The 118,173-nt window shown below is 32.5% G+C and overlaps 2 protein-coding genes across 3 annotated transcripts; one reads left to right on the plus strand and one right to left on the minus strand.

Annotated features, from left to right (window-relative positions):
• Positions 1–4,284: 4,284 nt before the first annotated feature.
• Positions 4,285–27,117, minus strand: LOC137926795 (uncharacterized). Its single transcript, XM_068770496.1, has 5 exons — positions 27,053–27,117; positions 10,311–10,496; positions 8,676–9,505; positions 8,207–8,351; positions 4,285–5,829 (listed from the first exon to the last, which is right to left on the minus strand). The coding sequence occupies exons 2-5, from the start codon at positions 10,486–10,488 to the stop codon at positions 5,699–5,701; spliced, it is 1,284 nt and encodes a 427-aa protein (XP_068626597.1). The 5' UTR covers positions 10,489–10,496; positions 27,053–27,117; the 3' UTR covers positions 4,285–5,698.
• A 15,700-nt stretch (positions 27,118–42,817) lies between these two features.
• On the plus strand, positions 42,818–102,606 carry LOC137926549 (band 4.1-like protein 4). 2 transcript variants are annotated; one of them, XM_068770183.1, is made up of 21 exons: positions 42,818–43,116; positions 61,287–61,406; positions 68,102–68,206; positions 68,498–68,619; positions 76,834–76,931; positions 88,379–88,499; positions 89,407–89,494; positions 89,574–89,726; positions 91,854–92,008; positions 93,091–93,188; positions 93,266–93,344; positions 93,797–93,976; positions 94,698–94,856; positions 95,448–95,523; positions 95,590–95,675; positions 95,747–95,929; positions 96,548–96,688; positions 96,903–97,139; positions 98,367–98,628; positions 100,219–100,466; positions 101,314–101,416. In XM_068770183.1, exons 2-21 carry the CDS (start codon positions 61,320–61,322, stop codon positions 101,327–101,329), a joined length of 2,694 nt encoding a protein of 897 aa, XP_068626284.1. In that variant the 5' UTR covers positions 42,818–43,116; positions 61,287–61,319; the 3' UTR covers positions 101,330–101,416. The 2 variants fall into 2 exon arrangements, with proteins under 2 accessions (XP_068626284.1, XP_068626285.1); XM_068770184.1 differs by lacking the exon at positions 100,219–100,466 and having other exon boundaries at positions 98,367–98,412; positions 101,314–102,606.
• Positions 102,607–118,173: the final 15,567 nt, after the last annotated feature.

Consider the following 118,173-nt stretch of genomic DNA (forward strand, 5'->3'; position numbering starts at 1 on the left):
TGTTTGTTTCGTTTAGCGTTGCTCGCATCTCGCGTCTTCTCGCCTAACTATGTCGTCGGTCCTCCCAGTGGGTGGCGCACGCCGCAAATACCGGCTCGTGATCACCACTCAAGAGCGTTTCAGCCCCAATTGCCATCGGTTGCACGAGCGATGTGCTTCGCCCACTGACAATTTAGACGAGCAATTCTTCGAGCTACCTCGGTGACTTTGTTTTATATACATTGTCATTATCGTCATTTCAGCCCATAGACACCCACTGCGAATCCTAGACTTCCCCCCAAGATATCTATGGGGATTATACTATAATCGCCACGCTCGGCAGACAGGTTGGCGATCACAGTGTAGTATTATAGTACCAGAGGACGCTGCTGCCCATCCTCTGGAAACTTATTTCTAAGTAATGACAACCCATGCAAATTATTGTGCATAAATAGGGAATTATATTAGATTGTATCCCGGGAATCGAACCCGAGACCTACGAAGGCAAGGCTCAGTGCTCTTCCACTGGGCTACCACTGCTCACTAACTTCACTCACTCAATTACATCTGGTAGCAAAGTCTGCAGGGAAGAATAGAAAACAATAAATGATTTTAATATATAGTATTAAGAATTTTGAAAACCCTTTTTCTTACCATTGTAATGTAAAACATATTTATTTGATAGATACCATACTTTAAAGTTTTTGCACCTATTTCCAATCACCACATTTATAAATAAAAAATGCTGTATATTAATGTACAAAAGTAGCAAACAATGTACGCCTGATGGTTAGTGCTCTGGGGCTTTAGTTGTGATTAGGAAGTACATTTCACAGCCTTATCTTTCTAGAAAGATTATCCCAGGAGTCGGACTGCAGTAACCGAATGCTAAAGTTTAAGACTGCTAGATTTACGGACATCTGTTATGATACTAGAATACGAATAGAATACTGAGAATAACCAACTTTAAGGGCGCGCGTATATATGCCATACAGTATGGTGCAGTATTGCCAAATTTAAAGACGATTTGACGCAAAGTATACTAATGATCTGCAGAAGAGTTTTTGCTATTTTTGAAAGACAGTCCGAAGCTGGAGATAAATAGTTCCTGAGTTCGAGATTCTCCACTAAAATTAACTTATTCCTGATCATCGCTTTCTAAGCAATAATGCTATTTAACTCCCTAAAGAGATTTTAGTACATGGACGGAATTATCCGCCACCCCTTCATCACTTTACTTAAAACTATATTCTATTAAAAAGCCAATCTTAATACAAAAATAAAAACAGAATAAAACTGATAAAATATTTAGCGGCATTCTAGTTTTTTATAACCTGTTTAACTGTATCTTATGGTATTTATCTATTATTTTGTCGAAGTGTTTAAATAAAGTAATAAGTCACAGCTTAAACAAACAATCTAATTAATATTCTCGACGCAGTGTACAAGCCAGAAAAGAAATTTATATCGTGATGTAGCAAAACACTCTACTGCAGATATAATGCAGATTCAATGCAGAACTTACTGCACCTGTTGCTTTAAAATTGAAATACCTCTGGTATCAATTTGAAAGTATAAAATACATTATATATTTTATATATATAAAACTTTTGCGTTCGAAATACATTATGTATTATGACTTCGTATTGTGTACCAACTGTATAAAAATTGCTACCGTCAAAGATTAAAAACGTAATAGAGAAATTACATTATGTTTTACAAGTTGTTCATTTTTGTTCTTAATAACTACATTTAATTAACTAATTAGTTCCTTCGTTACAAATCAAAAAAGTTTTTTAGACATAGTAGTTAAAAATCGTATCACTTTGTAAAGGATTTTGAGTGATTAAATATCTTATGAATGAATTGTTTAAACTTTATTATTAAGAATACATGTAAAAGTAATTACAAAAAAAAACTGACTGAGTTTGTTGTGGGGTGCATAAATCGATACTACTACTTTTTTAATCACATCGGGCTTTTGTCGCAATCTTCATTTTTAATTACTTACACATCTGATCACTACAAAGGTCTTAAAATGAAGAATACTATGAATCGATGACATTATTACATAATACATATTACTTTACCATCGTGATTTTAAACTGCAATTAACGCCTGCTCGTTTAGTATTCAATATAGTGATGTTAAAAAGAAAATATCCGGTAATTTCTGAAAAGAATGTTTTATTTTAAAGATTTGTATGTTATTATATAGAATGAAAAAGATATGTTAACGTAATAAATTAGTTATTCAAAGTGTCCACCCTTAGCACGCTTTTAAATGGTAGAGCCACTCGTCGACGGATTTACGAACGGTTTCCATAGGAAACTTCGCCACTGCTGCTTCCAAAGATTTCTAGAGCGTCTCCATATTTGCGTGACGCTTAAAGCAGGCCATGTTCTCTAGCACAGACCACAATTTTAAGTCCGTACTAGTCGAAGGCCAGACATTAGCCGTTTAGAGAAAAAGATGCTGTTAAGAGGTTTAACTACCGCTTCTAACACGGTACCTTGTTACACTGCGGCTGAAGTTTTCACTCCTTTTTTGCAAAAACGGAGGTTTGTAACCGCTTAGTAAGAGACACCCTACCAAACCATGACGTATGCTGGATGATAGTCTCGCTGAACTTTGGCCACTACCTCGGAAGCTTCTTTAGATCTGTGTGGATACACTCGATCATTTTGTTTGTTGTAGTGCTCCTCGGTGGGATTCTCATTTCTCTGGAATGGATGATTGAAATTTTCGGCCTGGTTTGTTTTTCTGACCGCGGTTGACAGGATCTCTCACGGTCATGACGATCTACAGACATGGTTTCAGTGTACCTTTGGATAGTACGATACGCAAACATTCAGCTGGCTTTTTCAATGTATCAAAAATGTTGGCTGGCTCCTTACCTACTTTTTACCGTGCAATTACTGCAATCCTTTTCTCTTTAGTGCCCTACTCCATTTTCAAAACAAATAATTTCTTAACAAAAACCATACAATAATAGAGAAAAAATCTATTTTTTATATCGTAGAACCTAATGTTCGAAATTCAAATTAATGTTTTTTTTTTAAATGAAGAATAACAAATAACAGAATTTATGGCTACTAGGTATAATGCACAATTAGCTAACTCTAGACGACGGTTTTTATTAAAGGGTAATAAACACATATTTCGTTTTTACTGTAGCTGGATAAGATGAATCTCAAATTTCTTAGCGAGAAGATGGTAGGATTCGAAATTCGTTAATTTCAGTCTATCAAAATTACATAAAAAATGACAGTATTATTTATTATCTTTGCCTGCATAAGCTAGGCCCCGCAATTAACCAAAACGTTCCAATTAGGCCACAGTGTATCTAAATGCCATCTATTTAAATAATAAAATATTAGTATGTAAATAAACAAAAAGTATTCTATAATAATTATAATTAACTTAGACAATAAGAATTTAAAAGGAAAACAGTGTGCCTTAATACCATCTATTTAATAATAGATAGTATACACACAGTAAATTATAATAAAAGTAAATGAAAAAATAAAATAAAGTGAATAGTAAAATATACAGGCAAGAAAATAAATAGGTGATAACAATAAGAATAAATTTAAGACTAAAAATGGAAACAATTGGATCAAACAATTTTATAATAGATTAAGTAATAAAGATTATCATTGGAATAAAGAATAAAATAAGGAACATAGAAATTAAGATAAAAATTGTAAATAAAAGCTTTACTGAAAAACATATGCCACACTATATAAAAAGTCTCTATCAAAGCGGCAAAAGATTGAGGGGTAGCGGGGAACAAAACTTTGCTAATCAGTGATCGGTTGAAGGGATACTTTCAAATTATTGTGTCAAATGCTTTGCCTAAACCGGTGGAAAATGATAGTTCACTGCATTCTAAATGCTCACAAACTATAAGATACAAGTCTAATATATTCTAATGTTAATTGCACTTCGATAACACTTTAATAATTATGTCCCTTAATTTTAATATAATTGTATTTAAAAAGGTAGCAATAAAAAGTCACATTTTATGACAAAATTTATATTTGGTAAATTAGTACAAAGCATAAATATTCTAATTATTTTCGCAGGTATAAATATACCTAATTACACAAGTTCTGTAAAACTATAAAACTAATGTGTTACATGTTATCTTCTAGAGATTAATTTTAATTTATTAAACAGACAATAGTCTCATATATATGTTTATATATAGATACATAGATATATACATACATACATACTATACTATATGTATTATAAATATACACATAATATATTTAATACAAAATATATGACTTTCATAATTAACACATCTATTTATCTACAAATTATAAAGATACTAGTTATAAAAATAAATTAATTGCTTAAGATACTAAACGTTATTATACGATCTTCAATTAAATATTGAATAAATTTATCACAGAAAATTTTATCCAAATTGTGTTACTAATAAGCGAATTATAATTCGTAAATGCCATCTCTCTAATAGGTTAGTTTTAATTAAAACTTTGACAATATTTCATTATTCATTAAAGGATTGTTAGTCCCATATTTATTATTGACAAACGTATTTAGATGTAAATACCTTCTGGGCAAACTTTTTCTTTGTATAAATTTGCCTGTTAAGCAAAACACTATTTCCAATTCGCAAATCGCTATTTCTAAGCCTACATATGCTGCATTAAATCATCTGTGTGTGTGTTCAAACATGTAAAACATTAATGGATTCATTAAGATAATTATGTTGTTTCATGCACTCGCAAATAATTTCCTTTTTTGTACATGACATAGACTTTTGCTGACTACTTTGGTAAATATTTTGTTATAAACTGGGATCCAGTGATAGTGTTTTAATAACAATTATGAAAATTGATCTTTGGAGTATTTGAAGTATTTTTTTTTGTTAGATATGTCGGCAATATTTAATTTTCCGAAATATTTACTTGTATTGAATGTACATTAGTGCTTACGGCTTAAACATCTCGCCTTATTGCTAACACAGCCCTTCCTTCATGAAAGACGATCTGAGCATTTTAAACTGTTTTTTTTTATTTAACATCAATTCCAAAAAGTATCAAACTAACGCCTTATTTTAATTATTGTCATTATTAAAAATAATAAACTAGGTGTCATTTTTGCTGCCAGTGATAACTTCTAGCTTGGCAAAGAATTATTAAACATGGCTGTTAATAAATTAAAAAATTAAAACGAAACCCACCCAACTGTTGCCAACAGTTATTATAATAGGCAAATATATATTTTTCTTCTAAGAACTATTACCAAAAATGTTTCAACTAAAATACCAACTGTGCCACAGTCCAACTAATACTATACAATAACTAAGAACAGATAATATAAGTTTAATAGTAAGGATTGCTTTTATTACAAGTGTTGTTAAAATAAAAAAATAATTTATTTGTTCGTACTGCATTGCAATTAAGTAATCGGATTAGTCTTTATTAAATTGAAAGTACTTTAAATTTACGTCTCGTTTATAAATTAAAGTTATTCATTTTTGAAAACAGAGACACCTAGCGGATGCTGTTCCGACTAATGTAAAGATTGCCTTTTAAGTAATGATTAGGTACGTACTTAAAGCAGCGGTTTACAAGATTAGGCTGTGTTTAAAACTTTGTGAAATGTAAAGTTAAAGAGTCGAATAATTAATAGGTTGTGGCGCCTGAAGCGGAGAGGTGTCTCCGCAGCAGGCGCAGGGCAGTCAGCGAACTGGTGCCCGTCTAGTCACTCGAATGAGCACTGGTCCCGCACGAACGTCTTTAAACAACCGTATAGCTTCTCCATGAGTCAGCCCCGCGGTGCCTCTTCCGTTCACTGATAAGATTTCATCACCTGAAAACGTCAAAAATGTTCATTTACTTATTTTTCCATTTTACATTTATACAAAATAAATTATGTATGGGACTATCTCTGAAAATTTTAATCATCATTGAATAAAAATAACAGCCGCTTTAAACTTCAAGGAAGAGTTATGTCATACTTAAATTATTTACTTATATATTTTATACTTCTTTAATGTTTGTGTACTTTAAAGTGGTTATAACGCCAAGTAGCGCTTTCTAATCTACCTTTGGGACAAGTTGACATTTAAGTCAGTTACAAATCTGTTTAGAGGCTTTTAGGTATTCCATATTCGCCAAAGTTAATGTAACTCTCTTTTAACCCTATTTTTGTAAGCAAAGATTAATGGAGACGGCGTAAAGTATAACTTAGTTAATAAGTGCGTACGTAACTGTATTTTTTATAACCAAAAAAGTCGTTATTTAGTTCATAATATTTCCTTGTTTCTCACGTCTAAATCTATAACGTCATCGCGTATAATCTAAAACGTCACGTATAAATAAACATTTATAGTAAAAATTGATGCGAAGTGCATAACCCGATAGCACGGCAACACGGTAAATTTCGTTTTCTTTAAGAACCTATAAAACCATTCAAAAACATTTGAAATTGCAAAGTAAATAATCAATAATACACTTCTTTATATATTATTATATACAAGCCACAAAGTGAATTTTTTAAGTTAATTTACGTGTGTACATTTGTCTCTTCTGTCTATCTATCAAATATTTGAAGCGAATCGCAAACAAAAAAAGCCGTTTAGGATTTAACGAAACAAAAAAATATGTACAATAAAGCATTAAAATATAATCAATTTTGTCCTGACATCTTGCATTACAAGTTTTAAAATTGTTATGTATTGTAATGTTATAACTCTGGAATACGTTTTATTTATTAATTTATTGGTTTGCTACGGGCCTTAAACTCTTAATAGAACGAAATCTGCGAGGACAGCTGGGTGATTTTTAAAAGTTTTCTTTACTTTACGATCCCGACATGTTTATCGCAATTTTAAATGGAAATCCCAAAAACAATACAATAAGCCGCAGAATAAAAACAGAATAAAAGGGAACAACATAAGAGCAAGAGCACGCGTCAGCAAGCATCCTTAGTACCTAGTTTTTACATTTATTTATTTCATTGGTCTTATCGAGAATTGATTCGTTCTATTGTATAGGTTTGTGTTAAACTGGTGACGAACATTATCGTGTTCACCTTAACGCTCTTGAAAAATACCGAAAATGTTAAATAACAAATGAACTATAAAATTTATTCATCAGCGCTTATAAAATATATTGCATAGAGACAGGTGCACAAATGTCTGCCGCGCAGTTGTAATACGTTATGCAGCTGGTGTCTACAAGCGAATAGCGGAGTATTAAAAAATAGCTCCTATCGTAGAAAACGTTTTACGTGTAACTGTAAGGAGGGGAACCTAATAGCTATGGATGCCGTCGATCCAAAACAGTGCGATAATACAAAAAATATTCATTTCTTTTTATCTTTGTATGGGGTATGTTTTTTTAGTGCTGATTTTCACCTTGTCGGCCAGAGTCAGTCTAAACAATGACTTAGACGAACCTACACAGGTAGACCGTACGTGAATTAGTCTTTTCGCTGCAAACTAAAAAAATTGCTGAGATATAGACATGTAGATGCCGTGATGCATCGCTCAATTTACCCCCTAAGAAACGACGGAGGTTTTGAAGGAAAAATATTCTTCGTAGCCACATACACATGATCTTTTTATGTTTATTGTTATGTGGAAAATTGTAGGAGACCGATTCTTGATATCGCTACAAGTGTATTACTTATAATTTTTTTTTGAACGAAGAAGCGAGATTTATCTTCTTAATTATAGGTTTTAGGGCATTGCTAAAAGGATGTGTCGGAAAACAGTGTTTGATTATAAATTAAGTCGCAGGACATCTACTGCTGGACATAGGTCTCTACCATAGATTTCCAATAAGACCGGTAGGAAGCGGCCTGCGTCCGACGTTTTCCGACAATCTTAACAAGGTTATCTATATTCACCGTGTGGGTGGAAGTTTTAAGCATTCTTTATTTTTTGTAAAATATTCGTATCACATAGTTTTTAAACATAGTCATTTAAACGCTTACAAAAAATTATTTTCTTTTCGTATTTTTGTAATGGGTAGCATTATCACGAGCCGTAACTAACAAACGTATTTATACCGTATAAAATGTTTATCTTGATTAAATTGTTTTACGATTTTCATGCATCAGCTAGCATACGTACACAGTTTCGGGCATTTTATGTTTATAAAAGGTGTTTCGTAGGCTTTTTAGTAAATGGCGATTAATGTACTAAAAATAATAATTTTATAACTGAATAACACGCTTTTACCTTCTCGCAGCAGGCCGGATTCAGCTGCCTGGCCATTATTGAAGATTGTTTTTACAAATATACCCATGTCACCACGCGGAGAGTCCCGGCCACCGACAATACTAAATCCGAGCCCTTTTCCTCCAGCAGATTTTGTAAAACGCACCTGTAATTAGAAAGATTAATTGTTTTTTTTTTTTTAATTACAAAATCATAAATTATAACAAACAAATTGAATGTACTTTCTAGAATCAGCCGGATTAATTACTAGCCTCGTTTTACATTCACATAAAACTATAACACAATTTTGAAAAATTTGAATACGACGACCCATTCCTAATATGTTGGTAAATTTTCTACTGCAACATTACTCACTTTTAATGACTATACAAATTAACATCTATATGAAATGAGCTATATTATATCGTATATTAGTACAACCGATTTAGAAGGCTAAAACAATAAAGTAAATTTTTATTGTTCAAATTACCTCAAAAGTGTGCGTGTCACGTGGCTCGGGCGCCGGAGGTCGCTTTCCGGGCTTTTGTCCTGACGGCGGCGGTGCCGGCGGAAGTCTCGTTGATCGTGGAGTAGCGCTTACTCTTAACTCGGCCACGCCATTTCGCAGTTGTTGAATTGGCTCCTGCCGCGCTTGCACCCTCGGTAATCTATAAGGTTCCTCCCACATTCTATCCGACATATTTGTTGTGAGTCGATTATAACCGTTTCTGCACGGAACGTCTAGATCCACGTTTTCACTGTACGGTCTACTGCGACCCTCTCTGCAGGTTCGCCTGCGGTCCATACCGTAGCTGTAGTCAACGACGTCTTGATTTTCATCATCGTGGTTTAATAAAGGCGCGCGGTCTCTTGGTGCCGAGTCTTTAGCTCTGTACACGTTAGGAGAGCTGCAACGCCGTCTCAAAGTTGCTGATTGCCGAGGCGGGGACGGTGACGAGGTTTGACGTTCAACTGTCGGACTCGGGACGTAGAACGTCGCCGGTTGCTGTTGCGGAGGCGCAAGGACGTCATGCGCAGAAAGTGCCCGCCGTCGCAATCCTCCACCTAGTTTCCCCAGAGCTCTCAGTAAATCGGGGGCTCCGCTCGTCACGCGTAAAGACGCCGTAGTGTAAACTTTCCCGCGGTGCCTGAACGATAATTTCGCAGGAGGAGCGGGGGAGCAGTGCGCGGGCGGGCGCGGGGGCGACGGCGAGCAGCGTACCGGGCTGGGATCACGGTTACCAGAACCGGGACGAAGTCGCGAACACCGGCGACGAAGTTTTCTCCACCTTTGTGATAGATTCGCATTCCAGCTTTCTTCTGAAAGTTGTAACGGAATAGCAAGAGTATTAGTATACTTGTTTTCCATTTGATCATTTATTATCACTAAATTTTATAGCAACGATAGTCAAATTTCTAGCTCTTACATAAGGTCATCCCATGATATGTCGAAAAACGTCGTGTGTGGCACTACCATGCACAGAAGGTGCGCTAAGTCTCTCCAAACTTGTAAATCCAGTGCAATGTCCTTCAAACGGAGACACGGTAATAAACAATTTTATTGATAGAGAAAAGTCCCCCAATCACAAAACCTTATGGGTAAACACAGCTCGCGTTATAAAAATTGTCAAGTCTGGTTATAGTAATTGTGTAATATGACAGTAATTATATTAAAAAATTCCTTAAAACACACATTGCAGAATTTGCTAGATACACTGCTAAAATTAACACTAGTGTCTAAACTAGGTCCAGCCTGTGTTTTATACACCAGTTCTTCCCTGACCGTACTGCATAATACTAGATAATGCTACATACTTAGAGTTTTCGGTTTCTAGAGTTTCCTACATAATTCTTGTTATCTATATTGACTTGGTAGGTACACAAAACTTGAGCTTGAAATTTTAACGCAGCTGTAAAATTATAAAAATATTTTTAGGAAATCGAACCAGAACATATACACATGAAATTCATGTAAAAAGTGTATTTATTCTTATCGGTTAAGCGCGATATTTCAAAATCATATAAAAAAGAGTTGAGTGTAGTTAACAGTAGGTAGTAAACATTTTTTTCGATAATAGTTTAAGTAAACAATGTAATGGAAATAAGTTTCGAATGCGGAAATTACCTTTCTTGTTAGTATCGGCGTCGGAGGCGTAGTCGTGGGAGCGAGGCGGCGCGGGCGTAACGGGGTGTGCGGGGTGCGCGGGCGGCGTGCCGGGGGCCGCGAAACTGTGCCGCAGCGGCGTCATCCGCAGCAAGCGCGGGCGCTCGCCGCCGCGTGAGCCCCACGCAGGCGCTCCCATCGTTAACGCTTAAATTGATTAAAATATCTATCTTTAATCTGATAATCGATCGATATATCTATTTGCATGGAACACCTGTATAATTAAGGTTGCGGGAAGTAGCTGGAAGCCAAAGCACAAGAGTTGTTCCTACAGACTTTGTAATGTCAGAAGTTATTTGACCTGTAACATATTAGTGATCAATTTATACTAAATAGGTTGGTTGGATTTTGTTGATCTAACTTGCAAATGTGGTATTTGCAGATTCAGCAGGTGCAAAATGACAATGCGTTAAGAGCGTTTAACCTAAAACCTCTTTAAAGATAACGAAGCTCGAGAGCTCTCTGGGGCGCCTTGGCTCGGATCGCTACATATTACAACTTCACAAAATAGGAAGTTAATCGAAAAAAAGACATCGAAAAATCGTTCACAACGTGCATAAATAAAAAGCGAACGTAGTTTTATAATAATTACAATTAATAGGTTACGATTAATAATGAGAGCAACCAAATTGAAGAAAAATTAGGTTAGGTACTTGACCATCCAAAGAAGTCCTCCTCAGAAACAAAAATAAGGTTAGGTTACTTGTAAGTTGAAGACATTTGCGTCCGCCTAGCGAAAAAATACCACCTTTTCGGCGTGTACGAATGCCGTTTGCCTGTTGGCATATACAGCATCACAAGGTTTGGGGTAGGGTGGCACTAAAGAAGCTTAGCCTTAACCTCTTTACAGTAACTAAATTCTTACTATTTTAAAAACCTTGTCTCGGGGTGTTACATTTTTTTTATTTTACTGGATTGGTATGTGACGTTATACAAAGCGCATAGTCCTTTTGACATAATCTGTACACATAAGAGATTTCACATGATCATAGACTACGATATCTTTGAAACCATAAGGTCTGAAGCCTCGAAATTTTTAAAGAATATTCCTTTTGTCGAGTCAGATACGAAAGATCAAGGGTACTGCATATTTTCTAACTATAGCTCTTCCCAGTATAACTATAGCTCTAATAAGTATAAAACTTGAACAGAATATTTTTGGCCATGTCAAAAAATACCAAGAGTGGATTGTGTAACATTACACCTGTAAATGCGAGCCTCCACGAAGAAGGCGAGCGACACCTAGTCATCATCATCATCATCCGATAGACGCCCACTGCAAGGTATAGACATCCCCAAAGATCACAATCACTGATCTTGTTTTTCCCGTAACAAATGACTCTCGTGCAACTTTCACTCCACTCGTCCGTCTACTTAGTATTCGTATAAAATAAATATATATAAAATAAAAAAAAACTCTCGTCATTTACATGTAATACGAAAGATATCAATAATCAGAGTTACGGTCATCTAAAATTAATATTTTCATATATCATAAATTGGCTAGTCGAAAAGGTTATTCACCTTATAAAAAGTGTTACGCCCCACCTGTAACCATCTGCACAAAGTTTTATAAAGTAATATCCTGCGATGCATCGCATTTGCGCTTGGCACCTTGAGACTTAAGATACGTCTCAACAGCAAGTCATTTTATTAACTGCTGTGCTCTTCAGACCGTAACAGAGCAATTAAGCACGTTGTACATTGCTAAGGCTGTACTTTGCTTAAAAACCATAGTATTTGAATGTTCATTTATAAATTTCTTTAGAATTTTTTTAATGTGAAGAAAGATTTCTTAGATTCATACAAATATTAGTGAACATGAAAAAGGACTAATTTTTCTCAAATTGTATTGCGGATAACTTTAATGATATATCCCCGACATTGCTAGTGCTTCTAGAACACATGATCATCATATTCAAACTAAATATTCTATGAGCTCATTCTGTATAGAAATTCAAGAACAGAAAATTATAAAAAAACGGGAAATGATACATTAAAAATTAGTTTTATTTTATCATCAACCATACTTTCATTCATGTAAAGTAGACAATTTGCAGAGCTGTCATTTTTTAAAAGAAAGTGCATAAATTAGTTATCTAAAACTAACATAACTATGATGTTGTTAAGGGTAAGCAAACTAAGGTAAGGAGCTAAGGATGTACAAGGGGAAAATATCAATCTACGAATGATGTTTATACGTTGCAGATATAGACTGTTTCTTATTTTGTTTCATCCTCTATACACTATGATTTGTCGTGTTTTGTTTTCTTTATTACCTGTGATAAAAACATGTTGCATAGGTTGTAAAACCAACAATGAATGATACGCACATAGTCACTGAAAGTAAATCGATTAACAGAGAATTTTTGTATTAGGTTAAACAAAAAATAATTGTACATGCTATAAACTTTTAAGAAAGTGACCATGTGAGAACGCATCATTTCAATCAATTTTGTAACAATCTTTTTAACATATACTCTCCTTTACCCCTGATTACAAAAGAGCTCTATATTAACTCTATCTGACGAACATAGTATTGTGTCTAAATGAGTAAGTAACCATTTACGCACCTTAATTAGCATAATGGAATTCAAATTCAATTCAATATTTAACCTCGTAGCCAATAAACGTACATAGAAAAGCCATTTGTGTGTATATATTATAGAAGCCCTTTGCTATAATTAGAAACAATTTAATTTCCACTTGAGCATAGGTTACGTACTAGGAACAGCTGGCTAATGGTATCGTGTTTATGTTAAAGCTATTTAGATTAGGACTTTTATGAACACACCATGTTTGGACGCACAAACTGACCACCATGTTAATGCTTATAGTGCGGGAGCTCTGTAAACAAGCCACGTCCGGTGGACAGAGCCGCGTCGAACTCCGAGACTCTAATGTCTGCGTTAATTGTAGCCAACACGCAATGAGCGGTGTACTGTTTCTATTTGTTTAATAAACAATCACCTACCAAAATTCCTGTCAGTTCCTGTTTATAGTCGATCTTAAATTGTGATATCTGAGAAAGATTCCATTTGAAAAAGATTGTATTGAAAATGTAGTTCCGTATTTTACAATCTTTGACAACTTATTTATTCCATAAAAGTCAATAGATTTAGTTAAGATGTATTCAATTTTAGTTACAAAATATCTGTTAACGTTACGTTAACCTTGGGCTAGGTTTAGATTACAAACTGGAACACTTAAACTAACGTTTTATTTTTATATCCTTTAACAGATTATCAACGGGGCTTTTTCGAAAAACAAGAAATATTCATTTATATGTTAATACTTAATTTAATTTCTAGTGTTCTAGTAACTTTCAGTAACACCAACGAATATAAAGTGTTTGTATTTTCTACGACACTTAAGTCTGTCGGATGAGTATTAAGTTGTTACTAGAGCTACCGATGTTACGTTGTTTCCTCAATCCTAAATAGCTAAAGGCCTAACGAAAGACCGGCGATTACTTTATTGCTATGTTAAAGTCTTTTAGTAGTAAATATGGTTTTAACTGAATTGTTTTCATTTTGTGTAGTTTTGTCTGTATTTCTATCAAAAATTGTTTTTATCTTTCCATCTTCTTTTTTTCTTGAATAACTAATACTTATACCACAAAAAGTAAACCATTAGTTTTTTTTCTAGTAATTAGAAAATTTTTATTATTATTTTCTCACATGTGTCTTTTACTATAAGTAAATGAGAGCATTTCATCGACATAATATTACTAAAAATTTGACTAACTCAAGATTACGACAAGACTATACGAGTTACCATCAAGTTATTTCAGGCACATGTCTTGTATTAAACCAGATAAATATGACAAACTACGGGTTGTAGCGAAAGTAGAACTTATAAGACTACGCCAACCCAATGGCTTGATCAAGGCAATAGTTAGAGCTTCCACTGCTCTGAGTAAAGCAGAGAATAGAATGGTATTAAAAGAGTTAATCGTCGATTCCGCCAAGGCATGACAAAGTGGACATGAATTTCATAAATGAAAAAGTGACTGGGAAAAAATGTTGTTAACGTAACCAGAGCACGGGAATGAACCTAGACGACCTCTTTTAAAAGAAAAACAGGAGAAGTAAAATCAATGAGACATTTGTTAGATAAACTCAGTTCCTCATATCATTTCGAATTAAAACAAACGATGTGTGTCGGACGGCACCGGTGTGTTGAAGATATCCTTCCAAGCGCAACGACGTGCATCTATTTCTCGTTTATAGCATTACTACTATTATATTACATTTAAAGGTATAGCCACACTGATTCTTGAAGGTTTTGATAACCTTCCCAAGTAAGATCTTGTTTTTTTTTCTATCGTACATGGATTTATAGTTAAAGGTTTTGATTACAAGTAATTATATAATACATATTAATACATTACACAATAACTTTTTTCGATGCTATATGCTATTACAGGTACAATTTAATAATCGATTTTAGGTAAATTTGCTATTTTTAATAATAATAAAATTCAAGAAAATATAATGAGTTTTGATAAGTAAATTGGAAAATACCCTTTTACAGGTATAAACAATTTGTAATAGTTAGGTTACTGAATATATTTTGTTCTAATTAAAGTTTTGTAACAAGTGTTAAGTGCTGTCTAAGAGCGACACTTATCTTGGCTGACAAAACAGATTCTATGAGCGATGAACCTCTAGCTCTTTTAGCACTATTGACCAATGCAAGACTAACATTTAAACACATGTGAGGGCAAGGCCAACACAGAATCTGCACTCGTGATACTAAAATAATATCGTATAATATATATAATTTTTTCGTTGCTTCCACATTTGACAGTTTAAAAAAATGGCACTTAATCGCAACGTTACAGTACAATAACTACAACGGTTTTTTTATGTACAATGATTCTTTAACAGATTAATAACAGTTTTTTTTTATCAGTCGTGTATACGTTGGTAAGTCCATGTGTATATTATTATTTTAACAACTTGAAAAATTATTTTGTAGTATAAAATACGAATAAATAATTACATTGTTATGTTATCAAAAAATTCCGTGCGAGTTAATAATACACAAGTAAAAAAGTATTTAAATAACGTACAACAATAAAAAAAAAACAGATAAAAATCAAACTTAAAAATTGTCTGTAAAATTAAACCGCCCATTTTCATTTGTTAACGCATGGTAAGCGCAGTATGAATATTATGACACATATTTATGTACATAAACACCATGTCATACACTAGAAGTTTGGTATGTGTACTTAAAAGGGTAAATAAATGTTCTTTCTTATTTGAGGAACATGTGGTGTGAACAAGCCTTATATTTTTAAGCCTAATATAGAAAAATACGAAGAGTTTTTTTAAAACTGTTAGCATACGAGTTTGCGTGTGGAGACTATCTAACGACTCGAATGCGTCTAACAGACGTTTATTAAACTCTTCACGGCAAGTTAACGTTTAGCTGTATCCTTCATTCTGAACACGAACCGGTCGGTGATCATGGCAAAGTGAATATTTTTTGTATTTGAAATTTAAACGATTTTAAAATTAAATATCACTACTCCATTTGCTACAAACATATCAGTGACGCTAGAACATCATTTTTCTTAATTACAGGAATAAGCATTTTTTCCAATAAAAATAAAATCATACCTTGTGTTAACTGTATCGCTGTCTTAGACAGTTATATGTCAAATATACTTAGCTACACTCTGACAAGGTTCGTTGTAGCCAGTGATATTAAATTCCCCAGACTGTTAACCAAAGGAGGCCATCTTTGTTATCGACGTTCACCCTGCGGTCAAATAGATTTAGGGGACAGACGATAAATTGCAGTTAAAGCAAAATCCCTCTTCATATCAAAGACCGTTTTGTTTGTATTGACAGTTTTATATAGGATACGAGGTGATTTAAATGTTCCGTATTTAATTTAAAGTAATTAGATAATGCATCCGAGAAGACAAAAATTAGAGAAAAAAAATATTACTAGCATAAATATTTTGGAGTACCAATTGTTATGAATAATGTCAGTATATTTTAGTTCTTTGGCTATGATGATATGAGTTTATAGATGTAATTATAGCGTGTGTCAACTTATCGAGCCAATGTTCATCTTTCGTCACTTCGAGTTGGAAACCTAAACGCGTTTTCAGTGAAAGCCCAAGTATGAAGCTTAGCTCTTTTGTTATAAAAGCTAAAAATCTTATAAAAGCTTGACGATTCATAATTCAGTAAAATAATAGTTGTGGTTTCTGTAGGTACTATACGAGATTACTTGCTTTAAAGAGTAGCTACACAAGTACTTATGCTTTAGTACTACGCAATTTCTAACTCAGACCGGCAAGCGCACGGTAATACGTCCTCCAACAAGGTGGACAGAAGACTGAGCTCAGTCGCACAGCGAGCCAAGGGGAGAGCTATTTTTGGAATTTCTCTAGGATCAATATCTTGATTCGATAATCAGGAATAAGGAGAATTGAAGTAGCCGTAAGCAGACCACATAGCGCACAAAACAGATAGCCGCTGGGGATTTAAGGTTCCACGCAGCGTAGAATGTCCAGCCACAAGGCAGACAAACGACATTATAAAAATCGTCGGAAGATACTGGATGTATATTCTTTACAACCAGTCCTTTTTAATCATCGTGGGAAGCCTGTATCTAACAATGGACGTCCTACAGCAGACATAATGATGATTGTGATGATACTCCTAACCTATGGATTAGTTAACGCCTATATAGCTATAGCATTTGTCATGAAGTAAGTCGTTTCAAAAGGTTTCTTTTTAAATTACGAATGTGTGAATATCGATTTAACTCATACGGCCAGTTGGGCTCAGTGAACGACAGTTTCCGACACGGCAGCAATTTGCTAAGTGTTTGCGTCGCTTAAGTCCCGTTGCGAGCCGAATTCGTACAGGCGTGGACACCGCTTTTCCGGTGCTCCGAACAACCACGACACTGATGCGAAACTTTAAATGCTAATGCAGAAAGAACAGTTATCATTACTCTAATATTTATTAATAGGTTTATTTATAATTTCATTTCAAATAATGTAACGATTAAAGCTTAGTAACATCATCTTTAATATTTTTAATATTGTTTATTGATATTTAAGTCATGGTAAGTATTAACTAAAATTGAGTTCACAATAAAATAATAAGACCGTAAAGGATTACGATGCTATATTCGTTTATTCAATCAATCTAGAGATAAATGCCAAGAAAGCCCAATTTGATGTGAACTATAATTAAGTAGAACTCCCCTATAACATCCTTGAAATTAAAATACGAGGGTTCCAAACCCATCTTGATCTGAGAAGCGCCCACATATGATTCAGTCGGGAGTTTATCGTGATCACTTTCACAAATGTTAAAATGTTTTCTTAATATAGTAGTTGGAGTAATTCATTCTCAATCTGAATTATTTCTAAAACAACCCTTACACTATTTTACAACACTTTTATTATTAGTTTATGTTTGGCCTTGCAAATTTATATAATTCATTGTGAGTTTATGTCAATCCTTGTAAATTTATTGCCTTATAATACCATTTTTTTATAATTTATATGTAATTTTTTGCTTTACATGAGAATTAATTGTGAAAACGTACACAGTTACCTATAAAGGTGTTAAATGCATATAGTCTTATATAGGAAAGTGAAAAATCTTGACTAATATAAGTAAAAGTTATCACACAATGATAAATGATCACTTTAATCTTTTAAAATAATCATTTTACTACAGACTTTTGCAACATTTCTTCTGGGCTTCTTCAAATCAAAACATTTCGGTATGGTGAATATGTTCGTTATGAACATGTTCACCTCGCCAAAATATAGCCGAAAATAATATAAAAAAAATTGGTAATGTATTAAAAATATTTCTTTAAGGTTTAAATTTGTTTTAAATAACTAAGTTAAGTTTTCTTTAAATCATTAGTTCCCCGTGTAAAAACCATAATAATTAAATACACATGCATACACTAATTGTGAGTTAAATAATCAAATTTAAATAGAAAAGATTATTATTATGAATTAATTATATTGAGTTGAAAATATATTACAGATTTGATTCGCGAAGTTTTGTTTTGACCTATAAAACAAAGAAATCGTCAAGTCAAAAAAGTTTTTCAAAAGTAGTTTAAAATGTTGTTTTGAAAGCTATAGTTACACGAATGAATATGGTAAACATGGAGAAAAAACAAGATCTTATTTAAGAAACGAGTTATACACCTACATCTTAATCCCACACTATCCGTTATTGACATCTGAATATTAACTTATTATCGCATCCAAATATTTTTATTTATAATCTAGATAACTTCAAACTGTCAATATATAATTATAAAAAGTAGACCAATGATTTGACATAATTTTGATTCTGAATTTCATAAAATATCGTTTTATTAAATATTTTAAAACTCACAGATCACCTGTCTCTCCACGCCGTGTATAAAATCTGACGTCATACGTCAACGCCTTCATACAGCAGCAGTTCCGTGGGTTTATAATATATCAAACAATACAACAAGGGCTTGATGGCCTCTAAATTTGATGTAATAAATATAGAAATACCAATGTCGAGGCTTCCAAAGAAATCATTCAGCTTGGTTACTGTAAAAAGTTTTTTTTTGTCAATGGCAATATAAAGTCTCACCGTAATTCTCTTCTTCATTACTTTAGCTTTAAGACGTACATAGCTGGGCGTAGGCCTTCTCCATCGATTTCCAAAAGGACATGAGCGGACATCGATTTCCAAAAGGACATGAGCGGACTGTGAGAGGAGGAACTGTGAGTTTGCAAATGAGGCTCGAAGTAAGAGACCACATTTCAGTGCCGTAAGTCAACATTGAAGTAAAAATGTTATTGTACTATAATTCACACGTCAATGTTGTAAATAATTAGACGTATTTAATACATTCAGTATTAATGCAATGTTGAACTTAACAGCAAGCGAAGCGTGATGTCATTTGACCGAGGCGCGATCGTACACAAGTAATATATTTATGGTTCGTGCAACGACTGTCTGCCAATGTTACGCCTACTCTGATTAACGAAACTTTGATTTATGCGTAACACAATAAGCCCTTCGGAATGTTACTTGCGCTTTAGGTCTATATTAAGATATCGTATTTTGTACGTAATTAAGCAAAATAATCTTTCTGTGAAAGATTATCTATGTGGTAGCCACCTAGGAATCTATTTCAGCAAGCATGCAGTAACAAGTGCAGATATTGAATGGATATCTAGATATACTTTACTCTGCAGTGTTATACTAAAATTTACTAAAAATGTAAACACTAACAGTACAAGTACTAATTTACGGCACTGAATTAGGGTCTCTCACTTTGGGTCTTATTGGCAAGCTTACAGTCGCTTAACGATCCACGGAGAGGGTTGCGCACGGGATTTCTATACGAGATCGTGTCAGAAACGAGTAGAACGACAGACGAAAAATAGTTGAAAATAAATTATCGGGTCCCAGCAGAGTTGCAAGTTGAGATGGCAACGACCAGGTCATATAGCGCGCGAACAAATGAACAGAACAGACGCTGATGGGCTATGACGTTCTAGAGTTAAAATCACGCGTAGAGAAGTGCAGCGAAGGACGTCCACCCATATTGTCAACAAATTTTTGAAGTCGTCGGAAGACGCTGGATGCTGGACATTTCTAGACGGTCTTATTGGAAACCTCGGTCGACCTATGTCCAGCTGTGGTCGTGTTACGGAAATGAAGATTATGTAATATTCTGTCAAATCCGGTGAAAAAAATAATGTAACGGCCTTTACCAATGCTTCCTAGGGATCCTTGATATATCTTTAGATTAGTTATAGCAGAGGGGTATAATCTGCTATATAAATATGTCTTAAAGCCTCTTTATACCTCTAAAAGCAAACAACATGTACAGTAAATTCAACTATCAGTTAATCAACTGGATCAAAATATTTAGATGTTAATAATAAACTAAGTATTTAGTTTAAAAAAAATTAAGTATATCAATCTTTAGAAATTAGTAATGACTGCATGCAATCAATAAAAATTGATCGAGCATGATGTAAGCGACACTTTCTACCGTGAATTTAATTTCACGGTCACGAGCACAGGAATAATTTACTTAGTATGAAGTCATATCACAACACTTGGTTTGTATAGTGCTTACTGACTCATGTGTGTCTAAATCAACGTCGATTATCGGTGTGAATATTCTTGTACGCGCGTCACACGTTAAAGTTTAGAATAACTTGAACTTAGGAAGAATGCGACCGTTTTCAGTCAAAGTCCTGTCAAAGCACAACATTTAAAAAAAATTAATCCAGCATTTCTTTTATTTGTAATACTATTCGATTTGATGAAACCTCTTTATTGTTGTAGAATAAATAATTGAAAAGTAGTCTATTCGCGATTATATACCACCGTTACTAACAGCAAAATGCGTTCGATTTAATCTCGGGAATCTGGGAAATTACTTTTCGTTCTTGTCGTTATTGTTCAGTCATCTTCCTTTATTATTTTTCTCAAGAGAAATCGGTGCGCACTAGTTTTCATTGTCTTAATAGTTCTTTAGGAAGTGGAACAAGTCTGATGAATAGAAGCACTGCTGTACTTTACCACGCTTCATCCAAACAACGCGTAACCTCGGTTATCTTTCATTTTTCACTCATGTTTTTCTTGCAAGTTAAACTAATAACTTGATAAATAAAGCGATAACATTTAAGTGATAATAAAGTTTAGATATTTATCTACAATTTGCAACAACATATTAAACAAGAAGCAATACGATCGTTTACTTAGAGAGCTAAAAGTTACATATAAATCTGTCCCCTGAGTACTTGTACCGGTGGCTTTTATAAACTCAATAGCGAAGCGGTTCTTGTTGTACGATCCCGTTGTTTGTAACAGAAGCACTCGTAATAAAACAAATAAATCACTAGAGGAATTCACGCAATGACATTTGCAATCAAACTGCACTTATTTATCACAAATGATACCAAATCAACTAGACGAAGAAATATATAAAATGACATATTCCATGTAAAGTCAAAATACACAAAATGGTTTACTAATTCTTTATTTTTTAATTACCACTAACCACAGATTGCCTGATATTAAAAAACAATGCTAGTAGAGTTATTATCATTTAAATAAAATAATTTATGTAACTATAACATAAATATTTAATTATTTGGGGCCTTAGAATAAAATTTATGAGCACGTTTCTATTATGCTGCGAACGGCTATATTAAATTTCATCCCTTATTTACTCGAACGAAGGAATAGTATAGAGCCATCATAATTTACGTATGTATGTATATTCTCGTCTAGACGTCTGGTATAAAGCTATCAAAGTTATGTTTCGGATAGACAGCGGCGAGGGAGAAAACAATGGAAACGGGATTTCACGTGCTATATATTTGTTAAAATAAATCGATTTCTCTTTTGCAGTTAACTTAAATATTTTTTTATTATCTTACTTTTAAATTTACGTATACTATTGTTTGTACATATTGACAAGCTATGAAGGCAAGCTTGTTTTATTGGTTTTCTAATGGGTATTTATGATTTAATTTTAACGTTTGTAACAGTGATGTCCATATTTGCACATATATAAACATAAACGTATAAGTATTAATAAATATAATTACTGATTGTAAAAGTTACGGCGTACACGTTGATAGTCTCTAGCTCGTTTTGCAATTTTAACGTCCAAAAAGATATATCATAAAAGGTTTTATCTTTCACAATTAAATAAAGGGGATTTGTGAAGAATGAGTTAAAAAAAAGCTCTTTTAAAACTACTAGAAATATAAAATGATTAACCCACGCAAAAACTGGCGACGTTTGAACGGATAGACGAACGTACATTGAGATTCGCTGCGTTGTATGTGGGACATGGTACGAGGTTTCACAAGAGTAAGAATACGTACTTAGATAGGTTAATGGGTTCATTTTGATATTGTGCACGCCATGCTTTTATGTGAAGGAAGGCTTGATAACAGCTTAGTTACAAGTTCGATCTCGAAACTTCATTTACCGATAAATTATACTTTTAATATGTGACTATAAAATTTTTTCCGGATTTTATTAAAAAATTAAAGGTATCGATTCATTAAGCGATTTATAATTGATCATAATGACAGGCATGGACTTCAACTCTTTATCTTTGCTTTATTAATGTTTCTTTTTCTTTGAACAACTGCTAAATATTCTTTATACATACTACTTACACGCTAAATATTCTTTGCAATATTACACATTCAATTATTTTTTAGTAATTCCTTACGTACTTACGTATAAGTCGTTTACTGTTTTTTTTATAAAAAAAGCTTTATATTTATTAAATAAACATATTCTGTGCGTATTTAGAGAAATATAGAGAATAAAGATAAAGAATAAAGAATCATTTATACTCATACAAGTAAGTATTAACCAAGAGTAATTTGTAATAATACGAGTTAATTAAATTTTTAATAATTTTAGATTATAATAGCAATTAAGTTATTTTAAAACATAGTTGTTATTATATCTGTTTTACCGAAACTTTGGAGTTATGCTCGATGGATTTTATTATTAGAAGAAAGGCGAAATTATTCTTGCTGTTATATTCTACAATTTTCAATCATTCATATTCTAAAAAATTTTAACTTAAGTCATAAAAACGGGCAAATTACATAATTATTTATTAATTTTGAAAAGATACGCATATAGCAAAACATAATAATATATGTTAAGCAGCGGTAGAGGACTGAGATTTGCAATCGTATGTCGCGGGTTCAATTCTCGGGGTATAATCATATAAAATTCACGTTTTGTGCTTTAATTATATAGGATTGCTACAGCTCAAAAAAAAAGTTTCCAGAGGATGGGCAGCAACGTCGTCTGCGTACCACAATAACACACAGCGACCGTCAACCCGCCTGCCAAACGTAACGATTATAGTATATTCCCCCATAGATATCTTTGACCTATACCTTACGTTGGACACCGATAGGCTGAAACAACGATGATAGAATAGTTTGATATAAAAGCAGAAAATAAATGTTTGTGTTTGTAGGCGTACACAGCTCTGGAAATTTTTTTACATTGCACTCTCTATCAGATTTCTAATAACTATTAAATCGAATAAAAGGGACTTTCAAAAGAATAGGCTATTTTATAGCTGAGTATTTAAAGAATGCTGACATAGAAAATATTTTCTTTAAGTTACACTACTAAAGAAACTATGTGGTATGTTCTCATTATTCTGTGTTGTGTACAGTAGAGCGTTGTCATCGGCGCACTTCTTATATTGGACCGTTACATAACGATGCCATTGTATGTTTCCCAGACTCATTATCCAAGACTCTGTACGTACATTAATGTGTTGGAATGTTTTATTATTTGTTTTATCATGAATTCGTATCTTAGAGTTAATATCCCGAACTCAAATGAATTTATAAATTTATCTCATTTTATATCAGTCGAATACAGTAGTTTAGAAATTATTAAAAATATATGTACCTATTATAAGTACAGAGACAAATTAAATATGTTAATAGCCTCAGGTGTAATAACCGAATGAATTTTCGAAAATTCGTTTTGCGCGGCGATGTCGTGAAAGGTTACAGACTCGTGTCAAAATCTGCTCTGCCTTGTTACGTAGGATAGATCAAGGTTACGAATAATAAAATGTTATGCGCGAACTCGTATGGTTTTAAATTAACATTTCGTGATCACAGAGGCGGCAAGGGGCACTTTTATTTCGATGTAGATCTACTTTGTTGTCTTATTGAGCCCGGAAAGCATGTAGCCTAAGCCACTTGGTAACAAGCGCCGGGAGAAGTGGAGAAGGAACTCCTGCTTTGCAACAATTCCAGTATAATCGAGGGTTGACAGGTTGGTTTTAATACATTGCAAAAAATATTTACCAAGTATTTAAAAGTTATCACTTTCCTTACTTAATACACTTTACGAGATTTTAGCGATATAAATTCAATATCACTATTTTGTTGAATAGGTATATATTTCATCGGATTGGGTACTACAATAGAAAAAGGTGATTAAAGAAGCATAATTTTAAATGTCTATGAACGATATGATGCAAAAGCATTAAAAGATGATATACCAAGCGTTGATTTGTACGGGCCGCGTATGAAATAGCGGAGCTGCGTAGTTAACGAATTAGGAACAATGAGACAGACACATGTTGATTTCGTAACGTTCCGTTAATGCTGCGTATGTGGGACACCGAAAATAGGTACATTTTGCTGAATAGAAACATGTAAACTAAACGTCATGTTTAAGACATCCACGTGTTTCTTTAAAACAAACATGTGTTACTCCGCAAAGGTGAAGTAACAGATGGATCATATCCGGAAGTATTAACAACAAAAACTTCAACTGGGGAACGTAACATACGTTTTTATTACTTTCGTGAATCCTAGACATTATATTGTATTTAGTTCCTCCTCGCGTTGTAATCCTCATTGGTCTGTCAAGGGCCTGACGCTTTGTTTAGTGACGTGTTACTGCGTCCTTCGACTCTCAAACTTTTAAAGCCATTTAGTTCATTTGGGCTCCTGAAGCCGCTTCACGCTCTAAGTAACAAAAGAACTGCCGGTAGTCCCTCCCTGTCCAACCATCATCAGGCATGGGATTGGCACGCAGCAGGATATTAACCTATTGGTCGCCTTTTGCGACAGTCTAGGAACAGCGGTGCTATACTTCAAATTGGACCCGGACACCTCACTGTTCTAAAGACAATTTATATTTTATATGTTTTCATGTCCGCAATGAATGGATTTATCTATCTTCTACATGCCAAATTACATGTTCGATGAACATGGCATTGTAACTACACTCTTCTCTCTTAAATAGGTACGAGTCACCTGCAAACTATCATTCCGGTCGTTCTAAATCAACGGGATTGTTATTCTGCACATTTTTAACATTATTCGAAATAAATATTATGGCAAACGAAATATTTTACAATTTTGCCATTAACCAAAAATACTGACTGTGTTTACCATTGCTACTTTCTTTTTTTGGTTCTTACATTAAAATAGAAAAACCCGTTTATATTGCACGCAATTTAAATGAAAATGTTACATACGTCTATTTTTAACGTAAACACTAGTTTTAAGATTTACTGTAATGTTTTATATATATTTCTTTTCTCCACAACGTTGATGTGATAATAAAAATAATTTCAAATAAAAAAATATTTTCCGCAGACTTCTGATTCCTTTGAATATTGATGATTTATATACTAATTAATTTTTACTTGCATGTATCGTGTAATAGATTAATAATAAAAATAATAATAAGAAGAAGAATAAATAGAATAAAAATATGATAAAATATATGTATTATTACTTTGTGTTTAGATATAATAGGTGAATACACCTAACTGTATATTTCTTTATTTCTTGATCGATATCCGTTGAAACAGGCATAAAAGTAACCCACACAACTAACGCGAGTAAGAGCAATTAAAATCTTCCTCTGTTAGAATCCTTTTGAGGTAAACTATTATTGATTAGTAAAATTATGAGTTGACTCATAAACTTAATTGATGAATTAACTATATTTGTCATTAACATGACGTTCAATATTATAATAAACAAATATAGTGTTTTAATATATTTGAATAATACTCATTGATTTATTGAGAACAAACTTTTTTCAATAATATAATTAAAGCATTCTTATAAAATCTAGTAAATATTGAGAACAAAAAAAACAGTAGTAATAAGTCACTTTTAAATCAAAGTAATGTGTTATAAGGCCTTTTGTATTTAATAATAAATACAGCTTTGGTAAAAAAAAGATTCCAGATAAATACGTTGATATGTTACACCGAAAATAAAACATGAGGCTTGCGATAGAATATATTAACAATTGAATCGGTTCTTTTAATCATATTCAACGATTCTGTTGTCTGGGATTCTTTTTTTTTATTTCATATAATAAGTTACTTAATTATCTTCAGGCGCCATCATATTTACTATATATAGGCTTACTAACGGTTAAATGTGCTAGGGTATAATTTACACAACAATAAAAGTTGTAACAATACGAGGATTAATCGCCTAATGGCTGATGCAAGCCACAATAGCGCAGCAGCATGCATAAGATACAGCCAATAAACCGAGGGTGTAGTACGAATGCACCGCGGTGACGGGCTCTAAACTCTTTGTAAGTTTTATCGGGGAAATATAAGCTTTATAACAAGTACCATAAGGGTAGGTAATCTGTTTATGTTATTCCGGTAGAGTTGACTAGCGAAGTGTAGCCGACGAGGGACGCCGGACAAGGGGACGACGGATGGTAACCCTCATAGAGCAAACATTTGTTTAATTTCCAACGCATTCTATGTTACTATTTTAAATAACATAAAATTCCATTAAACGTTCTCATTTAATTAATAACATAATATCAGATATTCATATGTAATAATAGAAAAACATAAGTCAAGAAAACTTCAATAAACTTTAAAACTTGAACTTTGTACAACAACAAAAGAAACTAAAAAATAACGACCTAAATTTGAAACTACACTACAATTTAAACCTAACGGTTTAATAATATGGTTTCTGATTTTGTGGTATTATATAAAAGCACATAAAAATTAATGATCCGTACATAAATAATATCAATACTTAAATAACATCGATAGCCTTTGATAGTAAATAAAAATGGACTAAATAATTTCGAAACAGATTAAACATAACAAAACTTCATACACACCTTAAATTAAAACGTTAATATCCCAAACATACGATCGGTTTAAAATTTATGATAAAAGTAACGAATTCAATGACATAAAATTTCTATTGATAAGTTTGTACTACGGACACCTTAAACATTCGGTTTATTGCGTATCGATCCTTCAGTTTAACAATACACTAGTACACAAAAAGTAGCAGTCACAAAGCGCGCACTATACGTTCGCCTGACGTCGCCGTCAGATTAATACTGACATAACCTCAAAATACGTAGGTACGCGCGCGTTAAGAAATTGTTTTTGCTATCCGTACACAGAAGTAGGGTCGGACTGTGAAAAGGAAAAAATATACCGATGACTACGTTGAAAAGAGACATCCATACTTGATAACGCTGTAGTTTCGAAGTGCCAATAACCTAGTAATAATAAGTTAACAAAATTATTCACAAATCATTTTAACCTATTTATTAAACCGAAATCTTAAACATGTTTATATACATCTTAAACGAGTAAACAAAATTGCTTAAACGTAAAGTGTAAAGCTTATATCATACATATGTAGATATTTTTCATATGTAAAAAGTATTATCATTGCGGATTACAAATAGCTAATTACCGAGGTGAATCACTTTCTTTAAGATATTTTTTCATTTAAGCCATTGATTTATTTTGTAATATATAACTTAGATATTATTATGATGGTTTTAAAATTGCCAATTAATAGTACATGTTACTTTATTTTACATGAAAATAGAAGTTTCAAATATTTTAAAGTATTAACCAAAAACCGGTGCAATGCACATAGGTAGCTAAACAATAATAAAAAAAATTTAAACTAAAAAAAAACCAAAGCGCCACTTGTAACATTCGGAACCTTTTATTATGAGACACTTGTGTACCTGCGCAACGTCTCCCTTCCTCCTATTTCCTATGTTATTAGAAACCATTCAACCGAGGGGAATAAATTATTTAAAGCAGCCCTTTGTAAAACCTGTTTAAAATTTTTCTCACTTTTTGCTTTTATACACAAATGTCATGTTATAAAAATAAAATAATTTCTTCGTGTCGATGTATTAATTTCAGTCTAAATATTTTTTAAACAGAATAAATTTAAGCTTAAAATGTTAAGCTTAAATTGACTACAGAACATTTTAAGCTTAAATTGACAAATGATAATTATAAATAAACTAATAATGAAGCCGAACAAATAATTGTTTTTAACATTTCTTAATAATTTAAAAATTAATAAATAATGTAATAACAGTAATCACTGGTTTCATGACTTTTTAAAAATTAAATAAAACTTATTTTAATAAAAATGTAATAAAGTTAATTATTAAATGTAGAATTATGTATTTATTGTTACCAGCTTATTATATATTTTGTTAAATTCACACTCATAATGATTTTATTTAATAAGCACCGTGAAACATTCATATTATTATCATCACAAAAATTGTGTATTAAAATCATAACCTTCGTAAACCAAACCAGGTGATTAGCCAGTAAAATCAGTACCAGATTTAATATTAATTCAGGCAGAGTGCTTACCATGGCCTACATAAACATATAAGGTGTTTGTCAAGTCCGAAAGCGAGGAGCATAACATTCGTGGGTCGAGTAGCGGAGCGTGCTTCCTGCGCCAGTCGCAGGGGCACGCGCTCGGCTCACGCTGTAAGGCGAGCCATGCTACATTATTCCCGATACAGCGTGTTTTAATTATTTATCGTTTCCTTCGCTTTAGAGCCATGTTTTGTTTCGACGAACTGTTTATTAGTTAACTACTTACAATCATTTAATGCGACAATATCAGAGTTAGACATTGGAGACTCTGTAGGTGTTTTTTAAAGATAAATAAAAATTCTTAATTTAAATACCAAACATTTATCTTTACGATTTGGTAAATTATTTATATTGCTTTTTCTTTATCCTATTATATCACTGTAACGAAAGTAAAAAAATCCTGGTTATTTAATTATATTTTTAATATAACACATTTTTTTAACAGTTTTATTCAGTTATTAACGTTTAGATAGAAGTGTTATGTAAAAAGAATGACAAAAATTCTTGACAGTGATATTGCTCGGTTATTTTGATTACATTTATGCTATGTCTGATAAAGTGTATATGTGTTACTGGCGAGTTTCTTCCTGCTTTTTCTCCATAACTATAACACCTTGCGAAGCAGAGTAGAGACCAAAATAAAATAGATTAAAAGATAAATAAATAATATGTTGACGATCAATAAGAGTTTTGTCAAAGGCTCTAAAGTTGAATAGACGAATTTTATCCTTAATCTTTATATTTTATCTATGCTATCATAATTATGGCCTGGTTTACATACCTACCTATAATAAGCAAAACAAATTTAATTTAGTATTTTTTAATTATATATATTGCTATTGGTGTACCTGTTTGTTATTAATAAATAAATATTTGCGTATTATTCGGTGAGTTGTTATATCTATATCTCATCATGACATCCTTGGAGCCATACGGCTTAGAGACCTGAAATTTGGTACGAATGTTAGAAAAAAGAATCATATATTTATTAAATAAAACGTGAAAACGGGATATATGCCATATTATATTTATTATTATTATTTCCAACGGGGCTTTGGATTCTTTTTAAGACAAAATTTACAGTTAGACAGATATTTATGTCAAAGATTACTGGTAATGACTACGTTATTGGAGTGTAAAACTTATAAAGAAACCTTAACACAATGTTTTAGATATTAATAGAATATCAGATCAATTTATTAAGAAGTGGCTTTGCATTCTGTTACTTGATATAAATTTAAAATTATTTATTTTTATATAAAAGATTACATAATTTTAATTAGTAATTATGTGATTTAATATTATAATCAATAACTTAAAACCTAAATATGAATGAGACTGTTGTAACATTTTCTTAAGATTCCTTTATAACTATTTATGTTTAAACATCACGGTCGGTAGGATGTTGTGGTTTCGAAGCACGACTCAGTATGAAATCGTAAGTTTTGTTTAAACCACAAGAGGTAGGTACCTATAATTCCTACAAGTAGATAATTCAATATTTTAATTCATGAACCACGTTTTCTGGGAATTACTTTAACAATTCACAAGAACTCTGAGAAGATTCGTTTTGCTTGTATACCTAATAATGTATTGTTAAAATTTTGTACGGACAAAGTTCCAGTTGGCTGCGCTTTACGGAAGCCGTTACAGTTGTCGGTGTGTGAGCATTAAATTAAAAATAATTTTATATCCCGTTGAATTTCAGATTTCGGTTATATTTCGCTGCATCACAAAATATTCATAAATTTCAGGATTAATATTATTAACTAACGCTATCCTGTTTCTTACTCTATTTTTGTTATAAGAAGAAACATTCTCTGTCTTCTGACTTTAATGATTTTTAACAGTTTTATTTCCACCACCAACCCAAACTTCATACTTTATAGTTACATAAAAAGTAGACACCGACATTTAACAACGGTTAAATTTGACTTAAAATTCAAATCCCCACTTTTAATACCAATGTCAGGTATTTTAACTTGTTATCGTATTATTTTCTCAACAAATAATAGCATTAAAAAATGGTTAGCCTTTCAATGTTCCCCCTGTTTAAACAAAATCTTTAAAAGAAATCCATTGCAATGTTAAGTTTTCGGATATACCTTTTTTCAATGTTGATAAAAGAGATTAATAAAATCTGTAAATAATATGCAATAGTGACAAATAAGTAGAATCCGTAATAAGTATATATGTACAAATTATAAAAGTAAATATGTATGACGGCAGTCACATCCGCGAACTATGAAACTTACAGATAATCTATGTTTAACTAATAGTCTAGCATTACTTGACATTTTATTTAAAAGCATTTCATACCATATGTATGAAAATGGCATATCATGTAGATTAGACGCACAAATAGTTCGATGTGTTTAATAAAACATTAATCGTCTTAGGAACTAGTCTTAGTGTCAAACAGTATAAAAATTAAAAGGAAATATATTGACGGGCGTTACGTATAACGCAACGAAAGACATTACCAAATTCTTATGGCTACTGTCAATTGTTACGTTTCGGTTTACTTATCACGTGTTCCGCGAAAGGTTTCCGTTGTAACAAACATCACAGCTTCAGCTAAGCTCTTTTAAGAACTAACTAAGCCCTTTGCATGACAATGAATGTGAATTATTAATTCTCATATAACTTATGCGTAGAGGTACGGAATTTTCGCAAAAAAAAATCACCAATTTCGCATTTATATTTTTCAAAATATTAAAATTTCGCATAAATTTCGCATTTATACTATCGAAATTATAAAAGTTGGGTACATTAGGTATTTTTTTATTAAATACTTGTTTAGTAATTTTATTACTAAATATGAAAGTAAAGTTTAACAAAATACAAACTTTCAAAGTACAAGTCTTAACATTAAACAACTTTAATTAATTAAAAGATAACATTGTAGAAATTTCAACATTCGACTCCTTAAGCGTCGTTCTTCGGTCTGTTACGACGACATTGTATATGCTGAAGAAGCGTTCAGCGTCCACGCTGTTGGTTGGACTCCAAATACTCTGTAATTCTGCTTCAGCAAAGGACTGAAAGTTGCATTTGACAGCCAACAATATGTCCTTTATATTGGGGTTTTCATTTATATTAATAGACCGAAGAATAAACATATAAAAGTGCGCATACCCATCAATTAGCTCATTTTAAGGAGGTCTTTGAAAAAAGAAAAATACCATACTGTCGACGTCGATCGGAACGTTACGTAGGAAGTAAAGAAATTATTATAAAACCGCCACCCCCTCTTTTAAGATATTTACTTAAATACCTTAAAAGGGGTTCGGAACCAATCATATAAGAGATCACATTTGATTTCCATATGATTGGTGCCATCAGCGGGACGTATCATAAGAGATGCCGCCTGGCGTCTGCACCATACATTTCGCATTTATTCGCATCTATTTCGTAAATACGAAATTTCCGTACCCCTACTTATGCGTAAATATATACGATTAGAAGCAGATGTTGTATACCATCTTTGTTTCACACTCTGTGGAAGTCATTTTTAAACTATTAGACTAAATTCTAAATTAATACGATTTGGTAAAAGATTTTTAAATTAAATAAACCTGTATGACTGAATAATGGAAAATTTCCATAACAACTGACAAAACAATAAGATCATTTATATTTTTGTTTATCTGTGGTTTGTTCACAATTAAGTTTACTCTGACAAATTTATTATTTATTTTAAAACCACATTTGAAAAAAAAATAATGTACATATATTTCTGCCATTCAAACAATGTAAATGATATTAAATATAAGCAGACCTAAGGCAAAAACAAAACATTTAAATGTGTCAGCAGGATGAAGTTGATGCCTAATATATTAAATTTAAATAGAATACATAAATGTTAACATAATCACAGTGCAAAAGGTGTGCCTCTTAGTCAAGGTGAAACATTGTGATTTGACCTTTATACCATGTATTTGTTACCGACGAGAACGCTCGACATGCACCGTTTTCTAACATTCAATGATTATGTTTGAAGTTATTTCATATATAGAATAATTGCACACACTAAAACTAAAACCGTGAAATCACAAATTCACCCGATTTCAGTCATCTTTAAAACTAGAAGTTAATATTCATTAGTCAACTCATCAAAGAACGGAAAAGGTTGTATATTGAAATTCCTTCAATGCAAGCGTTAATTTCAAAAGAATTCTCGCTTACTGTTCAGTTTGTAGCTTGCGGTTTCTGTAGTCTTTAAACACAGTTTTTACCGAACAGGAATGAATCGACTAGCGATAACCCAAGCGGAGGTTCCCTGCAGGGGACCCTGATCCTGGTGTTGAAGCGCTAGTCCATAGCGGCTAGAGCCGGGGCCTAGCAGAAAGCCTATGAGTTTCGATACGTTCAAAAATATATTTATCTAAGCGGCTGCTATGCTTTTCTCGCACCCCCAGAATCTGCAAATGCCACTTATGCAGCAATGTAACTAACTTACACTGCTGCTGTCACAAAAACAAAACGAAGAGACGTAAAAGTCGTTAAAGAAGTTCATCATGAAGATCAGTATCAATCAATGAAGAAAGTAATCTGCGGTCTTGTAACACTATCATTATCCATGTCATCACAATAAGTAATATGTAAAATATTATTTCGGAAACCTTAACAGGATACAAATTAATTTCAATGATGTACAATTATACAAGCAGCAATGACGTTCTTCAACTAGTGTTGAAACTTTTCTTTAACAGTAGTTAATCTTTTATAAAAACAGCGAGAAACAAGAATTACAAGTTGTAAGTCAACGATGTTATTCGTACATTGTCTTGTCGTGTGCCTTTCTGGTTGTATCACTAATTTAAAGTAAGCATGACATTTCAACAAAGGTCACAGTGTTTTAATTACAAGATGATATCATTACTACAATTTTCTTAATTTAAAAATCACTATGAATAATTTTATTATATGTAACAATAACTATTATGTAATACTAGATATAGTGCTGCTGAAACCGCTGTAGTGGTGTGAAGAAGGGCCATAAAAAGCTTAGACGACGACTAACAGAATGCAACTGATGCTCCCCTTGTCTCGCTGCGCGCATACCTAAGGCATAAGGATATAGCGGTTTAGATATGCAATAATCACAAAATTAAATCCTTGTTTTAAAAGGAAATTTTTTCCTGCTGATTAACATAACATTTAATATTAATATAATAATTTATCGTTTTTAATTACACGAGGCAAGTTCTATATAAAAAATATGATCATAAGGAATAACATAAAGCGATGAGTGGTTATGAAAAACTACTTGCTAATTATTAATAAATGAATTAAATATTCAGTTGCTCCAAATATTGTAGATAGAACGAAGTCACGTTATCTTTTTATTTTTATGCTCTAGAAAGATAACGTCGGTCTTAGTTACTTTGCATTTGAATTGTAACACGAAAATAAACGTATAAAACAAATCAAAATAAAAAATATAACAAAAATAGGACAAATGTTTTTACTTAAACGCACTTTCAGTGACAGTATAAAAATAATGAAAATTCATTAAAATCACAAATAACGATTAAACCTTTCGGTTGTATCGAAAAAAGTTGGTAGCGTTCACATTAATAAAAAAATTGTCTTTCGTGTATGGAATAAGAAAACCGCAGAAGTAAACAATCCGGCCATTATGACTGTGTAAAACACCGGCTAACTATAATTGAATGACTATATCAGGGCCCTGTTCTAGATCACCTTGATCACAGTTACGTAAGTTTATTTAATATTTACATCACATATTTCTTTACTAGTTCTATTTCTATATCTATTATTTAATACTTAACTTACCCAGGACCGAGACTTGTAATCATATGTCGCGTGTTAGATTCGGGTTCGATATCTCCAGGATACAATTTGAAATAACTCACAATTTATGCATTAATTATATAGGATTGGCACAGCTCACAAAGAAGTTTCCTGAAGATAGACAGCAGCATATTCTACGTTACATAATACAACATCGCGATCGGCAACCTGCCTGCCAAGCATGGTGATTACGATGTATACCTCCATTGATATTTTTGGGAGCGATATGCTTTGCAGTGAACGTCTATGGGCTAAAACGACGACGACAGCAACGACTAAACGAACCGTAGGCCCTACCTAGTTGGATGGATGATATAGTTAAGGTCGCGGGTAGTTCCTGGATGCGAACCGGACAAGTTCATCGTGGTTATCTTTGGGCGGAGCCTATGTCAATAGACATACAGCAGACAGTCAGCCAATAGGCTGAAATGATAATGATGACTTAACCTTAATTCAATAATTTATATAATATTATTTTTCTCTTTTTACACTTGGTGCTATGGCGGACTTAATGTCTTATAAGCATTCTCTACTATAATCAAACAAACCCGATTGAATGTTGTCCTAGCACTCTGGGAAGTAAATAACCACCTTGTTTGATTACATAAGCATTTACTAGAAAATTTACCATAATAGTATAATAATATAATCTTGACATAACTCCAACCGAGGCCACAGAGCTTTTGCAATCACTCCACGGAGCTTCTGCTTAAGCTACAAGAGCTTGGCGGTCTCTTAATCGACTCGAATTTGATAACAACCTGCGACTAGTCTCCGGAGGAAACAATTTAGTAATGGAAACGTGCGAAAAGGAAGTAAATAAGCATATAAAAGTACAAAGATGAGTAACGACATCCTTATGAGCGTAAAGTATGTTTCATAACAATTTGAAAAATAACGTTGCTTTTTAGTTCATTTATTATTGCATTTTTTTCTCACTCTTGTCAATAGGCAGGCCATATAGAGCGCAGAACAGATAGTCGGTATGTCCTTAAGGTTTTAAAGAGCAGGATATGGACATCATATGGTCGTCCATCCACAAGGCGGAGACATTGTTAAAGTATTCGCTTGAAGACGCTAGATGCAGACCTTTTCCAAATGGTCTAGCTGAAAATCTATGAGAGATGTCTATGTCCAGCTTTGGACGTCCGGGGACTGAAATGATGATCACATGACCATAAATGTTATAGTTTGTTTACTTTAGTGTATGTACGTTGGACAGAAATTCACAAACAATAATACCCATTAAATTTACATATAAAATAGATAATGTAACGGAACGCAAGATAATTACGATTTAAATACATCTTAAAAGTCATTGTGAGTAGTGGTGTATTCCAACAACAAAAATTTTTGGTTGAGGGACTTTTCTACCAATCTATGTTCTAAGAAAATATAGAGTTCAAATAAAATGAGATAATTCATGCATTGAAATTATTGTTATTCCAATAAGAATTAAAATTCTTTTCGTGCAGTAATTATTTAGGCAAAAGTGTAAAAAAAATAGTGAAACAAAACAAAAGGAACCTTTACGATCAGTTACGCAATCGGCGTACATAAACAAATGGCTTTAAATATTTCCTTTCTAGGGCGATACAGTCATTGGAACGTGTGTGAATGTTAGCACTCATATAATTCCTACACGGGTTTTCCATTACGAGGGCTGATTTACCTTTGAGGTTCTTATAAACAAAACCCGCCAGCCGTTCGTCGATCTTTTGTGCAGCGATGAATACACTAATGGTTCAAACTAAAGTGTTCTATTTTCGAATAATTTGATTAACAGTTCCAATTCGGTTTTGTGATATATTTAGTACACTCGTAATATTTTCCATTAAACATAAATATTTACTTATATACTTACAAGACAAAAGTTGTAAAATAAAGACATATTTATATTTTATTAAACCTTTAATTTTTTGTAATCTTTATTACATTGATTACTGTTTAAAACAAAATGGTTTTTAATATTGAAATGTAAAACAAAGATGACCACAATTCAACTAACTAAAATTTCAATTAACGAATATTGAAAGTATTTAATAAATTTACCGAAACACACCATTAAATAGCTGTTTTGTACAAAGCATTCAATGTTTAAGCTAATAAAATGCAACTAACTTGTTATGGCAATCCAAAAAGTAAAAATAATGTTTGAGCTATTTGTAATTATATTTTGTTTCACTTTAATTATCTATAAGAGATTTCCACATTTTAAGTGATTCGCTATAATTAATAATAAATTGTAACCATAAGCCTTAGAGAATTTAAATTTAGTAGAGATTTTCTTTTCGCCGTGTAAAGATCAATTAAAAGATTTTACGAAATTATACCCACAAATGTGTTGAGAAGAAATTCATTACGATCGCAAAGCACTTGGGGACACTGGGCTTTAATGTTAAATAAAAAAAACTTAAACTTCTTCTTTTAAAAATGTTATATTTGTAAGGAAAATATAGTACATAAATTACAGGCGATAAAACTTCGAGTAATTGCTATTTAGCGCTTTTACATTAATTGACCATTAATCACTCTCTACTGATTTTAATAAATTTTACGTTCAAATTTATGAAGTCTTTCTTATCGTCGTGTCATTAACAAATACTAACGGAATTAGGGGTATTTGAAGTTCAAGCGAGTGAACAAAAGCGGCACCCGGCCTACAATGGTGTACGGTTTCAGCCTGGGAACCAACCACAGGCGGTTTCCACTTGAACGCCGCGTTGTAACGCCTCGCATCAAGTGCCGTGCTCTTTCTACATCATACATTCTTGAGTGCAACGTGGTGGCTCGTGGGAAGAAACCACTCATGCTTAAATATAACAATATTTAAAAAATACATGTTTGTACACATCGATAATAGAATTGTGAAGATTGCTTTATTTAGCTATTTAGTTTGTTTATTGGATACCTCAGTTTTGTCTAAATAAAGCTGTCAATAATAGAGGTAGTGAAACCTACCATTTAAGTTGTAATAATTATAACAGTGCCAGGAGTTTTGCATTTGCAATGTTATCGCGAAACAATGTTGAATATTTATGACCTGCGGAGTCATTGACATCATGTGAAATGTATAGTTGTCTATGTTATCGTTTCTTCCACAGGAGGTTTTCTTCGTTACCTTTACATCTAAAGGCATTATTATTTTACAAATAACTTTACCTAATAAGACAAATTCTCATTTGTCTTCTTAATGAATAAAAAAAAATTCCACGCCGTTGATAACATTACATATGAAATTGCCAATTAACAATACTGGCAACTATAATCTTAAATATTTGGGCGATAAATTTTTTCATGTAGTTCATGTTTATTTCACCGACTTAGTTTTTTTAAATTAATAATTCATTTTCTTTTGAGTAAATGAAATTCGTTTTATTGTCTTTGAAACAGTGAAAGAACCTCGAGAGTTTTGCCAAGGCATCCTCCAAGTAAAAGTGGATTCCAAAGAAAAGATTTAAAAGTCTCAGCTCGACTGGTATTATAGATGTAATCAAAACATCTGGCCAGAATTAATAAGGATATATTTTTTATCAATTGCAAAAGATAATAGATACCGTTGTTATTTTACCACTTGTGGTCAGTACACTAGGCGACTGCTTCTTCCGAGCAACCTTTGGCTACACATTTGTACGACAGTCTGTAGCTAAATTAAAGATATAGCGACCTGAAAGTCTGCATCACTCACTATACCCTCTAAGGCACACCTAGCTCCAATTGATTGCCACTTTATTAGAATTGTATTTCACTACATTTGATTACTTCTTGCAAGGGGATGGTAGGCAGTTAAAACTTCGAAGAATTTATTGAATCCTCTCGCAAGACATTAGAGCAATAAAATTTTCATGAAATATGATTTTGAATTTTAAATGTTAAAACCAATTTATTCGAACATTCGTATATGATACATTTTCAACATTTGAAATAATTTTATGTATCGTTTTGTAAATAATAATATATTAAAAACTACTAAACATCTTGTCATCATTGAATGACGCTGATTACAGTCTACTTCCAACCAGTCCTTTTGGAAATCTTTGGGAAGGCCTATGCCCAGCATTGAACGTCTACGGCTAAGATGGTAATAATAATCATTAATTCAATCATCTTTAGCAACTGAATATGATAAGATATTTGTGGTGGGCGTCAATAGTACACTTTCTAGTACGGAAACCATGACCAATGGAAAACCAGGCATATACATTGTACTTTCATAAATCAAGCAACAATGTATGCGTTTTTATCCTCTCGGTTTTATACCCTATTAAGAAATAATGACCTCCAAATCTTTTTATATTTGGTGAGTTATTTACTAATGTTATCCGAAAATGTTACAAATTATACTTAGACAGGAATTATTGCAAAACGACATCATATCGCATGTTAAATAGAAATGAAAAATTAAAAAATATGCCAAGTCATAAGTTAAAGAGGAACAATCAATATATACAAGGAGCAATAATAACGATGACGCGTCTGCGCCATGCAAACACGAGAATGTAAACGCATCTTTAGCCAATGAGATAAGTAGTACATTTTCTTGTAATGTCTGTCCGACGAAAACTGTATCTATTTTGACTTATAATATTATAAATATGACGTAAATAAGAACATGTAAATAATAATACAATATTTAAATTACTTGCACATCGTTCGACGACCGTAATATTGTAAACTTAATAGGTATAATTTTATTCGTAAAGTGTAATAAGCATATTTAAACAATATGCGCGAATGATGACCAATACAATTGATGTGTCACTTGGCTATTACGTATGGAGAACTGTTAAATGACAGTTATCACAATGACATTATACGTATGTAGGTTTAATATGTCTATATATACGTAGTTTGAAATCTGTATAAAATTTTAAATTGACTAATATATTTTAGTATTTACTATTCCATATATAGAATAGTATACTAAGAGCATATTTCGTTAAAAATCAAGTAGAACTTTCTACAGAAAAGGATGAACGGAAAGAAAGGGAAACGCTAAGAAAAAAGGTGTCGTTTTATATATTGTATGCAGGTTGATTGGTTACAGGTCTAAAGGCGTGTATGCTCAGTACATTGAAAGTCAATTAATGAACAGTAAACGCTTTATAAAAGTCAATAGTTTTTGAAAAAATAAGTAACGTAATGATGAATATAAAAATATGATAAATATATACGCGTTTTCTTATTATATAATAATATAGAAAAAAAGCTTTCACAAAATTCAGATTACTCCATAGTAAAACTAATTTTTGTTTACAATATTTCTCTGCAGAATTTGTACAGCCAGAAGAAATTCTTGTTTTGTCACATTCTAATAAAAAATTGACAAATGATTTACACATTCAACCCTTCGACGCTTTTACATCTAAAACTATACACACAGTATAGTTTGAAAAAAATAAACCGAGTGCTATTTATTTGCATTAAAATCGTTGTTTTAATTATTTGAAATTATTCGTTTTGCAAATAATTTACTGAAGAAGTTATTGTATGACGTAAAGTGCAAAATATTGTACAAGTTAGTTTGTATGTATATTCAAGACATGCGAATGTTAGTTGATTATGTCAAAGTTAGAATTGCGTTAAGAAACCAGGCTTACATAGTAAACTTTCACTTCAACGGTTTAATTGTCACAAACGTGAGCTGTGCGTAATTTCTGGACCAGAAAGGACGTTGCTTATCTAGCTATTGTTCTCGCTTACTTTATAAAGCTACGTTACGTAACAAGCGAATCATTTGCTGCGTAACTTTGGGTTTATCTTGAGTTGTGACGCGTCGCGGAAGCACATTTTTATTGAAACTTGTGGTCAATTAAGCGCCTTTAACGCACAGCACTGGAACCGCTGCAGATATAAACCACAAGACAAATTTGTCATTACAATTCGCAGTAACTCAGCGTATGACTTCTCATTCATGGCAATAATTATTATTGATTTGTATCGGTCGTTTTATATGTTCAAGTACTATCGAGGCGCCTATAAACAAAATAAACATTTTTTTTTTGAAAATTGGAATGCTTTTTAATTACGATAATTTAGATAATCCTTCTAATGTGTTTTATGAAGATTGACTACTAATCGGCAGACGTTTTCAAATTCAGTCGTTTGTTTACGTTACAAAATATAATTTATTTTGAATCGTTAGTGCTTACATTCAGGGCAAGGTCAACATATAGGAAATTTATACAAAAGTGTTTATGCCCAGCGGCCAGTGCATTTTTTTAAAAAAGGTAATTAAATCATTTTAAGGATATTTTGTAAGCGTTAGCTGCTTACATTATTGTAATAGTGTTTATAAATTGATTTCTGCGGTCACAAATCACATGGAGGTCGGCGAGGTACCGTGTTCTACATCGTGACAAGTAATGAAAGTAAAGTTGATCATTGTAGCAAATAAATACAACTATTCTTATATAGATGTATGCTCACGTTCAAAAAAATATCAACAAGTAACGCACTCGTTGTTTAACCAGAGATAACGATAAACTAAATTAAGTTTTTAGTAGTATATAGGAGTAGGCTCAAAATGATCACAATTGATAATTATATGTCATTTGAAAAACTCCTCTGTCCTACGACGCTAAATTTAAAAAAGAACTAAATAACAACGGTGTACCTAAGCAATAGAAACATAAATATTTTTTTATTTTCCGTACATATATTTATAATACGTTAACCGTTTACAGAATAGCGGTGGGAAATATTTTTGTACTCAGCACCTGTTGAATAAATCTTAAATAATCTCTCGCATGTATGAGGCTTTACGATTGAATGAATTTTCTTTTCGACATTTGTATAAAATTGCCGGATGAAAAACATTTTTATATTTTCAATTTTCATGTTATTTACAAAACTATTTACATTGACATATTTAACATCAATATTTTTGAATTGTTTAAATAATCGAAGAATTTTTTTATATTTACATGTGTGTATCCACATATATATCTATTACTATACATGCCTAGGTAACATTTGTATAATAACAATACATGGTCTAAACGGATTCAGTTTTACGGGAGCGATTACAGCAGCGATTTGTGTTTACAAAATTCCCCGATAATTTGTAAACTCAAACCTTCATACAATTATGAAAATACATTTTAATTATGGAATAAAACTTACTCTTTTCTTTATCCAATCCGAAAAATAACACAAGTTCGCGAACAAAACTTATTTTTTCTGTCTCAAAGAATATTGTTATATTGTACGTGGTTTTAAAAAGAGGGCTTCTGCATTTTTGTGATACATTTATTATAATAACTTGTAGGTTTTACCTCCTTTAAGAGGAATATTAAAAAAAAGTCGTTATAATTTTTTATATTACAAAAATAGATCCGTTTTAATTCACGTTACAAGTGTTTATTGCCTAATTTAATTGTATAATAGTAAATTAAATGCAAATAGTCAAATAACATGCATAATTTTAAGCAAAATTTTGTCACGTTTCGTGGACCATAATGCTGTGAGTCACCTCGGTAACTGCGCCCTATCCCTATTCTCGGCGGAATACAAATGTATTATGACTAATGGAAAAGCAATGGGTTGTACTTGTAAAGCATGTGTTATAAAGTTATGCTTTAATATTTCCCGTCTTTCCGAGGAATATTTAAAAAATAAGTCGTATTGTTAAACTAGTTTTGTAGTTGTAATACTAATTTGTTCTACATTTTCTGATGTATTTCTTAGTATGCCATGGAATGGATAATATTGGACATTAACTTTCCTAATACAAGAAAATGTTTTCCCCATTTTTTCTGCTGAAGCAACATATTGTATTTACAAACACACAATTTTTTTTCCTTTAGTATAAAAATCTGTTTGCATTTGTGAGCCTTTACTGAAACGTAAAATTTATTAATTTTAGTATTTGTTCGTCCTACAGTTGAACAAAAACTTTATCAGTTGCTCATTAATTTGATATTTATATTAATATAACCTTTTTTAAGAACTTTTAGTTATACTTATTGGCTTAATTGTACAACAAATTTCAAATTATATAACGCCATCTAGCAAAGTATCCTTCACACGGTAATGTAAAATATACGTTGAATAATAAACAGTCTTAGCTTTTATAGAGTGCAAGGCTGTCCTAGTAGATGGCAGTATAAGCTTTGTACTCAAAGCTGTAGATGGCGTTCATTAGAAGATCTCAAAATTACTACATTTTCATTATTAAATTTATAAATGAAAAGATTTATGATACTGTAAAAGTATGTAATGTGCCAAACATCTATGCAGTTTTAATAAGTTCTTTTAAAACAAAATATGGTGAATATGTATACCTGTCTATAGAAAAGTGGTTGAGTTTGGTCGGAGCTTGAGTTTGAGCGCGGTGGTAAGGCGGGAAGGCGGGATCGTCAGTCGCCGGCCGGCAGTTCAAACTTGTTCGTCGTGGTGACAGGTGCCACGCTGCCCCCCTCAAGTTGTACACTCGCGAACCCATTCTTTGTTTATAACACTTGTTGTACTCACTGTTAAGTGTTTATAAAAAATCTTCAAAGAGTTTTACTTTAGTATTCGTACTGTAAATAAGATGTGAACATAAGTGCCGTGAAAGTGTTCGGTGAGAATACCGGCTCGGAGAGTCATATCCACAAGTACGATTTGAATGCAAAATTTGTCTTAAAGTACGTTTGCTTGTATTAGAATCCCGTATGGATTTCTGTTGTGTAACAACAAGTTAAGAAGTCTTCATATTCAGGTGAGTTCTGTGATAACTGTACTGTTATAATGAACGTTCTTCAATAGTTGTGGGTTGTAGGTAATTATACTAACGGTTAAGTGGAAGTTTTTAGTTCTTAAATTTGAGCATTATGTACAAGTAGAGCTGGAGACTTGAATTTAGGAAACATGGTTAAAGCGGAGTGCTATGAGGCAGTGAGCACGGATAGCGCGAGGCCGTCTGAGTTGAATGCCCGCTACTGTGACCGTCGCCGTTCATCCAATAGCACACAATTACCTTGGCAATAATCTCATGGTTTGGTTGTTTACTGTGAGGTAGGGAACCAAAGGATGTGCCTCTTTTTGGACGAAATAAGTCACATTTATTCAACAAGGCTTCGCACAATATCTTTGGTAGTTAATGAAATAAAAGTAATATTTTTTATAGTTTGTCATTCAAATTATTTAAAATATAAATTTAAGTGGCTCGTTCCACTTTTTTCATATTCTCTAGCAAAGGCGTATAATTTCAGTTATGATTAGTTTTTAGCTGTTTAAAAGTAGTATTTCAACACCGACTGATACCGTTTTGTATTTAGAAAAATGTTTAGAGAAATGCATATTTTTAATTATTTTGTTACAGGCTTCGTCGATTTAAAAATGTCACTGTGAAATTTTGCTCGATGGGACAAGCATTATTGTTCAAAAAGTAAATTTGTGGTTTTGATACATTTTTCTGTTAACCAAATTATAAATAAAAGTTGTGATTTTTACCTTTCATGTAAATTATTATTGCACGTAATACTGGTATTTTATTCCGAATGTATTGTTTTTTACTATAGGAACTTACGGGACACGTATATGTTATGAAATACCTTTTTGCGAAAAGCTCGGTCGGATATATGGGCTTTGGGTCGAACATGTCTCCTGGGAAACTGCCATCTTTCTTTCATTCGATTTTGTTCTGTCAGTGATAACTACGCATGTCTCATTTATTACCTTTTATTTGACAAACGAAACTTTTCTTTTTCATAACTCAGCGTCAGATAAGTCTTATTTGATACAGCTTATAAATTAAGGTTGTATGAGTTGTTCTCTTTTTGTTCTCGTTAAGAAATGATAAACTACCACACAGCAACTTAGAGCCAAAAAAAAACTTTTTATTAATCTGGGTAAATAGCAGTATGCAATTGTATTTATAAGGCATTTTATAATTCTTTTTATTTTTAAAGGTTAACTTAGTTATATAAAATAATGACATAAAATATGTAAATAGTAGAGCAATAAAGCGGGTTAGTCATGAACTAAATCAGAATCTTGATTAGAGGTCCTATAGTCAGGGGTGATTCTGGCACCGGACAGAGGGTCGAGAGCCCTCTCGTACTAGAGATTCGTAAATCGCGGTCCACTTTTGTTAAGGACTTTCCCTTCTCAAGGGCTCCGGTCCTCTTTTATACGCAGTACAAGAAAATATTTTGAGACCCTCTTCAGTGCTCAATATTGACGAATTTTAATAACGATTTATTTTATAAAAAGTATTTTTAAGTCCAAACAAAAATTACGTTCATCGCCTAATAAGAATAAAAAAAGCTTTGTCAGTTATTGTAGATAGTATAAATAACGTTGGATAATTCTTGTATATGTAGTAAATGTTTCATTTGTGTGTAATTTGTTTATTGAATTTGTAAAATGTGAAAAAAAAAACTCTCAAAAAATTCGTTTATAGGTGGACTTTATCGTTACAGTAGTAGGACAGCTACTGCTCGACACAGACCTGCTCCATTGATTTCCAATAAGAAGAATTCATTCTTCAATAACTTCCGCTATTCCTTTATACAAAAAGTTTAAACATTAATAAAATTAATTGTTATTTTTGCATTAACTGCCAACTTATTAATTTTAATAATGTGAAAATAACGTCTGCCATCATATGCGTATATTGTGAATGATTTTTCTCTTACGCACTAAAGGAAGGATACTTTCTTATTATACTTATAATACACACTTATTAGTTTTATTGGAAATCTATGGAGAAAGCCTATGACCAGCAGTGGACATCCTTAAGCTAAAATCGAGATGATGATTCATATGTCTATATATAATATTAGAAGAAATGTGCTGTAAAAGACTATAACTTCCGCACCACACCACCACACCACAAACGAATGAAGTATCAATGAAAAATTGATTAATAGAGACTTTTTTAAAGAAGTACACATGATGTCGTGTAGTTTATTTTTGATAAATATTTTGTGTTTTTAACTTGTTTAACAATTAATTTAATTTTGATGGAAAAGTAACATGATGATTGCACGTTGCAAATATCACGTTGAACATACATACGTATAGCTTTACGTCAGAATTTAGTATTGAAAGCAGTACAGTAGTCAAACAGCAGGCCGGGCGGGAGTCTCGCTGTCAGTGTGTGCCTGTGTGAGTGTTTGTGTGTGTGTGTGTGTGTGTGCAGTGTATTATCGACATGAATATTCGCGTGCATGCGGCGAGCAGCGCGGGAGCGGGAGGCTCCGACAGATCACAATGGAGCCTTTGTAGCACAATGCCCATTTCCGATTACCAGATTGAATCGTGTCCGTCAAAGCGCTCCCGTTTCAATAATCGTCTGCTCAGAATACGACATTTTTGCGCAACACCAACTTATTTATGATCTATATAATATATATACATACAGGTTGATTGTTAGTTATAAGTATAAAAGCTTTAAAACCGTAAATTTGTTGCCAATTTGCTGTCCAATGTAAGATACACCCTACCAAAAAATCAGAGGTTTTAACAACAATACATAATGTAATTATTATGCAGTAATGAGAAAAAGCATAAATCCGTATTGTAAAAAAAATTTATATTAAAATTCATTATCGCTTACTTTCCCTGCAGACTAAGTTCTTGGCCTGTCGCTTTCCAACAGAAAAAATAAATTATAGTTACATATTTCAGTGTGATCTTTATAGGGGGTGATTGGGCTTTAAAGATTTTTGTTAACAAATGTTGTTCAATCCTTTATTGATTTTCATCTATGTACTGACTCATCATGATATTTTCAGAAATATCAGAATAAATACAGAATATTTCAGAAACACTAAGGTTCAGAGATTTGATGTTTGAAGGAATATTCCTTTCTCCGAGTAGAGGTCAGCTTCTTTTCGGATTCTACTTAATTCCGCAGGAAGAGGGATTGAGGAAACTTTTTTAAAATTGCTATTTTCAAACTATTGCCCTTATAGGAATAAAATTTGGGGACATTGTTTTTAGGATGTAAAAATTACCACAAAAAGATATCATGAAATTACATCTACAAGAGTTGGCCTCACGAAGCAGGCAGGGAATAGCTAGTATATATTATGTCAAATTATATTTAAGTATACAAAACATAATGCCTTACAGTGGTTTTAAATAAATGTAATGCATATACTTACCTGTATATGGAATATACATATACCAATATATATATATACTGTATATACAAATAGAAATAAAGATTATTTCTATTTGTTGAAAGTTTTACCTGAAGTTTCTCTCGGAATATAAATAAAATCAGTTTTTAAGTTGAATTTAAATAATATTTATGGCAAACACACGCGGCAAAAGTTGCATGCCTTTGTCGGATAGCCCGTCACGAATAGTTTGCGGTCAGAAAGTTCCAATAGGAATCGAAGTATATTGTAACTCCATTCGTTTTACTTCGCCACACTACAGAAGCAGGGATTCTCAAAGTTTCGTTGTTATTTAATTTAAGCCGTCGTTATGCGGGCGGATGAGTACGTATTGCGTAGTCGAGGCGCCTGTTGTGCCGTTCATTGTTGCGAAAATTTAGATGAATTTGCGACGATCGCTTTTCATTAAAAGACGTTTTCGTAGGAGGGGTGTAACGCTTTAACTTTCAGCGAGGGTGAACGCAAAGCAAAGTTTTAGATGGTTCCTTCTTACTTGCTCACTCGAGTACGGAGAACATGTTAATCAGCATTATTACGATTGTTCCACTATACAAAGGTGAACGCTCTTACATATATGTGGGTGTTTTATGTCGAACTTCTTGATATGGTTTTACATATTAAACTTTTACCATTAGTCACAAATTCTTCGTCAAATAAATTTTATAATTTTTGTATTTAAAAATGTATTTTACTCGCTGCCCACGCTAATATTTAATTATTATAAAATACATAATAATATACATACATATATTATGATAAGGGTGTAATACTTTTACTTGTTATCTTAATACTTAATCACAAGTACCGTCACAAATTATTAATCAAATAATTCTACATTTTTACTATATTTGCGAAATGTAGTTTTACTCCTAGTCACCTTACTTATTGTTACATTGAACATCTTTTTAAAGCAACATAGAAACATTACAATAAAAATACAGAAGTACAATTAACAGTCTTATCGATTCCTCGACTTTTCCTTTAACGAAACCTTGATGGAATACAGAAGATTTGTATATTAATAGAAAGGTGTCGACCGATATTAAAAAAGAATTCTGTCATATAATTCAGTAAAATGTTGTCTTATAATATAAGAGAGATAAATTATTGAAATTCATAAAATATCTACACAATAGCTAATTATTATAAAATACATAAAAATAAACTTATTAAAAATAAAATTATGCCTATGTATTTTTATTACGATGCTTCGAGATATAAAATGATTAAGTGTGTACTTATTCTGTAAAAAAAATGGTTTTTACTATTTTCTTTGTAATTTTCCTTTTGTTTTCTACATTAAAATCTACCTTGTACCAAAAAAAACTTAAAAAAATTGTTACATTTATCTGATCTCAAAGTTTTATTTATCTTTTATTAATTTTTATTTACGTACAGATAAAGAGTGAGCGCAAGAGGAAAACAAATTCGTAGTTTCAACATAGCGATGTCATTTAGCGCTTAAAATGGGGTAAAAAGAACTACAGTCAAAAGAGTGCTAATTGAGAGCCTGAGACTCTGAGCTTAACAGAAAAACAAGGCATTATCTTAATGAGCGTTTGAAAAAATTAAGGCCTGAGAGATACCAGGCTTTATTAAAGCGGTACGTGGGAAAAAGATACCGCGAAATTTGTTCAGACAAAAAAATAACGCAAGTTACAAATTGATAGTCTGAGAAATGCCAAGAAGTTCCAAAGAAGAGATACATATTATTTCTATGAATGTCGTGAAAGCTCTCGACATGTATCAGCATAATTTTGTGCACTATAACGCTGTGAAACCTAACTAAATATTTATTTAAAAAAAATTTAGCTCATGAAGTGAGCTAGAATAAAATTCGACAGCCACATCTTTGTTAACCTAAACTTTAATCGTTTCAATTACAACTACAATAAAATTTTGTACGACTTAAAAAAAATATTGTGTCAATATCGTGTAAGAATTACAATGAAAATTTAATGAAGTTTTTAGTAAAGCATTGCAGTTTAACAAATAGAAAATATATTATATATACTATTATTATAAATAATGGTTGTTTATTATAGAGATATTAATCTAAATAATCAATACAAAGTGATCAATCTGAAATACGTTACATTTATTTATATTTGAGAGTACGTAGTCTGAGCGGCAACTTTTCAATAAAACAATATCATTTTTTTTAATTTTCGAATAGCGCAGGAGTTCCTCATTCGTAATCAATTCAGATATTTCTGGGCAGTTTTCAAATTTAAAATTAAATATACAATTGAAATAATTTATGAACCGACTATGCTGGTGATGTTATTCCTTTTATTTGTAAAAAAGTACTGACATTTTCAACTAAAAATCTCGTTTGATATAAGTTAACTTAGTAATTTGGAAAGAAGCCACCGATTTTATGAAACTTTAGTGGAATACTTTGTCTACGGCAAAGCAAATTTTGTACACACGAATATATAAATATATAATTTTATAGTACTGTTCTTAATATGAAAACTATTGTACCGTAACAATATTAATTAAAGTTATCGAAACTAATCGCCTCCCTCGTATTGTTACATTAATGATCAAAATTGATTGTTGATTGCTCGTTGATGTAAATTTATTAAATGTACAATTTATTGTAATTCGAGTCTTAATTCTAACAGATCGATAATTACTACTATTCTACTTTTACCTCTTTATTTGTCCATTCCATTGCAGAATTAAAATGTTTATTTTTTGTTTTTGGCAGTGGCTATATTTAGATACCGACTGTTTAAAAACGAAAAGTCTTAACAGGACCGTTCCTTAACTATTATAATAAATCTAATTAGAATCAGTACATGGTTCTCATTAATAGATTGTAATTATAAGAGACCGTGAAAAATAGAATAATTACTATACTAAACCAAAATATCTGCCTTAAGATAATATACACGTACGATATAATCTGTAACAAAAAACTTACTTAGTGGATGATAAAAATTATAAAAGATGCTATAATTATACGGTTCACGCAAGTATAGGCACTAAAGGCAAGAAGAGGATTTTACTCAAGCGAGGTTAAGGGTAGGGTCGGGGCTCGACACACTGCGTTCATATCTTAATGCGCTCTGGGTGAAACGAGTATTATTAAAATTCTATTTAATAGCGCCGAGTCGCTGACAGCAGACAGAGTACGGAATCTTTACGCAATAACTTTTTAATTAACTAAATACGTTGCAAATAATATTTCAGATAATTTAGATTTCATATCCTTTATTGAGTTTTAACTCAAATTCAATTATATTCATATATTTATCCGAGTGGGAATAAATAGTAACCGGTACACCGGCTCGGAATGCTGATGTGTTGAGAATATACAGAACTCAACAGCTACTATTTTTCAATGAAATTTAACAATTTTTGATGTACACATTATAATTTTAAGCATGCAACTATATATACATATATACATATATATATATGTATATGTATATATATATAAATACTATGTGTACATGTATATATTATAAAAAAGTCGTAACGTTACCAACTTAGTCCAATGCATGACGAGATAAAATGATGTAACCAGCAAACGTAATCACTAATAGTAGGTTAAAAACTTGAGCAATTATTGTACCGAACAAAAAACAATGAGTTGATCTAGTTTACCCCTGAGGCAAGTTAAAAACGTTAAACTGTGGGCGGTGCCCAAGGTTGAGCCTTCGAGTTGATGTGAGCCTCGCTTCTGATTGTGCGTGCTTGGGACGACCGCCGCGGGCTACCTGCCGTAATTTGAGATCCAAGAAATTATTCATAATAAGAAGTATTACCACGTTATTATCTAGGTAGGAAAAAATTTCTTCGGCGAAGACGATGTGCGTCGATCACCAAAGATTATCTCTGACTCAACTGTTAAGTATGTTCGACGTCGCTTATTTAAGTCAAGCAAAGTTCTGACACTGTCAGATTAGTCGCAGTCTTCTGGTTCTTTATTGCTCGTAGTTAATGCAAGAGCTCATTATGCTAACTAATTTAACATCAGTTCAATGATGCATCAACTAATTGTGCTTTAACTGATGCTTCAACTACTAACAATGTGACTGCTATTATTGTCTCCTGTAGCCAACTTTGGTTAGCTTGGCTAAACAGATTTATTTCGGAACTCTTATGTATACCCGATTCGCATATATGGTTTATGTTTTAACCCGACTCAATGATCCAGGTAAGTGCAACACCTCATTTTTGTATACTTTTTCACAATTCAGAGGCACTTCTCGGTTTATTGTGCACGTATGTCGCCAACATTATGTCTCTCGTAAGCAATTCGGCAGGCTCGCTTCTGGCACTGATCCAAGCAACCACTTGAGCTCAAGTAATTTGTGAAGTTTATTTAGCAGATGAACCGATACTGTTGGTAAAACAAAATCAAATTAGTTTTAAACGCAATATAAATACGAAAAAGTTTTTATACTACCAGGGGAGAGCAATAAAAAAAACGATCACTTATACACTACTATTTTACAAATCCATTTCATTACATTTGTTTACATATTAGTGTAGGCAGTCCGTGAGTAACATAATACCGGCGACTAATACTGATCTGCTGCGAACCGGTCAGAAACTCGACTTTTGCATGCACATTAAAGAGTTGAACCAATAATTTTAAGTAATTTTTTATAATCAAACGAACAGAGACTCAATCGCATCGAGTTTATAATTGAACTGTCTCTCTAATACATTCATCCGATTTTTATAGGCGATGTTGCCATGACTACTACTTTCGAAACTAACGGGAAGATTTAGAACGGATGTTTTCCAATAGTCACCCCGAACAAAAATAGTAACGAATACCCTTACTTTACCCATTTCTAGCATTACTGTCCATACTTGATAAACTGTAGTTATAATAAATAAATAGATAGCGAAAGGGATCTTCTTTATAAATGTTTTACAACGATACCATCTTATTGACACAAAGCAATAGGCGTGAAATCTTTACAGCGCATGGTAAACTTCCTAAGCGGTAAAATGCGGAGGCATCGCAAAACTTTATAGCGTCTATCCGCCGAGGTATGGCCTCTGATCAGTTTACTTCTTCACTTTTTTCGTCACATGTAAAAACGTACACATGCAGCTCACGGCTCTGCGTGCGAGTTATGGCCACATAAAATTCGAGCTGGGTCATTTGACTTAATGGGAAATCGTATTGACCGGCCATTTCGAAGCCGTAATTCGAGACTCTAACGGTTTCCATATTCCTTTGCTATCTATTGGGGGCGAAGGGGTAATTATTTATATCCTTTCTCTATTGTATGGTATCATGGCGGTTCTTACTTTTTACATCCAAAGTGATTCGGCATCTACACCGTCTTATCTCTTTTGCAGTAGAGATATTATATTGAGATTGATGTTTTTATGAATGTAATTTATTAAATAGATAATAAAGACTACATTGTTAACGTTACGAAACGAAGTTTCATTAATACACAATGTTGTATCTGATGTGGTTTTAGAGGTGGTAAACATGGTTTATGAATAAATAATAGTGATATCTTGTGGGGATTGTACAAAGGCGTTTTAATCGCGTCGGTGAATCAAGTAAAATGTTCACGTTCCGTTAGTCAAACGAATAATTTAGCGTATCAGGACTTATATACAACGACCAACTACACTCAGCTTGTTTGAATAAATACACACACGTAACAAACATGTGTGCCAAGATAAAATTATTTTATTAAATAAAGTGAATTATTAATATTATTATTTATGTTAATTTTACAATGAATGTAGTAAGTATTCAATGTTTTTACGCCAAAATGAATCGAATGTAAAAATACCTTTTACAATGCACTTAATGTTGAAGAAAAAATTGTATGCTTATATAATTGATTTGAAGGCCTCTAATATAAAAATTAATGTGGTAGATTAAGTAAACAATACATTCATGGGCTTGATATACATCATTTAGCTAGGTCACTTAAATCTGTATATCAATATGAAATTATCTGCAGTATAGAAAGCGTAAAACTCGAAAATGGCCAGTTTGATCAAATTGGCGATTTTTTTTATATTTCTGTTGAGGCAAATTAAAACATTTATCAAATATTAAACAAATCTACAAAACGGTGTGTAAGTAATTTAAAAAAAGGTATCTTGTATCACAAAACATAATCACAATTCTATGAAATATAAATACAATAAACATATATCGTTATGTACTAAATTAATTACTTGTTTTGTAAGTAAGATAATACAGGGATATTATCTTATTATTAAGACATGAAAAGAAGATATAAAGATTAATGTGAAACTCCTTATATTTGTTTATTTTTTCTATTGGACTGCGGCAGGCCAACTTTGAAAGTATTAATTCTATCGTGGCGACTAATTTTATAATATATCCAAATATGTAGTACGTACGGCTTTAGGAAATCTATATTCTAAAATGTCACCAATTCTGTTTTCGTCTCTGTCTAAAAACGCCCAGACCGAATAACATCTCTCATGTTGGGGCACTGTTCAGTTTGTAAACTGAGCAACGTATACCGCATCGCAATCGGGCCAGTAGTCTTTGCCGATGCGATCACCTAAGCAAACATTTGTAGAAATATAAACTTCTTGCGTTTCAAATACTCTAAAAAGTTCACTGCAGCTTTACCTAGATGTTCGAATTTGTTGAAAAGAGAAAACATTAAACAGACATATACTTAAATAAGCCAATGATTAGAATTTAAGAACAGGCAGACATATTGTATTGGAGCGTTTTTTTTTTATTTTGTGAGTTCTTCAACTTTTCCGGGCTCACATAAAATTAATTCTTTTCACTCTGACCCTATTCTCGAGTATTATAATATGGTTACCTCATAGTGTGCGACATTAACATGTGAAAAGTTTATTATGAGACAAGAACTATCGTTAAGCTCAAAGATTTAGCCAATACTCCCAGTTTGGCGAGTTGCCGAATTGGGTACTAAACTCTTCTCCTTTATCCTTAGTGTCCGGCGCAATAGCGTCAGAGTTCGTACGGCGTTCACTATGTAATTTAATTTTATTTTTCGTTATTTTATTTGTCTAGGACATTAAATAAATTATTATTAAGATTTTGTAAACATTATTAAATATTAGTTGATATGATTTTTTAACAACTATACTTGGTGCGTAAGTTTGAATTTCCAGTGTTCTATTACAAGTAAAAGTTAAATTAGGAATAGTTAACAAACTCTATTTCATGTAATAATATACAAACAAATGGTTGTTAATATCTGCATTAGTTTGAAACTGTGTTGCAGATATTGACGCCTCCTAATTCGCTGCTGTTGGTCATCGACATTGTTTACTGAAAAAATAAAACAATAACGAATCTGTTATAGTCATTCACTTGTCACGTCATAACAGAACTATTACATATCACAAACAAGTTTCCAGAGGATGAGCAGCTGCATCCTCTGCGTACCATAATATCACACTGCAATCGCCAACCCGCCTGCCAAGCGCGGCGATTATGATATATCCCCCCATAAATATCTTTGAGAGAGAGGCCTATGCCTTGCAGTTGGCATTTAGGGGCTGAAACGATGATGATTTTACATCACATATTTATTTCTCCACAGATATATTATTATTATTTTTACAACTGAGTGGATTTATATTAAATTTGAAATACTGGCTGAATTCCATTAATAAAATATAAATGGAAATGTTCCAACATTTACATTAATATTTTAATAATGGGACTATATTGTTAAACTTTTAAAAATATTGTTATAATTTTTTAAAGTAACAATTTTAATAGTCTACTTGTAAATTCAAATAAATTACTAGTTTTTGTATACCGTAGTGCGTACTCAACATTCGATTTACCATCTACAATATTGGTACTATTGGCTTTTAAAATACAAAATCTCGAGTCATAAAGCATCTTCGTTCTTGCAATAATGAGTAAGGCCTGAATATAACAGATTGCCTATGGGGCCTTAAGGTTCTGGAGAGGAGATTACCGTTCAGGATGCTCGGCCAAGGGCGCCCGCCTACAAAGAGGACAGACGTCCTCTTCAAGATCGTCGGAAGATGCTGGACGCAGGCCGCTTACAGACGCTTCTGATAAAATTATATGGGGGAGGTCCGCTGCTACACAACCTACGACTGAAATGAAGATGCTAAATAAATACATTCTACTACATGACAGATATTGGTGCCATATAACACACGCGTAAATAAATGACCCCTTATAACAAATCTTCCTCATACCAAGTGTATTGAGGTCTATAAACCGAAACTGCTTCAATATTAACAGGGATTATATGTATACTATTAGTTTTAGAGATTAAGGTATGTTGCAGTATATTAGACCCGGGGGGTACTAGCGAATCACAGATTTGTGACCAAAATCAATTTATGCTTGAGTCTGAGTTCACAAGCAAAACAATAAACCTTAAATTCAATTAATTTAGGTATGGTTCTGTCCAAGACATAGTTTATTATTGGTTTAGCTATAAACACAGTTACAATTAACAAAAAAAAAACTGCACTGTGTTATTACATTCCAAATTCGAACTCTTCTTAATCTTGCGTGAATATTCTTTTTGCTTTCTCATTTTCATGCCAATAAGTGGGAAATGTTTTTGTAATATTAAAATGGAGTGGGGTGATATAGAAAACCAAAGTGCAGTAATAGCATTACATAAAGTTATATATGTAGGCAAAAGCAATTTTTTAAACTCTCTATCAGCTAGTTATTGGTTCGTATTACGTTCGTATCCCGAGCTGCTAATAGGTGCAATGCAATCTCAATTTGTGACAGAAAAAGACCTGTCCTTTCCACGTTATACGTGAATAAAGCAATTAAAAGTAATTAACTTCATTGGAGATAATTTTCAATGAACTTCTATGTTTTTAATATTAAAATATTAATGTATAATCTAACACATATCACAATAATAAATAGTTTATGCAATAAAAAAATGGTTTTTCCCTCGTAATAATGTTTATGGCTAGAACAAGTATTATTTCCTTGTTATTACAAATGGACGGAATCAATTTTTATAAGACTTTGACGCCAGTTTTGTTTAATCATGTGTTCGAAAACTAGCGGTGCATTTTTCCAAATTGTTGTCGGTTTTTATCGATTTTGAATAGAAGGGAAAAATGATTATCGATTTACGACGTCACGTTGCTATAAAACCTACAATTGTGCGTAAAGGACAGATATAGCTATGAGTAGCCACAAATCTTGTTGTAATTAATGCACATTACTGGTTCTAAATTTATACTATTCGTGAAATCTATAAAGAATGTCTTATTGTAAGTTTAAATTAATGTATTTTTTAAGAAATATTCGCTCCAGAAACTTCTTTAATCAAGCACCGTTCTGGATATGTAAAGACTTCAAGCGAAACGTTACTGCTTTCTTAGATACAATTATGCAAATGTATAGTCGTTCATTGAAGAACTAATGAACAATTCTGCAAATTAAATGCATGAATTCATCGGGCAGGTACATGTCTCGAAATGGTAGAGCTTATAACACATTAACATACAACCATTGAACTATCATTTGTCCCCTTGGCCGGTGGTTTAGTATGAATAAAACGGAGTTTGTGTTCAAAGCGCGAACCAACATCAGTATGCGCGGGGTGGACGCGTGACGGCATCCACGGGCGTCCGCTCTATCTAATACCTCCGTCACACTTGTCACTATTAAATAAATAGCTTATTAAAGCAGATAGTTTCGGAAAATTGCATTTTAACACGATATCCATGCTTTTCATTTCAATCTTACAGACATGTTTATTTACTTTTTATTAAGATCTTTTACAGGAAAAAAGCCTGTTCATTACCATGTAGACAATAAAAATGTAAATGTTAAAGTTAACCTTGTTCCCAGACAAGGGCGTGTTAATTTCTGCGAGCAAGGTCTTTTAAAATAGGAGATTAATGGATTTTTTAATAACATACGTTGTTCATGGATATTTTGCGGAATGTCTAGAGCTTTGTTGACGTGCGAATACTGGTACATATTGCACAGATAACATTATTAAAAATGTTAAACTATTTAAGACGTAGCGCATAGAAATTTATTTTTTTGAAACATTTATACTGTATGTATAGGTTACGTTAAATCCGGTATAAAAGTACGTTTTATTACAATGTATTAAATACAACTTACCAATATTTATTATTTTCCTGCTACCACATTTTGTACATTAAGGACTTACTTATCTTACGTGATACATTTGTGATATTGTACTGTTTGCAGAAAACACGTCTTTAATTTTTAAGGTTAACAGAAGTCAATCCGTAATTGCCACGTAAATAATGAAAAGAACAACCAGCGCTCCCTCTAGGATACTACACTGGTTTAGTGCAAATAACTTGCTTTTTAAATAATAAAATAAAACCTTTACTAAGAACGTGAAACAAGTAGAAACAGGGTTTTCGTAAACAACGAGAAATTTGAAGTGATCAATGAAGTTGTTTTCTTAAATTTTTCATTAGATTAGTTATAATGGCGTCCGAATATAGAAACTTTATCTTGTAGGCTTTATTCAGCAGCGTATGCTGTTTGAAAGATCCTTCAGCTGACATTATGTCATACGATCTATTGCTCGGAGAAGTGCTAGCTGGCTTACATTCCATTTTTGTGCTCCAGAAACGGGTTATTCGAGCCATCTATATGGTGGGTCCACGGTAGTCACTTAGTAATAAACTCAAAGATACTAACATATTCACTCTACCCTCTAATATTTACATATGTATGTATTACATTAGTATGTATATAAAAATCCTAGTAAATTAAAAGAAAAATAATGATATCCGTCAATGTAATCAAAGGAATAAAAATAAACTTGCCGTACCCGTTACTAGGCTCCATACAATGTCTCACTCATTCGTAAGTCAATATATACGATTTTATAACAAGCTACCGAACGACGCAGTAAATTTATATTTTTGTAAATTCAAGAAATTTAAGCACCGGCTCTGCCAAAAGGCATATTACACTATTTCACGATATATTTACGATATTGATGTTTTGAAACGAACTGTTCTAATTTTAAGGAAACGTTTGTTAATACGTTCATCAAAACAAAATAACAAATACTACAAACCCAACTACGTTTCTAGTTAGTTGCTCTCGGTAGGTGGTAGGTTACGGAATAACTTAAACTTAATTTTAAGCTGACGATTATATATTATTGTAATGATCTCATATAATTAAGCTATTTTGACTTTAAGTATTAGTTAGTAAAATATATATAAGCTTCAAGCGCAATAGTTATGTATATATAATACTACGCATAATGATGTTATTAATTATTAATCGTAAAGCAAATTATTACGAATCAAAATACATCGTATAACATAATTTAAATGAATGGATTAGGAGATAAATTTAGATTTGAGTTGAGTATGTACATTCGAATATGAATAACATAGTATTCATGGAAGCACGACAAAAATTTATCAAGCACATTTTCGAAACTAACGTCGAGAGCAGAACGTGAGAATAGACAAAAGAGCGCTATGTGTGTATCTATGTGCAGAAATGTACAACTAAGCTTTGCGGCTGAGGTGGTCGGGCAATAATTTGAACTGTCGCCGAGCGGGCATAAAACTTTATCCCGGACTAAGATGTGCTATATTATTAAACTAGGTTCCAGTGACTCCACAGACGCTTTCGATATAGTTAATTCATTTAGAAAATTGTCTATGTATTTCAATCAGCTTTAAGGCTTAATGAATTTTTAAGAATGTTTATAAGAAATAAATTTAGCATTCACTGCAAAATTAACAATAACGTTTTGGATGCAGGATATCCTCCCCCTCGGTTGACAGAGGACCGTGTTAAATTTGTTGCAAGAAGACATTTAATCGGTCGTATTAGTAATCTATTGGGGAGACCTATGTCCAGCCGTGGACGTGGCTAAAATGGCATGGCTAAGTGGCTAAAATGGTAATGACTTTTTTGGTCATACCGCTCAAAGCTTTTAAAATATATCATATTTCCATTTTTCTTTCTTGTCTTCGGTAGATCGCATATAGGTGATTATCCTGCGACTTTTTATTTTATATACTATTTGCTTTTTTTGTGGGTTCGTAAAAAGACATATGTATCATTCATAGTAACAAAACCTTGCTCTGTCCACCGTTTGGGCCTGAATTTTGGTGATCTTTTTTCTTTCTCGTTCCCAATGACCTTTTCTAAATAAGAGATTTTTGCATGTGTCATAAGTAGCTCATTGTGTTAGACGCGTTTTCATGTTAAGCCTTATGAGAATTCACATACCTAGAACAAACGAGCTATTTTTGGTTAAATTAAGAAAAAAATTCCGCACAAAATATAATAATTTAATTTTACTTAACATTGATCGTTTCTTAAAGAACCATTGCTGTTGCAATCAAAATGCAATTTATGAGCATCAAACCGAAGAATAAAACTTAAAAGTTTTTAAATCCATTTTTCCATAACATCATTTATTACAAATTTTCATTCAAAAGGGATCTAAAATTTCTCAAACATAATTCAAATTCCATAGAACAGATTTTAAAGTGGGTTACGTTGTGTTCGAAATTTAAACTATGATATATACAGTATGATATATATATACAGTATACTGAAAATATGAATATTCGTTATTTTTATTACATGTTCTCTACGGTTTGTTGAAAACTCTATCAACCCGTTCAAAAAACCATCAGCGAAAAAATATTTTTTAATAACCAACACTGTCAGTCAGTATGTGTGACATTTTTTTATTTTTGTTTCCAAAGTTATAAAAAATTGAAATGGACATTGAATGATTTCCAGAAGTCTATTTTTAATATCTACCGCCATGATTGCTATAGATTATCGTTACGATTTTAATATGACTTATGTACGTACATATGTACATACATACATCATACATATATTACTCTTAATAAGATAACATAGTTGAACTAAGTAAATATATTATACATTAAATATATCATTATTCAAAAAAAATTATGAAAATGGTGTTTAAAATACAACATATACGAAATAAAATTAATTAACGTTTCGTCTAATTGTCAGATTGTAAACAATAGAAATGTAAATTATAATAATGGTAAATAGTATATTATTCGCACAGTATCGTTGCATTAGGAAGTCTTGATATGAGAACATTCCATAATAACCAAACAATGATGTCGTGAGTAAAATGAAATTTTAAAATACAACGATTATCGTGCAAAGATTCTGTTTTCTGAATGTATAATGTCGAACAAAGGGAGGGAAAATCTCAAGCAGCGCGTGAACGCCCCGCGATCACGTCGCCGAGCCACGTTGTCAATCGAGATTCGTTTTTTGTTTTCCGCTCAGACAATAGCAAGAAAATGTTGTCTACGTGGGGGCGGTGGCGCGGGTGTGGGTCAATAGGAGCACTAATCTCTGTCGGGATCGTTCGGATTAATGGCTCGTATTGCCGTCTTTGTTGTTTGTTTCAAACTTCTTGCTTTGCCTTGATCTTAAGAGTTCCGTAATGCAGTGTTCATAGCGTTTTAATGTTGTCTTTTGCTATTACCGTTAGCTAAGGCTTACTTTTGGTGGAAATTACATTTTAAAGCTTAATAGTATATTATTGTACATTTTTACCTTTATTTTTAGTTTGGTGCTTTATCCTTCTTAGTACATGTCAACCTTACTATGACCATCATAAATGTTCACCATTTAAGCATTTAATAATCACTGTGACAAATACCCATCTGCAAAATTATCTAGCTACTTCTGACTTTGGTACCAAAAAATAGTTTGCGCGGTACCGACATTTTATAAACCAAATTTCAATTACCTCGTACTAAAATCTGCCTATTATTATCGCGTATAAAACAATATCCGAATAAAATTACGGGATCAAATACATCATTTTCGAAATTGCGTTTGTAATTTATACTCACAATTTAAACTCGGTCATTAAAATAGGGTGCAGTTACAAGTTAAAATAAAATTGTTAAAACCGACACCGGTGCGGATTGGTACGCCCCGGACTAACTTTTAACGAGTATATATTTGGTTTCGACCAACCCTTTGGTGATTTCACTATTGAGTCCGACTGCAAATAACTCCGTAATTGCCTTCAAACAACTTCGGGCTTTGTGGATAGCACACCGATGTAACCACCAGTGTTTTGAAATACCTGAATAGCGTGCGAGTAGAGAAATGATAAACAACTTCCAAGTAGAAATGAATATCAGAGGAAATTGCACTAGTCTGTAACGCAGCCGACGAACGTGAGGTACATGACACCGATGTGTTTACTTGAATAACCTATACAGAGTGATTGGTTATAGGTGTAAAAACTTATGTAAAGGAAAGGTGTGAATGTACAGCTCATTTGTCAGCTGTAAAACTTTTATATGTTTCATAAATTTATTTTTTTAATAGGAATGCGACAAACCCATTATTTCTGGCAGTACAAAGCCTGCAGGGACAAATAGTAAACATTAATTAATTTTATGTCTAGTAATCCGAATTTTTAACAAGCGTTTTCCTACTATATTATACTATATTATCATTACGCTATTTATTGTCTCGTAGGATGTACCATACATTAATTGACAGAAAATGAGCTATACATTTACCACTTTAAAGCTTTTACATCCATAATAAAATCTATGAAAATGTAATATATTTGCCATTAATATATCCAAATATATATACACATAGAAGTTATACACATAGTAGCCATGCATAACAAAATAGTTTGTAAAATCAGTTACTTACCTAACGAATGTATTTTTTATATTTATTTAAAAGTAATGTTCTACAAAGTAACAATGACGTCTGTTACAGAGTCGAGGCGAGCCGTTGGCTGGCGGTGGCAGGATGATGGAATGCCTGTGCCCCGCACCGCGTACGCTGGCCTGTCGCGTTGTTCTACTGGACGAGAGAGAACTGTTGCACGAGATGCAGGTCATTATTTAACTTTGTTGTTAAGTTAACCATCGATAATTTTTACACGTCAATCTTATATTTATGTTCTATATCTTATCTTCTATACCGTATCTTAGTTTATTTAAAACATTTTTTTAAAACTATGAATAAATAGATAATAAATTAAGAATATTTAATGGATAAGTGACGTAGTAAGTAGATTCGAAATTAATAGTCCGAGTTTCAAGGAGTGATTTATTTGGTTTAAGTAGATGCAAAAATTGATACATTCGCCTTTACGTGACTTTTGGCTGTAATGTCAGGTCCTGAAAATGCACCCTTCGTATAAGAAATGTGAGTACGATAAACCTTATATGCAGCAAGGCATCCATAAGGTTGTTTTTTTTTACCTAGCTGGTTTTTTACACTGCTGCCTAAGTGACATTTGCAGATTTCGCGTAGGTAGGTACGAGTAGGCTGGCAGCGTTGTGGGCGCTTTGCCTAAAACCTCTTAGGTAAAGCAAAGTGTAGTAAAGCTCGAAGGCTTCTCTGCTCGGACCGCTACATACTACAATTTCAAATGATTGGGAGCTTGCTAGGTTTCAGTTGAAGTTGATGTTGTTAGCCCGGGAGCTTTTACAACTTCATCGGAATTGAGTTCACGAAGCGGAAAGGTCCATGAACTTAAAAATAAAGCAAAAGCTGGAGAGACGCATTCTAGTTGCACGGAGTCGTTTGCACGTAGTGAACCGCTCTACCCGACTTATACTGTGGATTAGGACGAAATACAATATTTGTTCAAGTTACTTAAGCAGCGTACAAACGATAACGCCTTGTAAAATACGTCTACCGCCATCTATTGAAGCACAAAGGGACTACATGTTTTGTGTTAAAGTTGTAAGAATAAATTTATAATTATCTTAAAGTTATGTTAGGCGATACTAACAATTTTAACCTGATTTTACGAATCCCGTAACAATATAATACTAGCATAATTTCTGTACTACATCTCACCACGGGCATCCAAATGGATGTGGTGTTTTCCAATTTCGTCGCTTGATACGGGAATTGTTTTTTTTTTCGTATTTCTATTCTTTCATATTTGTTGATATGCAGCTATTTCGAGACGAATTATTTGAAGTACACCCAGGGGATTGTGGAAGGTCTTTTATATGCGGGGCTCGGGTCCAAGGTGCGGGCGATGAATTCACTGAATCGTACGTCGACTCTATGAATATTAAATTCTATTTGGCCGGTATTGTCGTCGCGTGGTGAATGTGAGAGTGGCTCGCGGCCGCGACGCACCTCTTACCTATATAATTATAATCATTTCCTTTGTAAATATCCTATGTTATTTGTAAACACAAAATGATTTAGTCTAAGGAAAAAATTATTAAAGCCAACAATCGGTCAAGTGCAAGATCAATACACAATATACATATGTACTGTATTCAATATTAAAATTTCTGAATTCATATTTAATCACTATAAGTTAATACAGGATAATTAGTTATAGGTATAATCGAGTAATAAAGAAGTGAAATGTATTTATCATTTACTCTCAATTAATGTATAGCATACCCCGTCCAAAAATCAATGGTTTCAGAAATAGTAATGCCGTAATGATAATGCAGTAAAAAACGATTTTCAAAAGTCTGACTATTAAAATTAATAATTGTTTACTGTCCGTCCCTGAAAACTGTTTTCTGCCTTAAGTTATTGGCCTGTCGCATTCCAAGATTATAAAATAAATTAAGGTAACATTTCAGAGTGATAACTTTAGGGTGATTGGAAATGGATGTAAAAATTACGAATCTTTTTGTTGACAAATGAGCTATACATTCACCACTTTAAATCTTCACTTATAACCAATCACCGTTTATATTTTTTATGCATTCAATATGAATAGACTTTACTGTAGATAAAATAAAAACATTTACTAGAAGGCAGTAAAGTTTGCGGAGGTAATAACGTCGTAATTTATGACTTCACCCTACTAACACCTCGCCGGCAAACATTTAACGGGCAACGCACGTCTAAACACTCTATCTCAGCATTATTTTGAACACGAAAGCGTAAAAAATGGCGATCTAACGGAGCCGGCACTCATTCGGACACTTGCTATAATTTCACGACATAACCGTAAACAACGGACAAATTGTTACAGATATTCTTTTTTCTGGCCTTACAATCCTTCGTGTAACTTCCTCGTCAAACAAATTCCAAAGATATATTGGACTGGAATCGCCAATTTGGGTAAAGTGGAAGCGACAAGAGTTCGACGTTTCCCGCTAAATTGTATGGTTATTTTAGATAAATCGTCGCCCTTTCCAGAGTTTTCCTATCTACAAAGGGCCATTTGTCTCAAACGGATTCAGTGAAACTTTCCTCTTTCTCATAACATACAAATTGGATTGTTTACTCAGAATTTATTTATTATATATTATTTACACTTTTCACTTTTGAATACGATGTACTGGAAAACGAAACCATTACTCCTTTATACATATCATTATCCAGATAGAATCATTTAAAGTGATCATTTGTGTACGTAATGTGAAGATACTGATAAAATAAATGTTAATTTTATTAAACAAATAATCACTATTATGCGGTTATATTACGGATGACATTAAGTTTTAATTTTATGAGATGATTTGTAGGTTGTTCGGAACTGAGAGTAGATAATGCAACTTGTAATTAAATTTTAACAAATAAGTATTATTTGAAAAGCGAGAAACGTAATTATATATAATGTGTGTCCACATATTTAAAGTATGGTGAAATTTCATTATTATAAAGTAATAAATTTTCGTGACTTCTTATTTCGTGCAATCTCACCGGAAAAGAGTGCGCACATTTTTTTCTGGGAGTATTGTCTTATTTGTCTCAACTACCTAAACGAGTGTCGATGAAATTGCTCAGTAATTTAGGAGACGTAGCGAAGTGTATGGCGAGATGTCCTCACGCTCGCCTGGTAGTGTCGCGGCGGCAAATTGAGTCTACGGCATTTCACGGTTCACTGCTTAAATGCACTTTGCGCCCGTTCTGCTTTATCTGTGTCCTTTTTATTGTCTGCTTGATGTTCTCTTACTTATTTATCACGAACACGTATCGAGCTATCACGAGAAAAGGAATCGCAAAGTTTTTAAAAATAGTAAAGTTTTACTGACTGAAAAATGATAGCGTGAAAGTCGAATGGTAGTGTGACAACGGCTATTGATTTAAAAAGGATGTTTGGAGCCTGGATAGAGACTGGCTCTCATTTTTATTTAATTAATTAAGTGCAAATGAATCAATTATTTTAAACCTGAACAAATGGCTACTGGGGTCTTGATATTTTGGATTGGATGTCACGGCAAGCGCAGTATAGAATGCACAGAAGACCTTGACGTCAGGAGACGCTGCTTGCTACCGTTCCTATTGGAAATCTCTGAGGAGTGACTATGCGTATGACCGAATTATCATTCGAAAAAAAAATAACTAAAATGCTGTACATGTCAAAAATCAATGAACTAGTATAGAATATGTCAATCGTTAATTCGGTCAGTATGACAAAAATGTCCAAGGCTTATTTTAGAAATTTATAAAGAGAAAGTTTTATTGAATAGAATTTGCTAATTTTTAAATAGGAAATATTTTGATGTGAAGAGAAAGTTTTTCTATTGCGTTCAGCCGCAAGAGAGCTGATTAGCGGCATTGTTTTGGAATGCAACTGCGAGCGCATTGAGTTAGAATATTCATCGATTTTCTGTTGTCATATTTTATTTAAAATTAGAATTTAAAGCCCAAAAGTAACGGCCATCATTAGACGCAAATGGTTTTTTTTAAATATTCAAATAAAGAAAATTAGAAAGTATGAAAATAATTTTTAACGTATTTTTTCCAATGAATATTTTAATATTCTTTAATTTAGCCATTAAATTTACTAACACATCTCTATTTAAAAGTAAAAATTTTATTTTAACTTTTATCTAGCCATAATTGTATCAGGTTATTAAGTAGAATTTTAATCTGTCTTACATTAAATTGATGCTTTGTGTAGTAATATTAAACCAATTACGTCTACGTAGAAAATTTTTCGCTTTAAAAATATCCCTTCAATTGCGGAATAATTAATTTCTTTTCAAGTTTTCTAGAGGCAGCATTATTCTTAGAACGTCGGTAGAGTACCGTAATCAAGAAAGGAAAGCTCAATACATACCGATGTTTCTTTGTGACCATATTAGTTGTGATAACCAGTAAACATTGCTTTTAATTGCATGGGTTGGCGTCGTTTATAAGGAGATCACATCCTAACAAAACCATTAACCTATTATAAACCGAATAAATAAGTCTCCAAACTGGTTATGAAGCTATTTTACATATTCATTTACAATATAAATGTCGAACAGTGAGAAATTATGATATGAAATCGTCTAGTTTTGATAACTTAAAAATAAATTATAATTATCGTTAAAAATCACGTCGCAAAAATTTTATTTGTGTACAAAGCATGTTATAAAATAGCTCACCATTATTCAAATTGGAAGTAATCTGCAGAAAACAAACGTGGTACATTAATGATTCATTTATTATTCAGACCAACGAACTGTTTCGTTTCCCTCTCATAAACCAATGAAATCTAATACAACATACAAATTATATCTTCATGTTGTGTTAGGATGTACAAGCATATTACATTCAGGCGAGCAAACTTTTCCGTCTGTAATCCGATTAAATTAAATGAGTTGTATACTATTTAGTGTAATCTGTTTTGCAGGCATTCGATTTGTTTTTATGTAGTATGGTAAGGTAAATTTAGAAATTTTATTATAAACTTCATCATTTAAATGTTTGCTTTTATTTGCAAAATTAATCATTCTTCGTCAAGCGATACAAGGACGCTGATATCTTTGCAATGTGCGTGAGAGCTTTCCAGCTCTACTCTATCATTACGCTGCCAATACCATATGGCTGACTACTGGTCTTTCTGGTCCTTTACCATCGCGTGTGAATAAGCTTAATTGAGATAAGTCAGGCTACGAGAAATTCTAATTTGACGCATTCTTGTTTCGATATCGTGGGAACGTATCACAGCCGCGATTTTTTTTTTCTTTATTTATCTGCAAATTATTATCCATAGCGTACCTTTCTGACAAGCGTATTGTTGTGGTCTAAAAATGTTTTTTTTTTTAATTGTCATAATATATTGATGGAATAAGAACTTACGATATAAACAAAGTTCTTAGTACTACGTCATATCAAATGAGGCTTCATTCAGGGTTTAGAAATCGAAATACTGGGAAGAACCGCATATAGTATAGGATTATTTGGCGGCTTACTAACTAGAATATTCATGGGCATTAATGTTTAATAGAGGAAGAAAGTTCTGCTTTAAGATGTCCTTTTTCAAAGTAGACTTTTTTTACATGACAAAATAATTTTGGTTGCGGCACCAATTGGAGGATTATGCCCGCTAAAACAACCCGTCTTGTTTTGATGCCTTTTTTCAAAACAATACCATAGTTTTGACGGCTCTGACCCTGTGCTTTGATTGCCTTGTTGAAGCTCCATGGTTTTTATTTGTTATTTACATTCTTATCTCAAGGATACTTACTGCAAGGTACTTATGCGTATACGAGCAACAGAACACAAACGAATCCATTGCCAAAGACTTCTTATGGCTATCGGAAGAGAGTATATGGTGTAACCTCCTCCAACATTTAGGCCTTCATCTGCAGATGGGGAGCTGAGTTTTTCTATTTCTTATTTCGCTTCCAAATTTAAAAAATCACAATTAAAAGTATCTAATGATATAAAAACTTTAAGAAATTATTTTATATTGTTTATAATTGTTTAAAATACAATTTTCACGATCTCAGACTTAGTTCAGAATTTAAAGTTTAATTTGTGTAGTCATTGTCTCTTGATGTTCAATACTACATTGACTATGCCATTGTTAAATTTAACTGCTTCCGAAGTGAAAGCAATATAAGCTTTAGAACATTCCGATAACTGCATCCATTTGAGCCGTGGTTCTCGTGTGATCTCATGCACTTTCGATTCGGAATATCCCCTTTCAAGGATCCCTCCAAGGAAGTTTCGAAAAGAAGCCTAAAAGCTATTTACAATCCGGTAATAAAAACCTAACGATTTGAGTCAAGTCTCCCTTGGGAGCCCATGCTGCCTGCACTACGTATTGGTCATTGAAAAAAATTACAATTAAACGTTTATTTTCCAATCATTGGTAATAATAAAATATTTTAGAATTACAAAATAATTACATTGTTTTAAAGAAAGTAAAAATTTAACTTTAATTTAATTAAAATTTAATTTACATTTCACTTAGCAAAGTACTTGAAATTGTATTACGTCATAAAATTATGCCCCTGAGCGTGAATTAAGCCAAAAGAAATTGTATATCTAACGGTTGATTAGGTTGACTCTCACAGAGAATTTTACGGAGCCCGAGGCAAAGGCATTTTCAGTTCACGAAATTATAGCTCGGCATTCATTTCGGATATTTGAGAAGAAAGTATTATTCACGGCTACTTTATTACGCATCAATAAATTTTTACTACTAATTTTTTCACGTTTAATTTATATAAATAATTACCGTATACTATTTGGAAATTTATTATTTTAATTATTCACAAGAACTTTATTCTTTTAATTATGATTTAAACAGAAAAACAACAAAAAACTATTTAATAAGTAAAATGTTTCGATGTTAATTATTGTTGATTTTGCAGGATAGCAGCACTGGCCAGGCGTTGTTGGATGTGGTTTTTAGGCATTTAGATCTTTTAGAAACAGCCTACTTCGGTCTACGTTACGTCGACCAAGACAACCAAACGGTAAGATTTTGTTTTGAATTTATGAAATTTAAACCATCACTGTCAAGCTATATCTAACATCCATTGCGGAATTCTTATGCGCTCCAACTAACTTTGTTAAGAAATGTACAAGTAACTTTATTATAATTTTAGTTTATTCATGCATTAAAGGTTTAAATAAAATAATAATTGATAAAAGATATCTATCTTACAAACTAAATCCAAAAAATTATGAATCAATCATTTATAATACAACTTAAACATAAAGTTTATTTATTTTTCTGACAGTAAAAATAAACCTTTTTTATGCAGCACTGGTTGGATGTTGGAAGAAAACTACGACGCCAGCTTCGAGGATCCGATTCGCATACCTTCTACTTCGGTGTAAAGTTCTACGCTGCAGATCCATGCAAGTTATTGGAAGAAATAACTAGGTAAATGATCATCTCGTCTTATTTTGAAGCGCCAATTATCTAAATTTTTATAATTTTTTCGCTAATAAAGTTTCAGTGCATAGTGTCAATATTTGTATAAAAATAAAACAAATCAAGATGGTCAGATAAAAATACGATGAGCAAAAAAATTATTTTTTCTGATCTGATTTTGTTTAAATTACCTTAATTTGGAAATTTTGTTATCGTAACATAGGTACGTAAAATTTTTTCATTACCTGAGACTATAGAGTCGAAAGCTATAATATAATGCATTTCGAACAAATTGTAAAAAAATTTTGTGAGATTCAGGTTTTCCGCTGCCCATTTATAAGTTCAAAGTCTGCTGAAAAAAAAACAATGATAGTCACGTCCTTTAAAGTATAGATATACTTACATTTGTTTTTCTAATGTATTCAAACTGCTGACGGCATGTGTATCAAATTAATTACTACAGATTTAAAAGCGGCAGCCATGTTTATTTACGCGGTTTCTCATCAAAGCAACGAGAGAACCATAAATACTAGGAAGCGTATGAACTGTTTCGGTACTACACGTAGTTTGTCTATATTAAAATTTGGTTTAGAATTTGATATTTGAATTTTTTGGTATAAAATATATGTTATGTGCCAAAAATAATATGTTACACTTACACACTGTTACACTTTTTTATGTGAATAAAAATGATTTTCAATCATTATCTTCATCACATTCATTTTAGCTTTAGGACTTCCATAGCTAGATATATGTGCATCTGCTATAGATTTACAAAAACAGTAACTAGAGGCGGCTTGCAAACCAACGTCTTTTGCCGATATCAATATGGTCGTCTGTCCACCTTCTAAGTCGAGGTTTAAGTATTTTTTGATGTAATGTTATATTTGAAAAACGATTATTAGTAAATTAAATAACGAGATCAAACAGTGATACATTTATAATACGAGTGATAAAAAATCGTTATTTAAATTTTATTAAAAAAATGTTTGTGAGAAGAACTCAATTTAATTATGATGTCTGTTGTACAGAAGTAATTAAACCTTTTTAGACATTTTATTTTGAATTATTTAAATGCGATATAATTGATTCGTGAACAATTAAGTCTTATAAAAAATAGATAAAATATGCATTAATTCAATTCAGCAGAGTTATTTTAACTGTTATTAAAAAAAACAATTGCTCTTTACGTTTTATATGCTATAACTGTAAGTTTCGAAATAAAATAGTTTTTTTTTTAAATCATATGTATTTATTATCTAATATTTACATTATTATCCTAAAGCATAATATTTCATTTAATATTAACCTCAGCGTTCTGTATAATTCTCAAATTTCAACCTTCGAACACATTAATAACATCACAGTTACGAGAAGACAGGACACGACAATAAAATACATCTGTTCCCATCTCATGCCACACGTATATTGAAAGCGGTGTCAGCAATATTATATTGTCTGAATTGTCACATCTACACATTGTGCACTGAAACTATTTTAAAACTTTCGAGAAAGTGTTTAATTTAAGAGAGAAATAATAAACAGGGTTTGTGTATAACAAAACAGTATTTGTCTAATAAATAGCTTATAACTCGGGGAATAAAAAGCATAAAAAATGTGACTATTTAAATAAATGAAAAAATAAATCATTGAAAATGGCTTCGTAAAGTTATGCATCTTTAAGTATCACCGTTTAATTTCTTAGTCTCTGTGTGCTTAAACAACCTGAGACAACTGAGATAGCCCGAGTCCCTTTGCGACGCAAGACTTTACTTACCGAGCTTCTCCTTTAACTTAGGTAGAACCCCAATTCTTGTCACAAAGGATTTTTCCCTTTTGTCGGCAAGAAGCCAATTTTAGTCACGGATCCTTATTAAACTTACAACCTCTCAAAGATTTCTCTGAAATTCATTGCACATGATAATATGATTTTGTATAAATATATTTTTAACTTGCTATTATTATTTATACATTGTGGGATTTATATTAATATATATTGCAGTTATTTTCGTGGCATACTCTGTTATAGTAAATCATCTATTTACATTAAGATATTCTTATGTAATCTGGGTGTAAAAATACTTTACAAGTATTTGTTTTAAATCATTCCATAGTTAAAAGTACTTGTAAAGTATTAAAAAGGATTTTTTATATTTTATTTTACGAGTTTTTCCAATCAAATCATATGTATTCATTAAAAAAATAGTTGAATAGTATTTTTTAAATTAATTGTAGTATACAAAACTTATAGAAGGACCTGAAATTATAATACTTTAAGTAAGATTGTAACATATAACCTCTACAAACATGCAGCAAATTTCCATATATCAATAAGGAAATAAAAAAGTAATAAATGTAATAGTGTTTTCGATTTTTGTGCCCAGTATCTTAGAACAAAGTAGATAGCCTAGACGATAAACTTAAAATTCCCAAAGCAAGTCGATGGTTGTTAAGTACATGTACTTAGTATGTCAGACAATTGTCTGAGAGGGATCTTTAAGCTGTGGATCGTAGACAAAGAAATACGTAGATATATAAGTAAGAAACAAATAATGAAAAAAAAATTCAGTCAAGTGAGTCTTTTAAAAACTATGTTGTTTAATCTATAAAAACGAACATTCTCGTTTATAAATGTAATAATGTTCTTATATACCACTTGATAATATGTAATTTTATGGATTTAATTATAATCCATTTCAATACATGTTAAATACTCTACATTGAAAATAAAGCTGGTCGAATATAATTTAGTACTTACATATCACTTATAATACAACATGACAAACATTCTTTTCATTTTGTAACAGTTTATGTTAATGGCACGTCGTTTCTGCAGTGGCCACAACAATACCAAAATTAAGGCAATGCTTACGAAATGTGAAATGTCCCATAATTCTTATAATTGACTATGGAGATGATTGCTATTTTGATCAGAATGTAGTCTAGTAGTAATAACTGCATTCGATACATTTTCAATCACCTTAAATACGACCACGTCTCTTTCTGCCGTTTTAATGGACGCCATTTCTTTCTTCCTTCTTATGCGCACTAACTACAATTTTCTCATTCTTGTCTTCTAATTCACTTTACTAATTTATCTTATCGATTTCAATAATAAACAATAGCATAAAATAAACGCTTCCCTCCTCGAGCAAAGTAACTTAAGAAATCTTCTCACAGTACTGACTTTACACACTATTCACAGTACAATCAATTTTTCTCTGGGACGCGATCCCTTTCATATTAGGATGTCCAAGAATCGTTACGCATTTAAACCGAAAGTTTGGATGTTGTTGTTTGACAAGCTGACGGAATCCTCACTATGTTTCGTAATACGTATTTCTTATACGTATCTTCTATCGTATTTGTTTATTTTATTATTAGGCATGCACATTATACGTTGTAACTATGTTTGTGTTGATTTATTTCGACAAAATTATATTGCATTTTGTCATCATTATCATTTCATCTGTAGGACGTCAACTGCAGGGCAAAGACCTTCAGGCACAGGCTTCTTATAGGACTGGTTGGAATCTTCCTGCATCCAGCCTTTTAAACTTGACATCATATCATAATTTAGTATTTTATTGTGCTACTAAAATTAATTCATTCACGATACAATAAATTCCCCTTTGAACATAGTGTAACAAGTAAAAGTTATAAATAAATAAATAACATAGCAGAAGCCATTACTCACATAAAGAGACATCAACAGCAGCACACAGCGTTACCGCATCAAACAGGCTATTTTCACTGGCGAGTCGATGAATCAATGAACAAGCCATTAAGGCCAACATTCCGTTACTAGAACGCATATCATACACAGACGAATAAAAACAAGTATGTCAACCAGTGTTTTAAGCATACCTAAGTTATAATAAAAATGTGCAAATTTAGAAATTATATGAATTCCCTATTAAAGTTAATATCAAGGGAGGAGTAAGGAGTGTAGTACACTCTTAGCGCACCCCGCGAGCTCGTAAATAGCAGTCAGAATAAAACGAATGAATGAAGCAAGTCTGCATTAGAGTCCTCGGCTTATAGCAACGTTTGAAAACAGTCGCAAAAGTTTTTATTTAAAACATTTTTAATTGGATACATTCACGCTAGTGTCAGTCTTGGTTTTTTTTTACAAAAGTTTATGGATGTATTAAGTAAATTATTTTCGTCGTACGAATACTGCATTTGTTTATAAATATATCTCCGTGTGTATCTGATAATATCATGATAAATTTTTTTCAACTAATTATTGATTACGAAATTTGGTGATATGAGGTCTAGTAACTTTTGATTTAGTACGATGTACCCATCTCTATTCTTCTTTTTATTTTTGAAATTCTTTTATTAATTTTTTAAATCATATACGTCTTATGAATTACTTATTTGTTTACAAAAACATCTCTTAACATATTTGATGATATTAGTAAGCCCTGCGGATTGGCAAATTGAATAATAAGATCAATGGAAGAATATTACTTGTTATTTCTATTGTATATGTACGAAAAAGGTTTATGTCCAACAGCGCGCTTCTTACAACTGTAATGATGATTTAACAATAATACGCAATCGTCTTCATCTTAGCATAAGGTAGAATACTTTAGCTTTACTAGAAAGCATACGTGCTTATTAAAATATAACTAAGATTAGAACAACATAACACTACAGTAATTCTTTGGTCCTATAGTAATAAAATGTATAATTTCATAGTGTTGTCGATAAAATAAGTATTCGAATCTAGGAATATTTATTATGTTGGCTTGTAATTAACTATTATTTTCCAGTAAATTGATCCTATTACAATGTAAAGAACGCTTGCGATATTTTTGAATATTTTAACTGCACATATGTTCCATAGTGTCTCGTGCGTACACTTTAGTATATACAAGCACTGCGACGTTACAGCTCGGCGGCATGTGTAATCTAAATTTAATATCAATCTAGATACATTTGGCATGTGCTCCAGTGGCTTTATTGTCTTACATTATTATGTCATTTTATGATAAATACAAAATTTATGAACTAGTTAGTTAATCACGTTTGATAGTCCAATCCTTCCTAAAAACGTAAGGCTACGATGTTATAACGAAGATAAATTAGAGAATACTTTAATACAACTAAAAGTAATTTAACGACAGGTCATCAGCGCTATTACCTGGTATAGCCATTTCTTAGTTTAATAAAGCTTGTTGGTGAAATTAAGTGACCTTCAGTTTCTGGAGGGGAGAGGAGAACAAAAGTAATCGGAGACGCTGCATGCAGGTCGCTTCCAACCAGCACTATTGGAGATCTATGGCGAAGACCTATGTCGAGTAGTGCATATCTTGCGGCCGAAGTGATGACGATATGTGGAATTTTTATAAATAATACACTTTATACATTCGATAAAACGTTATAAATAAAATATGTAATATTTTGCCTTGTTGGTTCAACGTAGAATATACCTGCCCCAATTCCTCGTGGTTGTCTGCCAGTTAGGCGATTATGGCAAACCTTGATTTCTAGCTACGGTAGCAGGCAGGTCAAATGTAGTCGTTCGGGCGGGAAGGTTGTTGAGTAGCGACCACGAGCTGGTAGACGCAACGTTGGTGGGCCCCCACTGAATGGACCAACGACATGGTCAAGGTTGCGAGAAGTTGCTCGATGCGAGTAGCTTTAGACCGCGTGAGCGCCTATCGGCTAATATAATCATGATGTATTCATCAAACAAGTCAAGAACACTACAAGAACTTTGTTGTTAAATCTTTCTTATAAATAAATTAAAACATGCGTACTGTACTTAATATAAATATAAAAAGAAAATATAATTCAGATATGAAACTTCTAAATAAATGAAGTTTCTTCTTTAAGTTCAATTATGAAAATGACATTAATTTTAAAATCTTATTCCTAGTTCGAAATTAAATTTTCCCTTTTCAGCCCCTTTTAAACATAGCTGGAAGTGGAAAATATCCATATTCATTATGTCAATGATGACATTCCTGTTTAGAAACTTCAAAAGACGGGGAACCGGAAATATTTTATCAAAATTTTGTTATTACCCTGTTGACACGACCCCCTGTCGCTCCCACTGCGCCTAAGTCTGTATCTGTGTACAACGTGGTGAAAGCATCTTTCTCTTTAGGTAAAGGCCGCTGTTTAATACTCGTAAAATCTTTGCTCTGATGGTCTTTTAATATTTAATTTCCTTTTAAGGGCTATAATTCTTGCAGGCCCTTTTATTAAGCTCACTTTATCTCTTAGAGAAAAATTAAACGTAGATACAGCACTTTTCGTAAAATATTTTCTTTTGTGACAAAAATATTTAATTGGTTTGTTAATATTAAAGAACATAAAAGCTTTGCGAGGTCAAAGAATAAATTACAACAATTCAATACTTTGGAGATTCACTCCGGATTAAATATCATTAATATTTATTCACAGTTATTTCTCCGCTAACAGCGATCATATAACTGTATGCTAATAACTGACTGCCATATAATATAGGACTTTATATATATAGAGCTGTATACACGATAACATTCGCTTAAGTCAAAAGAAATTAACAATTAGTGAACATAATTGACTATTTTTAGAGTTGTTAAAAAAAATGTTTAGACGAATTTAAGTCTTGTGACATCCTTATTAATTCTAATTCTGAATCCTCGCCAGAAATATTTGAACTCATTTCGAATAAGAGGCTTTTACGTGAACTAAAAAAGAAAAAGACTTTTATAGTGATCCACTTAAAAATGAATTGGACGTAAAAAAAATTGTCGTAATTATTACTCTAGACCATCTTTCTGCTGGAATGAAATGGTCAAATCCTACTGGGTAAAGCCCTGTGGATATCTTTTAGGCCTGTTTTTAAAACTACGGGAAAGCTTCGGAATACTACCGTTGCCTAAACAGCGCTTGCATCGTGTTGAAGTTTTCTGTAGTTTCCCACATTCACCGTAATTCACAACACTCTGGGAACCCATCGTGTCCTATATACGGAAGATCACCCCAAAATCACAGAGTTCATTCAATCCCAAGCTTGGTTATAGGGATTGTAAGAGGGTATCGTGTAACTTCTCCCTTCCGGCTACAAAATGAGGAGCTCTGATATTTTCTGCTTCTCCCTTTCTGTAGCCGCTGTTTCTTCCAGTTCTGTATTGCATTGCGTAGTAATGCGTGTCAACTAACAATTTAAATTTTGTGTTGGGTATCTCGTGTTGTAAATTATTGAATAGCGCCGAGTATTATTACGGAATATCAAACGATTTAGTGAAATCTCTATTTTAACGAATAATTTAAATATTAACGTCACAGTGGCCATCAAAATAGTTCTCACGCGCTCCCAACGACACCAGCGTAAAAATACCATTTCATTTGTAGTTGAACAGAACAGAATTGAAAACCCGATGTTTCGTCATTAACAACAAAAAGAGAGATTACTTAAAAACTACCAAAAACATATTGGAAATAAGTTGCCCCCAGCCACAAAGAATCGAAACTTATTCTGAGAATCTAGAGGGTTATTATTTTTCATCGTTAATGGTTTTACTTTGAAATTTGTAGGTATCAAAATACTGTTGTCTGTCATAATCAATTTTAGAAATCCGACACCGGGGATTTCAACAAGATTTATATGGAATAAAACATACAAATCTTCCATGTAATCGGATTTGTAGAATATGATAAGAAGTAAGTAAGTAAGGAAGTTCTTAACCTAGACATAAATTTATTGAACAAATGCGATTATAAAAAAAATAGCACCAATGCTGACGCGCATCAGAATTTAAAGTTTTTCAAAGCACTCTATGGTGACACGGACATTGTGTTTGCTAGAATTGAAGACTGGACATGTATTATAACGAATAATATATAAACTCTTCTTGAATTATATAGATTTATGTATCCCGTTAATACCTAATGGGGCATTATATATTATTATAATAGATAAGTAATTAATGCAGCATTTATCGTCATCATCATTTCAGCTGTAGGTCGCATACTGCCTGATAGGTCTTCCCGTTACGTTTCCAATTAGAGCGGGTGGAAGCGACCTGCATGTGTAACAATAATAATAGGATAGATTATGTAGGCTTTGTACTCTTTATTTAAAATCAAGTTTGAATAACTTTGGGCAAAATATAACAAACAGTTGTACGATTTATATAACCTTTTGTAACTTTCCTCATATTCCGGCGAGTTGTTGTTAGAAATTGTGTATACATTCAATATTTTCGTGTCTTTGTTCAGGTATCAATTATTCCTGCAATTAAAGCAAGATGTCCTGCGTGGCCGATTGCCCGTCGGCTTCGATCTCGCCGCCGAGCTGGCCGCATATGTATTACAATGTAAGTACTTTGTCTTCGCGTAACTTATCCGATAAATGAACTGCTATTTTTCTGCCGGTGAATTGTTGGCAGAGCTTTGTCGGAGAAATGACTCTCATTTTAAGTTAAGTGTTCTCTGTACACAAAGCCTTTGTTGTAAAAAATAGCTAATTGAAGAGATTATTAGGTATTCGCTCCGTTGAAATTAAGGAAGTTTATAGGTGGTTATCGATTTAATTTTTTTACATTTATTATATTGAAATTTATATTAAATTGATAGTATATATATTCAAATGTACGGTGTACTTACGGTGATTATAGCAAAACGTTTTAAGTATTAAAATTAAATTCCTAATTTTTAGAAATTTACTGATTTGTATCTGTACACTTTCCTAATTTTTTTTAATCCACTTTAAGACTTTGAAAAACAGCAATTTTCTTTATTTTCCGACTTAAACTTTTTTTTAAATATGTGAGCAATATGTAATTCTTAGGTTTAAATAAATGTCGATGTAGCTTTATGTTTTTCGAAAGCCTTTTGTATTCAAAATTTAACATATGTTCCTATCATAATTGAATCGTATTGTTTTATTCTGGAATGCAGGTTAGATTATTGTGCATATCGTTGGCTTGTTCTAACGGAGGGTGTATCTAGTTTTTTCGCAGCAATTTTTCCTATTCCACGGTTTTTTCGTAAATGGACTGCCAAAGTTCATAGAACCCACAAGTGCCAACGATGTCAATTACGAGATGTCACTTCGTTATTTTCCGACGTGCGATGTAGTGGGTGCTTTGAAATTTCAACTTCGATGCTGCTTATACTTTCAACCTACAGATAAATGTAACACAAACAATTGAATGTTCAATTTCTAAAATGTTTCTATAATTTGAAAATTTTAAATAATAAATAATAGCATACATCAACCAGTCAGAACTCTTCGTGATGGTTTTTTTATGGCTCCCGTTGTTGGGAGCCTCTCGTACCCCCTATCTGGTGTGGGACAGGGACTTTTTGTTTACATTTATTTTATTTTTTCACTTTTTTTTTTATTTTTTTTTTTCTTTCTCTTCTTTCATACTTCATATTATCTGTCGATCATTTCTTTCTCTCCACAATTCCACTATCTTTCTTTTTCTCTCTGTATCGCCTTTCATTCATTCCTCATTACTTTTACATTTTCTTATGTTCTATATCACATTTTTTACTTATATTCTATTTTTATTCTATATCACATTACTTTATTTTTCTTTTATTTTATGTTTGTGTTATTTGTTTACAATTTTTTACTTTTTTAGTCTTTATTTTTATCTATTGCTTTTCCTATAATTTTTTTACAGAGGTGAATTTTTTAGTTTTTTCGTCGCATAGGTTATGCAGCTATGGTTTCCTCCCTACGTGATGGTTTACAATTTTCCCCTCTCTATGAGGAAGCTTATGCTTCAATTGTGAATGTGTTAATAACATAACTTTGTTCTTTTATTAATTAGGTTATTAAAGTATGCTTACAACATGCATGATCTATACAAAACATATTAAAAAAAAAAAGTTATTTAATATTCTATAATTGTTTCTATATTTCAAAATTCTACACAACTTTACCCGAAAATATGCAAGAAAAAACTATTTTAGAGCGCTTACAAAGTTTACATTTTATTTTACTCCCAAATAAAAGATTTATTAGTCTGATATTTTTAGAGTACCATGTCAATTTTTTTTACTAAAAAATTTCAACTTATAAACCATCGAGAATGATATCGAAAAAGTTACATTCTATTTACAACATTGTATAACACAAATGTTCGATACACGCTATGGAATCACAATAATTGAACGCCGCGAGGCTTGGAACATGAGGACATTGACTCAACGCTACAGGCATTGTGAACTAATTCTGTATTACCTTTGTCAATTTCCGTGTAATATTATTGTATAAGCAACGGTTAATTAAAATACTTGTAATATTGTACTATTTTGTTACATTTATACAATGTTCTCAGATTTATTAACTTAGTTATGATAGTTTGTTTATTATAACATCTCTAGTAATGTCAAAGCTTCTACAAATGCAGTTGTTCGTTATCGTCGTTTCTGCCACTTAACTCTTGCAGTGGCATGGCATGAGCCTCTCCCAAAGATATCTAAGAGAAGATAGCCGTCATGCTTAGCAGAGAGGGTTGTCGATCGCAGTGTAGTATAATGGTACTCAGAGGACTCTGCTGACCATCCTCTGGAATTTTGTTCATGAGCAGTGGCAATCGTATGTAATTAATGCACAAGTAACAAGTGTGAACCAAATGAGATTGTATCTAGGAATCCAACCCGCGACCTACGATCGAAAGTCTCAGTCTTCTACCGGTGGGCTATCACTGCACAAGCGTGGTAGCTAATTATTGTCACGAGTACCTTGTTCACCGAGCCTTGAAATACTCGTAAACGAAAAAGTGGTTACAATAGCGTAAATTACATTTTTGTTATATAAACGATTTATGACTGAACGCTCCAATAAAAGTCATCTTTATCATCTCTGCCAAAGACTTTCGTGGAAGAGCGTTCAACGCTACGCTTACCAGTCCATGGTCTCTGCTGTAGAACCTTAAGACCATAGTTAAAATAACCAAAAACAATAAAGGAACCATGGATAATATTTAAAAAGACACTGTATTTCACGTTTTTTTAATTAACTTAAATAAAACTCTATTAGTAAACTTAAAAATTGTAATAAAACAAGTTTAATTTAATTAAAAATAAGCAAAGCTGAAAAGGAACAAGTTAATAAATTTGAAAGAGAATTGCTTTAGAAAATTGTAAGCCTAAGAAGCGTGTTCTCTATCTACAATCCGTTCAATTGGCCACATTGTCCCGAGCATGCTATCGAGTCTTATTCAATTCCGTCAGCACAAGCATTTGTTGAAACCATCTTAAAGAACTCACATTCTCTGATAAAGAAATACTGTTCTTTATTTGTGAACAAAAACATTTGTCCACTTTTATCTTTTATTATTTTATAATTGGACTTTGTCACGAAAACAAGATCTAACCCGCACTTACAATAATTGAAAAAAAGGGTTTTTGATATGAAAACTTAAAAGGAGTAAGTGCAGTTTTGTCAATTATAGTTTATGCGTCATATGCGATCTGAATAATTAACAAAAAGCCAAAATTAACTGATATGGATTTGTTTCAAAATCATGTTATCGAGCTACTGAGATGTCAAGGACTGAGTGAAGACGAAGACCAAAGACCGGAAAGCGTAGAACATCCACCAAAAATAAAGAGAAGACTTTGTTAAATCATCGGAAGACAGTGGATGAAGGCCGCTTCAAACTAATCTTATTTAAAATGTATGGGGAAGGTTATTATGTCTAAGAGTGAACTGTGGCTGAAATAATGACAATAATGATAATATGGAGCAGGTATCGTCGAGTGTCAATAAATTTATAATCAATAGATTCGGATCCAATGATTCTGTTTGATAGGGATTTTAAAGTACAATTTTTAATAACGTTAAACTAGTTCTCACTTGTCTCTTTAATTATATAATCAGATAAGACTGATACCAATCAAAACCCAAACGATAAAATTGTCTAATAATGTAATAAATTGTGAATTAATTTAAAATTTATTTAAAAATTTACTCGGTATGTAGTTTTCTTTTAAGTCTGATCACGTATTTCAAAATCATAATTCACTAATTAACCATTAAAATTTTAAATTAGGAAAAAAATGTAAGTTTTAATTAAAATTATAGATGTTGACATCACATGCAAGAAAATAAATGTAATAATGTATTTAGTGTTCTATTTACTTGTATCAATTTTATAAATATAGTAATATCAACTGTACTCTGTTATCAGAGTAATTTTAAACTTAATATAATAACTAGTTAAAAAAGAGATGCTATCAATTGAGTTCTCCGAGAGATAAATGAGCCATCAACGACGAGCTGTCGTTTGCATCTAATCTTACTTACATAAACGACCCTTACAAGTTTGGGGAATCCATAATAAACAAAATGTTTCTGAAAAGCTTGTCCCAAAAGTCAAGTAGGGTTAAGATTAATCTTAATAACTAGCTTTCTTATTTAATTAAAAATTCTTTTCATCTTTTCATGCAAAAATTTATTATTCAACTATTTCTTTTTTCATCATGCGATAACTACATCAGTATACAAAGCCTGCTTGAACTTTTTTCCTTTTATTTTTGAACCCAGCGGCCGAAGTTTTGTGGTTTTGAGTTCAATAAATAAAATAATAATACATCAATTAATATTAAAAATATTACAAAAATCGCGAGTCAAAGTAAAATTGCTGCAATGCTAAGGATTGAAACTATTGAATTCGCCTAAAGTACGCTTTGCTACCAGCTGCTCGTATTTTAGATGGCAGCATATTTCAAAGCATGATTGAACGTGCGGTAAAAGAATTGTAGAGGAAGTTAGTTTGCCAAAGAGGTATGCGAAGGGTAAAGCTAGTATCAGGGCGGAGAAGCGTTCATGAAAGGTACTCCGATATTGAAATGTGAAATTCAAATATTCAGAGGCAAAGAATTCATGTACATGTTATCATAAAAACTGGACAGTATCCTCATGGATTTGTAGTAGTTCTGTGACGGACAAATAATTTGATATAAATAGCAACATGTCTTTTTTTAAAAAAAGCTAATGTCATTGTAAACCAGTGGAATAGTAATCAATGTATAGTGCGAAAAAAATAAGCGAAATTTTATTGTGGAAATATATCAGGTATTTAAGCTTAGTACAGTAGTTCTAGCTGTTGCATAGTTAGTAAGAAACAGCGACTTAAAGTAGCTGAAAGCTGTCACCGTTAATCATGATATAATGCAATGGAATGTAACTTTTTTCTACATAAAAGTACTAGTTAGTGCTTAAGGAAATGTTGTTAAAACCTTTAGATTTTTTTTGAATAAAATGACATTAAAACATATTTATCACTACATAATCCTAAAAATAAAATAAATTTCTAACAAACCTTTTAATTTAACCTGAATATTATTATGTAATGTGATAAGTAATATGGTTAAAAAAATGGACATGATAAGTAAGAAGTAGGAAATAACTATAAAGTTTTGGTTATATAAGTTTTTAGGTTACTTCTTCTTCTTCTTCTTCCTTCCCTTTTCCCTTTATTTGGGGTCGGGTCTCCTTATCAATTTGCGCCAGGCCACTCTATCCTGGGTTGTCCCTGCAACAAGTAGAAGGGTTTCCAGTTCCTTTCTGATATTAGACCACCACGTAGCTTTTGGACGCCCTTGGGAATTCTGGGAGGCTTAAGGCAGTTTTTACCACGTGGTTATAAGTTTTTAGGTTACAATTATTAAAAATTAAAAAGGAAGCAAAGATTACATGATGGCTATATAAAATAAAATATGAGGATTTTAAAAATGTACTACACCAAAAAGAATAGTCAATATGCTCAATGCTTCCTTTATCTGAGTACAGATGGTATTCATACACTCTCATGAGAATAAGTTGTGTGTAAAAAAGAATATTTTCCTCCGATAATACTGAAGTAACTAAGGAAATGAAAAATAATATGGTAGTGTAAATGATCAAGGATAGAGATGTCAAACATGAACAAAAATGACAAACGGGTTTCTGTCTACGTAAGATAAAATGTCTTGCTTAGTGTCTGTGCACTTATTAGCACTGCCTAGGACGAATAACGGTACTTTTAGCATGAAAGGATTTATGATAGCACTCCTTCATCAGATTAACAATTTTTATTCAACGTTAGATTCAAACAAATTCTTACAATACTATTGAAATCATGCTGCATTTAGTTAGTAGTAGAAGTAGTAGTTAAAAATAAATAAAATCCTTTTATTTATTTTTAACTACTACTTCTTTATTTATGTGTTGATCGGTTCATTAAAAATAATAAACAAGTTTGAATGTATCTCGGAATAACGGTAATACGTAGACGACCAACAGTCAATCTAGCCGTTAGGACCATAAAAAAAAAATTCCATAAAAGTCGCTAAAATTTACTTTCATTTCGTTACGTATAATGTTCATGTCTACATCAGAATCATCTAGTTCTAAATAAAGAAGTCAACTCGTCGTGTCTCGACACCGATTTCATGTTAAATCGTGAGCTACATTTGAATGCTTAAAAACCGATGTGCTCTTAATCTTGCTGTATGCAAAATACGCTGCCTTTAAACTATTTTTAAGACAGCGGCACCACAACATTAATAATAACTATTTTAATAGGCCGAGCTACGCAAATTTCTTACAGGAAAAGAAATAATTTTAGCCTGAATATATGGGAACTAATTTAGGTCTAATAGAATCAGGCGTTACCTCGCAGAAGTCCATCTTAACTAAGAAAAGGAATAATTGTTTAACGCACGTGCAGTTATCAGCGGGCTGGCGGGCGGTGCACTTCATTGCACGACTATTGCTGCATATCGGAAGTAGCTATATATTAGTCTCTTTCTGAGACATAACGTTTTACACTGGATTCTCTAGGTATGCCATTATCTTTAATTTTATAATTAGTGAGGTAGTTACTTCTTGTAACTTTTTCAATAATATTCACGTATTTAGTAAAAGATAAGTTGAAAAAAGGATTTCGAGTTGTAATATGTTATTCCTATCCACATCACCTTAGTTTTATTTAAACCCCAATATTGGCAGAATTTTTTAAATTACAAAAGCTTAAAGCACTTAGTTACCGCAGCGATGTAATGAGTGCGACTCTACTATAAATGGCTTGAACTCCATGTTTTTTCGTTTTAAGAACACGAAAAGGTTCCTCATTCAAAATTAGTTCATGTTTTACTAGCCTAAATAAAATTCTTTATTTAACATAATGTGGATGTGAAGTTATATGCCAATTGAGTAATGAGTTTTTACGTATACACTTTGTAATGCGAATTAAATTTGAAATAAAATGGTCTTATACTAAATAAAATAGTTATGCAATGTCTCTAAAGTGTTTAAGGCATTCATAAATTCTAGGGTCCAGTTTAATAAACCTCGATAATTTAAAAAAAAAAAACTTGTTTCTTTTTTAATTTTATTAAAATACCGACGTACAATTAATAATTACCTAGTTGAAATATCTTATTTTTAAATTATTGTCATCTACTCGATTTAAATACAACTTGCAACTTGCATGCTTTAAACAATATTGTACAGTATTTCTTAACTTAAAATTATTTAAGTATAAATCACATTGAGCTTCTGTTACAAATTTATTTGATTAATTTTTTTTTCTCATTTTTCTTTTTTCTATATCTCTTATAATTATTTTCGTGAAACATTATAAAATTACTTCCACTATAGACGTACGTATCGTTAATGGAAAAAGTCCCTGTTATGGTGTAACACGGTAAGAATAGCATCACTCGTGAAACCTCTGGAGACACAGGCGCGGTGAGCCGTGCGAAATTATCGCAAGCCATTCGAACAAATGGGGTTCGTAACCGCGACCCGGCCGTAACAATTACAACAAACACAAAAAGATTTTATATAATAGCATATCTGCCACAGACTTAATTAATTTCAATGTAAATGTTTTTGTTAAAATAAATAAAAAGAATTGGAAGAAAATATGAGAAGTATTTTTTAATCTGCAGCTAAATTAAAGTTGGTTTCGTCGAAAAATCAATATACACAGTGATTGGTTATAGGTGTAAAAGCTTTAAAGGGGTGAATGGTCATATGCTACCAATTAATATACACAATATTTCCAAGAACTGACATGGTAAAATAAGTAGCATATCTTATGATGACAGTTTATGTACTGTAATATATAGTTCACAAGAGATCTCGTTTGAATGCGTTTCAAAGTACATAAGAAAGGAGAGTAATATAAAACATTTGAAATTTTCCGCTTTTTTGCATCCGAAATGATCCACCCTTATTACCTTATTTTTATGAGAAACGTCCCTGTTATAAAAACGTGCAATTTATTTAATTTTTCGGTGAACGTACCCGATCTTTTTATAAAAAGTAAAACTTAATGTTTATTAACGCAGCAAATAATTTTTCTCTTCAGAAATATTTTTATTTTTCATACAGTATATCTTAAAAAAAACGTAATTTGTCTCTTCTCGTCGCTTAATCTAAAAAAACTAAAAACACGTTTCAGCAAGCAACGAAGCCTATTTGTCACTGTTGGATATCATCTATTTTAAGGGTCCGCTTCAACAGTCGTTTTCTGTATCGAGGTATCTCGAACCCGGACAATGGCTCGTCCTTCGAAACAAGTTAGTGTCGAGTTACTTACAATATTAATCAACTGTATCATACAAAATGGCATTCGATTTATATAAATTATTTTTTATATACACTCCTATAAATTATCTTCGATACATGAAAGAGTGTTTTATGGCGAGCATTCAAAAAGAAAACCAATTACTTTTGTTAACGAAATATGTTTTACTCCGTCTTTCACCGTAAAAGCAAAATATACCTCTGAAATTGCGATTTGTCGGTATGAATTAAAATTAATCGTGTAGCTGTCGGCTTAACGACACCGGTGGCTCGATCCCGTTGATTTGAAGGTGAATCACCTGATAGAATCACAGCCTCTGTTCTCTCTGGCGACGTTTGTACTTGTGTGTCCTATTAATGTTAAATTGATTTATGAAATGCATTAAACTAATCACACGAAATAGTCTTTGGGTTCTGGAGTGATTGTCCACAAACAGTCAAGCGCAGCTTAAGACATCACAAGATGGATAGATGACATTGATAAAGTCGGAAGACGCCGGATCCAGTCAGCTTCCAACCTGCCTTATTGGAAATTAAGTAAATAAGGAATGGGCAGGCTTTTATGTCCAGCAGTCGGCTACTAGGCCTTTGGGTGAAATGATAATGATAAATTATAACAGAGTATGAACTTTTTTTTATAAGTACACAATCAAAAATGTTAATTACTTTATGTGTCTAGTTTATTCAAAATTATAATCATTGTTTCCATTGAATTAGTAAAAAACATTCAATTTTCAAATTATTGTTTTCTTTTTCATTACTTCTCTCTTTAAAAATAATAATTCATGCAGAGTGTCCAAAGAATAATTACTTGTAGAGTAAAGTACCTTATTAGATTGTCTTCAAGAGAACATCAATCATATTCTTTGATGTTTGAAGTTAAAATTTGGTATTAGATAACTCTATTTATCTATATTACGACAATATTATGTCGTTTTATAACCCGTAACCTTTTATAAATATAGAAATTCAATAACGTGAGCTCACATGAGTGAGTTAACAATTTTGAAATGGATGTCGCTTTCAGAAAACTGATTCAAATATAAATGCATCGTAGAATTGATATTTCCTTTCTATGAACCACCTCTCACTCGGTACCGCAATGGAGCGTACCAGATGTTGCGATTTCCGAGGACCAAAACGATATACGATGGGAAATGGCTGTCTGCCACCGTTTATTTTACCAGTTTTTCTAAGCTCACTGCCGATGTTGATAATAAATACTTCCTTTCGTGTCTCGTCGTACGTCTGGTGTTCGATCTCCTATTGATTACGATACGAGTTGTGATTTGTGAACTGTGTATTTAAAGTACGGTGCTATTGGTATATTAGTTTAATTTAACATTAGAAAAGCGTAATAAAACATGTTGCAAAAAATTTAGGATACTAAATTTAATATTTTTCATCATAATTTAGACTGAACGTCGATTCATTGATTTTTAATGCGAAAAAGTTAACTTATGTTACTCATTTAATTCAAAATATCTGATAAATTACATTTTAATGTTATAATTATATCTGTGCAGAATATTTCTTTCTATTTTCACACATTATTGTGTACTTGTCATGTTTGGGTTTTTAAACATTAATTTTTTATTTAAGGTTCCTATATATTTGATTTACTTATTATACATCAACACATAAATTAAAAAAAAGTCAGATAATTTAAGCAAAGGATGAAGCACGAAGGGCGGTTTAATCATAACGGATATCTTCCATAAAACTTTTATGCTACTGTGTTTTATGTATATTTTGACAAAAATTATAGTCAACGGTACAGAAGTAACTAATATACTAAGTAGTAAACTTATGTAATAATTTATCCTAAATATAAATAAAAAAAATTAATTAACTATGTTGGTGTACAATAATTTCTAAATAAATACTTGTGTTTATTAATAATCATTACACACATTTCTTATGGAATATACTGTAGCGATTTAATCGTTTTTTTATTTCAAAATTTTATATTTAACAGAAATAATGAAAAAAATATTATTATATAAAAAGTATTGTTCCGTTTAATCAAATATATTTATATTTTTAAAATCGTTCTGATGAGAACTTCCTCCATATGTTTTAAATTAAAAAAGTGAAATGAAAGAAGTATATCAAGATTTTTGACATATTAAAATACAATATCGACAGGAAAACACAAATTAATTTTGACTTTTCTCAAATGATACCTACAAATAATTTAAAATGTTATACTAGTGTTTATTGTAATATCCAACAATAAATTATCCCAACTATTCACGTAAAGTACGCATTATAATTCTATTTGATGAAACATAAATAATTGTAATCCATCTGTAAGTAATTGCCGTTGGTATAAGCTACATATGGCTTTGCTTGTGATATTTTAGGCCGTTGGTTACGACCCGAATCTAGTTTGTTTATTACACGAGAATGTGAACGTAACCATTTTATTTTTATCCTGCGTTGGAATCTCATTAATAAACTTAGTACGACAGTGCTTCTTTCAAAGGAAATTTATGTTTCGTTTGTTTCTGCTCTTATAATAAATTAGAAAAAAACATGATACTTCTTAAACTAACCTGTAGTCGATTTACGTGAAATTTGTACGATAAATTTGGAAAAGGAATTATATCAAGTTAATTTAGTGCAGTCTTATCAATTAGTTATTGTTAGCGTCGTATTTTTAAGCTTTGAAGACAATACTACAGTTTAATGTGCACTTTTAATTCAATTTTCAAAAATCATTTATTTCACACTTTGCAATTTGTGTTTGTTTAACTTGTTTGTTTTATGATTTTTGAGTAAAATAATTAACGAGTGTGCATTATTATAACTAACTTTTTAGCGATTAGTATAACTCTGCAGAAACGGAACAGGTACAGCTGTTGGGACTATTTTTAAATAATAATCTTAAACTATCAATCTTTTCTAGCCCACGCAGATAGGGATTTCGCCTAATGTATAAGTGACGCCTTCTCATTAACAACGTAATACCAAAGATTTTTAAAAATAAAAATTCTGAATCAATAGACCTTCAGTATGGAGAAGGGTATGATGATATTAGTCCAGTATTTTCACTAGCTACGAACCGTTATAAACAAAACTTACTAATGCGTGTATAAATTAAACGTGAATGTAATAGGATAGGCAGAGGCACAACTTCACAGTGCATAACTAATACAAGAACTCCAATCTCTAGCCTATTTTAATTTGTTTTTTAAACTTTATACATATTCTTATATGTAGCTGAGTTGGGCGACTACGACCCAAGGAGACATGGACCGGGATATGTATCGGAATTCCGTTTGCTGTCCCATCAGACGCCTGAACTTGAGTCGCGAGCAGTTGAGATTCATAGAACACTGACGTAAGTAAATACACCATAATTAGTTTACTTGTATTCTATAAATATTCTTGTTATTTCCTGTTTTATAGTAGTTATTTTCCCTTGTCCCATCTCTTATTGTTCGCAAAATGTAATTATGTAAAAATCTAGAGCGTAAGATCGATAGATTGTAGGGCGCTAATAGCCGTTAAACTTAAAAATAAGAAATACAAAAATTAGAACGTTATTCAAGCATTATATTTTAATCAACAGGTATGGTAAATGGTACAATGTAAACAAATGCGTAATTCGCGTAACGGATCACGTCAGATTTTTATAACCAATATTAAAATGAAAGTTCATAAATTATTTGTTCAATTTATCCTCCCGAGACGAAAATCATGAAATGAAGAATTTTCGCTGCAATTTAATGCAGCTAAAAGTCCTACTCGGCTCGGAAACGAAACGTCGCCACCTTTCTCGTTTAATTGAATGAATTTTTCAGTATGCAAAGATGCAGACCGCAACGGAGAGAGCCACAAAGACGCAATTACATGCAAATTACGTATACCTACCTATTTACCGGCAATTCAGCGCCGTGGCTAGTTTGCTGCCGCTGACTGTTCATTGTTATGTTCTATTATGTGATAAACGTCATTACTTCATTAAATCCAGCATTAATAACCTAACGGACAGTTATATTGTTTGGATATTCCTTTTCAAGCGCTTACGAAAAAGCAAAATACGACAACTTCTCACGCTTCTACCTTATACGAAAGATAAATTGAGATATCAAGTTTAAATGTTTCGCACCTACATTTTCGACTCTTCTCTTTTCAACATTTTCAACTCTCTCAGTAACAGTATTGTATTTGATTTATTCACAAATAAGACAATATTCAGTTTTTGTGTCATTGAAGACTAACAGCGTTTATTGGTTTTGTTGCAGCGGTATCTCTCCAGCACAAGCCGAGTTAAGTTACTTAGATAAGGTAAAATGGTTGGATATGTACGGTGTAGATCTTCACCCGGTATTGGTAAGTGGGGTCAGAGTGAAATCATTTAATTTAATGAAGCTTAAACATTTCTCTAAGAGGTTGTATTTCTGTAATATAGGGCGAAGATAGCGTGGAGTATTTTTTGGGATTGGCGCCAAGTGGCCTATTGCTGTTACGCGGGAAACATACGGTCGCTAACTACTACTGGCCGCGCGTTTCCAAACTTTACTACAGAGGACGATACTTCATGTTGCGCGTAGCCGATAAAAATGTAATGTATCTCGCATATTAACAATAGCCAAAATTATTACCCACTATTTAAGCGTTATGTTTACATTGTTGTTTATGCAATATTGGCCGTAGAAAATTTTTAAGATAGTTTTTTAAATATAAATCATGTTTTAGCAAGACATGTATGATATTAGCCCCTTTGACATGTTCACGGTCCCTCAACCATAGAGAGGGCCATGATCCTAATTTCTCTCCGAGATCAAATGAGGCGATCCGTAGACGTAAAAATTAGTCGACATAGTCAAGCGGACTGGCAACTTAAAGGAGCAGTGGGCAGAACACGAATCTCAAAGAAAAAATGGCTCCTAGGACCTTGAGGTTCTAGGGTGAAGATCCGACAAGAGTAGTATAGAACGTCCACCCAGAAAGTAGACAGACGGCATTGTTAAATTTGTCGGACGGCGTTGTGAGTTTGTCGAATTGCACAGGGTGTTGGACGCGTGACTGCCAGCAGTGGACGTCTTATGGCTGAAATGATAACAAAGCAAGAGAACGGAGCAGATGATTGTAGTGAGCAAGTCAATAACATTAAACAAATAAATAGATCTTTTTATACACCGCTACTTTTTGAAAGATTAGAAAATAACAATTTTATTTCAATTGAAATCAGACATTAACGTGAAATTGTATGTATTTTTCTATGTCCACGACCACCCCATTATGTTTAATTCAATTTTTTCACTCGACATTTGCAATTAGAAAACCAAATATTAAGTAATACAAAATTCTTGATACAGCAATTTACAAGTTTTATATTTTTTACCCGATCTGTTATTGACCGCTTGTTACAACAATTAGTAAACAATATTAATATTTCTCGAAGCGCTTTTTGTAATACTGTCGTTTGATCTAAATACAGTCACAAAGGTTTTTTTTTTTCTTTACAAACGAAACGAAAAACAATACCAGTTGGATTTATTTTTGGATAGGTGTAGATTATACAATTTGCTATAAAATAAATGTATTCAGGAACATCAAATAAGATAAGTTATGCATTTTCCGGTAAATACTGTATAGATATTATCATTATCATCTGGTGAGCCGATAGACGCCCACTGCAAGCCTTAAGCCACGCCCATGGATCGGCCCGGTCTCCTACGACTTCCTGCGACCTTAGCTATGTTGTCGGTCTGTACTGTAGAAACAATTAATTTGTACACAAGTTTTCTTTCTGTTATGATTGTGTTATTTATAATTAGCTATTAAAAACAAAGTGTGATATGAATTAATGACACTGATTAAAATATTATTTTCTTCCGAATAAAAAGCACCATAAGACGTAATACTTGACCTGCTTTCGCGTTGAGATCGCAGCGGCTGATTGTGGAAGTCTTGTACAGCGCCGTAAGATAAAGTTCACCTTATGCCGTTTCCTTGAAAGACAGTCACAAGCAGGCAATTACAGATAAGTCCGAAGAACTAAGCGGCGTATTTACTGTGCGGCGGGTGCGCTCTGATAAGGAGACATTCCGACCGCAAACGCCTCGCGACTTTATCTGCGTGGTTTACACACTTCAAATAATCTTAAACTCGTGCCGTATACACTTTGTAAAAAAAGTTTTTTTAAATATTCTATTCTTATTTTAAATATAATTTCGGTTTAAAATAAATTACATAGAATTCGCGCAACATCATCCTGCTGCTGCTTGATTGTCACGTAAAATTGCGGGACATGGCATATAACTAAAAAACTCACACGGCGGAACCTATTCTTTAAACGGTGTCACCGCCTTATGCTCTTGGTAATTTCATCATAATCACTCATTGCAAGACATAGCCTTCCTCCAAAGATCATCACGATAAGTGGTCTTGCGCTGCCCACATCCAGCGACCTCCTGCGATATTTGCTATGTCGTCGGTCCAACGTGTGAGGAGCCTATCCACAGATCGTGGACGATACTCCAGAACATTCGGTTTCTCAAAAAGCCAAAGAGAGAGGTGAAGACTGTAATCGAGATTTCTTCACGAGATTAAATCAGGAATGAGATCCGTAGACGAGCGAAACAAGCATAGCCCAGCGAATTTACAAGTAGAAGTGGCAGTGAGCGGGTAACATAGTGTGCATTTTATAATATTTTTCGAATGTTTATCGACCTTTATGTTTTAGAATGAAGTTTTGACTTACGGGTTTGAATCCCCCACTCGGGCGGCGTGTCGTCATCTCTGGCGCTGCTGCTCCGACCACCACACATTCTTCCGTCTGCAACAAACCTCACCAGCGTCCGCTGATATGTTTGCTTTAGGATCCCGATTACGAAATAGGTACCATCATATCTTTTATGTTCTATAAAATATAATAAAACCTATTAAACAATACAACTATGTACAAAATTCAATAATTTAATTAAATAGGTTAGAATAATGTTCCTATGTCCATGATTGAACACTAATTGTAGTGAACAAGAAAGTAATGACTCTTATAAGTGTTCTATTTATACCATAAACTCATATACGAATATTAATTAAAAGTCAACAACACTCGAAAATCACACAATTGCTTAACATTCCTGAACTAAAAATTTATTTAGAACCTTAATCGGTAACGTCGATGTCAATAAAATAATTAAACGTATTTAATTTATTTACATATTTATAAACATTTTTATATCAAACATAGACTTAAGAATATGACTCCGAAAAATTAATGACAGTTTTTTTATTAATTATCTAAATTAACTATAGTTTTTATAAAAACCAAGATATTTATTTAATGGTATTACATGGCTCTATATTCTCTATGAATCTTATTACGTCAGTATAATAATCACCAAAATTATATGTTACGGCTATAAAGTCTTTCGTCACTTCAGCAAATATTAAGAAGCTTTTACTTGTAGTAATCTCATTTTGTGCAATGTATTGGTTGCCACAGTTGCCTTTTACTATGAAAGCTATCCCTTACTGTATTACATCTTACTTGTACCTTAGCTTACCGCATCTAAGCTCAGATTTACGACCGTGTAATATATTATTCGCAGGCTGTTCTCGCTGTGCCAATAGTTCGATGTAATTCATTGGAGATCATGATTTATAACATCATCGCTATATGTGATAAAAATTAGTTGATAACAACATTTCTCTGATGAATCTTCTAGGATGTAAATATTTGTATTTATAATTTATTTAAATAAAGAACATTATTTATTGATAAAAAATTGTAAATTATATTCACATTACTCAGTTATTCATCTTTATTTCGTTTAAAGAATACGTAATACTTAATATTTCATTGAACAATTGTTTATTTTCTTTCGTAGAATTATATAATCTTGTTTAATTAACAAAAACAGATATCAGAAGTAAAATATATATTCTTAAGAAATAATAATATTTAATTATCACAGCGGCAAAGGAACAAGGACCCGAGCCCCGCCCGCCTTCACAAGGACTCCTTCGAGGCGTATATCACGACCTCCTTCCTCCTATTCCTCATTAATGGATGGTAAATGTTATTTCTATCTATTATGATTTGTGACAATTACATAAAAACATTTTAATAACATTCATGGTTTCTTTTAGTACCAAAGCTAGAAGACTTGAGAATAAAAGACTGTCCTCCTGAAGTAAAACAACCTACCTCAGTAAACAGGCCTAATTCGTAAGTTAGATTTTTTATTATTATAATTTTTATAAAAAATCCTTTAGTTTAGCATTATTATATACTTAATAATTAGCGCTTCTTTTAACATTGAAATAAGCATTTTTATTTTTCCATTGTTGATGTGAAACAATGATATCTCACAATGATTCTGTATTCACTAATGAGATCGAAAAATCTGTGCGAAAAATCACTTTTACATTGTAAATGACTTCCTAGAAAATAGCACACCTGGGCAATGGTACTTTCGCCTTTAAGCTATTTTACGTTAATTAAAAAGGTAATTGTGTTTTAAAAAAATATATTCCTTTTGAGTAAACCTATTCTCAGGTCTGAGGCATAAATCCATATATATAAACAATTCATCCGAACAGATATAGTAGATAACTTGATGTTAACTATAGATGTAATCCATCGTATGTCGGAAAAAAATTTCGTTTGAATTTATACAGTATAAGCGGCGAAGCAATCGGTTGCGAGACGGGCGGCTCGCCGCGCTCGACGCGCTCGGCGCCCGCGCGGCGCGGTCTGTACTCCGCGTCTCCGACCGCCACGCGGCCGCCGCCCGCGCCGCGACACCGCTCCGCCTCCGTCGACTCGCAAAGCTCCAACGACTCCAGATCCAATCGCAAGTCAGTGTTTCGACATACCAATCGATTAAACTCTTCACTTAATAGCTGAGTTGCAATCAAGAAATATTGTTCAGCTAATACAGTGATACCGAATTCGCTGTACCGCGTCTTGGGTATGCGCGGCGAGACAGAGGGAGTATCGACCGCTTCGTTCCGTCAGTCTGCTCTGTTGTGGCGCGGGAGCTGATGCTCACTTTTCCTCAACGTGCATCTAGCCGCGCTGTTCGACGGTTAATTTAACATTATATTCGTAGCAGTGTGTATTTCTGCAATAGCACTTGACTCGTGATGTAATGAGTGCTTTGGCTTTGATCGTCACTAAAACTATTCTTCGGCAACAGAAACCTACCAAATCGAGGTACGGCCTTCTTGAGTAGTAGCGTAATACATTCGAATTTCGATTCAAGAGTCAATAAAACCAGTATTACTAATGTGAACGACGATGAAGCGGATACCAATAGCCTCATACTAAATTTACTATAGGACTAGGATCTCGGAATAGTGTCTGGAATTATATCCAACGTGGATGGAAAATATTTATTAATTATTTTAAGTGGATAGAACTTCTACCCAAAAAGTCGGAGAAGTTGTATACAGGCCGCCACTTAACGGTCCTGTTGGAAATATTTGGGAGATGACTGTGTCTTGCAGTGGACGTCATACAACTTGAATGATGGGATGTAGTGTGGGATGGTGATTTTATGCGAAAGGCGCTTTGCAGGCACCGACACCGGTCGCGCCGCCAGCAGTCGGACGCGGAGAGCGAGCTATCGCGTGGCTCGGGCCGCTCGGGTCGCTCGGGCCGCCGCCATCGCCGCCACCGCTCGCGACACAAACACGACTCAGGTTCCGAGCGCGACGACTCGCAGCCCGACACCAAGTACGCGCTTTGCTTTTGTTCTTTATTTCATTACTAATATCCTAGCCTAATTTCCCACCGCCAAAAATTCGACTCGACATAGTACTCTCCTCTTCATTAAGCGTTTCGCAATTTTACAATCTATCGTCTGACAGCCCTATTTTAAAGCTTAGATAATTTTAAAAGAAAGTAAGCCTTTTTATTGATTGATATCGCTGTTCTCGAGTTTTGCGCCTAGCAACGATTTCAGTATTTCATTATTATTTTTCTAGATTATGCTTTATGACTATGCTTAGAGAACTTAATGTCAATTGTAATATAACAATTCATTTTCAAGGTTTATTATAACTTAAAAAGTTTAACTTTATTTCGTGATAATTGAGAGACATTTCACGACAATATTTTGTAATGTTGATAATGTTGTACAGAGTTGCCCACAATATTTACTAATTTTAGGAAGCCTAGAGTGGAACGTAGTTAGGCTTGAAATAAATAAAATTTATTTCTATTGCTGAAATGAATTTCCTCCGGGACACTTTTCTTCTCATTATTATAGATTGCACATATATTTTTAATAAATATGTACCATTATAAACAAAGGTTTTATTACAGAGAGTATGAGCTGGTAGATTCTGAATCACAGTGGAAGGAGGTGTTAAGACAGACGAATGCAGGGAGTGGTGTACAGGTAAATGATTAATTTTTATTTTTTTTCTCTCCAAATAAATTTTGTTATCTGTGTAATTTTTTTAAGGTTGCAAACGTTCGCCGGTCACAAATGGAGCCGGAAACTGGAACACATCGCTCTTCTCATAGACCAAGGAGGCATAGAAAACACAGGTACATACTGTACTATTTACAAAAATTATAGTTAGTAATTATTTAATGTTATTAACATTTTATTATCTTAGGTCCAGGTCGGGTTCACCCAGTGAAAAAAAATGGCTGCCGAGTGAATTAAAGCAACATCTGGAATATTCGCTGGTCGACACTGCTGGAATGACAGAGGAGCAACTAAAAGAAATTCCGTATACGGTGGTTCAAACAAGCCACGTACGCCAAACGAAACTCCGCACCTCATCTAAGCATAGACAGTAAATTTTCCTTTAGTTATTTTTTTATAACACATTTCTATCTATTTATTTATTTTATTGGAATGTACAGTGACAAAATAATCCTAAAGATAAAAATAAATAACTATTTACTAATTATAAGTTACACTACTAACTATAAGTACCCGTCTGTAGAAAAAAAAAAAGTGTAACAGAAGAAAGTAGGGCTGGCTACTTGGATACAACTATTTAGAAAAACATACACATAGGTCGCAACATACAGCACCATACAATGTAATCGAATAGAGTATTATACTTTAAACAGCTAGAGAATCAAAACCTTGTCAGTATCTATGTACATACTCGTTACGATATCTCTCGAAATATAAGGCTTAGGTACATGAAACTTAATAGGAATATCCGTTTCACCAAGTACCTGTGAGGGTGAATGAGAGGGTGTACATGAAATTCGTATAGACGTGAGACAGCTAGTAACATATATAAATGCGTTGATTTGTACGTCAATGTTTTTTTAAATGTATGTTTGCTTACAATAAGTTCATTAATAATGTAACAGAAATACAATAGGTTATTAAAAGTAGACGTGCATAGATCATGCAATTATAATTTGATAAGGAAATGATTAAACTTTTTGTTTAGAGGTGAACACGGATCATTATCTAGGAGGGAGAAAAACACGACTTCACACGTGAAAAGTACGCATGATGTTCACAGTCAAGGATCCTTGAGGTCTAGTTCCAGTACTCTGAGTACACATAGGAACAACGATAAGCATGGAAGGTTTGTTTGAATTTTAAAATATAAGCTTTTGATATGTCGTTTGAAGTTACTATTAAAATTTCTTTACTTTGTATCTCATTAAAAGAAATTAGTATGTGCGTCGCACATTTTATATTTTAGTTTAAATTATGTTGTTAATTATTAATTTTTTTCAGTCTAACCAAAAGCTTATAGCAAGAAAAGTTTTTATTTACAACTCTATTGATTTTCACAGACGGGCCTATTCAGGGTATGAAGAGCAACTATGCCGTTCTGGTGAAGACTTTTTAAACAACGGTTTCAAGGGGCCAGATACGCCAGTTCCTAATAATAACAATCCATACAGTCCGGTCACTAACAGCAACAGCAACAGTTCTAGTGGCGAGCTCATTTCTGGGAGCGTGCGAGTTTCACACGAGCACACTGATTCAGGATTAGGCGCTGATCAAGACTACGCATATTCTTCGGAAAGGTCAGCTATTATAAATCTTATATGTTATATTACCTAAAAATTGTTATTTGTTTTCGAATTTTTAAAAGCGTAGCAAAATTAATCTTTTAATAAATTTTTCATAGCGTATTATCGTTACAAACAAATCAAGCGAAATCACCCAATAACTCTGAACGTTTTACAGTTTACGACCGAATCTAAAGTTATAAATGCTCATGAATCTCGTTTTCAAGAAACGGTCATGTAATTTAGAGAGAGCAATACATGTAATTTGGCTTGCCAACATGGAATAGAGGGTGCGTAATTCTATGTAGGTAATTAACAATGACAAACTACTTGATTTTAATTGGGAGGACATAGTTGAGATTGAGTCTACTGTTTTGACTCCTGCATAACAAACTGGTTTCTATTTTGTAACATACATACTGTTATGTATTTTTTATTTAGTATCGAGGCCTATAGTTTAAAGAGCATATTGGCTCCTCCGTGCCAGACATTTAATATAAATTGAACTACGTGTTGTTAAAATTAATACCTGCTAGCTTACATCATCATCGTTTCAATCGCAGGATGTCCACTGCTGGATATATACTTCTCTCATAGATTTTTATTACCAGCTGTTGAAATTGGCCTGCATCTAGCGTCCACCTACAACCTAATTAAGTTATTGAGAAAATGTAGAAGAGGGAGAAACACTCACAAGATAGACAGAAGCCTCAGTAGTCATTAAATCTGTGACTTATGTGACTTTCCGACTGCCACTTCAACTCGTTAATCTTCTGGGCTAAATCGGTTACCTTTGTTCGTCTTCGGGTTTCCTCGTTCTAGATTTGATTGCTCCGTGACTCTTCAAGCGATTGTAAGTTTGCCGTCCGATCTTTAGTTCCGAAAGGAGATACCACATACTGATCGTAGACCTTCTTTTTAAGAGATTGCGGGATACTGGACGAGATGTTTCGTAGTTTCCCGAACGTTGCGAACGCTTAGAAATTTGTAATTTCAATGAAAAGAATATAAAATAATGTTTAATAATTACGCATTGTTTTAGTAGTGTATATTGATTAATAATGATATTAATATTGTTTTAGCAGTGTTTAAAAAATGTATTACTTTGTTTGTCTTTAGTCTTTAAACAATAAATGTTTTATATGTGAAATTTCGGTGTGAAATAAATGTTTATCTAATCTTACTTATTTTTGTTTTTCGTGTTTAAATTTACGGAATTAAATTAATGATGGTTTGACACAGGTCGAGCGATAGCGCGAAATGCGGTGCTGGCAGTTCGGCAGTCCCCGTGAGTAGGCAGTGGATGATGGGTGTGGGTGGGGCTGGGTACAGTAGTGCGGGGCTGGCGCGGCGGCCACCGGCGGCGCCCCGGGCGCGCATCACGGCCTCGGGCTCCCAGCGCTCGCTGCTGTCAGTCGCCAGCGACAGCGCCACCGCCCGCCGCCCACGCGATATCACACCACGCGGCTACCCTCATCCCGCGGACAGTGGCTTTTCTCTCTTCGTGAGTCAGCGCTTTGCTTTCTAACAATCTTCTGCCATCTGACGACCCTATATTAAATTCTTTCGAAACTTCAGATCATTTTTTTTACAACTGACTTTCACTGGTGTCAAGGCATTTGCAGATTGCCTGGGTTCTAGGCGACAGGGCGCAAAGGGCGTCTTGCCTAAAACCTTTTTTAAGGTAGCGAAACTTAGGAGCCTCGGGTCGGGCCGCTACTTACTACTGTTTCGCCGGATTGGAAGGCCGCCGAGCTCTTAGGTCGCTTTGGCGGACCTTCTATAGACTAACTAGGCTCAAGGCTCAAGGACCCACACGAGGGGACCACGTTTTGGCTGTTATTCTTCAATAATTAATTTATCTAATTACTTAGGAAGTAAGTCTATTCCACGTCACACTGCTAACTAGCTGCCCCAACAGACTTGTTACAGTGCAATAGGAATAAAACCTATTTTAGAGTGATCACTTTAATTATTGATTTAATGTCATAATAGTTAGTAATGATCTTAGTAATAACGTGTTCATATTTTCATTGTAATTATATATGATATTTTTTTATTTAGTTACTTACATCTACCTTTTGATTGGTTTTGATTAATGTCAAACAACATCGAGGAACAGGTTTTAATTTACTCTGATAATTGTATGGGAAAATAAATGTTATTTATACTATTTTGCCCATAATCCCCATAGTTTCGCTTTATATCAATCTTACTCTTAAAGAAAACAGGACAAAATACTATTCAATATAACTAGTAATATTAAAGGTTTTGTTGAAACTTTATAATTAAATTGGTAATGTTGAAAAAAATTATAACACGTTTTGAAGAACATGTCAAAAATGAAGTTATTACGGAGAAAATGGTATACTTTAGTACATCTTTGTGTTAAAAACAGTTCTACTTACACTAGTGAGGGTCGTCAGATTAACTTGCAGCTCCCGATCCTGTACCGCTACATTTTAACTGTGTAAATACGCTGATACAGGCTTAAAATCATCATCCATTGAACACAGAAAAAAGTTTTTTAATATGTCTATTGTTTAATTTAATAAATGCAAAAATGTGTTTCATTTTTAACAATCTTATTTCAAAATGGCTGACCTCATTTTTTTATTATGATATTTGTAAGAAACACTACTGAACTATGTTGCATTTTGAATAACATTACAGTAGGCATGTTAAATTACGATTAGTAACATGTTAATAAATTATTATTTCCAGTGATTACATTAAAAAGAAAAATACTCTGATATTTTAAGTAATTATGATTTATGTATTGTAGGAAGTAGGATAGTCTAATTTACTGACGAACTTCTTTCAACTGGAACAGCATCATTAGAACAATGTTCTATGAGCAAAACTTTTACTGCAACTTATTTCAAACTATGCTTCCAGGGGCTTAAATTCTACAGTTAGCAATAGCCAAGTGCTAAAGATTCTTACTACACCAGATTTATATGCGCAAATAATTCTCGGTTACATTCTTAATGTAAAAATCTTTTTTAGTGCTTTTATATAAATTTCTGGGCGTTAATAATCTTCTTTTGGTATGGAGGTAGTTTGAAAAGGATTTGATTATTGGGATACGCAGAGACATGCTAGCAACAACAACATAATGGTGAGGGACAGCGGCTCGCTGGCAAGAAGGTACGCGCGGCCGTCGAGGGAGTCACGGGACGCCCGCGACCACAACGCGAATGTGCCGCGAACGCATGTGCGTCTCTCGCACCACGCGCCCCACGTGAACCACGTGCATCACGCACACCACGCGCACCACGGGCACGTGCGACACGACAACACCCTCGACATTATTCTTAAGCCACTCATTGAGAGCACGCAGTAAGTAAGGCCCGGAGCTGATGTCACTACGCCCTTTAACAGTCCACTCTCAAAGTTTCCATCAAAGTTAAAAACGTTATACTAGTCATAAAAAATTGACCAGTCGCTTTGACATGATAAATACACAAGAAGCGCCTTAAAAAGTAAAGAAATCCTTCACGGGTCTTAGTGTACTCATATATATACAAGTACCACAAGATAACTTTCAAGAGTTTTTTTGTTGATAGAAATGTCTCGAACTTGGTTTGTTGACATATTTACATGGTTGATATAATATACACAACAAACATGGTAAATTTAATTTCAAAGGAGAAAATGTTGACTTTTTCGCCGGCTTTTCTCAGCAGTTCAGCATTCCGAGCCGGCGGTAGCTTACTACTTACAATCTTTAATTGACTATTTAAAAGTGAGTACTAAATGCAATAAGGATATTAAGAATTTGATTTAGAAGATCGCGGTAAAACAAAAATATAATAAGATATTTTAAATCTTTGTTACCGAAATAAATGATATTTGAAACTTGATAGAGGATTTTTAATAAGGCCTGTGTACAAAACGTAGAGGAATGTTAGCTGCACGAAATCATTTGTCCGTCGCCCTCCGGGTTGCTCGCAGAGGCACGTTGTTGTTTTGTATGTAGAGCTTGTATGTTTCAATTAGTGCATGCAGGGAAAGGTTAGAGAAACTAACACACTGACTAACCATTAACTGAAAACAATTAATTTATGTATATATGTTTATATGTGTTTTATTATGTGTGATTAAAATGATTCATTAATTTTGTGTTATAACTGTTTTTTTTTATAATTTACATGATACAGGTACTAACTGACTGAATTTATAACAGGCTGCAGAGCAATTAAAAGCATCTGAAGAGTCACCATCTTTCGGGGTAAAGAACACATCTTCGTCTGTAGAAACTGACAAACAGGGGACTGCAGAAATGAGTACTGAATTATAATGACGATGGAAATATTAAGACTCAATTTCTTTTTGAATTTAGAATGAACGCGTATGAATTTGAAAATATTTTCATTTATTTTCCCTGGCGAATGATTGCAACAGAAATGTATTCAGAAAAGTATAAGAGGAAAACGATTGCGACAATGAAAAAAATAGTAATGTAAGAGTATTTTTATTTCTATCAGCCATTTGTTACATAGCAACATTATTACATCACAAGCGGCAAGAAACCGTTGCGGGGCAACAGTTTATTAGAGAATATTTCCTCTATTTCGTTGGGAATACTTATAACATACGAGTATTATATGTAATATAAAGTAAAGGACTATATAAAAATAGAATCAAATATAGGTTTAATGCTACGTGTGTAATGAATATTGTAAATACTTTTGTGTATAAATAAAATTACTTGTTAGATTAAGATATGTCATAAGAATACAGCTCTACATACTCTGGTTCAACGTTCTTGATAAATATATTTTGTGCCAAAGAGGTTCCCTAGGTACGCATAAAGAATGCCTACTTAAAAATCAAACACCAGATTATTTTCATAAGTAAATTTAATAAAATTAGAATTTTATCACATTGTACATATTGGAATTATGCTTTGAAACATTTTTATCAATTCTAATTCTATGTCATTCTCAACTGAGAAAGTTTTTATCAATCACACATTACTTTGTAATTTCTTGTTTACAAAGCATTTAAGATACATAATCTAAATGATCTTTAAAATAAATCTATTTGATATTTATTATTTTCTATGCAACGGGTATTATAGATACTACCATTATCTTCCTTAAACTATTTGCTAAAACTTGTACAGATGTTATGTAGCTTAGTTGTTTATAAAAATGTCAATGCGTGCTGCATTTAGGTTATGCCTATTGTAATAATATTATCATTATTCATTATATATTATTCAAAGTCAAAATAATAATTCTGTAGTTTGTAGAAAGCTAAAATATCGTGTACGTACCGAAAAACCATAACGTCGCTTTGAAGTCTGTCAAGAAAAGAATATTCCATGTAAACTACTAAAGTTTGTATGCAATTTTTAATGTTAACGTCTCTTTTTAGAACGTTTTTAATCTATTGCAACTTGCAATTTTTGAGTCAATTTTTATGGTGTCAAGACTGGTAACATGAGTTTTTAAATTTCTACTATCCAACAATTGAAGCCGATTGCTGTTTTTAAGATATATTTTTTCATAATTGTTCTCACTGTTCTCATTAAAGAATAATATTATGAAATTCGTGTAGTTTCATTTCTTACTATATCTAAATTATAATAATTATATACATATAAAATAAAAAGCATATTCTATGTTCTTTTTTTATTGGCATCGATATTCGATACGATAAACGAAAATATTCAATCGAAAAACGTATGAAATAAATATTTATTAAATATTATTCTCTAGACATTGATTTGGCCTAGTTAACAGTATTTCTTAAAAAATTATACAGACTTGAAGCACATATACTTGTAAAGCATATTCAGGAAAGTACGACTAATATGCGGATGCAGCCTGCTATTGACCCTTCCTATAGTTAATCTATAGGGGACACTAAGCAGCGAATGTCTTGTAACTGAAATAATGATGAGTATAAAAACCTCGAAGTACTAGAATTCTATTGTATTCAATACAACCTTTTAGTGCCCTATACTCTTTACTGATTTTCAAACATTTTGATAACTCATAATTTCGGATATTCCTCGCATTCTAATATTTTACAATGGAACAATTGACCATTTTACTTATAGTGTTAGCCTTAAAGATAGAATAGGTACAAAAAACATGATTTTTTCAGTGTCCAGTATGACATAGTCGTCATTTTCCTCCATACTATCGATTATGCTACACCGACAACGGAATAACAAGATTTATCAAATGACAATATTCATTTCTCTAGAGTTTAATTTAGCAAAATTTTAAAATAGCGATACACCGCAACAACGCGGCGGTTACAATGGCCATAAAAGAAAACGTAAAAAGTATGGTTTAAAAGAGAAAAAAGAGGGAGCGCGGACAAACGTCCTAAGCTATAATCTTAACAACAAGCCCGTTGAGCACCATTTCACACGTTATTGTTAGAAAAACTATATCCAGCAGTGCAAAAGTGTTAAAATAACAATAACAAAATTATGTAACCTTCGCATATTTGCGTAATAAACACTGGATGTGTGAATCTACTTTTTAATCTAGACGCCAGATGTTTTGTAAAATGTTAGACTAATAATACCTCCCAAATATACAAATATATAATGAGAAGTAGTAGCCCAGTGGTAAGACTGAAACTTACTATCGATGTGATGATCGCGGGTTCGGTTCCCAGGATAAAATCTTATATAATTAACACTTTGTGCTTCCAGCGGTTAGGCGGCAGCGTGCTCTGCGGTCGTATTTGATTCGCTTATTTTTGTGGTTGCCGTTAACCTATACGATTTGTTTTACGCCTCGTGAAATCATCGAAAAGTTGTCGGAGTTTGCGACCAGAATCCACCAGCTAATTAACATTATAGTAATTTTAATACATTTCTAGGAGAAAAAACATACATTTCTAGGCAGTGTGTGTTACTGTACAGACATATATATACTTTACCCCATTAGTAAATATTTCAATTAATAATCTTAATAAACAAAAATGTATAGTTAAATGTGTTGCTAAGCGCAAACCTCAGGAATGGTCGAATAATTTTGTAATTCATGTTCAAAAAACAGAATATAAAACAGCAGATTATACATTAAAAATCTGCAAAGCTGTACGAGTATGTTTTACAATAATCTGTCTAAATAAAAAAGTATCACTAAGTGCTAAAATCGTTAATGGCTCCACCGAGCTAATATTTCATTTAAAATTAAAGACGATTACAGGGTGTAAAAACTGTGTGTGTGAATGTATAGCTCTTTTGCTGTAAATTAATAATTAGACAATAACGACCTTTACAATTCAATAGTTAAAGAAGTAATAGATTACGAAACAAAAAGCGTTTTCATAATTAGGATAACTACAAATTTAAATTATTCTTTGTTTATCATCCGTCCCTGCAGACTTTATACTTGCAAAAGTTATTAGCCTGTCGTATTCCAATAGTTTAAAAGTGTTCATCTTATACGAATCGGAAATAGATGTAAAAGCTTTTGGCCATAACCACCAATCAGCCTGTTTACAATTCTTTTCCCAACCACTTGCTCATTATTAAAATATTACATTCACTGTAACAAAGTATCAAGACAATAATATTGTGAAAAATCTGCTTTTCTTTACTGATTCCTTTATCTAAATAATATTTTAATGTTATATCCTACACATAATCACTCATCGTGCAATAAATGAGATATATACTCGATGATATACGTATAATCAAAGTCAAAATAACTTTATTATGAGATTATTAAATAATCTTTAATCATCAGTTTAAATAAAAGTTTATATTAGTTAAGCGCCCATTGAGAAGAAGTAACAAGAAAGTCAATAGAGTTTGTAATTTTTTTTTTAATATAGGAATACTGTACGTGTTGACGTCTCTATAAATAACGCCACAATTACATTCTGCTGGTTATGTAGGTACTCCTATTTACCTTCTCTTATTGAGAAACGATTTAATTTTATATATATACGATTGAATAATAAAATTAGCGTATTCTAAAAGTCTACGCATGTAGTATTTTTTAGAAATTGAAGTATACTGCCATTAAAGTTTGTACGTAAATATACATAGACATATATATATAGTATTATTACTGTATATACAGTAATAATTCTATATACTATATAAGTATGTTTGTACCTATCTAAAACCACCCTAAACTGCCCTTTCATTCGTGTCTCTCATCTCCATCCAAAGGTTGTTCTTTCGCGCCCCACCCGTTCCTGAAGCGCCGTACAGCGGTTTCGCAAACACTATCACTGGTATTAAGTTAATGATTCCATGAAAATATGTTATTAATATTACGACATTGTGATTCCAGCTGTTACACAGTACAGCTGAACGCATTAACTAACTAAAACGCATTTTGTATAGAATACAATATAAATAAACTTTTATGAAACGTCTACTTGATAGGATGAAAAAAATACTAAATGCGTTAGCGGCTTGGTTTACTAAAAGCTCCGATGTCCACTGTTCGACGAAGGGTGAAAACTCATTACCAGTGTTTAATGAAGGGGTCCCCGGGGAGTGTATGATTACTGGTTAATTGAAAGGCGTAAAATCAAAGGGCGACTAGACAAAGCTACCTCGTAAATTGGAAAGTGAAATTGCATGTTGCTCGAAACGTTTACCAAACAATGTCTATCGGTTGTGTTCATTTGGTTACATACTGCGGAAATTTTCTGTTTATCACCTAATATAGAAAGTTCTCGTTTTGATTAACACATTTTACCGACACTGCTTGTTGAAACGAATAATTGATTAAATAGTCTGACAACTTTCCACGCCTGGTAAATATATGGATTGTTTATCGATATAAAAGCTTCCTTTGTCAGCAAGCCTTTTTTCCCATTCCACTCTCTAATCTTAATTTAATCTTTCTACTGGAATGCGACAGGACAATAAATTTTGGTTGTAGCAAGTATACAAAAAGTAAACAATATTTAATTTTAATATGCGGTAATTCGAATTTCGAAAAAGCGCTTCCTTACCTGTGTTATTTAAAGGGAGTAAATATTAAGTTGCCTGGCCGGCTCTTTTCAGTATATAACATTACGAGCTCTTGGTAGCTTACTACTTATAATGTTATAATAATTGACGTTACAAACGTGGGTTAAAATGCCTAATTGAATAAGAATTTAAATTGTTATTCAATTAGGTATTTAAACCTACGTTTGAATCAAGCATTTTAATTTTTGAATTTAAATTTTATTGCATCCGAAACTTTTTATTTTTGGATAAGGCGTACCTTACATCAATTGTTACAGATTGTGCTATACAGTCACCTTTTTAAAGTATCTACATTTATTTGCAATCGTACTGTATATGCTGAAGCAACTCACAAACTTATTTATTTGCTTTTGTGTCTACGAAATTGTATTCGTGAGAGAAAAATAATCAAAACTTTTCTGATGTTATTGTTACAGATATTACAGAATACATTGTCCCTGCGCAGCAGCTATCTAGATTAATCGATAGCTTTGTATGTAATCAAACTAAGTGCTCTATCCCATATATTTCATTTAGACTACAATTTATGTTGCGAACGCCGCTCGTCCCCAGCGTTCGATAATCTTTAAATTAAATTCAGAGTTAATGTATATAACGAATGTAATTTACCGTCTATAGAAACTGTTATATATATATATATATATATATATATATATTTATAAAACAGTGTACATACAACAACGTAAATACATACAACACATATGGATCGCCAAGAGATAAGCAATATATACAGAATAGGCCAAAAGGTCAAAAACAAAAACCGCCCGGTTGTTGTCACCATCACAACTACTTGGAAAAAACACACAATATTGAAAAATAAGTCGAAATTCCCAGCAGGGTTATATGTAAATGAGGACTTCCCCAAAGAAGTATTGGAAACGAGGAAGCAACTTCAGGGACAAGTTAAGGAAGAGAGACAGAAAGGAAATATCGCTTAAAACTATGATAAACTTGTAGTGAGAAAAACATCAGACAAAAACAGAGAAAAAAGAAAAAGGGGTGAGTCGGGCTCCCCAAACACGCCAGCGCAAAAAAAAGCGACCATAGAAAATGAATCTGTACTACCACAAGCAGGCAACCCAACAAAAGAAATAATGAAACCAAGCATACTTAAATACGTTAACAGTGGGCGATCAGCCTCACCTGGTGAAACAACAAAAAACTAGCGACGGGCATAGGCACCTGGAACCAAAACACTAGAATAACCACAACTTTGTCAAAACTAACTAACAAAAACAGCATCCCAATCCGGCCGGTCACCGTGGGAGAAGTAGACCGAAACCCTCCAAACACAAATTACAACAACGACAACATATCATGTAGTTTACAGACACAAACGCAACTAAACACAAATCAAGTTTTTGGAGGAGGCCTATGCCAACAGGCACACTGAAATTAGAGACATACTTTAAAAATAAATTTAGTTTTAAAATGTATGTGCAATAGATTATTTTGTAAATACTAATTTCGGAATAAAGGGCTTTATTATTATTACTATTATTATTACATACAACAGAGTGCATAAAGGTATTACGTTTTTTTAAAGGATTAAATATTAACCATGTAAAGTTGATTCATGGTTAGTATATCTCGCGAAACGCGTACATTGATTCTGCCGTCGCGCCTGTTTCTGACAGATAGCAGCAGCTTAAAGGTAGAGAAGAGCCTCACCTACAAAAGTAACATTAAATAGTAACGCGTTCTATTTCAAATTCCATATTATCCAAATGAAGCTATGTACTATTTTTTACTATAAAACAGTGGGAAAATACGCATTTTTATGAGAATAAAAAGTATGAATGATGTTAGTGTTAATTTATAGTAATACTTTATATTTTTTATTTCAGAATTCAAAAAAATTATTACAATAATTTATTATCAATTTGATAAACAACAAATTTTAGTATTACATTAATTAAACCAATTGATTCCATATCCAGATGTGAATAACATAATTATTTTTATTTATACAAACAATTCCAAACATTCATATAGTCCTGTAAAACAAAAATAGCAATTTCGAAGCACCGATAGCAACATAATCATATGAATGAAATGAAAATATTTGTCGTTTTGTTTGTCTGCCTTTCGCAGCCATTAAAAGGCAAACATTTCCTTGGCAAGAAAGAACCGTTTAATGATACTCTGTAAGTATCGTTCACGAGGCTAAAAGAATTTACAGTTATGTAAACACGAAAAGTTTGCTTCAGAAGTGCAGGAGCTGGGGCCGGAAACACATTTCAGAGTCAACTGCGTGGAAAAATTAATTCGAAGCTGCGACAGCAACGGGGGCCCCCTCTCGGAATTGAGGAAACACCAACCTTCTATTTTCAGTCGCGAGCACGCTTACGTACTGACTGAAACATCGATTTTAACAAAACTAGTACGTCAACATCACCGTATGGAATTCAAATAAACGACCACAGCCAAAAAATTTAAGCATGCAAACCATCAAAAAATGATAACATTTTTACTTTTCAGAGAACCGAAATCCATTCTAAGTAATGTTATTTCTCTAGATTAATATCATAACAATAAAATCAAGTGACCAGCGATAGAGCGCTGAAACTTGCGATCCCCGGTATCAGGTTCGATTCCCGGGTTATGTTATAATTTATATAATTTACGTGTACAATGTTATAATATACGCGTTATGCATTAATTGTATAAGATTGCCTCAGCTCACAAACAAGTTTCTAGAGGTTGGGCAGCAGCGTCCTCTGCGTACCATAATACCGCACTGCGATCGGGTTGACGATCGCCTGCCGAGCGCGGCGTTTATAGTATATCCCCCCATTGATATCTTCAGGAGAGACTTGTGCCTTGCAGAGGCCGTTTATGGGTTGAAACGACGAATAATATAAATTAATCTCTAAGTAATAAAAAATAAAAATGAACGACCAGTACATAGCAAAAAGATACGAAAATCATCAAAAAATAGTAGTTTTTTTTCTAATTCAGAGAACAGTGTTCTAATTTAAATGTACACCTAGGTAATAAGTTGTCCACGAATGCATGTTAAATATTTTTTTACAAATATCGTGTATTTTTGTGTATTTTACAACAAATGTTTTTTTTTACAAAAATATTGATTATTTGATGATACAAAATCGTTGTTATTAACTCCTACCTATATAGTTGGTACATACAGATCTCAAGGGCAGTATTTAATGACTGTTGTTATACGGGAGCTAACACAGACGCTATGCAAATACATAAATAAAGTTTTCACAGGCGTCGGACATGCGGGGGAGCTTCGCAAAAGTGGCGGCTGCGTATTTGCATTCGTTGTGAATGTCATTGTCAAGACCTTAATTGCCCCTACGTGCACGGTGTCGCAACTCCCGTGAGAGTTCACTTGCCAATTAACTTTTTACATAAAAGTCAGCAAAAATACTTTTTATATTTTCTAAAACACTTTGATGGAAAGATATAGAAATTGATTATTATTGCATATGGAAACACTTGAAACAATAATTAACATTACTTCTTAACCGGCTTTTTTTTTAAATCTCTTTTTGCTTCAAGTTGTGTAGCGTAATTTTCCTCTACGAAGATCTGCCACTTTAAAAGTTGAACCTAACTTCATAATAACATTTTCACTTCTAAATAAAAAACTACATAAGTTTATTTTATGTGAAATATCTTTGTACAGTTTAATAATAAATAAAAATAATATTTCTAAGGCCGTTCTAAAATTAAAATTTAAAAGTTTCGTATTTAAAACAGTCACGTGCGTATTCTGAATATTATAGTAATGAATTAAAATATTATAATTCTTTCATTAATTTTTCCAAATATTGTTTGGTTTCGGTAGTACATTATTACTGATTATAATGGAAACATAACTATTATATAAAATTATCGACTTTGTAAACCTTTTTGTAAATTCACTTAATATTTATTGCCAAATCATCTGCTAAATGTACTGATTCTTTATTGAAAAATAAATATTTAAATTAATTTGTTATCGAATGTCACATTGGTTGACAATAAATGATATTTGTTAATTCTTTTCAGCGTGTTAGTAAAGTATATTATTATTGAGCGAGATTTTAATGACCAAGCCGTTTAATAAAGGTTATTCAAACGACGTGCTCGTTAAAACGTTACGCTCAGCTAAATAATCAGGGTACAAAATAAACTGTAACCCTTGAAATCGCTTATTTAGATGTAGCAACACTCCAGCAAATATGGAAATAAAAAGCAATAAAGCACCGATTACTGGTTCCATAGACAACGAATGAATAATTTAATTTTGTTTTATTTAATATTTGGAATATATTTATGAAAATTGTTACCAATTATTTATCGGATTTATTTACCAATAAGCGTTCTGCGGCAAATAATATAAAACAAGCACCCATCGACGTAAAGATATCTTAAAGGTTGATAACAGTTTTAACCCGCGTATTTTAACATTTTTTTTAAAATAACCAGCATGTTACAGTCATAAAATTTGACAATAATCAAAAATTGGTAAAATCATTACGATAATTTTAGCCACAAGATGTTCACATCTGGACTTAGGCCTACCCCGTAGATTTACAATAGTACACGTTAGCAGCGACCCGCATCCAATGTTTTTTGACGTCCTCAACAAGGTGGTTCGTTGGTAGTCACCGCATCAGAACCTTAAGCCTCCACCCGCCATTTGATCATTGCGCTTTGTTGCCTGACCACGGCCACTTCACATACCCCTGGACTATTTTCGTTACTTTCGAATAGTAAATTTGATATTATATCTAGATATTACATACGTTGATCCATAAATTAAGCGTAATACAAGATATATATGTATATACAGTCTTCGAAAATTGACAAAAATTTTATTGCTTTTACTATAAAACGACAGGGTCCCAAAATGCCCACGATTTGAACTTGGTTCAGGTATTCCTATTAAATTGATAACTGCTATTGGATATATTAAAACACAAAAAGCCTTATTGTCACGAAACTAGAATAATACCAAAGGCTATTGATTTTTATTTATCATCTATCCATAAAATTCATCTAATATTACGTATCATTTGTTTTGATAATTATTGTTACTTACTTTCCTTACAATATAAATTAATATCACTGGCCTACTTGTTCCACTTAAGAATATAATTAAACCATATTAATTCTCATTAGAGACGTACCTAATCCCTAGAGGGGTGAAACTCGAGAAGATAATTATCAGATACTTGTTATATATTTCAGTAGCCAAATCCGCGTCTTTCTGGAAAGTAATTTTTTTAATACAAACCTCAAAAATACACGGCATGTATTCTTTCATAAAAGCTACTGGAAATTATTTTTTTAAGTAGATATTTGGCGATATATTAAGTAATACATGACCTTATTATAGAAATATTATAGCAAAATTTATTATATAAAACATTAACTAGCAAGACAAAATCTGTGCAAGCTAATTCATTTATACTACGCCATGAACAACATATGATCCTTTCAGCCCATAGACACTCACCACAAGGCATAGAATTCTCCCAAAGGTATTTTTATGAGGATATATTATGGTAACCACGCTTGGTAGGCAGGATAGCGATCGCAGTTTTGTATAATGGTACGCAGAAGACCCTGCTACCCATCTTAGATTGTATACCGGAGATCGAACCCGTGACCGACGGGGAAGTGTAAGGTATTGTGAACGTGAAATAGATGACGAATGAAAGAATTTGTAAAGATTGCAAGAAGAGAAATAAAATTAAAACAGGAACTTGAAAAAGTTATTTAACACTACAAAAAAACTGTCCCTTCCTGAATAGGGGCGATCTACCTAGGGGCTACTACTACTGCTTTACACTTACAAAGTGGTATAAAATAATTACTAAACTAATAATACCAGCAAGTAAAATGTTACTATAAATTACTACGCTTCTAATATGTTTAATGCCATATAGTTGGACTGCTAAGCAAACCGAATCACAGACATAGCTGAATGTGTATACGAAGTTTAATCGAATATATTCGGTTTGACTGCATCGGCGACGTCCATTCCATTAACTGGGAACTGTATAACGGATAACGTATGTAATTTATTTAATAGTTGCCATCTTGATTCTTAACTGGCACTCGGCCAAATAGCCAATTAGGATTTCTGTAAATGCCTATTTACCGTTTTCAATTATTTTTTAATACAATTGTAAAGTATTTTACTAGGAAATGTATCGAAATATATCGTATTCATGTTTTCAACAATAAACGAATGTGTAATTATGTTTACATATATACATCATTTTATCACAAGGCACATAAAAAACGACACAAAAAATATCACAGCAAATTTTATAACTATCTGCGTATGTTATCATAACTAGAGCATATGTCAACAAATGTACAACATCACTTAAATTTGGGACAACAAATAATATAATAAATAAAAGCAATAACACAAAAACGTATGTTATGGGTAATAGTGATAATTTAGTAGTTTTTAATACTGCAGGAAAATCTCCGAGCTCATATATCGTAGTAATCACAACAGCGTTCCTCTTTGAACCGCCTTTAGGAAATACTGCGGGGATAATGAGACATACATATTAATTCTTGAGCCAAAAAGGAAAAATACATGTACTACTCATTTTTCTTAATTATTAAGAACTATATTTAGACGTGAAGGCATATTTTTAGCAAGTTGTTTACATATTTTTTTTAAAAAATTAAGTCCTAGGTGTTTTTATCATAATTTACTTTTTATTATAGACCTTCTGATATTAAAACATGAAATGAAAACTTTCAAAATATTAAGCCAAGTCAGCGTTGATATTACTACCGGCAAAACTTCCGTCAGCTTAAATGATGACATATGTAACGGTTAAACGTCTTCCAATCCCCAAGGGAGAGCCTATGTGTCTTTGACACGTAAGCTGGAAAAGCAATGATGTCCTTTCGATTCGGATTCGAAGAATCATTTCGATTGTAAGATAAATGATCACTTTATTTAGCCACATTTCATAGTAGATAACATACGCTTTTGATGTAATATTAATTACATTTTACCCATATTTCATTTAAATAACGTAGCAATTTGTTTTGAACATTTTTTTTCAAATTTATCGGATTTATTAAATCCTTACGATTGCGGCTTCAAATTGGAGGTTCTTATTTGTGCAAATCTCCACATCACAAACATCATCAAAATAGTATAGACACCAAGCATTCAAATTTTAAAAAAAAACTTTTAACCACCAATGTCTGTATTTTACAGAATGTTCAAGTTTTTCATCGTCATCATCATTTTAGCCATAGCACGTCAACTACTGGACAATAATCTCCCCGATACATTTCCGATAGGACCGATTGTACACGGCGTGTATCGAGAGCTATTCGACGTCATTAACAAGATCTTCTTTCCTTGTGGGGAGACGTCCTACGCTGCCCTTTCGGGTCATCTCTTCTGCACGCTATATGGCCTGGCCATTGCCACTTCAACTTGCCAATCCGCAGGGCTATTCGAGTTATTTTCATTCGTCTACGGATCACCTCATTCAACTTTATGCCCGCATTTAATCACAAGCTTTTGTTTATATGGCGACAAAGTGTACAATAAGGATAAGATGCTTTTACAAACTGTTACTTTTTACTCAATTGTGCAATTTGGTCCCCTTTAAATAAATAGTCAGACCTTTAATGGTGTATCAGCCATATATGACTTTAAGACATGAACGCAAAAACAACTGTTTTTTCGGTTGTCTGCGAAACCGATACACTGTTTTTCTTTTAAAAACTAAGAACTGTTTTCTGCCTGTTCGTTTAATTAAAATTAATAAAAGTTTAAACTACGAAATTTAAAGCAAATTAAAAACTACAGGCAAGATATTGAAGCCGCATTTAGCAAAGATAAGTTAAGTTTTATTTTTTTAATTATTTATTTGAAATTACGAGACGTTCAACTGTAGTTGTGTTGTTGGTAGCTGTACTATAGTTATAAACTGCGTTACTGGCATCAGCATCCTGCTTCTTATATAGCTAAATGATTAAATGATACATTAATAATTTATAATAATTTTTCAGAAAAAATTAACACAGAGTTGCCTAAAAAGGATTTCATTATGTTTTAAAAAACAGTGCACCAATAAATCCTTAATTGAAGTAATCTTAATCTGAACTACAGCGCTTTCAGCATTTTCAGTACTCAGTTATTTAATTTTTGAATTTTATGGCCGGTCGTTACTGCTCGCGACCTTAAAGAAGGAATTTGGAATAAAAAATACATAAATAATATATAAATAGAAATATAAATGCAAGTATTTAATTTTCGCCAATTCACTACGGTTGAAACCATTTGCAAGATCGATGTATTCGATAGAAAACCTGGATTGTAAATTGAAGGTAATAGTTTATATATATAAAATATTATCGTTTCTGTAATAATTGTAATTAATTACGTTTACCATGTATTTAAAGCTAAAACAATTTTACACTACTATGTCCGAGATGACCCCGTCTCCACACAAATTTACTATAAACATTTTTGGGCTTTTTTTGGAGCTCAAAATGCCAAAAACCAGGCAGAGTGTAGTAAACGCCATACTGCCATTTTTATAGCATATCGGCGTACATACGATGTTTATGAATACGTATAAAAATTATGTTCTAAAATTAATTAACAGCGTCTTGGGCTACTTCATATATTACGTTATAAAGTTAGTATGCTCACATGTACAGAGAGTGAATAAAGTTGGACGGAACAAAGGCTTCAGACTACAAGTTAACAAGTACGGTGAAGTTTTACTTAACTGCAACCGATGGGAATATATTTAAATGATAGAGACATGAAATAATTTACAAGAACATTGTTTAAATTGCATCCTAATTTATTCGATTATTAAAATATGGTAAGGCAATTTTAACAATAATTTATTTATTTTTATCAATCTCGAATAAAATACTGATTGTTTTATAAACGTCACATTAAAATATAAATAGTCGTATCTATAAAAATTGTTACTTTTACAAAATACATTTACCTTTTTGTAATGATAAACCGTTTTTATACCTTTTAATCTCCTACGCGAGATTTTATTGCAAAGTTAACTTCTTATACTTTTGAAAATATCCAAAAAAAGGTAAACCTAAACAACTCTTAATTTCTATAATATATAAATTTAACTGTTTCTGAAATGGTTTAGTAGCAGTGAAAACATCTCTGAAACATCATCATTTTAATATTAACTAGTCACTTCTTGCTCTATCTCCCATTTTTGGCTTGATTTATTTATTTAAACACTTCTTATACAATGTACGTATAGCGGTGAACTTAATGCCGAAGATATTATTTACCAGTTAGCCTTTTTGGTGGTGCAGAGATAAATTAATGAAGGTAATGTGTAAAATATCATAATAGATAGAGAAAAATCTAAATGAGAAGAAAAACAACAATGAAGTTGATAAAACACCTCACATAAATATATTACTAACTATATAAATATAATATAATACATGTATTTAAATATCTACATATGTTATTTATAGAAATGTAGTAAATAATAAAATCCAATTATCGTGACGATTCTCTCAGCTTGTCAAACAACAGCTTTTCTAACCTTCGGCTTGAATGCGCAACAATTCCTGACCATCTTAATATAAGTCAGTTTTTTTATGTGTATTGCCTACGAACTGGAATTGAGATGATAAGCAGGCAGGCAGGTGAAGTGGGAGAAAAGAATAAAGAAAAAAGTGTGGTTAGTACACGCAGAGAACGGCGCTGTTGGTTAGGCACCCAGTTTAGCTGAGAACGGTAGGAAGATATATTGTTGAATTTGCGGAGATTAAAAATAAATCGAATGCAGTTATTCAGAAGGCGGTCCTGTTTATTGAGTAGGACTGCATTCATATCAAAATAGTAAACATTAACGATAGTCAATTGTAGGAAGAATGCATAAGCATTACCTTAGTTTTGAAAGGGAGTTTTTTAGACGGCATAAAGTACGCAGAAAACCAGAAACTTTAAAAAATAAGTCACCGGTCTAAAGTTCAGACCTTTCATACATACTTATAGATATATTTTAAAGAATTACAATTTTGATAATCATTTCTTCATTTAAGTATTTTTTTCCAGGAACGTAATTTTTAAAAAGGCAAGTTTGGGAGCTATGTCTGAAGAATATGGAGAATACAGTAGATACAGAAGAAATTTAAAAGTTCATTTAATTTAACGATTCATGGTCTTTTGATACGGAGTATTATCATGGTGAAATATCGTAATTTATGCTGATTTCTGCAACCATGCACCAGCGATGCCTTTGTTTCATTTTAGTAGTATTTATTGTCTCTCTAGAAATAGTAGAAATGTGTTAGACTAGATTATTATTGACTGACGTGTGTGGTAGAACTACAAAAAATACGATATTTTCTTAAATAAGCTAGGAAAATATACTTCGTTAATAATATAAATACCGAAGTAAATATCTTAAAAAAACGTGTAGTGACTAAAAAATAAATTAAAAGAGGGAGATGATTAATAAAACACAATTTGCAAGTTAAAACAGCACCGCGTACCCTCCAAACGAATGTATATTAATTAAAGATTCTTCTCGTTGCGAGAAAAGAATTTTTAAATTACAAAATCTTATTAAACAAAATATTGTACGTTCTGATTATTATATGAATGGCTAATTGTATCTGCAAGGCCCTATGTAACATAAATAAAACATTGTTGTACTGTTATTGTCTAAAGCAAACAAATAATTATAATCCGTTTTAATTCCTGTTACTTCTTACTTATATTTAACTTTTAACTTACGATTTTAATCGAAGTAGCTTATAAACTTATTAGACATCATTGAATCATCCCTAACGATGTTTTAAAAAAGTTTTATATTGTTTTCGTTACCTAAAAAGGTTAGCTGTTAAATTTTCTAAACTAACCTTCAAAAGTAATACAAAAAGAAACCTAATGCACTATTACATAAAATGTTAATCTATGTAACAGTGTATTAGTGTATTACTATAATCAGACACGTTGCCCTTTATTTATGGATATTAACATTTTCTCGGAACAATTTGCAGTTTCACTTAAAATAAACATTTAAAATATTTATTAGCAACAAGAATTGCTAAACATAGCTCATAATAAAAAAACATAATCATAATATTAAAAATTAAAGAGACTAAACAAAAAGAATAATTTATTTAAAATTTAATTTGGAGGAAAACTTTATTCAAAGGAGCCATGAACGCGCGAATTGTATTAAATTTTCAGCGGTCATCGAAGAGTAAGGGGATTAATTTTCAAAAGATTGCTTTATACAATAAAGGTTCTTTATTGTATTTTCTAAGAAGTATGTGTATTTCCTTTTATTAAACAAAGATAAAGTGAAATAAGTATATATTAGTAGTTAAGAATTAAAAAAAATATATATTATTACACTCTATAAAAATAACATTTACACTCATTCTAATTCTTTTTCTTAGTCGTTTGTGTCATGAAACGCCTCGACGAAATCGACGAGAAGCTCTATCGATACTATCTTTCACTACAACCAATAGTCGAAGTTATCTGGTTGTCTGCGAGCAATATGGCCAAAATATAATAAGTTGAGGAAAGTGTGGTGATATTAAGTTAATCAAGGATGCACTTATAAGTACTTGTTGGTGTCACCATATTCAAAAGTCTCAATTCTTTTCAGGCCCGCTGCTCGAATTACCTCCAGAGCGGTATAGGAATATGAAGAATACTAGCCTTCTCACGAATATCACTTTGGTTGTGATGGTGATTTTTCTGTTTTGTCAGATTCTCGATTTTTTGCTCATAGTAACTTTGCCTATTTCCGTAGCTATGTCTCGGAATCTGTCTTTCGTAGGTTCCCTAATCACTGATCATTAAGCCCAGGAATATAAACTCGCTTACGAACTCTATAGCTGCAAGTTCTTACATATTTGCGAGAAATTCTTTCCGGTAAATGACTACAATATTTGTCTTTTTTTTTCGGATAAAACCTGTAATAATCTATTGTGTTTAAAAACCTTCTTTTATTTTTTTTAAAAAATTAACATGAAATAAATTGAACATATATACACATATTAAAACTCGATACTAAATACATTAAAGTATATGAAAAAATTATC

The sequence above is a fragment of the Battus philenor genome, unplaced genomic scaffold, assembly GCF_028537555.1.
Source record: "Battus philenor isolate CCGP_79_NKW_IND1 unplaced genomic scaffold, ilBatPhil1.0.hap1 SCAF_3, whole genome shotgun sequence".
In the NCBI taxonomy this organism is placed as follows: Eukaryota; Metazoa; Arthropoda; class Insecta; order Lepidoptera; family Papilionidae; genus Battus; species Battus philenor.

Bases quoted from the DNA above. Each gene is read 5' to 3' on its own strand.
- LOC137926549 (XM_068770183.1), top strand. From the start codon at position 61,320: ATGATGGAATGCCTGTGCCCCGCACCGCGTACGCTGGCCTGTCGCGTT. The intron at 68,207-68,497 runs GTAAGATTTTGT...TTTTTTATGCAG, and splicing joins TCGACCAAGACAACCAAACG to CACTGGTTGGATGTTGGAAG. The intron at 76,932-88,378 runs GTAAGTACTTTG...TCTTATATGTAG, and splicing joins GGCCGCATATGTATTACAAT to CTGAGTTGGGCGACTACGAC.
- LOC137926795 (XM_068770496.1), bottom strand. From the start codon at position 10,488: ATGGGAGCGCCTGCGTGGGGCTCACGCGGCGGCGAGCGCCCGCGCTTG. The intron at 9,506-10,310 runs GTAATTTCCGCA...TACAACTTTCAG, and splicing joins CGCCGATACTAACAAGAAAG to AAGAAAGCTGGAATGCGAAT. The intron at 5,830-8,206 runs GTAAAAGCGTGT...TGACGTTTTCAG, and splicing joins ATCCGGCCTGCTGCGAGAAG to GTGATGAAATCTTATCAGTG.